The sequence below is a fragment of the Lytechinus pictus genome, chromosome 13, assembly GCF_037042905.1.
Source record: "Lytechinus pictus isolate F3 Inbred chromosome 13, Lp3.0, whole genome shotgun sequence".
Taxonomy (NCBI): domain Eukaryota; kingdom Metazoa; phylum Echinodermata; class Echinoidea; order Temnopleuroida; family Toxopneustidae; genus Lytechinus; species Lytechinus pictus.
The window spans coordinates 13,470,088-13,614,266 of NC_087257.1; the positions used below are offsets into that span (position 1 = coordinate 13,470,088).

The 144,179-nt window shown below is 36.6% G+C and overlaps 2 protein-coding genes and 4 long non-coding RNA genes across 6 annotated transcripts; 4 read left to right on the forward strand and 2 right to left on the reverse strand.

Moving 5' to 3' along the window:
- The first annotated feature begins 4,358 nt into the window (after positions 1–4,358).
- On the forward strand, positions 4,359–11,717 carry LOC135156458 (uncharacterized). The gene is made up of 3 exons (XR_010295575.1): positions 4,359–4,416; positions 10,646–10,762; positions 11,321–11,717. It is a non-coding gene; the product is annotated as an uncharacterized LOC135156458 (long non-coding RNA).
- Positions 11,718–20,153: 8,436 nt separating this feature from the next.
- On the forward strand, positions 20,154–31,948 carry LOC129274538 (extracellular serine proteinase-like). Its single transcript, XM_064109004.1, has 8 exons — positions 20,154–20,518; positions 21,912–22,052; positions 24,115–24,244; positions 24,570–24,685; positions 25,291–25,432; positions 27,164–27,348; positions 28,733–28,904; positions 29,815–31,948. Exons 1-8 carry the CDS (start codon positions 20,237–20,239, stop codon positions 29,949–29,951), a joined length of 1,305 nt encoding a protein of 434 aa, XP_063965074.1. The 5' UTR covers positions 20,154–20,236; the 3' UTR covers positions 29,952–31,948.
- Positions 31,949–35,613: 3,665 nt separating this feature from the next.
- Positions 35,614–47,702, forward strand: LOC129274539 (ficolin-2-like). The gene is made up of 4 exons (XM_054911330.2): positions 35,614–36,663; positions 44,270–44,415; positions 44,962–45,223; positions 46,290–47,702. The coding sequence occupies exons 1-4, from the start codon at positions 36,126–36,128 to the stop codon at positions 46,541–46,543; spliced, it is 1,200 nt and encodes a 399-aa protein (XP_054767305.2). The 5' UTR covers positions 35,614–36,125; the 3' UTR covers positions 46,544–47,702.
- A 13,165-nt stretch (positions 47,703–60,867) lies between these two features.
- LOC135156286 (uncharacterized) lies at positions 60,868–64,383 on the reverse strand. The gene is made up of 4 exons (XR_010295385.1): positions 64,087–64,383; positions 62,188–62,289; positions 61,669–61,788; positions 60,868–61,180 (listed from the first exon to the last, which is right to left on the reverse strand). It is a non-coding gene; the product is annotated as an uncharacterized LOC135156286 (long non-coding RNA).
- A 1,810-nt stretch (positions 64,384–66,193) lies between these two features.
- On the forward strand, positions 66,194–67,830 carry LOC135156451 (uncharacterized). The gene is made up of 3 exons (XR_010295564.1): positions 66,194–66,485; positions 66,887–67,006; positions 67,489–67,830. It is a non-coding gene; the product is annotated as an uncharacterized LOC135156451 (long non-coding RNA).
- Positions 67,831–71,604: 3,774 nt separating this feature from the next.
- Positions 71,605–75,640, reverse strand: LOC135156358 (uncharacterized). The gene is made up of 3 exons (XR_010295483.1): positions 75,559–75,640; positions 73,326–73,416; positions 71,605–72,480 (listed from the first exon to the last, which is right to left on the reverse strand). It is a non-coding gene; the product is annotated as an uncharacterized LOC135156358 (long non-coding RNA).
- Positions 75,641–144,179: the final 68,539 nt, after the last annotated feature.

A 144,179-nucleotide genomic window follows, 5' to 3' on the forward strand; every position in this document is an offset into this window, starting at 1 on the left:
ACAAAGGTGTGCGGCTGAAGGTTCGAAACCCGTACCCATATTTACATGTCATTTTGGCTAAAAAGGTACCCATTATTAGGGATTCATTACAGGGGCGGATCCAGGATTTCCAAAGGGGGGGGGGGGGCACATTTTCGCCTGGAAGACTTGACAAGCAAAAAAAAGAAAAAGGTTATCGCCCAAAATGTAAGGTCATTTTATGTATTTGCACCTAAGACATTGGAGTAGAATATGGACCCATGTTTAAAGTATACACACAAAGAAAATTCACGAAAGTGATGATTATAGACAAATTATATATGAATGGAAAGGTCTTGTCTTTTTATACACAAATATGTCACTAAAAAGTCTTATCGATGTCGTGGAAATGCAAGAAATGAAATTATTAGAGACCATTCTAAGCCCCCCAGACCGACAGTTCACGCAGTGAAAACAGTCGAGAATAATGACGTCACACAATAATCGAGCTCATCATCCCTCTGTGCATAATACACTGAATCACCTTACTGACCTCTTCAATATCTTCCGAATTTACTGTTTTCTTCATGTAATGTGACATCCGAATTCTGTTTTCGACAACTTCAGACTATAAGGGAACCAGAACTGTGTTATTTTGCCCGTTTTTTATTGAATTGTGAACTGGAAAGATCGATTTTGTCCACTCGACAGTCTTCGTTGTGTTGCTCTACTAACTATTGAAAAACTCCAAGCTGCACGGTCCCATTCACTTGCTCCCGATGCATGTTGCAGGCTACGCTGTTTGATCCAGTCAAAAGTCAAGGTAAGCATGTTTGGAAACTGTACTTGTTCTGACGATGCATTCAGGTCAGATGACAGATACAGATCTGATATAAGTTTAGAATCATGCATTTTGGCATAACTACTATTAAAATTAAAAAGTTTTTATTTTAGAAATAATGTTTTTGTACAATTCCACCCAAGGCCAAGGCAAGGCCTTGGCAAGGGTTCATTACATGCCGCCACGCACAGAAAAATCAAGCCATAGAAGTCGTGTGTTGTGGACCCAAGAAGTGAGATCCCAGACGCCTCCAGGCTAAGCACGCGCGAACCACTAGTTAGAAATCCACTGCCAAACGCGGTTCGTGGTGCGGGGTTAGTATACTTAATACGTGTGAGTGGCACAATTCCAGCAGATTTTTTCTTCAGATTTCTAAAACTGGTCAGGACTCAGGCAGGCAATTAAATTATTTAGGAGCACTGAGTGGTATGGACCATGGCTGAAAATCTGCTGTTTCAGAGGAATGTTTAAGTTTTTATTATACACAGAATTATATCACCATGATGCCGATGTCATGAAGCCAGACAAATTTTCAGCAGTGATTACCCTGATTCCTGGCCAAAATCACTCACACGTATTGCGAGGTTAGTATTAGTATACTACTAGTACGTATTGCGAGGTTAGTATTATGGGGTGTTGCAAGAAAGTTACGTTGCAATTGATTGCAAATCGACTGCAACTTTGCAGCCGATTCCGATCGACTGCAACTAGCAATCAATCGCCAATTTGCGTTGCAAGAAAAAGGCTTGCGATTGAACGCAAGTTGCAGCTGATTTGCAGCTGTAAACAGGGTCTGCAGCACAAGACTAGCCAAAAAAGCAAAATAATGGCTTGCAACAATCCTGGATCTGGAAGATAGTAAGTAGAAAATATTCATTTTTCAGACAATTCTTTCTCCATTATGTATGTTTTCAGAGAATTTATATATTTTAGACCTATGCCAGGGAAAAAATTATTTTGAAAAGAGTGAAAATGTATCTTTATCGCCGGTCGAAATTTCACCTTCAACAAATTTTCTACCACACAATTGTAATCCCAGTCCCACACTTGACTTTTTGTGTCGGTAATGCACGGTTGTATCAACAACACGGCAGGTCATAACCCAGGGAGCTCCCGCCCGCGCAGCGGGGGGGGGGGGGGGGGGGGGGGGAGCTGCGCGGGCCGGAGCTCCCTGGGTTAGGCAGGTCATTGCCGGTGCAGTGCTGTTAAAAGTCACCCTGAAGCAAGTAAATGTGTAGGCTCTAATTATGTATGAAACATCGAAAATGACCTTCAAAGATTATTTTTGTTCCTATTTGAAATAATTCTTTAAGTTATATCGGTTTCAGCGGCGAATAGCCATCCAGTAAATAGAAATTAAAGACTTCCATTACTACAGTACATGTACCTTCTACTTCTAGTTGTACTAGTTCCTCTCCATTTGTCTCTCTTTTTTTAAAGGTCTGTCTAACGTTAACCTCCCTTTTTATGACTTTCCTTGGCCTGGGATAAAGTGAAAATTTTGCTGTTTCGACTTTTGTTTTTATTAAAAAAAAGTTTATTATTCATTTTTTTATTCTTTTAATTTTTTTTTGGGGGGGGTTCTCCAGACTCCACATATCTCGCCAGACAAGAAAAAAAAAAAAAAAATGTATAGGGGGTCTACATGTATTGGGCTACTTTTCAGAATCTATTGGCCACATCTGCCACATTCTTGGGGAAGTTTTAACATTGAATAGGGAGTTGCCTGCCCAGGGCTCTTTGTAAAATTTCTTACGGGCAGATTGCACAAGAGGTTCTTTGCAAGGACAGTCTATTTGTGCCGTTGATTTGTAATGATGTGCCGTATGAGTCACATTTTTAATATCCATCACATATAAATATAAAAAGATATACATGTACATGATGTAGGCCTAAATACATTTATTTTTTAGATTCAATATGTAGATCTACTACGCCGGGGGGGGGGGTTAGATTTAGTTTGGACAAAGGTGTGCGGCTGAAGGTTCGAAACCCGTACCCATATTTACATGTCATTTTGGCTAAAAAGGTACCCATTATTAGGGATTCATTACAGGGGCGGATCCAGGATTTCCAAAGGGGGGGGGCACATTTTCGCCTGGAAGACTTGACAAGCAAAAAAAAGAAAAAGGTTATCGCCCAAAATGTAAGGTCATTTTATGTATTTGCACCTAAGACATTGGAGTAGAATATGGACCCATGTTTAAAGTATACACACAAAGAAAATTCACGAAAGTGATGATTATAGACAAATTATATATGAATGGAAAGGTCTTGTCTTTTTATACACAAATATGTCACTAAAAAGTCTTATCGATGTCGTGGAAATGCAAGAAATGAAATTATTAGAGACCATTCTAAGCCCCCCAGACCGACAGTTCACGCAGTGAAAACAGTCGAGAATAATGACGTCACACAATAATCGAGCTCATCATCCCTCTGTGCATAATACACTGAATCACCTTACTGACCTCTTCAATATCTTCCGAATTTACTGTTTTCTTCATGTAATGTGACATCCGAATTCTGTTTTCGACAACTTCAGACTATAAGGGAACCAGAACTGTGTTATTTTGCCCGTTTTTTATTGAATTGTGAACTGGAAAGATCGATTTTGTCCACTCGACAGTCTTCGTTGTGTTGCTCTACTAACTATTGAAAAACTCCAAGCTGCACGGTCCCATTCACTTGCTCCCGATGCATGTTGCAGGCTACGCTGTTTGATCCAGTCAAAAGTCAAGGTAAGCATGTTTGGAAACTGTACTTGTTCTGACGATGCATTCAGGTCAGATGACAGATACAGATCTGATATAAGTTTAGAATCATGCATTTTGGCATAACTACTATTAAAATTAAAAAGTTTTTATTTTAGAAATAATGTTTTTGTACAATTCCACCCAAGGCCAAGGCAAGGCCTTGGCAAGGGTTCATTACATGCCGCCACGCACAGAAAAATCAAGCCATAGAAGTCGTGTGTTGTGGACCCAAGAAGTGAGATCCCAGACGCCTCCAGGCTAAGCACGCGCGAACCACTAGTTAGAAATCCACTGCCAAACGCGGTTCGTGGTGCGGGGTTAGTATACTTAATACGTGTGAGTGGCACAATTCCAGCAGATTTTTTCTTCAGATTTCTAAAACTGGTCAGGACTCAGGCAGGCAATTAAATTATTTAGGAGCACTGAGTGGTATGGACCATGGCTGAAAATCTGCTGTTTCAGAGGAATGTTTAAGTTTTTATTATACACAGAATTATATCACCATGATGCCGATGTCATGAAGCCAGACAAATTTTCAGCAGTGATTACCCTGATTCCTGGCCAAAATCACTCACACGTATTGCGAGGTTAGTATTAGTATACTACTAGTACGTATTGCGAGGTTAGTATTATGGGGTGTTGCAAGAAAGTTACGTTGCAATTGATTGCAAATCGACTGCAACTTTGCAGCCGATTCCGATCGACTGCAACTAGCAATCAATCGCCAATTTGCGTTGCAAGAAAAAGGCTTGCGATTGAACGCAAGTTGCAGCTGATTTGCAGCTGTAAACAGGGTCTGCAGCACAAGACTAGCCAAAAAAGCAAAATAATGGCTTGCAACAATCCTGGATCTGGAAGATAGTAAGTAGAAAATATTCATTTTTCAGACAATTCTTTCTCCATTATGTATGTTTTCAGAGAATTTATATATTTTAGACCTATGCCAGGGAAAAAATTATTTTGAAAAGAGTGAAAATGTATCTTTATCGCCGGTCGAAATTTCACCTTCAACAAATTTTCTACCACACAATTGTAATCCCAGTCCCACACTTGACTTTTTGTGTCGGTAATGCACGGTTGTATCAACAACACGGCAGGTCATAACCCAGGGAGCTCCCGCCCGCGCAGCGGGGGGGGGGGGGGGGGGGGGGGGAGCTGCGCGGGCCGGAGCTCCCTGGGTTAGGCAGGTCATTGCCGGTGCAGTGCTGTTAAAAGTCACCCTGAAGCAAGTAAATGTGTAGGCTCTAATTATGTATGAAACATCGAAAATGACCTTCAAAGATTATTTTTGTTCCTATTTGAAATAATTCTTTAAGTTATATCGGTTTCAGCGGCGAATAGCCATCCAGTAAATAGAAATTAAAGACTTCCATTACTACAGTACATGTACCTTCTACTTCTAGTTGTACTAGTTCCTCTCCATTTGTCTCTCTTTTTTTAAAGGTCTGTCTAACGTTAACCTCCCTTTTTATGACTTTCCTTGGCCTGGGATAAAGTGAAAATTTTGCTGTTTCGACTTTTGTTTTTATTAAAAAAAAGTTTATTATTCATTTTTTTATTCTTTTAATTTTTTTTTGGGGGGGGTTCTCCAGACTCCACATATCTCGCCAGACAAGAAAAAAAAAAAAAAAATGTATAGGGGGTCTACATGTATTGGGCTACTTTTCAGAATCTATTGGCCACATCTGCCACATTCTTGGGGAAGTTTTAACATTGAATAGGGAGTTGCCTGCCCAGGGCTCTTTGTAAAATTTCTTACGGGCAGATTGCACAAGAGGTTCTTTGCAAGGACAGTCTATTTGTGCCGTTGATTTGTAATGATGTGCCGTATGAGTCACATTTTTAATATCCATCACATATAAATATAAAAAGATATACATGTACATGATGTAGGCCTAAATACATTTATTTTTTAGATTCAATATGTAGATCTACTACGCCGGGGGGGGGGGTTAGATTTAGTTTGGACAAAGGTGTGCGGCTGAAGGTTCGAAACCCGTACCCATATTTACATGTCATTTTGGCTAAAAAGGTACCCATTATTAGGGATTCATTACAGGGGCGGATCCAGGATTTCCAAAGGGGGGGGGGGCACATTTTCGCCTGGAAGACTTGACAAGCAAAAAAAAGAAAAAGGTTATCGCCCAAAATGTAAGGTCATTTTATGTATTTGCACCTAAGACATTGGAGTAGAATATGGACCCATGTTTAAAGTATACACACAAAGAAAATTCACGAAAGTGATGATTATAGACAAATTATATATGAATGGAAAGGTCTTGTCTTTTTATACACAAATATGTCACTAAAAAGTCTTATCGATGTCGTGGAAATGCAAGAAATGAAATTATTAGAGACCATTCTAAGCCCCCCAGACCGACAGTTCACGCAGTGAAAACAGTCGAGAATAATGACGTCACACAATAATCGAGCTCATCATCCCTCTGTGCATAATACACTGAATCACCTTACTGACCTCTTCAATATCTTCCGAATTTACTGTTTTCTTCATGTAATGTGACATCCGAATTCTGTTTTCGACAACTTCAGACTATAAGGGAACCAGAACTGTGTTATTTTGCCCGTTTTTTATTGAATTGTGAACTGGAAAGATCGATTTTGTCCACTCGACAGTCTTCGTTGTGTTGCTCTACTAACTATTGAAAAACTCCAAGCTGCACGGTCCCATTCACTTGCTCCCGATGCATGTTGCAGGCTACGCTGTTTGATCCAGTCAAAAGTCAAGGTAAGCATGTTTGGAAACTGTACTTGTTCTGACGATGCATTCAGGTCAGATGACAGATACAGATCTGATATAAGTTTAGAATCATGCATTTTGGCATAACTACTATTAAAATTAAAAAGTTTTTATTTTAGAAATAATGTTTTTGTACAATTCCACCCAAGGCCAAGGCAAGGCCTTGGCAAGGGTTCATTACATGCCGCCACGCACAGAAAAATCAAGCCATAGAAGTCGTGTGTTGTGGACCCAAGAAGTGAGATCCCAGACGCCTCCAGGCTAAGCACGCGCGAACCACTAGTTAGAAATCCACTGCCAAACGCGGTTCGTGGTGCGGGGTTAGTATACTTAATACGTGTGAGTGGCACAATTCCAGCAGATTTTTTCTTCAGATTTCTAAAACTGGTCAGGACTCAGGCAGGCAATTAAATTATTTAGGAGCACTGAGTGGTATGGACCATGGCTGAAAATCTGCTGTTTCAGAGGAATGTTTAAGTTTTTATTATACACAGAATTATATCACCATGATGCCGATGTCATGAAGCCAGACAAATTTTCAGCAGTGATTACCCTGATTCCTGGCCAAAATCACTCACACGTATTGCGAGGTTAGTATTAGTATACTACTAGTACGTATTGCGAGGTTAGTATTAGTATACTAACCACGAACCGCGTTTGGCAGTGGATTTCTAACTAGTGGGTCGCGCGTGCTGGGATCTCACTTCTTGGGTCCACGACTTCTATTGCTTGAATTTTCTGTGCGCGGCGGCATGTAATGAACCCTTGGGTGGGCCAAAATTAGAGTCTGGTGTTTCTTTCTGATTAGAGTGTTGCTGCATATATGTATGCGTAATGCCTTCAACAATGAAGATAAATGCAATCTTTGTAATGACACAGAGACTCAGAGAGCACCGTACCTCAAGTGATGTTCGTGTAGTCTCCACTTCACTACTGGAGTACTGCTACAGCCTACACTACGCTACACACTTACCCGGGTAGGTGTGGCGTACATGTACGGTAGTGTAGCGGTAGTGAAGTGGAGTGGGGCCTACACAAACATCACTTGAGGTAGAGCACCAGTGTTCTGAGTGGAACTTTTCAGGTGTCTAAACCTACTATCATTTGTTGTTGACCGGGAATTACATGCCACCGCACGTCATCAATCATCACGATAATTAAATTCATACTTTGATTTGATTATTTAAACTATTTCTTTTTTTCTCTCTTCTACACACAGATCTGCACAATTGCTAACTCTGGTGACTTCTGGTCTCTGCTTGCTACCTCAATCTGGGAGATTCCATCATGTCCTTTTACTATGATTTGGATATAGCCATTTTTTTCTTCACTCTTTCCAGGACCTACGGTTTGCAAGTTGTGGAATGATAATGATACAAAAGAAAAAATTTCTTTATCAATCTTGGAAACAATTTTGAGCACAGTTTTGGAGAGGACTAAGAAATTTTACTCGGACAGGAATACAGCTTGTCAAAAATAATAACACACAATTTAAAACGAAAGAACAATTTTAATGTTACTAGGGCATTTTGCGAGAAATGTTATACTCAATCACACGTCCCAAATCAAGGGAAAGTCCTTTGATTAAACATGTAGTTGAATTGCGATTGCAACTCGACCTTATTACGCTTAAATTTGAATTTAAGACTTACGCTTGATTTGCAATTGAACATAAGTTTCTTGCAGTGCCCCATAAGTATGTTTTGTTATCAGATATTTAACGTGCTGATTTTTCTCGAAAGGTATAATATATTTGTCCTTTTAAACGGTATTTGAATATGGGTACGCCTTTTATTTGTTTTCCACAATATTTATTGCATGTATGAACAGAAGTGAAATATTTATTGTGAAGCACTGTGAATGTTGTGTGATGGTTCATCATCAGACTGAAAGCCTGGTGGATGTGAGGAAGTGGCCTGGATGAAAGAAAAGTGAACATGTGTCCAATTACTGATTTGCATATTCTAAGACAATTTTGTTTCTGGATAAATTTTGCTATGCATTCCCTACATTAAGAGTAAAGGAGAAGTCCACGCAATCAAAAATTCATTTGAATTTAAAGAAAAATAACAAGATATTGCAGGAAATTTCATAAAAACTTTGATTCAAATTTATATAATTACTATTTTAACAGTTCCGTAAATATAACCTATTGTGATCAGATGAAGAGTTTCCTATCGTCAAATCTGCAAAGAATAAAAAACAAAATGCCACAAAAAATAGAAACGAATGTGATGTGAGTGACAACTCTAATTTGCATATCATTGTTTTGTGTATATGACTGTTTTGAGTAAAAACAACAAGGGAAATCACTCTATTCAAATAATTTTTAGTTGATGTGGACTTGACTTTTAACTCTACCCCTCCCATCCCAAATAAGAGTAGAAATAATCTAATCAAGAACTTGAAAATCAAAAGCAGCAATTAAGAAGCAAGATTTGATAAATACCCAGGTCTGAATAGAATTTCACAAGAAAATAAAAAGAGAAAAAAAAGATGGGTAGGGACGGGGAAGGAATAAAAAAAAAATACCCAGAAAAACAAAATCCGAGTTTCGAACCAGGGTCCTCGCACATGACAAAACAATGGCCAACGCATTTGGCCACAGACCATCGCCCTTACAGGATGGCATTTTTAAGATATATGAAAGAAAGTCCGCTCGCCGCTGTTTCCTAATAATGCTTCGGCAATTCAACTGCAATTTCAGTCATTTCGCGATGGATATTGCCGTGTTTTTTTTGTGATTCCTGACTTTGCTACTTAATGAAATTTCATAATTTTTGTTCAGTCATAAAGAAGAATGTCTATGCTTTATATTGACTATAACATTAATGTGACGCAAGTGTGATTTCTACGTGAAAATATGCTTTGTTTATTCACCTATATTTCTTGAAAAAAAAAAAAAAATTCTAAGCTAAATATCGGTCACCAAAATACGTTAAATGTGCACTTTTTTTCACTGTTCAGTAAATTCAAACTTTTATCTATATAACAAGACCAATCTTAAGAGGAATAAACAATTCTAAGAGCAAAAAACGCTGATTGGAAAGATCGTCTCCAATGGGCTGCTGTCAGCTCAGCTGCTCACTGCTCATTGTGTGACGTCACTCAGCTGGAGCTCGCAAGAGGACCGGTGGAAGGCAGAAATATGGCATGAAAATAAATCATTTTTGAGAGCTGATTTCTGCAATCTCTGATCACTATTTTGAAAAGTGAAGTTATATATCTGATTAGTAATACTTCCCCTTTACAATGATGACCACATAAAGTCATTATAAAATACTTTTGATTCTTTGGATGTATACTTTAAGGACATTATCTAAAAAATGGGCCATGCTTAGGGATTTTCCAGCATAAAACCATACCCCATGTTTAGGGATTTCTTCAAAAAAGGCGACCCATTCCTGCGACATATCCCAATATGCCTTATTTCATGAGTACCCCCCCCCCTCCCCCGGGCTACTATGTAGCTGACTCTTGATTTTTATGCAAGCACATGAGGTGCTATATAGATCACAGATTTTTTTTTCACTTTAAATTGTTTAATGGATGATTACAATGCTTTTCCAGGTGCTTTCAGTTAAAGGGTGTCTCATATGGTGCATCATTATTAATATTGAATGCATAATCATGATTTTTTTTACATCCTTTTACATCAAGCACAATACTGGGGGGGGGGGGCATATGGTCCCCCTTGACATTTTTCAGAATAAATCTGCCTCTCAAAATGTTATTACCGCACCGCTGACTCACGTTTTACTTTCAAGTCTCGCAACTTTTGAGACCAAATTTGCCATTCCCAGGTACAGTGTCAGGAAATTATGCAACATTATGTTTGTTCAAGTTCATGTCAGACAAAAACATGATTACATGTAAAAAGTCAATATTCATAATGGTAAATTTTTTTATTGACAATAGTAATTTAATGTCACTGATGAACTTTGTCTTGAAAATAACAATTAAAAAAAATACATTTAAGAAGTTAAGAAAAATATTAAAAAAAAAACATGAAAGGAATTTATTTTAATACCAGATTTTTAAAAGTAAAGTTGTTAGGAATGCTCTAGAAAGGAATATGTACACCAAAGTTTAGCATTCTATTACAAGCTTTTTTAGTAAATTAAAGCAAAAGGTATGATTTCATAATTTTTTTAATTGCGCCGCCCATGGCTGAGGAACCATAGTGCCCCTCCCCAGGCCAGAAGTGACTTTAATGAAAACACCCTGGGACTACTATAATGATTAACACACTGGCAACTGAGCTTAACTTGTATATTAATTTCATGAACATGTTTTATCTCTTTGCTTTTTGCTTTTAATTGCTTACTACAGTTATGATGACAAAGAAGTCTGGAATAAACAAGAAACCTCAGAACCACGATAACTGTGTCTGCTACAATGTGTGTTCTTGCAACCAGCTGATTGATTCATTTTATCAACTCTTGAATGGTAGGTTACATGTAAACTGTATTATTATTAATAATTCACCATGATCGTAATGCGGATGGGGGTGAAATCTGTACACATTGACCCAAGGATAATGCAAAATGAAAAAGGCAAACACAAATCTCTATCTTGACTGGACTTCTCAGCAATGAAGACATCCCATTGATGGGGGAGGGGAGGGGGTGGTTGTTGTGCTCATCCAAGGTGTACTGTATGAAAGTGTGTATTTTGCTTTAATTGATTTAATTTATTGCACATTTTAATTTCCATGATTCATTTATTTGGGGAAAAACAATCAGTTCACACTTTTTTAGATTACATCATGGCAAATTGCCAATTACTATGGTCTCAGGAGTAAGCCACTATCCCTCTATCATATCATCATGTCGGTGCAAACAACGCCCATACCAGCAGGCATAGGGGCATTTCTGCACCGATGGGGTGCACAAAAATGTTTTGCTAAGGGCATTCTTGCACTGAAAGGACAAAATTTGAACTTACCCAAGCTATGTATAGTTATGGGCTTGCATTATTTCCTATATTATTATTTTTTATGAACAGGTTGATTATCAGAACTGAATTCAGAGCTGCTCCTGTCTGTAGTATCATTATTAGAGTGGACTTCAGAATGAGGGCGTTGCTTGTTTAAAAACTTCACTCCATGAAGCTCTCCAAATTCACCTCAAATTAGACTGCTTCTGGAAACCAGATTTGTTCCTTCAAGCAGAAACGCTTGTGGCTTTCCTGACTGGACTTCTATGGATTCTTCATGCCAACCTTAAGGACTGTGGTCTTCTGCATGATACACGTCAATTTCAAACAAGACATTCTGTGGTGAAACACTTGATGTACTGTTAGATGATATGAAATTTTATTTCATATAACTGAATCTCAGAAGTAACTCCTTGGGAGCAAGAAACATTGAAAAATAAAAAATAAAAGGTCCATCAATAATGAATGTCTTGAGCAGTGTTCTTTTTTGTGCACAGATCAATGGATCTTTTCAAGTCCAAGCAGGGATGTAGTCAATGCTGACCTCGAGGCAACATTTTGCTGGCCTTGGTCCGAGTCACTGTACAGAATCTATGGGAAGTTCTCTCAAGCTGCCTCATGACTCGGAAGAATCAGCCTCGACCTCATCCCTGTATGCAAGTGTGATATATATCTACGATGCAATCTCATGATTAAAGAGAGAGAAACAAGAGAGCTTCAGATTTTGAAGTGTAGCAATCTCCTGAAATGTATGTTTTATTTGAAAATCAAACTAAAATAACTTAATTGGGCATGTTATTCATTATGATATGTATGAATGAAAGCATTTAAGCAATTTAGTACTCTTGCAAAACAAATTCTGAGTTGTATTATTTTACTGCAAACCCTGAGAAATATTGATAAGCATTTGCCAGTGCATGAAGTGTTTTAATAAAGAGTGGCTTTTGTGCCTATGGAGAGTTATTATTTCTTCAATATTTCTTCATACGAATTATTTCAGAAATCACAATTTGAATATTCCATGACCTCTGATAACAAGAGCAGAATATTTTTGGTGATTGACACACTTTAAAATGATATTAGGAGAGAATGTAGTAAAGTGTGAAAATAATGGCATAATTGCTGTAGAGGCCTACGAAGATTGAAAATAACATTATTTTAAGTTTTTCTTGAAAAAACCTATGGAAAATTGAAAATGGCATAATTTACACAAGTTTTCAACAACAACAAAAAAAAAAAAAATTAGGGTGCAGAATTAGTACACAAGCCTATGGACAATCAATTGAACGTAAATCGAGCGCAAATTTTGCGCGTCCTCCAATATCTCACATAAGTTACGTTCGATTTGCAATCAATCGCAAAGCTTGCGCTTGATCTACGTTCAATTGATCAAACGCAACTTCTTCTTGCAACAGGATTGAACGTAACTTGCGTTCAATTGCAGATTTGCGTTTAATCGGAGGACTTACGCTCAATTTTGGGAGTTGCGTTCGATTTGCGTTCAATCGCAAGTTTCTTGCAACACCCCATTAGTGTCCACTAACTAGTAGTATACAAATATACACTGTCTTGAGAGGTTCTGGTTAAAACTATGCGCAAGAGGTGACTCCAATAGTACTATTTGCTGAGAGGCGCAGCCCCGAAGCAAATGGTACTTTTGGAGTCACCGAGACCCATAGTTTTAACCAGTACCTCGAATAGAAGGCATGGTATATTTGTTTTATATCCTGCATCAAAAATTTATTCATTAAAAAAAAAAAAAAAAAAAAACATTTTTGGGACCAAAAAAAAATTTAGAACAAAAAAAATGTCAATTTTTATCTAAAAAGATTTAGAATATTTTGTTTTCATTAAATTTAGATTTGAAGAAAAAAAAATTCAATTAAAAAAATAAAATAAATAAAATTTGTCAACTCCCAAATAGTACTCTTATATAGTACTTTCTGAAAATAGTTCAAATATTTCTGGTCATGTAACGAGCTCTCAACCAATCAAAAGCCAACAAATTTTTGATGCAGGATATAAATAACCATATATCCAGTTTAGCGAAAAGTCTGGATACGTATGTCCGGCCTAGAAAAGAGCTTAGAGAAGACCGCGGCAGCTCTAGGCGGTACGCGGGGGAATGCGCAGGGTTTGTTTTAGATGTGGCGAGGAGGGTCATTTCCGGAAGGAATGTTCCACAGGCACATATTGTCAGAAGATATTCAACTCATCTGGTAATTTAACCAAACACATGATGGATATTACTGTGTATTAAACTGTTACTTGATTTAAAAAGACGTTATCAAGCACTGCCTTTTATGGTCTCCATTGTGTTAGTAGATGCCAGGAAAACATTACTTACGGGCCGGGGGGGGGGGGGTTCAAAATAACCCGCCAAAATCGTCTCGTCATTGGGTCAAACTGTTTAAACTGTTACTTGATTTTAAAAGACGTTATCGTGCACTGCTTAATTGTCTCCATTGTGTTAGTAGATGCCAGGAAAACATCACTTACGAGGGTTCAAAATAGCCCCCCCCCCCCTCCAAAAAAAAAAAAAAAAAAAAAAAAAAAAACGCCACTGAGACCACGTACACTGCCACTTTCAGACAGTTACCTAGAGATGTTAAATTAATATTTGCTGTCATATAGTACATCACAAAATCAAAAGAGTCTGACTGCAGCGTCCCGTACGTCGATCACGCAGCACATTAATTACATTAAAAATTAATTAAAGAATTGGTCAGAACTAAAACTTTCCACACATGAACTAGCCCATAATAGCCACAGACTCATACCAAAAGATAGCCATATAGATAATTTCATCTGTTGTTATTTCTTGTTTAAAGTCTCTGAATGTCCCGTACGTCACAATCCAAATTGCTTGGACCTGCCCTGTTAAGACCTAGTGAGAACAGTGATTTTGGTACATAAAAGGGTATTATTCTGACATATTCTCAATGTATCATGTTTTGATTTATCAAGTTTTTTTCGATATACAAACATTTATTTTAACCAAAGAGCATTATTTGTAATGGACACTGTTCTTGCTTATTATCAGGGGTTTGCATTCGCCAAACTGTCTAATGTGATTCAATGTTTTCAAAATGCTTCATGCATGCATGTTCAAACAGAAATATATAAGTTTGAAAGTTAATGGAAGTGAATTGTGTTTGTAAACTTTGTAGCTTGGATGTTTATGAACTTAATTATGCAGGGTATGCAAGGAGAAACACTTTAAATGTTGTCTATAAGGTATACTATATTACACACAAAAACATAGCTTTTTGAGATATTACTACTTGCATTTTTCTAGAAGTGAAATCATATTAAAAAATATATGCCTCTAAATCAGAGCTAGTAATTTTAGTAATTTGTTTGGGGACTTAATATGGCTGCATAATCATACCATAGTGCTGGTAGCCAAGGTTTTTAAATTGTTGTGGCATAGAATGTTGAACTTAAATATTTACTAGTTGCTATTAGTTGCTGTTGCATTGACTTTTAAATTTTTGTACATTTTTTATACATTTTTAGTACTTTGTTTAATGACCTAAGATTAAAATCATGCACATATAGCAGCCTTTTGGCTGCATAATGATCATGCACTAACGCTGGCAGCCAAAGGCTCCTTGATGTAGAGTAGATTGTTGTACTTTAAACTTTAATAGTTGTGTACACTTTAATGTTTTCTGTTTTGTAATTTTGAGAGTGAAAATAAAGTTAGAGATTCGTACAGGGAAGTAAAGATTTGCCTGATTTTGAAAAGGTTTAGAAAGTTATTGGTAATTAATAGAGATGTAGAATGATTTATGTTATGAAAGCTATGTCAATGCAAATGTACATTCCGTTGGAATAGGCTGTTCATATTGATATGTATGCATGCATATAGTATACAAAGGATCATGTTGTATATACTGTTGTTGTTGTTTTTTTTTTTTTTATACATTTTATCGTTTGATATTAAAGTGTTAAAAGGTGTCCTGAAACCGGTGTGCACGTATTGTTTCTTTCCGCAGCATTTATTTGCATGAATGCATGTAAATCTTCTCAACATGGGCATGAAATACCACATAATTCTGGACAACACATTATTCACCCAATATTGTGTAACACATATAACATGTACCTTTCCAGCCAACTCCTCGGATAAATTTTCTTTTTTTACCCAAATCTGTGTAAAATAAAAAAAATCATACAATAAGGTTGGGTTAAAATTTTACCCAACTTTTGGGTAAAAAATTACACAACAACAAAGTAAACGAGTACCCAGGATGAGTTGGGTAATAATTAGCCAATGTTGTGTCAAAAAGGGAACATAGTTGTCGTCGGGTAAATTTTTACCTTTTACATTGGGTCAAATTAAATATACCGCACATCAGTTGGGTAAAATATTAAACATTTGCTTGGTAAATTTTTACCCAACCACCCCTATGTCAAATTTTACCCAACAAACATGCATGTTCCCTTTTTAACCTCGTAAAGTGAAATTTTTTCTTTGTTTTAGAGTGTACTTTCTGCTTGGGCGAATCCAAGGTGAATAATGAAATATATATTAAAACAATCTAGGGGTAAAACACTGGTCTGTGAACCCTTCCTTTTCAGAACCACAAGAAGGCCTGAGTGACTCCCGTGCGGGAAAAATTCAGAAATGAAAATGGGAAATTCATTCCCCACGCCCACCCCTTCGGAGCAATACCCTAAGCTTTTGGAGTTAGGAATCTCCATTAATTTTTCATTAGATGTATATAGATGTTTGGGTGTTCATAATTTTTGTTCCTCAGAAAAATGAACCTTTTTAAATACGAGTACCCCAGGCCAAAAGGCAGTATGACATTATTTGTTGTCTTGACGATGACAAATTTCTTTTGACTTTTGTTTCTTTCAAGTTTCAGTTTGAAATCAGCTTTTTATTTCTTCATTTTGTCCTTCTCCTCTAGATCTAAATCTACAGTCTATAGATGCTGAGTTTGCAAGACAAAACACAAATCCAACAATTTTCGGTGCGAACAAGTTGTTACTCAATACAAGGGCAATACTATATAGAAGTACTTGGAAACTATTCTTGTAAAAAAGATATTTGCATTTGTTTTCGTTTAAAACGAAATAAATGAGCTGTCCTGCTAATGTACTCTTTTGCAATCGTCCAGATATGCAATCCCCACTAAAACAAAATTTGTACAAAAACGTACAGAAAGTTTCGATAAAAGTTTGAAAAAACTAATTGAACCTAACGAAAGATGGCGCTATTCCATGTCTACCCCCAACCCTCATAACGATCAGAACATGAATTCCGAAGAAAATACAGGCGAAAACAATAGCGGGACACGTATATGTTCTCCTTTTGTAACTGTTCTGCAATTGGACCATTTTTTCACACGAGATGTCCTGCAATTGTACCATGTAGGAATATATATATATATATATATATATATATATATATATATATATGTATATATATATATATATATATTATATGTATATATTTAGATATAATTTTTTGTCTGAATTAAAAAATAAAGAATTTGGTCCTCCTCGCACGTGCAATATTTTAGGTATATTGATTCTGTATCGTTGCTCTTATGTCACATTGTTTAATTGGCTAGTTCTAAATTTACCAAGGCCACAATTTCACCATTTATTTTTGTATGTTTCCGAATTTCTCATACATGTCATATTATTTTGACCTAGATTGATCTCATGTATCTTACAAAAAAAAGTCTCTTGTAAATCTTGTTTTTATATTGTAATGGGCGCTTTTGCATAAAAGTTTCTGTAAAAGTAACTTTGACATCCAGTGGTAGCTACCGTGGTTATGCTACGTGGCCAGTCAGAACCAAGGATTTCATGGAAAGTTACAATATTAGATAGTAAAGTTACCACGAAAGTAACTTTTATGCAATGTGACCAGGACTGTTTTTGGTTGTTAATGTGCAATTACATAGGACCTACATATTCATGCCTTCATGGTTCTATGTTCCATTTTGAAGAATAAAAGTATTGTGCTTATAAGTGTAATTGAATGTTTCTTTTTTCTAATTTCATTTGTATGTGAATGAGGGTGTGTGTGGGTGTAGAGATAGAGAGGGGGGTGGGAAGAGAGATGGACAGCAAACAAATCAAAATCTGAGAATGGATTATTTCTTGAGATAATGATCGAAGTTCAATCTTATCTATTTTCAACACAAACCCATCCTGTTGATCTCAGAAAATTACTAAATATGCCTACATGTATAATAACAAAACAAAATGTAGATAACGGCATTTTCTTTGTGTACAGTATACAGTCATGTTCCTGAATTTGGCGTCACTTTTGTAAGAAAAACATTAGTGTGTGATCTTACACTATACCTAAGTTTTTACGCCGCGAGTACCAAGCCACCCTTCTTTGACCCTAAGAAGACTGGGGGGGGGGGCTGATTCAGCCCCCCTCGAAATTTGTCGTCATAAATCCGCCGCGCAAAAATTTATGATCGCGTCGCTCGCTGACTTTTTCCTTACAAGTCTCGCGCAACTTTTGAGACCAAAATTGTGACCTCCGGGTACGCGGTTCCGAAACTACGCAACTTTTCGTAAGTGCATGCAGTGGCGTAGCTACGGGGGGCCTGGGGGGGCACGTGCCCCCCCCCCCTGAGATTTGGTGTGCCCCCCAGGTGCCCCCCCCCCCTGAAAAAAATTGGCAGAGCAAAAAAAGAAAGAAGGGAGAAAGAAGAAAAGAAAAAAGGAAAAGAAGAAGAAAGAAGAAAAAAAAGAAGAGGAAAATAAAAGGAGGAAGACGAGTGAATGAAATAATGTGAGGGGAAGACTTGCAAAAAAAAATCTTTCATGTTACTATATAAAATGTTTGCTTGCGCTTGGCGACAGAATTGCCCTTTCGATGAGATTAATATCTTGCTCAATAGGCTGATATGGAGCAAGTTTTGAAGTCAATATACAAAACATATTTTAGCTCGGACATCGAGCTTTCATTATTTTTTTCATTTACAAATTCAAGTGCTCTGTAAAATGTCCGTTTTATGGTCTACATATCAGCATTTTAAGCTCACTCTGCGTGGTCACATTGTTTGATTTGCCAAGTTCATATTGTCTACGTGTATTCCATAATGTTCCATTAAACAAATGTATTCAGAATGCCCAGATTTTAGGTCTAAATCTAAAACATGCGCGATAGCCTGCATGTTCTTTATTTAAAATTAAAATAATTAATGATACCCAATTAACTATATCCTATTTTATGATTTACAAAATATGAAGAGAGTGTCCCGCTTTTAGGTCTAAAATCTCAATTTTCTCCTCTCGCGCTTCGCGCTCGCATCAATTGTTTAGTTACATACCTATCCCATTTATTAATACAAAACGTGCTTAGAATGACCATTTTTCAGGTCGGAATGTCAAAATATTTGCTCGCGCTTCGCGCTCGCATTATTGAAATATATACCGTCTTCGTGGGTAACTGTAAGCAGTCCTTAACAGGTCCCTTTACGATAATGCTAGAACAGTTAATACAAAATTCTGCTCGCGCTTGGCGTTCGAAGTAACCATCTAGTTACATACGAATCTTGTTCAGGATCACACATAACATTGCCCAGAATATTAAATTTTTAGGACAAAATACATGAAAGTAAAATAATAAAAAAATCGCGCTTCGCGCTCGCACTTTTTATAAGGCTTATGAGATTATTTCATGTTTATGTTGTTTTATAAGAATAAAACTAAGAAGTGACTGATCGGAAAAAATATAGGTGAAGATAATTTCGGGCCCCGTCCCCTATTGGCGAAAGTCGGATCCGCCCTTGTGACACATACACACACATCGGAAAAAATGGTGCCCCCCTGAAAAAGCAAGGACCCCCCAGTGCCCCCAGGAAAAAAATCCTAGCTACGCCACTGAGTACATGCAGACCCAAAATTGCTCAACTTGAAAACTTGAATTTGTGTACAAATCCAATGCAAATAGCGTTTTTAGCCAAAATTGATAAATGTATCATTATTTTCCCTTTTACTGATTAAAATCAATTAATTCCATCTTGTTTATGGTCAAAATAAACTCCTCGACATTTTTCATTGAAAAAAACCGAATCAAACAAAAAGTTGAAAAATAAAGAAATACATAAGAAATTTCAAAAACAATAAAATACATAAGAAAATAAAGGTGATGTTGAAATTTTTTTAAAGTACATTTTATCAGATCCCTATAAAGAGTCTGTGTACCAAAAATTAGCATGTTAGGAGCATTATTTAGTTAGAGCAAACTTTTGATTTTATGTGAAATTAGCATAATCAATAATGAGCAATGAGATTTTTTGCAGAATTTGATCTTATAGTTTTGGAGACTATGCCATGGGTAACGCATGTGCCGATTTTCGTCGCGATCACGCGATCGACGGCCGAGATCATAAGGGGGGGGGGGGGCTGAATCAGCCCCCTCAGTCTTCTTAGGCATCAAAGTAGCCCAGTCTATTTAGGGTTAAAACTTCAGCCCTTCAGCAGCTCTTTGGGGGTGTACTGCGATTCAATGGCAAACATGCCATTATACTTCGGGGACAGTATAGGGCATTCTCGCAACATTGCGCAGACACATTCTGGAAACTCGAGAATCTATTGTCAAAGGAACTTGATGACAGCAGTTTCGTCCGCGAATCTAGACAAACGTCAGCTTCGAATCTTAGGACGATCTGCCCTCCCGGTTCATCAATTTTCAACAAAATCCTCTCAGCTGTTCAATGTGATTTTACGGATATTTTCAATGCATTTACTACGTTCTAGAATCCGTCCACGTTGCAATTGCGAAAACTTGCTATTGTCAGCGACGACCCTTTGATCCCCACGTATGGCTTCTAATCCCCCCGGCCCAACCCCTGTAATCAATCCCTTTTCGTCTGAGTATTTATCATTTTTTGGCTGACATTACACCAAACCTGGAGGAGCTTAACCTGACATAAACTCAACCGCATTAAGGGGGGCGTTATATTGTGTGATTTTGGATTGTGGCATTGGTTAATAATGCACTTCACCTTGGCGTCTAAAGCTCAGCATTCCACAAACAAGATCATACCCTGGGCGCGCAGGCAGTGGAGTAATCACACATCACGATCTGCATCTTCAACGCTGCGGAACTTGTCTTTGGCTGATGATTTATTGAAGGTGCGTGAACCACAGCAAATTTCGAAAATGGAACTGGTTTTCGCAATTTTGACCGCCCTTTTTTCCACGGGATTCGCCAGAAATGTGACATTTCACAGGGTTGCTGAACCTATCGAAGACCACTACATCGTTGTGATGAAGGTGAGAAAGTTAGGGAATAATCACCTTTTATATAATAATTGTGATAATAACGAATGATGGTTTCTATAAGTTTATTTAGCCAATCAAATTGAATGATTATCAGTAGCCTTAGCCGAAATTGTGATTGTTATGGTTAAAAGTTTTATGAAACGGGCCCGGATTTGGGGGGTGGGATATTGGGGTTCAGAAGAAGATGGAAAATTAAATGACACCTAGCCCCACGAGATCTGTGGAGAGGAATGGGATGCAAAGGCGGAGGCCTAAGACATTCATTGGCTCACTAATCATGCTAATGTTACAATTTTGCACATAAAATTATATGTGTACAATTACTTAAATTCAACAGTCAGCATAATTTTCTTCTTAATCTTTATCCTGGAGAATCTTATAAAAAGGCCATTGATCCTGTGTCGAAACATCTATAATATATGATAATTATTAGAACTCTCGATACAGAGATGTAGATTCAAAGAAAAAAAATCTTATCTTTTAAACGATGGCGATTATCGTCTCCTACAACTCAGCGTGCAAAGATTTAATGAAGATGTACAATATGAAGTTGGAAAATGCTAGATACTATAGAATCCAAATGTTGCGAGAAAACAAATTGAGGGATAAACATTGCGATGTCTAAAAGGATAGCTCCACCCGAACGTAAAGCGGACCTGAGTTAAAAGAAGAAAAATCAAACAGGCTCTGTAATTAAGATTTCATCAAACAGGGATGTAACATGAAAAGTTGTGACAAAAATGTCAGATTTTCACAAAACGGTTATGCACATAGCGATTTGCATGGATAGAGCTGATCACAGTTTGGAATGTTGCACGGGATCTTGAATATCATTATTTTTATAAACGAAATCTGCTTGACGATTTCACTTTATTAGAAAACAAAGTTTTCTTTTTCTGAATTTCAACGACGTAGCGGGAACTTCCTCCGGTATGAAGGGGGCATTACCAAGTTGCCTTATAAAAAGTATTATGTTATCACGGTAAGATAAGTTACCGTCGAAGTCGACTAATCAACAGTTGTGTTTCGACATGGCAAGATACGCTATATTGCCAGGTCGACTTATAAACAGTTGAATAATTTGGATAGACTATACTCGAAACACAGTTATATTCGGGAACTTTTAAGTTTCATCCGCTCAACGAGATCGCAAGATTTGTGTTATGTTATGTCGACTTAACCTTTTTCTTTCCGAGAGAAACGTATCTTGCCAAGTCGACACATACAAAGTCCTGAAGTAAAATTGGCAAGATGATATAGAATTTGATGTTTTAGTATTTATTTTCAATTTCTATTTGAACTTTATTGATGATTAAATCTAAATTTCAATTTCAATCTGAGTTTAATTTGAATTTGTCACTGAATTTAAGATATGTATTTTTAGCCGAAAGAAGACGTGGTCGCTGTCAAGAAGCTAATCCAACTAGATCGGTCTGGAATCTTCAGAGACTCATATATCAAGTACACCTACACAACGGCCATTAATGGCTTCTCCGCTAAACTATCAGAGAGAGCTCTCGCAAAGGTAGAGTACACTTTTGCCCTCCTCCATATATCCCCTCCATCTCACCCTACCCCCCCCCCCCCTCCGTCCCATGGCATTCATTGAATCACACATGCGTTTTCACGAATAAAGTTTCAGCACCTCCAAAACTTAATAGATAAGTTTTTGTATTATATCACGCGACCCCCCTCCCCCTTAACCGGACTGGCGCGGGATTGGGGTTCCATACCATTTGCTCCGGGGACAATTGCTCCGCTGTAAATTACACACACTGATGGAACGACCCTGGATGGAATCTGGAATCATCATTCAATTTACCATTTTTTACTGTGTGAAAGGGCGGTGAAATCACATCACTGTCATGTAATTTTCCACTCATCGATGGGTAGACCACCATAATATTCTTTTACAATAGATTGCAGAGATGAAAAAACGACTGACAATTGTTGGCCAATAATGTTTATAATACTTTAACATATACTTTAGAGCATGACGACCCTCTAATACAGCATTAGTCATTTTGTATCAAACGGGTTTATCTCTTTTTTATGGCTATTGAAACGATAGTTAGTGTAAGTTTGATTTATGATTGGCGACATATGCATGTGTTTCTGCCCCGGGTTTCTGCGTGGACTAGGCATGCAGAGTGCAAGAACCTTTTGCGGAAAGCTGGTGAATTTCGTATGGATGAGATAATCCGCTAATCTCGTATCGGACATTGGTTTATATTGGACGAATCCAACTAACTTAGTTGCTTAGACACAGTTCCGTCCACATAATCGTGTGGTTACTTATAGGCATGGGAATCATTGATTGAAATTAATTATTAATAGCAAATTAAAAAACAAACAAGAGTTATAGAAAGAAAAGAGTTGATGTCAAGAGATTACATACCCGACCTGCTAGGAATAAATTAGAATTTTTGTCAGCTTTTCGTTGCCCCTAAGGTTCATTCTTAGTATGACAAATTGTATTAAGTACCCCCTCCTCCGAATAACTGGTGGTAGACATCATGGCCCTGGGAAGCGGGGGTGCTTAGGGTACTTCGTGTATTGTTCTCCATAGGCAACACTCGATCCCTGGAATTCTGGTAGATGTTAAAGGACAAGTCCACTCCAACAAAAACTTGATTTGAATAAAAAGAGAAAAATTCAACGAGCATAACACTGAAAATTTCATCAAAATCGGATGTAAAATAAGAAAGTTATGACACTTTAAAGTTTCGCTTCATTTCACAAAACAGTTATATGCGCATCCCGGTCGGTATGCAAATGAGGGAACCGATGACATCACTCACTCACTATTTCTTTTGTATTTTATTATATGAAATATGAAATATTTTGATTTTCTCGTCATTGTCATGTGAAATGAAGTTTCATTCCTCCCTGAACACGTAGAATTCCATTATTTTAACATTTTGTGGTTCAGGCACTGAGGTCCTAATCGTCAAATTCGTAAAAATTGAAATATTGTATAATTCAAACAATAAAAAACAAAAGAAATAGTGAGTGAGTGACATCATCGACTCTCTAATTTGGATGTAACTGGCTCGTTCATATAACTATTTTGTTAAAAATAAGCGAAACTTTGAAATGTCATAACTTTCTTATTTTACATCCGATTTTGATGAAATTTTTAGCATTGTGCTTGTCTGATTTTTCTCTATTGATTCAAATCAACATTTTTCTGAGGTGGACTTTACCTTTAACAATGCAGATTTTTTTTTCTTGTCATATTTACATCAGCACCCCCAGTACAGTAAAAAAAAATCGTTCCCAGGGCCCTGGAGATAGCTAGCCATACTCACCTTTTATAACAAGGTTTTAATTTTTGAAACAAATTCGACATTTATTTTGTCGTATTATCTCATCTTTATTCATCTTGCCCTCTCCTTCATTATCTTATCTTACATTTCCTTATCTTATCGTATTTTATCTTGTTTTATTATTGTCTTATCTTCAAATTCAAAAGTAAAATTCAAATCTTATCTTGACTTGACGTAACTTATCTTCTCGTATCTTTTGTTATCGTATCTTTTTACTATTTTATCCGATTTACCTTGACTGGTTCCGGACTGGTTCAGCTCTTGGCTCGGGATGAGATCGACTACATATCGCAAGATAGTAAGGTCACCGCTTCTGCTGTAGCTCAATGGGGCTTAGACCGTATCGGTCAGCGGAACCTTCCTCTTAGTGGCGATTATAGTTTCTTAGGTAAGTATCAATGAACGTAGAGGGCGTCAGCACTTTGCAGTGTTCACAGAGAACTTTCCCATCGTGTAGGCCCACCTAATCAAGGAACGAACTCTTTCTTCCTTCCTTCATACCTTTCTTTCAATTTTTTTTCTTTCATTCTTTCTCCTATCTTCCTTCCTTTATGTTTATTTCTTTTTTTCAATCTCTTTGTTTCTCTCCTTAGTTCGTTCTTTCTTTCTATCTCTCTTTTTTATTTTTCTGTCTTTCTTTCAATCTAGACTAAGGCTTTTTTTTTCTTCACTTTCTTCATTTTGCTTTTTCTTGCCTCCACTCTTCTTTTAAGGAAACGGTTCTGGTGTCAATGTGTACGTCGTGGATACAGGCATCCTCCCAGGTAGCATTTTCTTTGGTGGTCGAGCAAAGGTAGCCTATGACTCGGTCGGAGATGGACAAGCTTATGTAAGTGAAATCAATCAGGCGGGTTGTTGCGACCTTTTTTTTTTTATTGGATTTTGTTTTTCTCTCAGATTATTAATATTATTTTCACTATCATGCGCGGTGAGATCGTGAGACTTTTGTTCCCTCGGCGAAGGAGGTGTGTTAATGATACCATTTACTCCTATTCAAAATTCTAGGAGGGTCTTTTTGGCCGTTATGTCTACTGGAAATGCATTGATCCGCGAAAGTTTAGACAAATATCGTAATTTTCATGAGATCAACACTTAATATCACACATGATTTTCTTCAATGAGGCGGAGGGGATGGGACACTATTGTATTTGTTGAGCGTCTGGGCGGTATATTGTAAAGTCTTTGGGCAAAAAGCATAATCAAATTTTGAAATACCATTTTCATGAATATTAAATCATTTCGCATCCTTTTCATCTGTTATCAATAAGTAAAATATATGTTTCAAGTATTCTATTTATCAACGTCGTCATTGTCCAAAACAATCACCATCAACATCATCGTTATCATTATTGACAGAATGATAATCATCGATCATCACCATCAATATCATCAGTGCTCATCATCACCGTGGTCGTCGTCGATTTGTTTTTCTAGGGCATTGATTGCAATGGTCACGGCACCCACTGCGCCGGGACCATAGGAGCGGAGATATTTGGAGTGGCCCCGGGTGTCAACCTCTTCGGAGTACGTGTCCTCGACTGCCAGGGAAGCGGTACAGCTGCTGGCGTCATCGCAGGTAAAACGATAGGGAGCTTTCACAAACTAGGAGCAAGGGATATTTAACAGAATATAGTTTGAAATAAAAGGCGATTTGTGCACGCCTGAAATAAAATGAGTCTCCTTTTCTGCATCATTCGCAGACGATCGCTACTCAAGCAAGTGTTACATCAAAACCGAATTCTCCCGAATAAATTCTGACCGATTCTGCCCGAATATGGCCTGATTCGCATGGATTCGGTGGTTCCGGAACCTATTCATCACTGATTCGGGGAGCTCCTCGAATAGAGACGAATGGGTCCAGAATAGGTCCCGATTCAGCACAGAATTACCAAGAATTGACCAGAATCAATTTTGGCCATCCCGAATAGAGAGAAGAATCGAGCCAAAGGTGCTCAGGAATCTTGCCGAATGTGGTCCGATTGCTCCGATAACAGCCGAATGACAACCCGATCGGAACGAATATGGCGCCATTTAGATCAGACCGTTACGCCCCGATTGAAACGAATAGATCCGGATCTGCCCAGAATACTCCAAATGCCTCGGCTACATCCCAAGTGTGGCCTGAATGAAATTGTTGTGGCCACATTCGGGCGTATTTTTAGGGTATTCGGCTGATTTTGAACATTACAAATCAGGTGGAATTTCTCCGCGAATGTTTGAAGAGTCCCTCCCGAGTTTTCTCGCATAGCTAGCTTTAAGCTGGGGTTACACAATAACCGAATTTTCCTGAATAAGTTCGGATCGATCCCGCCCGCATATTGCCTGATTCGGATGGATTCGATTGTTTCGGAACCTTTTCTTTCTCTGATTCGGGGAGCTCCCCGAATAGAGATGAATGGGTCAGAAATAGATCCCAATTGAGCGCAGAATCGCCAAGAATTGCCCCGAATCAATTTGGCCATCCCGAATAAAGCCGAATGCCACCCGATATTGGCAAGAAATGTCATCCGAATACATGCCAAATGTGGCCCGAATGAAATTTGTTATGGTCACATTCGGGAGTATTTTTGAGGGTATTCGGCTGGTTTTGATAATTTCGAAACGAGCCGAATTCCCCCACGAATTATTCCGAATTATTCCGAATCCCACCCAAATTTCTCGCTTTCGCGAAGGGAGAACAAAATACTCCCGAAACCACCCGAATACGAGTATTCGTATGGATTCGCAGCTGATTCGGTTCAGACGTAGGCCTAATTGCTTTATTGGCTTCATCTTGTCATAATCCATGCAGAGCCGAATCTCTCCAACATGAATTCCGCAAGCTGTTTTTTTTTATGATCAGTCCGTGCATTTCATCGCAGACAATTTAAAATAATGGAGAATGCGAGAAAATTGCAACGAAAAGACGCAAATGCGCCTTCGTTGCGGGATTCCTGCGAGAAGGCATCGACCTTTACTCGCTCGCCACTCCGTTTAGGGTCGTGAATTTCTGCAAACTAATTGCGCCATTTAAGGGATCAATTTTGACAATCGTTCATTGGGCAATTATGTAAGAATCCAAATTTCGACATCCACTTAAATCGAGCAATATATCAATTGATTGTATATTTTGAATGTTTAAAGTATTTTTAAGTGTTTCATCTCATTTTTGCCATTAAGAATTTCTCGAAATGAGGTTACTATATAAGTATTTTAAATGTATAGGGCCATTAATCGCGGCAAGGGGTGGTCTAAATATTCGATTGTTTTGTTGACGGGAAGATCAGTGCAATAAACTTCAAGTTTTTCTTATATTTTTTTCACCAAGGTTGTGATTTTGTTGCGCGTTCAGCTATGAAACCCGCCATAGCTTCTATGTCACTAGGAGGCTTTGCGCAGCCGGCGTTGGACGATGCTGTGAGAGGAATGTTTCATGCTGGCGTTACCACAATGGTTGCGGCTGGCAACTCCAACAACGACTCCTGTTTATTCTCACCCAGCAGAGTCAGAGAGGTTTGTTGACTTATTTTTGTATAGCTAGCATATTGCATCAAGGTTTGATATCACAGTGTAAAATGATCTGGGGCCTGGGAATGATTTTTTTTTTGTCAGAGGGGGTGCTGACTAGAGCCTGTTCAGACCGGCAGAGATAGCGCGATCTAGCGCGCGCTAGATCGCGCTATCTCTGCGGTGTGGAAGGTACAACGTCGTTTCGGTCCGCCCAACAGCGAGCCACGGCGAGCCAAAACGGCGTGCCACTGGAGCACCTCTTGGGGGTGGTCCACGAGAGATAGCGCGGTCTAGATAGCGCGCGCTAGATCGCGCTATCTCTGCCGGTGTGAACCCGAGCTACGATAGCACGCCGGAAGTCATCTACACGCGGGGAATTTTATACTCATTCTATTTTGGTGCGATCTGAATCTGAATCGGTACAACTCAACACTCCTAATTTTATGGAGTAAAACGCGTCGGAACATCGTGAAAATAGAAATATAGTAAGTAATGCGTCATGGCAACAGGACCTCTCAAAAAAGGGGGTGCTACGATAGACCGCGCTATCTCACTGCGGTGTGAATCCGGCGAATGCCAATGGGCGGACCGTGGATCGCGCTACGATAGCGCGATCCACGGTCCGCCCACGGTCCCCCCTTGCGGTGTGAACAGCCTCTTGCTAGAGACAAAAAAAGACGATCAAAAACAAAAAAATATCTCAAAAGTGATCGTGATATTTCAATATCTCTACATTTGATCATACCAACCTGATTTAGAGGAGCTGCTGCCAATTGTGTAAAACATACGCGGTTTTACCCGGTGACACGACACATGCTCCTGCGACATTTGCTTTGATGATTGATGATAGCAACGCAGAACTCGCGCCCTTTGGCAAGGCATTAATCTACATTTACCACTCTCCACCCAGGTGTAGTAAATGGGTACCCGGTAGGAAATATTCATTGAGTGCTCGAGCGCCCGATTAGAGTAGCCCTGCTAAATCCGGGATAATAGTTTTGCAGCGCGTAGAAACATCGGGTGATTTCAAGTTCAGTGTTGACCTTTGGTGTTGGTGTCAATTTTTACACGAATATAACACCAAACATAAAATGAAGATGGTCCTGAAAAGTCACTCACTCGTTGTTGAGATAACAATAATGCGATCTGGTACAGATTAACAAACTCAGAATAGGTTTTGGAGCAAGGAGAAGCAATCCAAATAATGCTTCCAACACCAACGCTGACACCGGACTTGAAATCACCGCTGTGTAAATGTTGCATACTATTATTATTATAAGCTAGTGGACAACACCTTGGTAGATACCCGAATAATGCCAAATTTCATAAAGTTGGCACAAGCATCATCTTTAACATTGCCAACAATATTCACTTTCTGCTCATACAGGCCATAACGGTTGCTGCTACGGCTATCAACGATCGCCGGGCTTCTTTCTCCAATTATGGGAGTTGTGTTGACCTGTTTGCCCCGGGTGTGAATATCCCCAGTGCGGCAATAAGCGGTGAAGAGTATATCGCAGCATTCAGCGGAACGTCTATGGCTTGTCCTCACGTTGCAGGTAATTAATTAATTAATATTAATCAATTATGACCAGGATATGTTTACCCCCATTCGACCAATATTTCCAACTGGCCTCTGTTTCTAGAATCATTTCCTCCTTTTGTTGATCATTAAGTTATCACCCCCCCCCCCCCCATTCCCCTCCGACGTCGGTCATTTTTTGCCGCGTAATCATATTGAAATTCGGCACGCGGTCTACGGTACCGCGACGAAATTTTCAAGATTTGTTGTCGTAAATTCATCCGAACTTATTTTTCGCTTCTAAATTATACTGATTAAAGAAAGAGAATAAGAATGTGGTTGCTGATCTTTGAAATAAGTTTCAAATACTGCTGTATTTTGGTCCTGGTAGTTTTAGGATTCTTACCGAACATGATGACAAATTAAAATTTATAAAGATTGGCGGTATCATTTTTTTTTCATACATATTCCAGTCCCCGCCCAGCGCCTCCTTCCCAGGATCCCTCTTCTTTCTTTTCTTTATATTTCCTCCTAATTTTCTCGATCTTGATTTTTTTTTCGGGGGGGGGGGGTTCATGACACCAAGCCCCCCCCCCCCCCCCCATCTGTATGCCAGTGTTAATTAGCCTATAGGTCCTTACCTTGAGGTAATTGATCATCTTACGCTGCTGCCCTTGGAACTTGGTCTTCCCTGTAGACAAGGCCTGATATGGCGTGTATTTCAGAAACTGAGCGACTAGTAAGAAAAGACTAAACGCTCAAACCCGGGTGAGCGAGAAAGTAGCTCGATCTCGAATTCATCCGGGTTTCGTCAGCTCTCGTCTCCGACCGTTAGTTTTATTTCAGCCACTACTTGACGAAGATTATAGCCAATTCACGATGCCTTGTCAAAAGGCTAGTAGACAACGGGTTAAAATACTAATACTCATTTCTTGATATACATGTAGGTGCTGCGGCTATTGCTCTTGGCAAATCTGGATCGATGACCCCTGTTGAACTGAAAACCAAGATGCTCGAGGACACAACTCCAGACGTGGTCGCCGACGTATCTGGCTCTCCGAACCTCCTTCTTTACGTGCCATAACACGTAAAGAAAAAAACCTTAACAGACTTGGGGACCAGAGGGCCGTTTCATAAAGCTGTTCGTAACAGACTTGGGCACCAGAGGGCCGTTTCATAAAGCTGTTCGTAAGTTAAGAGCGTCTTTAGGAACGACTGGTGAACCTTCCTTACCCGCTTAACCATCGCCAATGAATATACCATTTACCTCAAGAAAGGATCACCAGTCGTTCTTAAAGTGGCTCTTAACTTACGAACAGCTTTATGAAACACCCACCAGGTTTCCGTTTCATAAAGACTTGTTATAATAACAAATGCACGTTTTATACAACAAGTCTACTAATAATAGTCAATCAAAGTGAATTATTTTAGGAGTTTTTAACTGTTAATGCAGATTTGTTTTTATCACAAGTTTTATGAAACAGGGCCCAGGGTCGCATTGGAGTACGACGTTGGTCCTAAGCATGACCGTGTCAAGGATTTTCATTTTCTTTAGGAGCAAGAATTACCAGCTAAATATGTTTAAGAAGAATATCAATAAATATATAATGGAAATGCGAATTGATCGACCTTATGAGAATGGTGGGGTTTATCTTAAATTTACGATTAAAAATAAAGCAATGAAAATTGTTTTTTTTTTAAAACAATTTTATAGGTCCTGCGCACTTCTCTAATGCGATTGATGCTTTTTCAAAGGTCTTGAGACCTTCCGTCTCTCCAGCAAACAGTGAATATTTTACTCAATAAATGAACATGTACATGAAGTGATTGTTGAATGAAAAGTGGAGAACAAAACGAATGACATTGGATGTGGGTTTTTTATTAAATCAACGTCCATTTGACATGTTTGAGCTTTGGATGTATTCGTTCTTTGTAAAGGTATTTTTTTGCTTACAGGAGAAAACGCCAAGAGGTTATAACGATAGTATAATATTCGCAGTACTTTTTACGGTAGATAGCATAATAATAATAATAATATAGGGTATTTATATTGCGCACATATCCACCTTGCATACATAAATTCAGAGATTCTTCGAAAATTTAATTTTCTTAAATCATGGAACAGTACAATTTTATGTTATTCTCTCTCTTTTTTATCTGTTTATTCTGTCATTGAATTCTTCCTCTTTCTATAATGCCGAACGCTAACGATTTTAGCCATTTATCTTTTTTTTCTTCCTCGGTGACGTGCGATTTATATTGTATGCTTATATTTAACAAAAATCGTATTCATCGCCCATAGCTTCACTATTCCTGAAGAGAAGAGAAGTTTCAAAGTTCATCCGATGATTGTATGAAAATAATACGAGAAAGTATTTTATGAAAGAAATGTTGGGGATGTTTTATATGAATGAGGAGCCAAATGCAGAATATAGACATGTGATTAGAGCGCGGTTTTGGGTATTATATGCATGCATGCGAGTATAAAGATATATGCTATTTTATTGGTATTGGCTATTAATATTTCATGTACTGTGGGGTAAAAAATATTTTTGTACAAATAGAGCAGGTATTCACGTTAATCTTGTAATGTAGTTTATTGAGTTTACAATTGATGTGTGCATCGTCATTGTATTAAACAATATTCAGCTTTCTTCAATGAAAACGAATCATGCATTTGTTTAAATTTGAAATAGTCATTCGCCTTATTATTCTAGTACTTTCTCTAAATTCTGAGAGCAATTCTATTAACAATACACATTGCTATTTCAATTTTCCACAGACATCTGGGTGAAATGTGGTACAATCATTTTCCGCTCAACATGTTACAAAACTGAATAAAGATTATTTACGAAATAAACACTCTATGCACTACAAATAACAAACTGATAGAAGTGTTATTCGAAGGAAATAGGGCAAACCACTTTCTTCATGTTCTATGAAGCTAAGATGTATTATTGTGTCGAAAGGGGAGGACTTTCACCTTTTTGGTATTTAATCTGTATGTTTCAATAACAGTATTTTTTATAATCTCAGTGGGGGTACAGATGTGGGCGCTTGGTCCCCAAATTTCGAATGTGCAAGAATAAAAGAGAAAAGGAAAGAGAAGGGTGAAATATGGTATTATATTTTCAATATTATGTCGAAATCTTATCACAAAATCTGATTTTTGTATTTAAAAAAATCGAACATGTGGAATTAGCATTGTTTAATATTATATGGTTCAGTCAAGTTGGTCCTTAATGTCATATCTGTAAAAAATGAAATATTGTATAATTCAAACAATACAAAAGAAATAGTGAGTGAGGGACATCATCGGCTGTCTCATTTGCATGTCACTGAGTTGTGCATATTACTGTTTCGTGAAAAATAAGCGAAACTTTAAAATGTCATAACTTTCCTATTTTACATCTGATTTTGATGACATTTTCAGCATTATGCTAGTATGATTTTTCTCTATTTATTCAAATCAACATTTTTGCTGGGATGGACTTGACCTTTAAGTAGTGATAGCTACCAGAATCTGAACTTTTTTGCCCGCGCTTCTGTTTGTAATTTAAGTCCCATAATCAGATGATGTTTTCTGTCGCAGGAATGTAATTACTTAATACTCAAGTTATTGTAATTTAAGACACTTATGACAATTCAAAGGATTGGGGCAATAAGCCGGCCGGCCCACCCCTTAAACCATATGCCAGGCGGCGCCTTTTTTAAAGGGCAATCCAGTTCTGGTCATAAATGTTGTTGTTGGAAAGGACAAAAATAAATAAACAGAATGGTGAAAGTTTGAAAGAAATCGGACAAGCAGTAAGACAGTTATGACTGTTTTAAAACTGAGATCCCTAAGACTATGCAGATTATTCAAATTGGCAAGTGGGTAAGTCAATTATGACAAGGGACGAGGACTACTTTCCCCATAGGCCATGTACTCAATTATCAGTGATTTGTAGTTTGCTCCTACGTACCCATTCCCCTTGGGCAGTAATCTAAATATAACCCAGGTAGTATATTGTTTTATGTCCTCATTAAAGAAAAATAATTTGAAGTAAATCTTTTTGAAAAGATGACATTTTAGACATTTTTATGTATTGGAGTGCATGGAAGAATAGTCCTTGCCTTACATCACTATGACATCATAAATTATATGCGGTCAATTGTTTATTGTTTGTCCGGTATTGTTTAAACTTTCACCTATCAACTTGTCTGATTCTAATATTTTTTTTTCTCTAAAAACACATTTTTGTTTGGGTTGGATTCCCCTTTAATGATTGCCAAGCGAGCCCAAAGTCATTGGGAATGACGGTATAATAGGGTTTATAGAATACCGATTGAAGTAAGACGTCATCAATTTTCACTTTTTGCATATGAGCATTTTTGACACCATAATCTGGTAGAGCATGATGAAAAACCGCCACAACCCAAATTTGGTGGGAATCGGTCCATTGGGCCCCAAGATATGACATCAGGAATACACAATTAGTCCCATGTATTGGCCTGGTTCCTAACATTTATAACCAGGCCAATAATACACTGAGTTCAATGGGGTTAGTTATGTATTAATGAGGTCATATCTAAGGCACCCTTGGACCGATTCCCACCAAATTTTGGTAGTGGGGGGTTTTCATCATGCTCTACCGAAATATGGTATAAAAAACTCTGAAATGCTTTTAAAAAAAAGTTTTTGTGACGTCATCACTTCGGTACTCTATTTGGATGCCATGATATATTTCTTATACCTATGCGGGAGGGGTCACGTGACGACCATCTCCCATAGGCTGCAGTACCAAAGTCAAGGGGAAATACCCCGCCCCCTTCGCGGGATCGCCGCCTTAAAAGTTGATAACATTTGCCCTAGCAAAACGCAATTAAATGTTTCCTGATGTATTTTGCTTCGTCAAATGAAGAGCTCACTTGCAAAAGGGTTTAGGTTCATTTTTCATCAAATTTGATTTTTATGTCTTAATGTATAGATTTCTAGTAGCTCTATAAGATGATACCAAAGAAAAGTTGAAATTCCTATTAAAAAGTGAACTAAAATGGCAAAGAAAAATCACTTTTTTTCAAAAGAGATTAGATTCATTTCAGTTTACTTGCAAAAGAGATTAGGTCCACAATGATAATTTTTTTAAATATATAGAAAAAATTTGAAGACAAGAATATTGCAATATGGGAGAATTAAAAAAATGATTTTCTTGGAGTGGACCTAACCCCTTTTGCAACTAAACTCTTCTGAAGAACTCATTTGTCAAAAGGGGTTAGGTCCATTTTTCATAATTTTTTTGTTTTCTGTCTCTAAACCTCTAAATTTTTTGTCACTCTGATGATACCAGAGACAATTTGAAATTCAAATGAAAACGTGAATGAAAGTGGCAAAGAAAAATCACTTTTTTAATCAAAAGAGATTAGATTCATTTCAGTTTACTTGCAAAAGGGATTAGGTCCACAATGATAATTTTTTTAAAATATATAGAACAAAATTGAAGACAGGTAGATTTCTTTTATACCCAATTTTATGTTCACATGATAGGGTAGTACATCATGACAATTTAGTTTCTCATAAGAATATTGCAATAAGTGAGAATAAAAAAACATGGTTTTTCTCGGAATGGTCCAAAGTGCACCTAACCCCTTTTGCAACTAAACTCTTCAAATACTGGTCATGACAAAATGTGATTTGTGTCCACGATGACGTATTTATGATGCTTCTAATCCGCAGAGGCGTCGATCCTGGGGGGGGGGCAGTGGGGCGATCGCCCCACCAATGAAAATATTGGAGGGCAAACATATCGTTTAGCCCCCCCCCCCCAATAATTCCGGATGTGAACAAATAAAATTAGATTGTAATGTTACACAGAAATCGGCAAGCAAGATTGAGATACACAACTCGTTCTTTATTTAAAATCGTGCTCAAAATGTCAATTTTTCAAAGTGGAATATAAAAAATTTCACTTCGCGCTCGCATAATTTCTTTAGCAAAAATAACATACTTTTATGATTAAATAGGTGAATAGAATGTCCCGTTTTCAGGTCTAAACCTCAAAAGAACTCCCGCTTAGATTTGCGATAATCTTTTGTTGGATATATATCTTGTTCTTTATTAAATACTCCATTAAACTGTCATTTTTTTCAGATCGAAATTTCAAAATGTTCAGCTCGCGCGCTTCGCGCTCTAATCTATTTTTCTTTAGATACCCATCTTAATCATTGTTACCAAAAATGCTTAGAATATAATGAATTTTCAGCTCGCTCTCGGCACTCGCATTATCTGTGTTGAGATATGTATCCTCATGAGTTACTACAAACAGTCCTAAATTGGTACCTTTTTCCTGTTTTCAGGTCAGTATACAAAAAAATTGCAGCTCGCTCTTCGCGCTCGCATTATAATTTGTTGGTGAGATATGTGTCTATTTCTCATGATTCATATATATACACACGTACACACACCCTCATAAGGATGTGTGTGTATGTGTGAGGGTTCGTTATGGTGTGTGTGGGTGAGTTGTGTGATCGAGCGCCTTTGAAACGTTGATTCATGATTTTGCCCCCCCCCCCAATCTGAAAAATGGATCGACGCCCCTGCTAATCCGTAAATAATAAACCACCATAACCACTGCATGACAAATTATGATTGAGATATCCTTGTATTTTTATCACAAGAAAAATAGGTGGATATTTACCCATTTCCACTCACAATAATTGAACCATAATTAATTTATCAATCCCTCCTATCTTTTTTTTTTATTTATGATGTGTACAAATGTCATTTGCTAATCAGGATCAAATTATCTTCACCGACGTTTTGAACTCCCATGATGGTTCTGTTTTCACTGACGCGTTTCAAAGCCAGGAACCTACGGAGACCGGGATGTCACTCTCAATTGCTTTGATATCCGGTGTTAGCTCTTCCTGCCATCACAGAGTATGGGCATCGTTGTTTTGTGTTGAGACATGTTTTCTCCGGACGAGCAGCAACCCAGCTCACGTCACCGGGCATTGTACCATTCGAGATAATGGGGCCAAGTATATATTTTTGATGGCTAGCTATCTGTCCTTCGAAACTAGGTTTTAATTGGAAAGTGATTCAGTGATGATTGTTGGCTATTGTACTGGTTCTTACTCCTGACCATGTTCGCTGCGAGTATAATCTTTTGACATATTGCTTGAATATCATAACTCATAAGTCGGACTTGTCTCTGAGGCTCGTTCGGTGATCTTTAACCTGGATAGTTTCAGAGATAGGTCCTAGATCTCCTAATCAATGACAGCAAACATGGGCATGGGGCTTGTAGCCCAGATTGTTCTTCTATGTGCAGTTACTTGCAGTGCGCAGAACAACGAGACGACGGTCGAAGACTCTGAGAATCATATCAATAGAGTATCAGTTGACAATCAATATCAAGATCTTATCAATGTCACCACGAACGAAGAAAACATCCAAGAGTCGGTTGATAGCAATAGTCAGGAAAGGTTCGTCTGTAGGCCACATATCACAATTCAGGCGCCACCTCTGCCGGTGCCGATTTCAACAGAAAGCACTTGCGACTGTAACTGCAGCAGCAGCAGAAGGAACTCTGGTGATGTGAACACAGAGGAGAAGCAGACGGAAAGTCTGGTCCGACAGCTCCGGGAATTGGTACAGGAGTGTAGGGCTGGAGGGGATGGAGCAAGAGGAGTCGGTAGAGGGGACGGTGGCTGGACCCGTGGGTCGCAGGATGGTACCAGGATACTAGCCGAAGCTTTAGTGGACCTTGCTACTGTCCTCAAGCACTTCCAGACACCAGGAGTTCCTGTTCCAGGTAGTTACTTAATAAACGCAAGTACCTTACTCCAACATTTTTAGTATGCAAGTCATGTTACAGTGCTAAATCCATATCTGTTACGCATTCATATGGCTTGATTAAATATGAATCAAATTTTTTCTTATTACCAAACATTTCATGAAATCTTATTGATTTCTTTTGTTAAAAAAACCCCGAAAGATCATTCTTCTTATGCACATGAATTATATAAAGGATTTGTCAATTTTGCTTTTAACACGGTTAATCAGAAAATTCTATTGCAGTTTTCTAGAAAATAAACAAAAACTGAATTATTTGAATTCATTATGTTTAAAAAGATATGAAATATTTTGATCGTTGTGACTGAATTCATGAATGTTGATGACTAGAATTGTGAATATATAGTGATTTTATCATAATCCACAGAGACCTATCTTACGTGATTTTTTTTTTCGACCACATTCAAAAAATATTTTCATGTTTGAAATGTTTGGAATGTTTTAAAATCCATATGTTATCTAACTTGATTGTTCTTTTATTCATTCCTGTGCAGTTTTATGAAAGGGAGACCCGTATTCACACATTTGGTAGGGGTGTGAACAGATAAATTACAAGAAAGATCGAATACAATATTATAATTTAGAAATGAAATTATATGGATAAGGAAAATGTGTATAAAACAGATAGGCCTATATAGCCCTCAGGGACTTTATATTGAGCCTTCTGTCACAATGAAGAGGAGAGTACAAACCATTGTTTTACCCATGTGTTTTTTTTTCATACATATGCAACAGTATATAGGCCAACGTCTATTGATAAAAAAACCAGTATTCAACAACATTTCATCAGTTAAAGGGGAATCCAGCCTTGGCCATAAAATGTTGTGTTGGGAAGGAGAAAATAAATTAAACAGAATGGTGAAAGTTTGAAACAAATCGAACAAGCAATAAGAAAGTTATAGCTGCTTTAAAATTGAGATCACTAATACTATGTAGATTTCAAATTGGCAACTGCGTAAGTAAATTATGACAAGGGGCAAGGACAACTTTCCCATAGGCCATGTACTTTATTATCAGGGATTTGTGGTTTTCTCCTAAGTACCCATTCCCCTGGGGCAGTAATCTAAATATAACCCAGGTAGTATATTGTTTTATGTCCTCATGAAAGAAAAATATAATTAAAAAAAAACTTTGGGGAAAAATGACATTTTAGCCATAATATGTATTGGAGTACATGGAAGAGTAGTCCTTGCCTTACATCACTATGACATCCCATATGCGGCCAATTTGAAGTCTCCATGGGTATAGTGATTACCAATATTTACAACTTTTAAAAATTCATAACTTTCTTGTTGTTTGTCCAATATTGTTCAAACTTTCACCTATCAACTTGTCTGATTTTTCTTTTCCTTATAAAATTAAGTTTTTACTTGGGTTGGATTCCCCTTTAATACATGCTTCTCCTTATCAATATCATCGTCAACATCATTATGTAATACCATCATCATCCTCACACATATTATCACCATAATAATAATAATCATCATCACCATCATTATCGTCATCATCATCATCATTTCCATCACCAAGATGATTGTGATTACCATTGTAATCATCGTCATTTCCACCATCATCATCGTCGTGATCATCATTATCATATATTCGTCATCATCTGATCATCATCATCGTCGTATTGCCTTTCTGAACCAAGCTTCAAAAGAACTCTCATGTCAAGATCATGTCCTGTGCAACAACCTAATTTTATTTCAGATTGATTCGGACCTGCATAGCATGCATTCTCTTCAGTTTTGGCGATCCCGATTTTATGTATTATGAAACAAACTCCAAACTTTTAACCCCAGATAGTCGTGAAAATGATGGTGTTTATTTTGACTCTCATTTCCCCTTTGGAGAGGAAGTTATTACGCTGGTGGTATAGATTGATGGTTCAAATACCTTCCGTTGTACTATATTAGCAATCCAACGAAGACCCGAACTAAATGGTAGAGATTGCATTGAGTCCTCCATGGCAGGTTAAGAAGAATTGATGATTTACACATGAATTAAAGACCATTTGCTGTCAGTTATGTACAAGTCATTTTCCCCTGATATATTGGTTGATTGGTTGCCTATGCGCCCACCCCCCCCCCCCAAAAAAAAAAAAAAAAAAAAAAAACAGAGAAAGCAGAGCAGTTGAGAAATTGATTTACGGTTTTTGAATAGCATCTGTCACTTTGCATTTTCATATCAGAATTACAAAATCAGACAAACCGGTTTTGATACTTGTGTTTTCTGAGTACACCTCCTGTATCACCGGTGGTTGACCTTTGAATAATACAATTCACAGTAATTCACAACAATACAGTTCACACTGAGATGCAAATCAGATCATGTCATTCCAACCAAGCAAAATTTTGATGTTTTATTTTAATACCATGAATTCCGTAACAATCACAAATCGAAAGTGGTTTTGGGATAAGACATTTCTCATCATATAAGCTCCGAATGATAACAGATGCGGATTAAGTGCAGGGCCCTGGGAACGATTTTTTTTTGTGGGGGGTGCTGATGTAAATTTGAAAGGCAAAAAAAAACGCGCCCCCCCCCCCGCAAAAAAAAGGGGGGGTTCACTACAAAATGAAGGGTCATGTTTGTTCCATTTTTACATGGACTTAAAGAATACCTGGGGGTGTTTCCTGTGGAGAATAATACTCGCAGCACCCCCAAGGAAATTTTGGGGGATGCTTAAGCACCCCCGCTTCCCAGGGCCGTCATCTTGCCCAGAAATTACTTAATATTTTCAACAAACACTGCAAAAATACCGATGTTCATTTAACACCAGTCCGGTTTCTATATAGGAAAACACCAGAGAGGTGTTCAAACAGCACCAATTCGGCTTTAGGCTAACACCAGATAGGCATTTAAACAACACTTATCAGTGTTAAACCAATATCGGTTTGATTCTTAACTGGTGTTTTCAACACTTCCCTGATCGTGTTTTCCGATACCGGGCTGGTGTGAAATCAACACTGGTGTTTTTTCAGTGCACTAAATACAAGCAATGATAATATAGAAGAAAAGAAGGTATCACTACAGAGCAAGAACTGTACTACTGGTTGGTGTTCACAGAGGACCACACCGACCACTCCAGTGTCAAACTATAGTGTTAGCACAACAACATTGAATGTTAGAAACAGCACATTTGGTTGGTACTTTAACACTGTTAGGTGTTATATTAAGACTCTGGGATGTCAGATTAACACCTATGGGCGTGGACCTCTAAGTGTAATAGTGTAATCTGCAGACACAGACCCTGAAACTTTAATCAATGATTGGGTCTCCACGCAAAGACTAGCACAATTCAAAACATGTGTTTCAATTCGTGATCAAGAGGACCTTCAATCCACAATTTAAGGCATCATAGACTGCACATTCAGACCTTTTACCTGAGTGAATGGTTTCCACAGCAGATTATAAATGCTGTCATTTTCAGTTCTCACAGTGCACAGCACTGATAAAGAAAATAACCATCAATAAAAAGAAGACGAAAAATAGCAAGGAAATAGTAAATGCTCTTGTATTCTGGTAAGATAATAAAATAAGACGGGGAATTATAGATACACTTTTCACCAATGAACCCGAAGAAATAAGTTAAGCCATGATGGCAATTATGAAGATTTACAATATTATTGTTTCGGGTTAAAACCAGAATCCCCCCCCCCCTCCCATTCCCATACCTTCCGAGCTATTTTGGTTTCCTATTTTTTTACAGGTTACTCTAATGATTCTATAACTGGTAGGGTTATTCAAAGCGTCTATAGTGCTATTAGTAACAATATTTCAGAAGGTCAGAATAATCAGAAACTTCGATTGTCGTGTCATCAGGAATAATATGCCACTGATCTAGAAAAATAGTTAAACCGGAAATAATATCGGACATCCGTTGTCGGGTCAGATGTCATTCTTGTTTTTTGTACGGTTGTTTTTTGGATCTCCCAAAATAATGGTCTGCTTTCATAGGAGTTCAAATCAATGCCAAGGTACAACGATAGGTGTTATTGGGTTCTGAAATATCTTGACTGAATTTGAGGAAACTTTTATTTTTAGTGATATTTTAAAGTGGAACCACACACTAAAACCCAATATAAATATATTTCATTGAAAGGTTGTACGTTCAGAGTAGTATATCGGATATAACTGGATTTTCTACTCTATTAAGTAGGTACTCAGCAAAAACTGTGTTGTCAACCGGTGTACATTGAGGACCACACCAGTTATTTTACACCGGTGTTAAATTTACCTATATGTGTTATTACAACACCTTTGGTTGTTACATTTACACCCTTTGGTGTTATTTTCAATCTACAGTGCGTATAAAAAAAAAGTTTACACTTAGAAAAAATCCTGTAAAATTATACATTTGTAATATCCTGAAGATTTTTCCACATTTTAACATTGGTACAGATCCATTTAAGCAAATGACGATATAACTGTCGAAAAATATTTCCGCTTGAGTGAGCACCACTTACTTTTGAAAGGTTAGTGAAAATTGATTTGCGCAGAACTTTAAAATAGTTATGCAAATAAAAATAGACCTTAACCATGAAGAACACGTGAAATTAAGCCAGTAAATTTGATTTGAAGATATCTTTTACCTTTTTAAACTTGTTTCCTTGCCCAAAACACTTCGAATAGTGCATTGCGCCCCACCACACTCCCCCAAACACCAAGGCCATCGCGACGATATTTGCTTTACATGGAGCTGTGATTTGCATGAAATGGCTTTATAGGCTTGATATTTATTTTGTTAATCATTGTCAAGCTTGGGAAAAGTGCGGCGAAACAAGTATTAAACTGTTAAATGAAAAATGAAATGTCAACCCACTTTGAATGATAAAAATTTAGTGAAAAAATGCTAGAGATGTCTGATATAAACTTTTGTTCAGATTTAGTTATGTCTTCAGATCCAGCTGGCACAAAAAGGGTAAAGGTTGTGCTTACTAAGTGTTGAAATTTCAATTTGGGTGGCAGAATTGTTACAAAATGCTCTAATGTATCCGTTTTATTTCAATTGACTAAAAGTGTAAGGGAAATGTTTGAGAAATGTTACGCAGGGTAAGTTTGATTTCGACCTTTCCCCTTGACACAACGTGAAAACGATAATTTCTGCGCAAACAGATTTCTGCGACCTTTACAAAAATGGACAGTGCTCACTCAAGTGTAACATTTTGTCATAACCTTTAGTTTCATGGGATAGATGAGACCCAAACCCAAGAATATATGTGAAAAAACTACCCACATGTTTTATACTTTTTAATTCCCAGGGCTTTTTCAAAGTGTAAACTTTTTTTTGATACGCACCGTATAGGGTGCCCGATAGGGTAATTTTAACACCTCATGGTGTGGTCCTCTATTAACACCAACTGGTGTCAGTTTTAACACCACAGTTTTTACAGTGTACCGACATTTTTATCATTCCATTTATAGGGCCTGCACAATGAACATTAGGAAGTGTTCACATGTACAACGGGAACGCATTCAAGAACACATCAAATTAATGTATTGAAAATGCTCGTCAAAAGACAATGAACAACTGGGAGTTCTCTGTCGAAATTTGTTGAACCGGAAGAGCATGTTTCGTCCTACGTTTCGGAGCTGACGAAAAATTGCAAATATGTCGTTTGTCCACGGGAGAGTCGATCCAGTCACCAATTTTCGACAAAGGCTTCATTGTCATTAAATGGATGGTCCAGGCTGAAAATATTTATATCTGAATAAATAGAGTAAAATCTAAAGAGCAAAATGCTGAAAATTTCATCAAAATCGGATATTGAATTTTTAAGTTTTTCAATATTTTGTGAAAACAGTTATATGCACATCATCATGAATATTCATTACGTTGGCTGATGATGTCACATCACCGCTTTCCTTTTTCTTATGCTATTACATGAAATCATAAATGTTTCACGATTTCATACATGTGTAAATGATGTGTCTCCATTATGATGAAATAAGTTGTGGCAATAAATAACTAATATGCACTTAATCAGTTGTCAATCCAATTGTTTTAGTTCTTGGTATAAAAATTTTGAATAAACCTTATTTCATATAATAAAATACAAAAGAACAAGTGGGGCTATATGGCATCATCAGCCCACCTAATGAATATTCATTAAGACATGCCTATAACTGTTTCACCGAAATAATGCAAATCTTTCAAATTCAATAACTTCGTTATTTGTTATCTGATTTTGATGAAATTTTCAGCATTTTGCTTTGTGAATTTTATTCTATTAATTTAGATTTAACTATCTCCAGCCTAGTCCATCCCTTTAAGGTTATTTGACAAACGCACTTCCTAAGTTCTTGGATATGTCATATGTCGTGGAAACGCTATTGGTGTTAAGTTCCTACTCGAACTAGGCTTACACTACATAAACGCCGGTGTTAATTTCATACCAGCCTGGTACCGGTCTTCACCAGAGAGGTGTTGAAAAAACACTGGTTTGGCGTTAGGCTAACAGCAATTTGGCATTAAAGAATCACCAATTAGTATTAAACCAATATCGGTTTGATTCTTAAATGGTGTTGTTTCAACACCTCTCTGGTGTACAGTGTATGCTCCTGACCGTGTTTAGTTGGCCAGTTTGTATAGACAATAGTCATTGCAGCCTATCTTCAATTTGGTCAATTTTCCTTATTCCCTTAAAAATATTTATTTACATGTATATACATTTCTATTATCCCAAGTGTGTGGGTAGGTGTGTGTATACACGGGTATGTACACATGGGTGCTAGGGTGTGTCATAATTAGCAGAACCTTACGTCTCATGCGGTTTTTATATTCGGTCGGCATACGAAAACACCCTTATATGCATCATTTAGTTTTGTTACCCCCATAATCATACTGCCCGATACAGCGTTCGGTGTTTAGACCTTTATTCTAATTGTTATGCGAATTGAAAGCCAGAAAGCCTTAACCATTGTCAAGGTCAGGCCGTCCGAGGCAATACTTCGCTGCCAGGGGCCAAGGGCCCAGGACAAAGGACTTGGCAATTGACATTGCTCATGGACAAGACTAAGCTAGGTCCGTCTCAAGTCAAGGTCGACTTAGTGCTTAAAAAAAGACAGAAACTTGCATTCGGGTTATCGCCTTTCAGAAAAGCATGGTCGCTTACTCTCCAAATTAGTCATAAACTTCATTCTGGCAACACTAGCGGGTGTTCATTAGAACATGTAGAATGAAAAAAAAAATGGAGATCAGGAATGCTAATTGTCCTTGAATATTCTCGAGGCGTCGATCATCACTTGAATTTACAAGACCAATTTTCCATGATATAATGTGTCATTCAATACACCGTATACGTGACATTATCATGCTATAATCATCATCTTCATCACCATCATCGTTACAATTACTTATCCACTCGCCATATAGAAAGCGAAGGTGATACGCGTTTAACCAATTATAGCAAGAATCGTGATCACGGTTGTAATTTGTTTTCTTCTTGCAACTAAACTTATCGTTCTCCGTTCATTTCTATATTCATGATATTGATTTATTGAATAATAACTGATTTACATGATTCAGAATGTTTTGTTTTTCCTCATGTATATCTTCACAGGTTCAATTATATCTTTACCCAAGGATTGCTCCGAGGTTCTATCCAGAGGTGCCACAAATAGTGGGGTATACACCATCCAAACCTTGGACTCTGGAAGACCATTCCAGGTTTACTGTGACATGGAGACGGACGGAGGGGGCTGGACGGTAGGTGCTTTGGTGGTCTGCTCTCTCGAATTTATTCATTAACCAGACATTCGTTTAAGTTCGCCCATCGATATTAATTAATTTTGGAAAGATACAGGTTTAGTGTTATAATAATAATAAGGTTTTTTTTTACCCATGGTAGCCACTTCGGTTAGGAAACTGCTCTACCAGCGGGCCCTGCATAACGAAATAATGTTATTATTACCTTTCTCCAATCTAAATGCTGAGCGCTATAGCAAGAAGGCAGAAGGCCATTTTTTAAAGTCTTTGGTATGAGTATGACTCGGCCGAGGATCGAACCCAAGACTCCCTATCCTGTGGAGACGCTCTACCACTGAGCCACCATGCCCGGTTATGTTAGGGTTGTGAAAATGATTATTTGGTTCAGGGTGATGTACATGATTGTAAGGAATATGATAAATGTTGGGTTTGAAGTTAGGGTTTGGTGTGAGGATAGATTTTAGATATTTCTTGACAATTTTTAATATTCTTTCCTGACCATTCCACTGGACAATATAAAATGATTCTTTACCACAACTTTTATAGGTTCTACAAAAGCGACAGGACGGTTCGGTGGATTTCTTCCGGGGCTTTGCGAGCTACCGACGGGGCTTCGGGTCTTTGGATGGGGAATTCTGGCTCGGAAACGACCAAATCCATCGCCTAACTTCCCAAGACGAGTACCATCTGAGGATAGATCTGGAAGATTTCAACGACGTGACAGTTTTCGCAGAGTACCGTGTGTTTAGAGTTGCTGATGTTAACGAGGATTATAGAGTCACTGTAAGCTCTTACCATGGCACCGCCGGTAAGTCACAACGAGTTGAATATTAATTGCTAATGGTGTCTCGCTAAGTGGCGAATGCTTGCGGACGAGACAAAATGGGATTTCTCCCTTTCTCAAGGTTTCGTAAAAAGAATCAAAGTCCTCTCAAAAGAGGTTGTGAAATCGTTCTCAATTACAGTTTCCATTAATTGTCGCAGAGAATTTCTGAACAAGCAAAATATTTTTTTGCGAGTGTATTTCCCGCAAAGTTTGCTAGCATTTGCAAAATAGTCAAAATTATTGTAAGACAGAATCGCTGAAGTTGATGTTGATTCGCCAATGCTAGCGACCACGTGGCCACATGGGTCCTAAATGAAAACAAGACAGTGTGGAAGGAATTGCGTCGAATGTTTGCGAATGAATAATTGTCTATTCGGAACAGTTCTCAAATAGTTTTTGATGTCGGCAACGAATAGTCGACATCGGTTACTACATTCGTCAATATGACATGTAGGCCTATGATGGCGAATACAGCCCCACGATCATTCGTTCCTCGGTGACCTTTGAATCTGGGTCTTCGGAACCTGGGGAAGTGGAATGGGGCATGAAAGTTCTTCCACGTTGGCTCATATTACATGTATTATGCACTCTTTTATGCTGCGTTACTTTCTTCCGAATATTCAACATTTGATGACAATTTCGAATATCTCCTATTCCGTTCTAAATCGGGATCAACCATGTGAATCTATGTCTTTCCCACGACGTGTCCTTTAAATGTTAATTTCCCATAGGCTTCAATGTTTAACAGAAGAATTTATAATGTTAGCTGACTATTGGTTACCTCCCGGGTTACCTCTTCGGACTTTTGTTTTCAGAATCGACTCAAGTTCGAAAAGTTATTAGGAACTAGTTTGTGCTAAAATTAATGGTCAAAAAGTGTTAAATGATCAAAATATATATGATTAACTTTTTTTTCATTCTCATTTCGTTTCTTCTTTTGATCCATTCTGACACCACTGAAACCTTCATGCTCATTCACATTTTTCTTCACCGACATCATCGTCGTCGCCACGTTCACAACCGATGCCATCTTCGTCGAATCCGTCAGGTGACGCGTTCACGACACACAGCGGCCAGCCGTTCTCAACCAAGGACCGTGACAACGATAACTGGTCCAGCAAGAACTGCGCCCGGGAGTACCATGGTGCCTGGTGGTACAACTCTTGCTACTATGCCTCGCTTAATGGGGAATATCTGAGAGGGATATCGGAGAGTTACGGGACTGGGATCGTTTGGTATCAATGGCATGGCTATTACTACTCCCTTAAACGCACGGAAATGAAGATAAGACCGGCCGACTGATGTACCAACTACGAACTACGGAATAGAACTGATGATCTTTAAAGCACAAAATTAATAAACAGCATGTCAACAAGCTCCTCATTTTGTCACATTTTTTGACAAAAAAAAATACTCTGGAAAGAAAATGCACATAATAGAATCCCGAGTCTCCGTCTGAATAGCCATCTGTGTCCGACAACCTCATAAACTGATATATAGGCCTACACCCAACATGGCGTCATCTCCGTATCCAAATTTAGGCCTGCAACCTATCGTGTTCCAAGTGGCGTGACGATGAAAAAAATGCTGGTGATTGCCGGAGAATGATGAAGGAAAAGGCAACCAATTTTCCAGAATTGGCGATGTCTGGAGACCCAGTCACTGGACCACATTTGTTCACCTTTTCTGGACTCGGATGCATACGCAGCAGGCCGTCTGGATATTGAATGGTCTCGTACAAAATCTTCTTTGAAAGAGGGGGGGGGTGTAATTTCAAAAGAGTGCAAAAAAGAAGAAGGGACGATTGATTAAAAGTCCTAAACCGATTCCTGGACAGTTTCACCTAAACCAATCTTTGGAGTACGCAGGTTTTATTACTCTGTCTTACCAGAATAATAGTCCTATTTCTTGTAAGTCCATGCTAGTATGATAGACGGAATCGGTATGATTTTCATGTTTGCCCTCTCGGTATTCAAAAAGATTAGAATTAGAACTTGTAAGAGTTTCGATAGATTTTATCTGCAATTGCGATTGATCTGAAACTCATATCTCTTAACCACACAAATTTAGATCAATCGCCATTTGAGTTCAATATCAATCACTCGCAAATCTTTGTAAGACGGCCCATTGGTTTCAGTGACAGTACAGAGTGTGATAATTACGAAAGTATAATTTGGTTAAAAGAAAACTTTATTCCACCTTTGCAAATTAATAAACTTGCCCTCGTATATTATGTAACGTTATATGTTTCTACACTATCATGACTTCATTACCCAATAAACAAACAGGTATATACCTGATGTTAATTGCATGTGAGCTTTTAGAGCCCTTCGTAAAAAAGTTAACATTATCTCAACTCTTCGAACCCTAACTACTGACATTGCAATTAGTCTTCAAGTAATTTTTTGTAATTGATTATACATTTCTCTTAATTATTAAAACATACTTCAGTTCATAAAAAGTTTTGTGCGCTATGCATTTCTTTGTTTTCCTTTCTGATATTCACCGATAAAAGTCGGGTTACACCGGAACCAAATCAGCTGTGAATCCATCCAAATACACGTATTCGGGTGGTTCCGGGAGTCTTCTGTTCTCCCTCCGCGAATGCGAGAAAATTCAGGAAGGATTCGGGAACATTCGAATCCACCGAAACCATCCGAAATGGGCCGAATTTGACTAGAATTGGTCCGAATTCATCCCGGAGAATTCGGTTTTGGTGTAACCCTGACTTCAAGTGAGAATATATATCCTAGAGACTAGCCAAGGGTTTATTCAACATTGGGTGCGGGGTCAGAAATGTTTTAAATATTGGTCTTTCCATCCCGAACATTATAATGGTCGGTATGGAAAGAATACAATTTTTATTAGAAACTGCATACAGTTTCTGACCTCGATATCTTTAATGAAATACTAAGAACGGTTCATCATGATTGTAGGATCTTTAACATGAATATTTGCATCTATTGTATTGTGTTAATTTATGTTTTCACTTTTGTCTTTCCATGTTTACACGTTTATTTTCTTCTCGATCGCCTTACGTCATCCTAAGGAGATCGTACGATTGACAGGATTGTGTCTACGTTATGATTTACCCTACGAGGGTCTTAGACCAAATGTCAACGGTTTAATTATTTTCAGTTGGTCTAATGCCAACTCGTCTAATTATCACCTCGTCTACTATCATTGGGTCTACCATCAGTTCGTCCACTATCCACATGGTCTAATTGCCATTTCGTCCACTCACCATTTCGTCTAATAACCAGTTGGTCCGATAGCCATTTAATCCATATACCATTCGGTCGTATTGGACTAAGTGTTAATTGGGCGAAATGCATGAAAATGAAATAGATATTAGACCAACAGGATATGAGACGAAATGGTCACAGAGGAACTGGTGATTAGACGAAGTGATGATTGGGCCAAATGGTTATTGAACCATATGGTTGTTAGACGAAATGTTGATGGACAGAATGGTATCAGACTAAAATGAAGGTAGACTATACGATGAGTTGGCGAGTTCGAAATAGACGAATTGGCATTTACTATGTTAATGTGGCATTAATCATTAACAAAGTGCAACCATCGGTAAATGTAAATTAATTAAATCATTAAATAAAATTTGATATCCGAATACTTGTTCCTGGATCAAACTTTCTGTAATCCACCGTTGTGATGGCCATCAGTCTTAAATTGGCAACAATCCAATATAGAGTACCGAAGTGTGACGTCAGTTACCATGGCGTCATGACGGGCTGGTTCTAAACAGAGTCGCAGCTGACGATCGTTTGTACACATATGCATTTGCAAATGAGTACAGACGACTGAAAAATAGGTTGCAAGCGATCAAATTCCAATAGCAGCCATTTTGTCCTATGAGAAACACCCGCTTTCATTCGGCGGGTTCACATGTTTAGAACCAGGCCGCCATGGCACCATGGTAACTGAGGTCATCGCTTCGGTACTCTATTGGAATTCTTCTTCTACTTCCAGATATTCCCAGGACTGTTGAAGCTCGCTGTGAATTAAAAAAAATATATATATTTGAATTTCAACCGAAAAAATATACCTCAAACGGGTCATAAAGGGGCCGCGGAACGGTTTTCAAAGTGGGGGCTGACCATGCAAAAAATCACAATCATATGGTAATTACGTTTTTGTACACGGTTTTGGAAAAAAGTGGGGGGGGGGGCTGAAGCCCCCCCCCCCCCCCCCCCCGCTTCCGGGGCCCCTGAATAATGTGTTCCAAACAATGGCAGATGAACTCATGAATTCACATCTTCTAAATGATACATTTTGAGAACAGACCCCCCAAAATGATAGGGGCTGATTATCTCAAAGTGTTTTATCACTGCAGTTAGTAATATATTTTTGACCTTTACGATAAAAGAATTAACGATACCGGCAAAACGGATGGTTAGAGAGCAGGCAACAAAATGTATACGAAATGGAGTAAGAAGTGAAATCGACCAGTAATAGGCCTAGCACCCACATGACCTTTTCATCTGAAAACAACACTGATGTTAACGCAACCCAAATGTATAGCATTTTATTTTTCACGACTGATTATCCAAATCAAACATTTCCTTGCACCCAAAATGGCATAATCTGTATAATAAGCAACCATTAATGAATGACAATGCGGTAGTTGGGTGGTATTCTGATAATTCAACCTAAACCACACTTTTTATGGAATGCTGGACTTCATTATATTTGTTCTGTATTTGTGGAAATTTTAATATAACAATTAATTCATTAAAATTCACTCTACTTTCGTATTTTCCTATTATTCCCGTGTAACGGCTCAGATACTTTTTAGCCAATGTCTGCAACATGATACAAAATGTTTTAATAGGTGAATTACTTGACAACTGGTACCCCATAATTTAACCCAGGTTTAACCATGTTGTGGTAGGTCCATGGTTTAAAGGGATACTCCAGGTTGATGTTAATATGATTTGAGCAGATGAAGTAAAATAAGACAAACAAAACACAGAAAATTTGATAAAAATCGGACAAGGACTAAAAAAAGTTATGGCATTTTAAAGATTTGCATTATTTCGTTGAAACTGTTCTAGGCATGTCGACCTTATGAATATTTAATGAGCAAACAGATGATGTCATATCTCCACTTGTTCTTTAGTATTTAATTATATGAAATTAGGTTTATTCAAATTTTTCCTTCAAGAAACAAAAATATTGTAATAACAACTGATTAAGTGGATTACATATTTATTGCTGCAATTTATTTCATTACAAGGGAGACATATCATTCACTCATCTATGGGAAAAATGAAACAATTATGATTTCATGTAATAACATAATAAAATTGGACAGTGGGGATGTGACAATATCAGCCCATCTAATGAATATTCATGACGACGTGCATATTAAACACAATATATTGCCTAAATTTAAAATTAAATAACTTCGCTATTTGTTATCAGATTTTGATGAAATTTTCAGCATTTTGCTATGTGAATTTTACTCTATTTATTTAGATATAGATATTTTCAGCCCGGAGCATCCCTTTAACTGAACCATGGCTACCCGAATACCACCCAATATGTTTTGGTATCCTTACTACACATCGATCCTGTAAAGAATGGAAGGCAGACACATCTGAAACCGTCTAATGTCTCCAGGCAAGTGCCGTCGTTTTTACAAGGATTCGAAATACAATCTCCAGAGGCAGGCAGGAGTTCCACAGGATGTGGAAAAAGAGATAACATTTATTAAAGTCAGTGTCAATTATTACCACAAACTAATATCTCAATACGGATTAAAATCATCACAGTTTAGACACATTTCTATGGGTATTAATAAGTAAACGTAATTGTATCGTAGCATCATTTACATTGGTTACCGTTCCAGTTTTGAATCCAATTTAAGATTCTGTTACTGGTATAGGCCTATATGGACTTGATCCTTCATATATATATGGCAGTGTATCCTATTGCCGGACACCTTTATTTCAGTGCTTTAAAAATGACAACTAGAGGAAATACAATCAAGAAAAATTCGCACTTGCTATTCCAAATATTATGAAAATTATTAATATGATAAAATTATTTTATATTTACTAACCATTTTCTTTGCATCGCACTTGCCGCATACCCCTCCACGAAAAACAATTATTTTCGTGCGCGACAAATTACATCATGATTCCGGACGCGCGCCGGACGGGTAAAGATATCCTTGATTATAACGATGTAAGAATAAATTTCTGTGATTTTTTTCTTCTTATATCATATCATGAATAAATTCTAACTTTTTGTTTGCTTTTTTTATATCGAATTTGAGCAGATGTTGGTAATAAATTCGTGTTTGATAACTTAATTTATTTTTTATTTTTTGGTTAGCTGCATGTTTCATGGCACTTTCCAGTGCTCGTTCGTATCGTGACGCTCATCAAGTTCTATCGATGCGCAGCCGATCGTCGACGGCTCTACTCACGGTAAACCTCGCGCACGGTACCTTGAGAACTAGCCGTCGACGATCACCCACAATACACCTCACCTCATCATTCGATCGAAGGAGCCGACGAGATTGAAATTCGGCAAATCAGGCCCATATTTCCGTTAGAAAATATATCAATTCATTCAATTGTTAATGCAAAACTATGTTATATGATATTTTAAGCATTTTCTGTCATTTTAGAGATAAATAAGGAAGAAATTTGATTTTTTTCGCCTTGTTTTTGCAATCTTGTTCTATGTATTGATCTGTGAAAATGAATTGCGGAAGTCTTACGGTACGAAATTGTTTTCGAACGCATTTATATGCGCGTCCGGAATCACAATAGTGTCCGGTAATACAATACTTGACTATACTTAAATGATGTCGTTACTGTTTATAAGCCAGCAGCATTTTCGCTTTAAGAAAGTTTCGGAGCTGAAGAAAAATGTGAAATTATATCGTTCGTCCAGAGTCAAGAACGAAACTGCTGTTTAGATTCATCAGTTTTCGACACAAGCCCGAATTCACAAAGGTGGTTTTGAAAACCCACGGTTGAATCCATGGTTTATGCAGATTTCCTTTATGAATTACGCTTATTTTACCGCGTATCGGGCGCGAGTATAAAAAATGTCCAATGCTGATGCGCGCTTTTGTCACAGTGCGCCAAACTGACGCCTGTTACCATGGTTAGATACGCTATTTTATTCATGAGTCAACTGTTTGAAGAGTGGACTCATGAATAAAAACAGTGGACTCATGAATAAAATAGCGTGGATAACCACGGCAACAGGCCTCAATTTGGCGCACTGTGACAAAATTTTTGAATATACGCGGTAACATAAGCGTAATTTATACAGGAAATCTGCATAAACCATGGACTCAACCGTGGGCTTTCAAAACCGCCTTTGTGAATTCGGGCCATTCGAATGCATAATTTGGCAATACATTTTGAATGTTCTTGAGTCCGTCATTCGACGCGGAGCGAAATTCTGAGATGAAGATGTAGCGATAAAATGAGAAATAATTGGATCATCAATGTGCCTACCTGGCATACCACACCTAAGGTTGTTGATAACGTCTGGATTACATGTCATACTTGGTGATGCAGCCTTAGTTACTAGAGAAATAGTCTCTCCGTTTTCTGGCATTCTGGTAATACCACAGATGACTGAAGTGTCTGGACAGGAGTGTTTATTGCATCCTCCGGGTAATATATCTCCTGAAATTGTGGGAAGAAAGTAATTTTATCAATAAAAAATAGGGAATAAATCATAACAATAGAATTAGAAAAGTGATGATTTTCCGCAGAGATTTAGATCTAGGCCTATGCCTATGGTGTTGTCATGGTTAACCTTCAATATCCGACTTGGGTGACGCATTGCATAACGCAATAGTGCCTCGCAATTATGGGCTCAACCGCAGTTTAAATTGTGGTTATTGCTCTAGTCAGGCCTATAATAAATGATACGAAATCTTAAGCCCCAGTCACATAAGCACGGATCTTCAAGGATCCACACGGCAATGATCCGGGGAGGTCAGTGATCATGGTGATAGTTTTGCCCCGGAATGAACGTCGGCGAGCGTTGGTGACTGTACACACGGTATTTACACATGAATCCACATGGACCATACTGGCAGAGCACGGAGACTACACGGACCAACACGGTAGCTACACCGCGGTAGCTACATGGACCATATTGCTTGGCCAACATGGCAGTCCACTGCTGACGCCGGATGTTGTCGATCTCCCCAAAACTGTTCCATTGGCCTCCGGGGCGAGCTAACCTCAACAGATCGCCAGCCAAGGATGCCCAGGGAATAGGATATCTCCCCCGGATCAATACGGATCTGATCCGAGATGATCAGGGCCCCGTCTTACAAGAGTTGCGATTGATCCGATCAACCACAACTATGGACAGCCAGTAGTGTCAACATCTAAAATGCAAATTTGTTCAAAGTATTTTCTAGATATGACATATACTCATGTATACATTCATCGCTCTCTTCAAGATTCAGTGTGATTCTTTTTGTTTACTAGGGACATTGTGCAAATTTCTTGAAGAAAAAATTATGACAATCATGGATTTCCATATACTTGAGGTTGATCGGATCAATCGTAACTCTTTGTAAGACGGGGCCCTGGTGTCTAAAGCCCCGTTTACACCTTCACGGATCCAACATAGATCATCCTGGATTGTCATATCTGGGGTCATCCGTGGACAGTCCGGGATAACCGTGTACACACCGGCTACTCATCTGGCGCCATCTTTGATGTAGCGGCATATCCGGGAGAAAAATTGAAGATGTTCCAGTTTTTATCCCGGAGTACGCGGACGGATAATCATCCGTGTAGACCGTGTTCATCCTTGTAGCCACCTTGTACATCCGTGTAGCTACCGAATGTATCCGGGAGGCTCCTTCAAGAACCGGGAGGTCCTAATACCGGCTATATCCGGGTAGATTTTGTTCCATTGTTTGTGTACATGAACAATAATTCGTGTTCTTGGCCATGTCTATGTATGCTTCAGATGTTGCAAAAATGAAAGAAACTTCAATCTTGGCCAATGCTCGAGAAATATCCCAGTAGAGACCGTAAGCCACCGTGAAGGTCTGTGTAATTAAGGACCCAGTAACGTCCGTGTATTCCATGTGGACTACTCGTAGCTTATCAAGCTGATCCCTTACGCTACCGCGTCTATTTAGCTTCCTTGTAGAAACCGCACATTTCCTACTTTTCCGTGTACATACCCAGCTAAATCCGGCAATAATATTGTAGAAAAATATCAATTTGGCACCCAGTATCACCATGGACTGAGATCCGTGATGAGCCATGTTGCATCCTTGAAGGTCACAGTAAAAGGGGCTTAACTGTGGCTTTTCTTTTGCCATAACGACGATTACTTTGAAGCTTTAAACGAATAATTATGCCCTTTTACTTGACAGAACATTGTTTCACCATCACCCTTTAACACCTATTGTATATTGATGAAGGGCGACCGGGAACGATATTTTTAATAGGGGGCGCTGGATTTAATTTGACAGCCCCCCCCCCCCCCCCGAAAAAAAGAAGATTCAGTACACAGATAAAAATTAAAAAGAAGGAGAAGGGAATTTAAGTCCAGAAAATAATTTACAAGCAAAAAAAAAAAAAAAAAAAAAAAAGAGGTTTTCACTATACAAATTGAAGGTGATTTTGGTTTAATTTATGACATTTTCGGCTACTTGGCTACTCAGACCAACAGGCGCTAAAATATGGGAGTTGCTGCCACACTGTTTGGCGTTCAACAATTCAAAGGATAGAGCCTTGTCGATATGGCGCTGCTCAGTGGCTCCCGGACCCACGATCAATTTTGGGCAAAAGTAATATTCGGAGTATTTCTACATAAGATTTCATTTCGATCAATAAAACGTGGATTTTCATTTCTTTGTTAACATCTTCCCTCTTTTTCAACTTCAAAACTTACATTTGCAATATACTTACCAGAACATACGCAGAAAATAGTGATAAATGCTTTAATCAACCTCATAAACGTCATTTTGCTGAAGTTATATCGAGTTAGGCTTTACGTGTATTAATCCTTATTCGATAATAAGCGATTTTACTACTCTGGTGCTTCTTTTATATTGATGATTTTATTGCTTTTGTGTGACAATGAACACGGCTGTAAAGCGTCAAGAAGAAAATAATAAAGCAGGCGCGGATCCAAGGGGGGGGGGGGATGGGCGAGCCTGCCCCGCCCCCTATTTTTTGGCAACCAAAAAAAAATGCCCTTTTAACTTGAGAGAAAAGCTGAAAAAAGAAAGGAAAGTACGGAGGAGGTATTATACCCATGTTTAATTTACGGCCTTGTAACGGCCGACCCGATCCCCACAGGCCTACTCGCAGTGGCACCGCATTTTGTTGGTTCACGTGGAAGCAAACCACGCTACCGCAACTGCGCGCGCATTAAGACATTCTACTGCACATGGGTCTCCTGCACTCCATCAACGGCCGATTGGCTCTGCATAGGATTACCAATCATAATGCGCACAAGTAGGCCGTAAAACAATATTTAAAAATGCTTAAAACGACCGGTTTTCAGGCCTTAATATCAACAGGTTTCAAGCTCTCATTAATAATAGATTGATAAATAAGGTAACAGTTTCATGAATTCCTAATAATAATGAAATTGTCCCTTTTTCAGAATTGAAAGTTTCATCTCCCGCTTTAAGGATGAGGAATAGGAAATAGTCATTTTCATATGATGACAAAATGTCCTTGCAATTTTCTAAATGATAATTTTTATAAAAAATCGTCTCGCGCTTCGCGCTCGCATCATTTGTGAAGTACGATCCATATCCACTTCACAATTTTCCAGATCGCCATCACTTTTTTTTTTTCAGCTCGCGCATTATTGATTTTCATAATAAATGTATTTAGGATTCCCAGATTCTAGGTCTAAATCTCAAAAACACGCGCACACAATAGTTTGTTCTTTATTCAAAACGTGCTTGAATTATCCAGTTTTGTATCAGAATATCAAAATAAATTCTTCTCGCGCTCCGCGCTTGCATTATTAATGTAGGAAGATATCAAATTAGTCATCCTTTTCGTGATTTACGAAACATGAATAGTGTGTCCCATTTTTACGTCTAAATCTCATTTTTTTCGCTCGCGCTTCGTGCTCGCATGAAATGTTTAGTTTAGTTATATACCTATCCTATGCTTATAAAAAAGTGCTTAGAATGTCAAATTTTTAGGCCAAAATGTAAACAAAATCAGCTCGCACTTCGCGCTGGCATTATTTGATTGTTGAATTATGTACCGTTTCCATGGGTAACTGCAACAGTCCTTAGGGTCTGTTTTCCATCAGGCCAGAACGTATATTAAAAAATTTCTGCTCGCAATTCGCACTCTAGTGATTATTACATACTTATCTTGTTCACGATCACAATCATTGATCAGAATGTTCAATTTTCAGGAAAAAAATACATGAAATGTCCTAAAGAAAGAGTAGCTCGCGCTTCGCGTTCGTACTTTTCAATTAGGGCTTATATATGAGACTATTATTTATGTTGTTTTATAAGAATAAACTAACAAGTGAATGTCAGGACTACCCCTTCAAAGAAACAAACAAAAATCAACTTTGAGCGGCCGATCGGGGAAAATATGGGTAAAAAAAAAATTCGCACCCCCCCTATTGGCGAAAGCTGGATTCGCCCCTGTAAAGGGGGAAGGGATGGCGGTGAGGGGTGGTGTGTTACACTGCTTCCCCTTGCTTGTGTAGGCTGCCTGAAGCTGCGGCTACGATCTCCTCAAACGGATCTGCAATTAAAGTTGAAACAGTACACCATTGCAATTTTACTGCTATCTTTTTTTACTTCAAAGATGAAATATATTGCCCTGTATAACCCGAATGTATTTCAAAGAAAGGAAATACCTTATGATTAATGTCTTTAAAGCGTGTTTATTGTATAATTATCTTCATACGGCCTTCCTTTTCCATTGTGTTTTTTTTTTCGAAAGTAATATTAGAACTATAAAAAGTAAATAATGATTTTAGTGCAGATAATGAGATAGCCTTTATGTAAAAGAAAATATTTGACTTATCAGTTTATATAACTATTTCCTTTATATTCTGTGCTGCCAATTATGCTTGTTTTAGTATATTCTGTCTAGTTCATTTTTTTTATTTAGTTTATTTGATTTATTTTATTTAGTTTGATAATAACGAAGTTATTGCATTTCAAAATTTAACAATATTCTGTGTAAATATTTATGCATGCCGTCATGAATATTCATTAGGTGGGCTGATATCATCCCCTTCCATGTTCTTATGTTAGAACATGAAATCATAATCATTTCCATATTTTCATGCATGAATGAATGATTTTTCTTTTTAAACAATGATCATCTATGTCAGTTGTGGGTCATTTTTTTTTCATTCTAGGTTGATATATTTTGAATAAAATATTTAAAGTACAAAAGAATAAGCAGGGCTTGCTCGTTGAAAATGTCGTAACTTTGTTATTCCTTGTTCGCTTTGGGGGAAATTTTCAATGTTTTGTTTGCCTTATTTACTTATTTGTATAGACATATATTATATTCATCCTATAGAGTACCCCTTTAATACTCCTTGGTTTACCCCAAAATAATTGAGGCAGCTTGCACATGCTCTCATACAGAAAGAAGTGCTGATATTGAAAATATATTACATATATTATCATGATTATTTGCACCTTTTCAAATGCCAATTGTAGAAAACAACGCAGTAAACATCGTCATTTGCTAGTAATTAATAAATGAAAACGTCTCGGCTTTCTTGTAATCATCATGTCTGAAAGAAATAAAAATAAACATGATAAAGTGGCAAAAGTACAGTGCTTTTTACAAATAAAAAATTTTAAAAGTGATGTCAGCCTAAACATAAAACACTGGTATTAATTAAATATGAATTATTTGGAATGTAATAAATGGGAACACAATAAGAAGAATTTTTTATTACGTATCCGTGTTCATGCACGGTCACGTGCTCTGGAATGATAAAAACGATGAAATAAGAAATGGCATAAAGCAATGAGTATTGCACGTCACGTGCCAGTTGAATTCATTTGTTTTATTAAGGTTATATCACCTCTCTGGTTTATCTTTATTTCTCTTAATTTTAATGTTTTCGGCGTAAATGGCGCCATATCGCACCGGCCCTGCCCACACTCACACACACACACACATGAAACAAAAAAGTAAGACACTTCCTCTAAGCAGTGGAGGTCATTCGTGTCCATGAGGTTTCAAAAAAGCACCGTAAATAATAATTTGCAATGATTTGAAGACGCGCCGTATAATATAAGTAATTTTACAATTTTATTTTAGTCGCGCTATGCATTTCACTTGCAAAGGGTATATAGGGGATGTACCCAAGCCCCCGAAGCTACCGCCATTTTGTTTAATCCATTAGAAGCTAAAATAAGCCCTCATTAATATTAATTTCGTACGATGCTCCCTCGTCAACTGTGGTTTTGTACGTGTATTAGACAATACGCACATCAGCGCAATGACAAAGGTCAACTTGGCAAATTCATTAATGTATTCATTTTGTTACGCGCTCGTGACGCGAAGGATTCAGCGAATCAAGCAAGCGCAAATCTGAGACGATACGTTGCACTCTATAAAGTATCGATATCACAAGCGATATCACTTAAAAACAAAGCATTGTTTGTATTGCGTCTTATAGGCCTATGCTAATTTTAAAAGGGAAGATGAAAAGAGTAGATCAAGTCGTGATTAGGTAAAGAGGTCTCCAGTGCTTTTGCCATCCCCAAATTGTCACATGTTAAGATGTACAGCAATCTTTTAACAAATGTAAAGAATCAATATTAATTAATCAATATTAGGGGGGCCTACATTACACAAGCTCTGCTTTTCAGTTGGCACTCCCTCTCTTTCAATTATTTATATTTCGATTTGATAATTGTCTATTGTAATTTTATAATGTTGTCAATTTTTGTATGTACTTCAAATGTGATTATATGTTACTTTGTCAATTGTATCATAATTGTAAAAATGAAATTGAAAGTGGAAAATAAAATAATTGAATTGAATCTAGACTCTAAATAGCCGGCAGAGGCCGCCGAACGGATCAAAGGGGGCTGTTGCACTGACCCAAAAGTCTTGTTTTCTTTTTTTTCTAGGGGGGGGGGGGGCGGGTGGGGGCAGAACAAGGTTATTACAATTTTCACTGGTTGTGGTTACTGAAAAAAATAACTGTCACCACTAATAGAGTACATTTCTTGTTACAAATTTCGAGAAGCAAAAAAAAAATCTTTTGTTCAAGGTATAATACGTAAGGGGCCGGCCCCCTCATGGATCCCCGTGCCTGTTTTCTTCATATGGCGTCCGTTTCATAATGAATTACAGCTATTTAAACATCGCTGTTATTGTGATTACCGTGGTAACCTAGATTATGATTGGTTATAGCAGTTACCATCGTAGTTACCTACGATGGTAACGGCTATAACCAATCATAATTACCATACTTGTAACTCATGATGAAACGGGCCCCAGTTTATCATTTTTAATACGTTTCCTTTCCCCTTTATTCTCCAGCATTTCTTGCTCTGTTTTTCCATTTAATAATTTTCCCACTCACGTTATTTTGGTGCCGCCTTTCTCCTACATATATTTCCTTCTTCTTTTCCCACTTGTTATCTGTCTCCTGGTTTCCATAAATCTCGTCTTATTTCTCTTCCACCCCTTTGTTCCTACTTCCCACCATTCGTGCTCTCTTACCCCCCCCCCCTCTAAATTATCTCTTCATATGTGCCCCTCCATTTCTTTCTCATCTCTTTTCAACCCCCTTCTCATCACTCTTTCTCTTTCTCTCTCGATCTCCATCTCATTTTGAATTTTGCCAATTCCAAATCCCTTTCATTTTAGCTCTGTACAAATACTATATGAATACAAATGAAAGACATGAAGAAATGTTTTGGTTAGTTGTGAATTTTATTAATAGCCAGAAAAAAATATCACATTATCAGAGGATTTAGCCTTACTTTTTTTCTTAAGCGTATGTTAATACTTTGAATCGAACGAAAATGTTTTTTGTATGCAGGGGCAGCGATCCTGGGGGGCACAGTTCCCCCTACTTTTTGAAGCACTGAAAAGTGCCTTTAATTTTATGTAAGAAAAATGCCCCCTCACGAACGTGTACTGTGTCCCTTTCACCTGACGAGAACCTGTTTTGGTGTTACCAAGTGCTCTTCCTTGTATGCAAATTTTTACCAAAAAATGCCCCCCCCCCCGAACGTGTTCTGTGCCCTTTCATCTGAGGGCCCGTTTTATGTGTTAAAAAGTGCCCCTCACCTTCTTGTAAGTGCCCTTTCTCGAATAACTGCCCCCTTTTACCCAAGAAAAGTGCTCCTAAAGAACTTGTTCTGTGCCCCTTTCACCTGAGAAGGACCCGTTTTATGGTCACCATGACGAGTGCCCTTTGAAACAAGAAAACAATAAGGAAATTCTTTGTGCATTTAATAATTCATGTGATTGGGGGTAGATAAGCAGTTCCGTACACTACAGATGGAGGGGGGGGGGCTTGAAGGACTCTTCCCCCCCAAAAAAAAAAAAAAAGGGTGAAATATATCATTCTGAATATTCTGTCGAAATCTATCACAAAAGTGGATTTTCTTTTTAAAAATGTCAAAATTTTGCTCTCGCAACTTCTTAAAAATTTCACATAATACAGCATTTTCCCTGTGCCCCCCCCCCCCCACTTTCAACTTCACTTCGCCGCTCCTATTTGTATGTTTATAGCTTCTCCTTTTGCAACCAGTTTTAATGAAAATCAACAGGAAATTTCAATACTTTGAATTTGGGGTTGTATTTAAAATAAAAAAAAAGGGACTTGAAAAAAAAAAAACTTTTCCATCTTTATCAAGTGCTTCCTAAGCTAAGTCACTCGTCAATTTGTTGGATTTCTTGAATGAAAACATCTGTTACACCAGTCCTGCAGATTGAAAAAATAGAGAAAGAAAATCAATGAATTTAAATAAAAATTGTCATGATTTGTAAAACATAAATGTTTTAAGAAAAGTAAGACTATACATACCGGTATATAAATTTCTTCATCACATAACATAGGAAATCTTACTTCTACTAATTATAAACTTGTACTTCTACAAAGCATATCACTTAAACCTGTTCTATGCAGTTAACATACCACTCTCCATTATAACTACATGTACTCTATAAAAAAAACTGTCAGAGATTTCCCATAAATATGAATATATGAATTAACATATATAAATTATATATAATAGTCAGAATTAAAGTTGATGTTTTGTTGCACAGAATATTTTGATCTGCGAATAAGAACAACACCTAACTATAATCTAAAAACAGAATTGAAATGGTTTTTTCAAAGGCAGGTCTATTTGTTGCCTAAAAAAATTGTGAAAACCCCCCATTATTAAAAATAATCACTAATTAACTCACTCATATAACTGCTGTAGGTTGTATTTCTCTTTGTGGTCCTATCACTGTTCTATTAGGCCTACTTCACCAATTGTTTATCATCATCAATCAACTCCATGGAAATTGTAGAGCTGCATCATCCTATTGGACAAAATGTAAAATAATAAGATTTTAAAAAAATTGTAAATCTACAAATATGAAATATGAATATCACACTAAAGAATGAATAAAATGAATTTTATGAAATATAAAACATGAAAAATAAATATTGCTTTGTTTATAAACAAAAAGGAAATAAAGGCCTTTTAAATAATAGTAGATCAAGGACATGACCTTATTTTATAAATTTGCCCAAGGTTCATAACTTTTGGCATTGGTTCTATTTTAGACTCGAGAGCCTGGATATATAAGAAGTGTATATTCAGTATAGATCCTACCTAGCTCTTAGCAGTGGCTCAGGTTATTTTTATTTAATGTAAACATGGTTAACATTCATTTCAATGCATGTAATGTATCTGTAATTTAGTTTAACTTTTATACCTGGATGAGAATCTGCAAAATGATGCATGCACTTATGATCATCATGTTTAACCATAGGTACCGGGTAGACCTCTACTGTTTTTCTTGTTCTTCAAACTCAACCTGTTTGTGAAAGAAAAGAGAGAACAATAAGTGTCAAGTGATCTCTTTCATGGCCGTATGTACACTGTTTAAAAAAACCTGATTTTACAGAAAAAACAAGATTTTACAGAAAGCAATAACAGAATCATTCTGTAAATTCGTAAAACAGGAATTTTTCTACAGAACAGGTCTGTTTAATAAGGGGAAAATGGTGTTTTATTTAAGGAAATTTGTAAGGTTCCATACACTAAATACCAATTTCCTGTACTTTTACATGATATAATGTAAGATTATGCAATCTGGTAAAATTACAGGTGTTCTCGAGACTCTGCTGCAGGAACTTCTTTTATTTTAAGGATAAATTTTCTAACAGTGTAGGGGGAGGGGTTTGGGTGGGAGCTGAAATGTGAAAACCTTCATAAAAAAAAGAATTGCATGAAATCCTTCAATATTACTTTAGAAAATGCAAAAAAACAGCCCTAGGCAATATTGGTTGCTTCGGGCCCTGGCTTTCTGAATTTCAGGTTTCTCTAAATTTTTTCACATGTCTGCCCCCCCCCCCCAAAAAAAAAAAAAAAAAAATCTGCATCTTTTTATTCCGAATCTTAATTCATTTAATTTTAACAACATAATTTCATAATCTCATGCACTAGGTCTAGATCTATTTGTAAGAAAGTATAGATCTAGTCCAACCAGAATCAGTGCTGCGTGACAGCATTCATGTATCTAAATAAGGTCTAGTCTAGATTAGACTATCAATAGACTCTCGATCTATCTAGACCTAGAATGTAAAGCTAACCCTTCGGTGACTTTACCTAGATGTATATCGATTAAGAAATTTTTGATGTCTGACTTTTATTCCTGGCTAAACCTTCATTGCCATTATTGACCGAAAGTAGATCTTGGTCCACTGACAGTCATATTCGTACATGTAAATGTAGTCGTTTAGGCCCAGACCTACATCTAGGCCTAAAATTATAGACCTAGATCCTAAGCCCTGGGGTACGTGGCGAGGGTTGGGAAAGTTAGATGACTAGATTTGAATTATGTAGGCCTAGATCTACGTACAAGCATCGATGGATAAACTTTTTTTAGTAAAGTAACATACCAAAACTGATAAAGTAAAATTAAGAAGCAAGACTAGGCTCTGTTAACCATGTTAGAAATTAGATCTTGATCTATTGATAATAAGAGTAAGACAAACATGCAGAGCAGCATGTTATTTCTAATACCGAGTCTAACTATATAAATAACAATAAGAATTAAAATGGGTGGGGGCTAAAATCCTAAATGCAGAAGAAGCCTGAAGTTATGCAAAATAAATTTGATATCTGAAACTGACGAGAATCTAGTGAGGATTGACACAATGATGACAGGCATATCTTCTTCCACACTCCGCTTCACAGTTTATTCCTGACTGAGTCTCAATCTACTGAAGATAGATGCAGATCTCCCTCCAGATCTAACGTTATACAGATTACAGTGTACAAAAAGAAGCTTCATTCTTCTTGTTTTAATCAATCGTGGGCTCCCGGCCCGATTTTCTCTCGATGCCCAGCCGGCTAGGAGCCCGTACAAAATACATGTGGTTGACACAGCGGCATAACCACTGAAAAGCAACATACAGGCTGCACTGGGCCGGGCGACGATGACAATCTAACTTCACTTTCAAAGACCAAATTCTGCTTTTCTTTAACAGAAGAATGATAGCAAGTTGTCTAATTAATTAAAGAAATAACCTAAGATCACAAAATACAGTGCGAAATGTGTAAATAGTCCACTGAATTAATGTGGTTATATCAATTTATACGTACTCACCGGAGTGTTCGTAGGTCCATTTTTGTGTGGAAAGAAAAGTTTCAGAATGAATAAATTAGATGACGTAATGAGGTCAAATGAATAATTAATTCTGTAACACGATACCACTAGTATCGATGACAAAGAATCGGGGAAATTGCGTATTAATGACGCTCTTAGCCAATGAAAAGGCCGGATTATGAATATCTTCATGCTCATGAATGTCAATGAGGGCTTATTTTTGTCTTCAAATGATCGCGGTAGGCGGAGCCTAATCTCATTTGTTTTGTGCTGAACGCGCACGCAGCTTTCGGTCTAGTAATATATTATAAGGTCTTTGGATGTACCACTAGGGTATCTCGAAATGTAATCTTGATGCCAAAATACCCGTTTAACCCTAAAAACACTGGGCTATTTCGACGCCTAAGAAGACTGGGGGCCGTAGGGAAGGGGTTGAAACACCCCCCCCCCCCCTATGAGCTAGGCCGTCGATCGCGCGATTGCAACGAAAATCGGCACGCGCGTTTGCCATGGCGTAGTCAGGCCAAAGACCTTATAATATATTACTAGACCGAAAGCTGCGTGCGCGTTCAGCACAAAACAAATGAGATTAGGCTCCGCCTACCGCGATCATTTGAAGACAAAAATAAGCCCTCATTGATATTCATGAGCATGAAGATATTCATAATCCGGCCTTTTCATTGGCTAAGAGCGTCATTAATACGCGATTTCCCCGATTCTTTGTCATCGATACTAGTGGTATCGTGTTACAGAATTAATTATTCATTTGACCTCATTACGTCATCTAATTTATTCATTCTGAAACTTTTCTTTCCACACACAAAATGGACCTACGAACACTCCGGTGAGTACGTATACATTGATATAACCACATGAATTCAGGGGACTATTTACACATTTCACACTGTATTTTGTGATCTTAGGTTATTTCTTTAACAAATTAGAGAGTTTGTTATCATTCTTCTGTTAAAGGAAAGCAGAATTTGGTCTTTGAAATTGAAGTTAGATTGTCATCGTCGCCCAGTGCAGCCTGTATGTTGCTTGCAGTGTTGTGGTTATGCCGTTATGCCGCTGTGTTAACCACATTTTGTACGGGCTCCTAGCCGGCTGGGAATCGAGAGATAATCGGGCTGGTTTGGTTCACCTTAGCTCCAACAAGGACCAAAATGATGCTTCTTTTTGTACACTGTAACGTTAGATCTAGAGGGAGATCTGCATCTATCTTCAGTAGATCGAGAATCAGTCAGGAATAAACTGTGAAGCGGAGTGTGGATGAAGATACGCCTGTCATTGTGTCAATCCTCAGTCCTCACTTTGTTTCAGATATCAAATTTATTTTGCATAACTTCAGGCTTCTGCATTTAGCCCCCACCCATTTTAACTCTTATTGTTATTTATAAATATAGTTAGACTCGGTCTTAGAAATAACATGCTGCTCTGCATGTTTGCCTTATTATCAATAGATCTAGGACCTTGATCTTCTTAATCCTAGGCCCTACTTACTTTATACTTAGATCTAGGCTACTTTACTTTTATTTATCAATCGATGCTATCAAGAGCTAGGCCTACGTACCATTCAAATCTAGTCTAACTTATACTTTCCCAACCCTCGACACTTACCCCCAGGGCTTATGATCTAGGTCTGTAATTTAGGCCTAGATCTAAGTCTGGGCCTAAACGACTCCATTTGCATGTACAAGTATGACTCTCGGTGGACCAAGGACTAGATCTAGATCTACTCTCGGTCAATAATGGCAATGAAGTTAGCCAGGAATAAAAGTCAGAGTCAGACATAAAAAATTTCTAAACCGATATAGGGTCTAGATCTCGGTTTAGAACCGAAGCTTTACTTTCTAGGTCTAGATAGATCGAGAGTCCATCGTTAGTCTAGATCTAGACCAAATTTAGATACATGAATGCTGTCGCACAGCACTGAGTCTCGTTGGACTAGATCTATACTTTCTTACAAATAGATCTAGACCTAGTGGAGTAGTGCATGAGATTATGAAATTATGTTAAAATCAAATGAAATAAGATTCGGATATATAATATTTGGGGGGGGGGGGCAGACATGTGAAAAAATTTAGAGAAACCTAAAATTTAGAAAGCGAGGGCCAGAAGCGACCAATATTACCTAGGGCCGTTTTGTGCATTTTCTAAAGTAAAATTGAAGGATGTCATGCAATTCTCTTTTTGATGAAGGTTTTCACATTTCAGCTCTTACCCAAACCCCTCCCCCTATACATACGGCCATGAAAAAGATCACTTCTTATTATTGTTCTCTCTTTTCTTTCACAAACAGGTTGAGTTTGAAGAACAAGAAAAACAGTAGAGGTCTACCTATATGGTTCAAGATGATGATCATAAGGGCATGCATCATTTTGCAGATTCTCATCCAGGTATAAAACTTAAACTAACCCATACAAAATTACAGATACATTACATGCATTGAATGTTAACCATGTTTACATGAAATAAAAATAATCCGAGCCACAAAGAGGTAGGATCTGTAATTAATATACACTTCTTAGATATACAGGCTCTTGAGTCTAAAATAGAAACAATGCCAAAAGTTATGTACAGTACCTTGGGCAAATTTCTAAAATAAGGTCATGTCCTTGCATGATCTACTAGTAATTAAATGGCCTTTTTATTTCCTATTTGTTTATAAACAAAGCAATATTTATTTTTCATATTTTACAAAATTCATTTTATTCATTCTTTAGTGTGATATTTATATTTCATATTTGTAGATTTACGATTTTTTAAAAATCTTGTTATTTTACATTTTGTCCAATAGGATGATGCAGTTTTACAATTTCCATGGAGGTGATTGATGATGATAAATAATTGGTGAAGTAGGCCTAATAGAACAGCGACTAGACCACAAAGAGAAATACAACCTACAGCAGTTATATGAGTGAGTTAATTAATTAATATTTTTAATAATGGAGGTTGTTCACAATTTTTTTGCAAAAAATAGACCTGCCTTTAAAAAACCCATTTCAATTTTGTTTTTAGATTATAGTTAGTGTCGTTTTTAATCACAGATCAAAATATTCTGTGCAACAAAACATCAACTTTAATTATGACTATTTATATAATTTACATATGTTGATTCATATATTCATATTTATGAGAAATCTCTGACATTTTTTCATAGAGTACATGTAGTTATAATGGAGAGTGGTATGTAAACTGCATAGAACACTCACAGGTTTAAGTGATATGCTTTATAGAAGTACAAGTTTATAATTAGTAGAAGTAAGATTTCCTGTTATGTGTTGAAGAAACATATATATGTATAGTCTCACTTTTCTTAAAACATTTATGTTTTATGAATCACGACAATTTTAATTTAAATTCATTGATTTTCTTTCTCTATTTTTTTTCAATCTGCAGGACTGGTGTAACAGATGTTTTCATTCATGAAATCCAACAATTCAATATTGAAGAGTCTGACTTAGGAACCACTTGATGAAGATGGAAAAGGTTTTTTTTTTCCAAGTTAAATTTTTCAACAACAAAAAAAAAATTATTATCACAACCCCAAATTCATGACGTATGAAATTTCTTGTTGATTTTCATTAAAACTGGTTGAAAAAGGAGAAGCTATAAACATACAAATAGGAGCGGCTGAGTGAAGTTGAAAGTGGGGGGCATAGGGAAAATGCTGTATTACGTGAAATTTTTAAGAAGTTGCGAGCGAGCAAAATTTTGACATTTTTAAAAAGAAAATCTAAAATATTCAGAATGATATATATTCACCCTTTTCTCTTTTTTTTTCTTGGTCGTGATTTCTTTTTTTTTTTTTTTTTTTTTGGGGGGGGGGCAAGAGTCCTTCAAGCCCCCCCCCCCCCTCCATCTGTACGAAACTGCTTATATACCCCCACTCATGAATTATTAAACTCAATACACAAAGGATTTCCTTCACAAGTATATTATCGAAATGAGAATATTGTTTTCTTGTTTCAAAGGGCAATCGTCATGGTAACCATAAAACTGGTCCTTCTCAGGTGAAAGGGGCACAGAACAAGTTCTTTAGGAGCATTTTCCTTGGGTAAAAGGGGGCAGTGATTCGAGAAAGGGCACTTACAAGAAGACGAGGGGGCACTCTTTAACACATGAAACGGGCCCTCAGATGAAAGGGCACAGAACACGTTCCGGGGGGGGGGGCATTTTTGGGTTAAAAAAAGGCACTTTTCAGTGCTTCAAGAAGTAGAGGGAACTGTGCCCCCCCCCCCCTCTCCCCAGGATCGCTGCCCCAGCATACAAAAAAAATTATTTTGGTTCAAAGTATTAACATACGCTTAAGAAAAAGGTCAAGCTTAATCCTCTAATAATGTGATATTTTTTATGGCTAATTAATAAAATTCACCACTAACCAGAAAATTCCTTTATGTCTTTCATTTGTGTTCATATAGTATTTGTACAGAGCTAAAATGAAAGGGATTTGGAATTGGCAAAATTCAAAATGAGATGAAGATCGAGAGAGGGAAAGAGTGATGAGAAGTGGGTTGAAGAGATGAGAAAGAAATGGAGGGGCACATATGAAGAGATAATTTAGAGGGGGGTGGTAAGAGAGCTAGAATGTGGGAAGTAGGAACAAAAGGGGTGGAAGAGAAATAAGACGAGATTTATGGAAACCAGGAGACAGATAACAAGTGGGAAAAGAAAAAGGAAATATATGAAGAGTTTAGTTGCAAAAGGGGTTAGGGCCACTTTGGACCATTCCAAGAAAATAATTTTTATTTTATTCTCCCATATTGCAATATTCTAATGCGAAACTGAATTTTCATGATAACCTACCATGAGAACATAAAATTGGGTATAAAAGATATCTACTTGTCTTCATATTTTTTAAGATATTATTTTCCAAAAAAAGTTTGTGTGGACCTAACCCCTTTTGCAACTAAACTGAAATGGACCTAACCCCTTTTGAAAAAAGGTGATTTTTCTTTGCCATATTAGTTCACTTTTTAATAGGAATTTCAACTTTTCTATGGTATCATCTTATATAGCTACTAAAAATCTATACATTAAGACATGAAAATCAAGTTTGATGAAAAATGGACCTAACCCCTTTTGAAAATGAGCTCTACATATGTAGGAGTCAGAAATGCTGGAGAATAAAGGGGACAGGAAACGTATTAAACATGATAAATTGGGGCCCGTTTCATCATGAGTTACAAGTATGGTAACTACGATTTAGGGATGGCAAAAGCACTAGAGACCTCTTTACCTAATCACGACTTGATCTACTCTTTTCATCTTCCCTTTTGGAATTATCAAAGGCCTATAAGACGCAATACAAACAATGCTTTGTTTTTAAGTGATATCGCTTGTGATATCGATACTTTATAGAGCGCAACGTATCGTCTCAGATTTGCGCTTGCTTGATTCGCTGAATCCTTCGCGTCACGAGCGCGTAACAAAATGAATACATTAATGAATTTGCCAAGTTGACCTTTGTCATTGCGCTGATGTGCGTATTGTCTAATACACGTACAAAACCACAGTTGACGAGGGAGCATCGTACGAAATTAATATTAATGAGGGCTTATTTTAGCTTCTAATGGATTAAACAAAATGGCGGTAGCTTCGGGGGCTTGAGTCAGGCCCCCGAAGCTCCGCCATTTTGTCGGAGACATTTGGGCAAATCCTAAGCCCCCATTTGCATAAACATGAATAATTCATCAGTTCGCTGCTCCACACATCCCAATAGACTCTTTATATGACGAAGCAGAAAGTGGAGATCAGCGTCACGCATGCGCATTGAGCGAGGTCAACTTTGCGTTAATTATACATGAAATGTAATATATTCATCACGTGATTAATCTACTTCTTACTACTATTGACCAATCAGCGTTCTTCACTACAATGAGTCATGATGCATCCATCGTTTTTCAATCCGTGCATAGAATGCAGTTTACATGCAACGTACACTAGCACCGCAGCCTGATACTTTTCTTAATCTTGTTTAACCTGGAGATGGGGGGGGGGGGGGGTGAATCGGCCTATTTTTATCTTCTCTTTAACATCGGTACGGTAAATGAAAGGGGAAGATATTTACGAACTAGTTTATTTCACAATAACAATACGCCAATATAAATAATAATAATGTATTTCAGTTTGAACGTTTCACTTACTGGTTTTGTAATTTGGTTCTTTCATAAAAAAAAAAACGACCTTTCTCTGCTGTTCTCCAGATCAGAATCACTAGAGGCATGTTTCACAACGCAGTGTAATCGTTAGTAATGATAAAGTAAAAACAAATTCTGAATCCAAAATTTCTTTAGAAAATAGGATTGGATTTAATTAGAACCTATTAATTTTCTGTAATTAATAGTGTGCTTTTTACGCTAAGCCTTTCCAACTATTGATAATGGTCATTTAATTTTTTTTTGCAGGGGGGGGGGGTAATCTAATTTCTTTGTGTTCACTCTTTTTAAGAGCACAGATAAGTGACATGTCATTACCAAACCTCATCAATTTCAGGCAGGGCGGATCTAGGATTTTTCCAAAGGGGGGGGGGGGCACATTTTCCCAAGGAAAAATTTGACAAGCAAAAAAAAAGGGGGTCTTCACTTTCAAGAGGGGGACACACTTCTGTTTTAACAGCATTTTACATTACAATTTTTAATTGAGCCTGTCAAATTGGGGGGGGGGGCGCACTGATCGGCTTTGCCCCCCCCCCCCCCCACACACACACACACACACTCTGATTGGCCTAATCTTTGTCTTTAAAAGTCATCTCTATTCATCTTATTCCTCTTCCCCACTCTTTATAAATTGTTTCTCCCTCATTTATCCCCGCCTCCTCTCAAAATAAATAAAGAATAAAATGGCCCTGTATGGTTTCTCCCTGTGGGTGAATTGTCAATTGGCTCTGTCCACTCTCTTGTGCACCCTATGCCCCTTCACATTATTATTATAATACATTATCTATTCTTTTAATCTCTCTTCAGCTCTCTCTTTGCCATATCGCGCTCTCATTATTAAACCACACACACAACTCTTTCTCTTATATTTTCCACCTCTCATCTCTTCTCGCAATTCATTAAAAAAAGAAAATACACTGGGTGATTCCAACTTTGGCGTTGGTGTTCGTAGCACAATTTAGTTCTTCCTTCCTCCGAAACCTAATGTGAGTTTACAAAAATAATCAAAATCACATTAATAGCTCAACATCAAGTGAGATGAATCTATGAATCAATTTGATTGTAATTTTGGTGCTGTGATGATGATGTAAAACTTGTAAGACGCCACACCAAAAGTTCAACAGCAAACTTGAAATCACCCATGTATCTTTCTCATTTAAAAATATATATATATTTTTAGAAATTCTCTATCACATCTACATAACAGCCATGGATCAACAATTCTTTAAGGGGGGGGGGGGGAGGTCTTTTGCCCTCCCCCGGTGGTTCTCAAAAGGATTGTTTTCTATCTTATTTCAAATTTATTCATTTTTTTTAAATATCTTTATATATTATTTGTTATGTTTTATGTTTTTTTAATGGGGGTGATTTTTACAGAGAAAACCTGCAACTACCACCCCCTCCAACCTTGATCCATGGCTGCAAAATGTAGGTCTCATTGCTCTTAACTTTATGCTGCTTGTTCACTATTGCTCGTCCATTAATTCTACTAGTACTTCCAGTCTCTCCTCAAATGACTTGATTCACCTAAACTCTCGGCTAAAAAGAATCATAGAAGACTTGTTAATTCAGTGACAATGACAAAATTATTATTTCAATTCATTTTATTCCAAATACATAAACCAGGTAACAATTATTTTCCTCTTGAGTTTAAAGATCAAATTTTGATCAGAGCTCGTTCCCGTCTGCTTAAGATGAAATGGTGTGAAAGAGACTACTGTCCTCACAAACACAGATGCAATGTCACATGCCCCCCCCCCCCCGAATTCATTGATCATTATTTTTGTTTAAAATTCTTCATTGCCAAAACTGTTACACAATTTCATGTACAAATTATATTGCTGAATTTTTATTTATCATTCCTGTTATGTCATTGTAATAAATTTATTATTCTAAGTATTATTATTATAAACATTATTATCTACATCCATAATTGTAAAAACTACTGCTACAATCAGCAAGTATAATTACCCCTAAAATAACCCTATCCCTCTTAAATTGTTTATGGGTTTTGTTTGGTCAGTAGTGTGGGGGGGGGGAAGTGGTTACAACACTCTATTGTAAATACATGCAGTAATTCAGTTTGATATAGGATGTTTGGCATATTGTCAATGCATTATTCCCTAATTCTTCCTCCAGAAAATTATGGGAATTAAAAAGCAAACCCTTAATTTGGTCTTGTATTTCTTGAGTCTCTAAAACAGAGGATGTGAAGCAGAGTCATGTTCCATGTCTGTTGAAAAGAAAAACACACAAAAACGACAGAAATGTTAGCAATTCAATCAAGCCATCATAAAAAATAAAAATTAAAAAAATATATATTAAAGTTAAATGAAACCACAAGCCGAATGAGTCACCTTTACAAAATCTGGTGTGGATTGAAGAATTCATGAGTGGGTAGGAAGCAAATAAATTGATTACATATGATTTTCCACTTGCTAAGCCTAGTATATTCTGATTTTCTTATTTAATTTTGACAAGCTAGATCTACCGGTAGGTGATATTAATTGTCCCCTGAAAACATGACAGGTGAAAATTAAAATGGAGCCTGTCAATACGACTCCAGCCTAGTCTCTGAGCTGATTTTATTTTCATTGAGTCAATACAACTTAGATCTTGGTCTACCATGTGAGCCCCCCCCCCAAAAAAAAAAAGACACCTCACAAAACCCCAATTTAAGGTAAAAATGTCATGAACACATAATAATTACATACCACTAGAAAGAGTATATTCTCCCAAATAATTTGATACCATATTCATGTTTAGATAGTCAGTATGTATTCTTTACAGAGTTGTAGATTTTGATTTGCACCAAAATAAGGCATGGCTAAAATTAATGACTCCAGATGCCAATGATGCCAAATCTATGAGTTAGCAAATTTTCTAAGAAATTAATTTTTGTATTGACACTAAAAAGAGTTTACTAAACAATTATCTTGTAAATTATTTAACATGGGTATTGAAATTTGAAATGGATTTTAATATAACCCTTTTAGGATAATGAAATCAATGACATCTGGACTCATTACATGAAGTCATTCAGTTTGATAGATAGGATGATTATTGGTTTTTTTTTACCTTTTTGAATCAGGAGGGTCCTGCAGCTTAATTCGGTCTTGTAATCCTTGAGTCTCTAAAAGAGGATGTGAAGCAGCATCATGTTCTATGTCTGTTGAATAGAACAATACACACAGACAGAAATGTCAGCAATACAAGCTATTGTAAAAAAAAAAAACACTTAACACTTGGACTATAGCGTATATATCTAGATCTAATCATAGACTCTGACGTACATAGATCTGGAACTAAATGTAAGTAGATCTAGATCTACATCAAAAGTAGATTTAAATTTCATTTTTGTTAAACCTACCATTCTGTGAAATTCCAATGTTATTGAATCATACAAGTGTTACTAGATCTAAGCTAAAGTAAAGCTGTCTTGACCCAGGGTTTTTCAAATGGTTTCATGAATTTGCTCTGACGACAAATGCCCCGATGGAAAATCTACACGTTAGGCCAAACAAAAGCTAACCTCCAATAAATAAATCCTTAACTTAGACCCTGACTCAGTGACTGAAATAATACTAGGCCTATAGGGCTAGGCCTATATAGATTATGCAGGAGGTCGCTTTGTTGTAGGCCTAAGTCTAGTCTAGGTCTATAGACCTAAGCTAGAGAATAGATAGGATAAGAGGTAGAAAAGTTTTCTTTTAGCTTTAGCCAAGACCTGTAGTTTAGAAAAATAAAAGAAAACATGAAAACTAGAAATAAGTTTGGACTTTGCCTTTAGTTTGGGAAATGAAACATCTTTATAAATATAAAAACTCATCAACTTCGGACTAGGCTCCGGTCCTATTAGTATTGATAAATGATATGTGAATTCAAAGAAGGGAACGGGTTAATGGAGTGAATGTCTTTCTATAAAGTCAATATGGATGCGCGATAGATCCCAGACAACGTCTAGCCCAGGCGCGGATCCAGGAGGGGGCCGAGCCGGCCCCGGCCCCCCCTATTTTTTGGCAACCTGCAGAAAAAAAGTGTACTCTTTAACTTGATAGAAACGATGAAAAACAGAAAGAAAAGTAAGAAAGAGGTATTATACCAATGATGTGTAATTTACAGCCTCGTAACGGCCGGCCCGACTCGAAAGGAAACAGGAAAAAGGTGGGGGAAGAATTGGAAAATAGAATTTATATAAAAATTTTCGCTCGCGCTTCGCGCTCGCATTGCCTGTGTAATGAATCTCATTCAAGAGGATTAAATGGCACTTAATATGTCCAGTTCTGGAATCAATTTGCACACAATATTTTAGCTCGAGCATCAAGCTTTCATTATTTTGTTTGATTTATACAAATTGTTAATATAATATATAAAAATTTTCAGCTCGCGCTGCGCGCTCACATTGTTTGATTGTGAGATACCTATCCTCTTTGGAAATTCTTACCAAAATTTCTCAAAATGCCCCTTATCATGTCAGGAAAAATTTAAGCTCGTGCTTCGCGCTCGCATTTATATGTTTGAGACACATCTTGTTCTTTATTTAAATAAAAACGTGCTTAGACTGTCAAGTTTTCAGGTCGGAATATCAAAAATTTTGAGCTCGCGCTTCGCACACTCATTATTTAATTGGTGATACTGTATCCATTAATCACTAAGAACAGTCCTAATTAAGTCCCTTTTCACGTTACTATATTAAAATTTCTGCTCACGCTTCGCGCTCGCATTTTATATTAAGACCCATGAGATACCTTATCTTGTTTATAGCAATAAAAACTAAAACTTCAGTCTTTACTTAGGATTACCCCCTGAAAAACCAACCAAAAAATCAGATTATAGCGGCCAATCGAGAAATATGTTGATGAAAATATTTTTCGGCCCCCCCTATTGGCGAAAGCTGGATCCGCCCCTGTAGCCTAAACGTTATATATCTAGTTCTTTCCTAACCCAGGGCCAGGGGCTCCGGCCCGCGGGCCGGAGCCCCGTGGGTTAGTTCTTTCCATGCCTGCCGAGATCTCGGTAGGCGTCGAAATTTCAGAGAAACTCTCGCCCGAAAGTCTGGCGTGATAATTAATACGAGGTCTCAAATGGTAGCAGATTGAGATTTTCATGTAATCTAGCCTACATTTTCAGCTCACGACGATGGAAAAAGTTTTGAGTTTTCGCAAGTCGTTTGCTTCCTAATTGTTCACTTTTTATAAACATAAATTAATTCATGTTGTACCCAGACTTCTCAAGATTCCATATAACATGAGATCTTTTGATTTATTTTTGTAAATGAATTAAAATTCAGCGTTAATCTGACAGTACTCACCGAAAATCTCTCAAGGATATAGTCTTCTTCTGTGCGGGTGACGTCATCTTTCAGCCCTTAATTAAGCGGAAGTGACGATGGGGTCAAATTATGACGTACGAATTTCAATAGAAAAATACATTATTCATAAGGTAAGGTCCAATCAAATCACAGTATCTTGCGAGTACGCAAAGAAAAAATAAATGATTCATTAGCAATATGCAAATGGGGGCTTAGGATTCGGTTCAAATGTCTCCCAGGGGGTGTGGCCGAAAGTGGTAAAAATGCGCTTATCACCATGGAGCTTCTATGGAGTATCTGTACGTTATATGCAAATGTTATTTAAATGAGGCTTTTCCGCGGGTGCTACCTTTCCGTCTATACGTATTTATTTGTCTATGGGCGTAGTTTACAAAACTGTATGATCAAATTCTTCGAAATCTAATTATGCTAATTTAATTTTTTTTATTTTTTAAATTGCTCTAATTAACTAAATAAGGCCCCTGAAATGCTTTATTTTTTTTAGTTTACAGACTCTTTAAAGGATTCTGATCAAATGTATTTAAAAAAAATAATATCCCATTTATTTTCTTACGTATTTTATTGTTATGTAAATTTCTCATGTATTTCTCTGTTTTTCGACTTTTTGTTTTTTATTGTTTTTTTTTCAATGGAAATGGTCGGGGATTTTATTTTGGCCATAAACAAGATGAAATTAATTTAGTTTAATCAGTAATAGGAAAAATAATGATACATTTTTAATTGGATCTAAGTTTTGATATACAGTGCGTATCCAAAAAAAATTTCACTTTGAAAAAGCCCTGGGAATTAAAAAATATACAACATGTGGGTAATTTTTTCACATATAATCTTAGGTTTGGGTCTCATCTATCCAATGCAAGTAACAGTTTTGACAGAATATTACACTTGAGTGAGCACTGTCCATTTTTGTAAAGCTCGCAGAAATCTGTTTGCGCAGAAATGCTTATTTTCACGCAGTGTCAAGGAGAAAGGGCGAAATCAAATTTACCCTGCGAAACATTTCTCATACATTTCCCTTGCACTTTTAGTCAATAGAAATTAGACGGATACATTCAAGCATTTTGTAGCAATTTTGCCACCCAAATTGAAATTTCAACACTTAGTAAGCACAACCTTTATCCTTTTTGTGCCAGCTGGATCTGAGGACATAACTAAATCTGAACAAAAGTTTATATCAGACATCTCTAGCATTTTTTAACTAAGTTTTTATCATTTATAGTGGGTTTACATTTCATTTTTATTTAATACTTGTTTCTTCACACCTTTTCCAAGCTTTACAATGATTAACAAAATGAAAATCAAGCCTAAGCCATTTCATGTAAATCACAGCTCAGTGTAAAGCAAATATCGTCACGATTGCCTCAGTGTGTGGGGGAGTGGGATGGGGCGCAATGCACTCTTCGAAGTGTTTTGGGCAAGGAAAAAAATTTTAAAAGGTAAAAGATATCTTCAAATCAATTTTAATAGATAAATTCAACTTGTTCTTCATGATTAAGGTCTACTTTTATTCGCATAACTATTTCAAAGTTCTGCCCAAATCATTTTTCACTAACTTTTCAAAAGTAAGTGGTGTTCACTCAAGCGGAAATATTTTTCGACAGTTATATCGTCATTTGCTTAAATGGATCTGTACCAATGTTGCAATGTGGAAAAATCTTTAGGATATTACAAATGTATAATTTTACAGGATTTTTTCTAAGTGTAAACTTTTTTTTGATACGCACTGTAGAATACTGTAATACGTTTTTATTCATTTGCTTTGTTATATATCTGTATATTGTACTTCATGAATTTTTGTAAATTGGCCCTTTCAGCTTGTGCTGCTGGTCAATTTTTATGTGCATATATACCAATAAATAAAATAAGTAACATTTATGAATTTTTGATAAAACACTTATTTGCATTGGATTTGAACATGAATTAATGTGTTTTTTTTGTTGTTGCAATTTTGGGTCTGCAGGCACTTACGAAATGTTGCGTGATTTCAGACCGCGTACCCGGGGGTCACAAATATCATGTCAAAAGTTGCGCAAGACTTGAAAGTTAAAAAAAAAAATAATCAGGGAGCAGGCGGTCCAAAAAAATGCGCTGCGGATTCACAGCGAAAAATGTCGGAAGGGGGGCTGATTCAGCCCTCCTCCCCGGTCTTTTAGGGTTAAAATGTATTTTATTTTTATAACCTCGCAGGTCAGACCCTAATCACTTTAAAAAATGTACAGGACTACCTTTTTCAGTATTTTTAGTGTTTTGACAGCCTAGATACATATAACGTGCCGTATCTTGTAACTATACCCCTTTTACGCCTTATCTTACTCGCACGATATCTACTTGCCAAGGGAAGTGGCCCTTCTGGGAAGGTCCCCCCCCCAAAAAAAAAAAAAAAAAAAAATTCACCGGGAGGAATTTAAAAAATCACATAACATATACGTCTTGGTAATTCAATTAACCACTCTGAATAAATATTAAAGAAAATTATAGTGATAATGAAGGCAAATTCGTCATTTTTTTTAAGTCTCAAGCCTTTGACTAATTCGATTTATTTCATCCGAAAGAATTTCAGATTTTCAACACGAGGCATGATCAGAGGGCTTTTCAAATGTGCTTTTTACCAAGCGAAACAACTTTCACATCAAATTTCAAGGTTGAATGAGCAAATTTTTGAGAGGGCAAGATAGGGCGGATTGAGCAAGAGTTCTAAAACGATGCGATCCAGCGAAGCGAGCTAGCAAAAATTGTGACCTTTTTAATACAATCAAATTTTTAGATATTCAGAGTTTGACATGATAATTTTCAGAACATTATGTAATACTTCTTTCTTTCTCCTTCATCTTCTTATACCTTTTCTCCTTTTCTTAGTCGTGAAACATTGAGGGAGATGAGGGATTGGGATTTAATGAAATTTTCAGCATTATGCTTGTTTGATTTTTACTATTGATTCAAATCAACATTTTTCTAGGATGAACTTCAGCTTTCATGGGGAGTAGATTATTATTTGCTGATCCAAGACTTTGTGAAAAACATAAGTAATACCTGTAACACTATCATAGAGATATATATATATATTTCTTTATGAACACCATCAAATATTTATCATTTTTAGAGCGTTTCTCTTAGTGAGATCTTCTGAAGCCATGTGCAAAGTGTCATGAAAAAAATACGGCAGAATTATAATAAATCGTCCGTGAATCCGCCCCCTAAAATTGAATGCCTTGAACGATATAATTTGACAGTAATGTCTATTACACTTTGGATAAAATTCTGAACAAAAATGACTGTTTTATTTATTCACGGATGAATGAGCATGCATTCATATAGAAAAATTAACATGTTGAAAGACACCGGACTTATTTTGAAGGGTACTATCGAAATTCCGTTCTCATCCATCATTTCATCCCCTCACACATACGTAACGGATACGTTTCATTTCTTCTTCTTCTTCTTCTATCGCTTCATTTTCTTCTTCTTCTTGGAAATCTGTTTTAATGTTGACCCCTGTCTGTCAGTGAAGATAACAAGTTAAAGGTCAAGTCCACCTCAGAAAAATGTTGATTTGTATCAATAGAGAAAAATCAGACAAGCACAATGCTGAAAATTTCATCAAAATCGGATGTAAAATAAGAAAGTTATGACATTTCAAAGTTTCGCTTATTTTTAACAAAATAGTTATATGAACGAGCCAGTTACATCCAAATGAGAGAGTCGATGATGTCACTCACTCACTATTTCTTTTGTTTTTTATTGTTTTAATTATACAATATTTCAATTTTTACGAATTTGATGATTAGGACCTCCTTGCCTGAAGCACAAAATGTTAAAATAATGGAATTCCACGTGTTCAGGGAGGAATGAAACTTAATTTCACATGACAATGACGAGAAAATAAAAATATTTCATATTTCATATAATAAAATACAAAAGAAATAGTGAGTGAGTGATGTCATCAGTTCCCTCATTTGCATACCGACCGAGATGTGCATATAACTGTTTTGTGAAATGAAGCGAAACTTTATTAAATGTCATAACTTTCTTATTTTACATCCGATTTTGATGAAATTTTCAGTGTTATGTTTGTTGAATTTTTCTCTTTTTATTCAAATCAAGTTTTTGTTGGGGTGGACTTGTCCTTTAATGGATGGGAAATAAATGGCACCGTTTCTCTTAGTGCGAGAGCGCCATCACCCGTCATGTTTCATTTTCATATAAGAACAATTGCTGCCGGCGATGATGTTGATTGATTATCAATAGATTGATTTTTGATGTATTATTTATTTCAATTTCCTTTTACCATGCAGGGTAGCCATTGACAGTGGCGGATCCAGTTAGGGGCACAGCCAACCCGTGCCCCCCTTTCAGAGGCATACAAAATATATTTTTAGGGGAATATGTCGTGCAAGTGAGGACTTTTTACGGGACTTTTTATTCTTGTTTGTCATTTTTTTCCAAGAACAAAATGCACTCCATTTTGTAATGATAACCCTTTCTTCCTTTTTTTTTGCCTGTCAAATAAAGTGAAGAACTTTTTTTTTTTTTTTTTTTTTTTTTGGGGGGGGGTCATTTTTTCTGCATGTACAAAATACCCCCTCCTTGGAAAATCCTGGATCCGCCCCTGCCTCTTCAGTTACGTAAACTGATTTACAAGAGTTCCCTGGGAAAGATAAAAGACATACAAAAATATAAAATAGTCAAACACAAATCAAATCCGGGGGGGGGGGGCACTTACACTGACTGTTTTTTCTGTTTTGTTTTTTTTACGAAGTAAGAATGCCCTTCTGTAAAATTGTACTTGATTTGTATTACTTTATATTACTTTGTATTATGTTTTTTGAATGGAAATGAAATAAAATAATTGAATTGAATTGAGTGGATACCATGCGCGACCAAAAAATACGTAAAAAGGATGTCTTTTTCAAGATAGGGCACGTTACGTACACGTTACGTACGTAACGTAATAAGCAGTGGCGTAGCTAGGATTTTTTTCCTGGGGGGGCACTGGGGGGTCCTTGCTTTTTCAGGGGGGCACCATTTTTTCCGTTGTGTGTGTATGTGTCACAAGGGCGGATCCGACTTTCGCCAATAGGGGACGGGGCCCGAAATTATCTTTACCTATATTTCCCCCGATCAGTCACTTCTTAGTTTTATTCTTATCGAACAACATAAACATGAAATAATCTTATAAAACGTGCGAGCGCGAAGCGCGAGCGATTTTTTTTGTGTTACTTTCATGTATTTTGTCCTGAAAATGTAATATTCTGTGCAATGTTATGTGTGATCCTGAACAAGATTCGTATGTAACTAGATGGTTACTGCGAAGGCCAAGCGCGAGCAGAAATTTGTATTAACTGTTCTAGCATTATCGAAAAGGGACCTGTTAAGGACTGCTTACAGTTACCCACGAAGACGGTATATATTTCAATAATGCGAGCGCGAAGCGCGAGCAATTTTTTTTTTACATTCCGACCTAAAAAATGGTCATTCTAAGCACTTTTTGTATTAATAAATGGGATAGGTATGTAACTAAACAATTGATGCCAGCGCGAGCGCGAGAGGAAGAAAATTGAGATTTTAGACCTAAAAGCGGGACACTCTATTCATATTTTGTAAATCATAAATAGGATATAGTTAATTGGGTATCATTAATAATGCGATCGTGAAGCGTGAGCAGACAATTATTGATATTCTGATGTGAAACTGGATAATTTAAGTACATTTGATATAAAGAACATGCAGGCTATCGCGCATGTTTTAGATTTAGACCTAGAATCTGGGCAGTCTGAATACATTTGTTTAATGGAACATTATGAAATACACGTAGACAATAGGAACTTGGCAAATCAAACAATTTGACCACGCAGCGTGAGCTTAAAAATGCTGATATGTAGACTATAGATATGAATTTCATCGAACAGGCAATTACGGCGCGAAGCGCAAGCAAAAGTTTTATATAGTAACATGAAAGATTTGTTTTTTTTTTGCAAGTCTTCCCTTCACTTTATTTCATTCACTCGTCTTCCTCCTCTTCTTTTTTTCTTCTGTCTTTCTTCTTCTTTTCCTTTTTTTTCTTCGTTCTCCTTTTTTTTTGCTCTGCCAATTTTTTTCAGGGGGGCACCTGGGGGGCACACCAAATCTCAGGGGGGGGGGGGGGGCACGTGCCCCCCCCCCAGGCCCCCCCCCCCCCGTAGCTACGCCACTGGTAATAAGGGTGTCAAAAACACTAAAATAATGAAAAAAGTGTATCTATTTCGTTGGGAAAGATATACGTTGTTTAGGGTCAAATTTGCGGGGGTATAAAAATTAAGACTAAAAGATTTATAAAGGATGTACTTTTTGCCCCATTACTACGTGTTTAGAGTACGATTTGCGCGAGGTGGTGCCGTAATAAACCCAATGTATAGGTCGGCCAGTGATCACCTTCGCCTCACATATTCATTAACTCGTACATTAGCTGGTGACAGAACTTTTACGGCGTCGGCTTCAAAATCCTGGAACGACCTGCCACTAATGATTAGACAGTCTCCAACATAAGCAATTTTCAAAAAGTCATTAAAAACTCATCTCTTTCGTACTTTGTAGTTTTTAAAATATTACATGTAATTAATTCATTGTAAGCGCTTTGGGCCTATTGGGAAAAGCGCAGTACAAATAATAAGTAATAATAATAATAATAATAGGTAAAGGTAAAACCGACGACCGACGTCCGTGATATAACAATTAAAATATCACTGTACTAGTTTAGGGGTTCAGGGAATATTTGCCAAGGATACTGTTTTGTTTCCAATACTTGTTAAGGGTAGGGTTTCACACGCCAATACTTGTTAAGGGGTGCATTTTCAGAACATGGAAAATACTTGTTTAGGGTGCTTTTGAGACCCCATGGTCACGCATGGTATCCACTCGTCAATGGAAGTGCCCCCCCCCCCTGAATCAAATTAAGGATAAAATATGACAATTCAAAATATACTGCTTGTATACTGATAGTTGAGTCAATGAGTCCCCTCACCCCGTATCACCTGATTGAATCCGGGTGCTTTCATTGAAAAAAATCACCAACTATGACTTGAAAGAGGATACGTTCGTTTAAAAACATGAAGATGATGATGGTGATGATGATAATGAAGATGATGATGATAAGGGTGATGATGATGAGGATGAGGAGGAAGAGGGTGAAAAATGATCGATGAAAATGAAGAATCAAACAAAATGACAAAAAACATAAACACGTACACAAACACGAAAGTTGGGGGGGGGGGGGGTATCCAACACAAATAATCCTCGAAAATCAAATCTATAATGGAAACACGATTATCGTCATACTGGGCCCGGTCGCGTTATTTGCATATTTTCCATATAGGTAGCATTCTGGAATTCTGGTAAGTGCACGTAGGCCCTAGTGTAGTTTTGTAGTGAACCCCTTGCGAATCAGCACACCCTCCCCCAAATCGTTCCCAGGGCCCTGCGGATAATTGCCCCAAAGTGCCTCCTTTTTGCCATGGGTTGCGATTTGAAACTATTTGAAGCGGTTTGAAGTAAATCATGAATTTATATTAAGATCAATTTAACTTTTGTAAACTTCACATTATAAAACAACACATGATTAAACTCGGTTAGTCCAGGGGCGGCAGAGCGAAGTTGAAAGTGGGGGGGGGGGGGCATAGTGAAAAAAGGCACCTTTTCTTTAAAAAAGGACACTCTTAAAACAGATAAAAAATGACTTTATCTACAGTGGTGTAATGAGCCAAAAAAATTGAGAGGGCTAGATATGTCGTATCAAGTAAAATTTATAAGAAGCTGTGAGTGAGCGAAGCGAGCAAGCAAAAATTTCAACAATTTTATAACGAAAATCCAATTTTGTTATAGATTTTGACATGATATTCAGAAAATAATATATTTCACTTTTCTCTTTTTTTTTTCATGCTTGTGTTTTTTTTTCTTGGGGGGGGGGGGGGGGAGCAAGAGCCCCCCATCTGTACGCAACTGCTTATCTACCCCTCTCACATGACTCATGAAACTTAAGGCGCGTAGGATTATTCTTCTATCTAAGTTTTTTCCTTCTTAAAGGACAAGTCCACCCCAACAAAAACTTGATTCGAATAAAAAGAGAAAAATTCAACAAGCATAACACTGAAAATTTCATCAAAATCGGATGTAAAATAAGAAAGTTATGACATTTTAAAGTTTCGCTTCATTTCACAAAAGAGTTATTTGCACATCCCGGTCGGTATGCAAATGAGGGAACTGATGACATCACTCACTCACTATTTCTTTTGTATTTTATTATATGAATTATGAAATATTTTGATTTTCTCGTCATTGTCATGTGAAATGAAGTTTCATTCCTCCCTGAATACGTGGAATTCCATTATTTTAACATTTTGTGGTTCAGGCAAGGAGGTCCTAATCGTCAAATTCGTAAAAATTGAAATATTGTGTAATTCAAACAATAAAAAACAAGTGAAATAGTGAGTGAGTGACATCATCGACTCTCTAATTTGGATGTAACTGGCTCGTTCATATAACTATTTTGTTAAAAATAAGCGAAACTTTGAAATGTCATAACTTTCTTATTTTACATCCGATTTTGATGAAATTTTCAGCATTGTGCTTGTCTGATTTTTCTCTATTGATTCAATTCAACATTTTGTTGGGGTGGACTTGACCTTTAAGTATATATAGCAACATATACAAATTAGAATGTTGTGTACTTCTTTCAAAGGGACACTCCTTCGCACATAACACGGGTCCTTCTCAGGTAAAAGGGGCACAGAACATGTTTGTGAGGGGCACTTTTCTTGGGTAAAAGGGGCACTGTTACGAGAAAGGGCATCTATAATAAGGTAAAGGGGCACTTACTTACGGCATAAAACGGGCCCTTCTTAGTCATAAAAACAGGTTACAGAACACGTTTGTGGGGGCACTTTTTTGGGTAAAAAGGGACACTGATGCGAGAAAGAGCACTTACAAGAAGGCAAGGGGCACTTGCTCACACATAAAACAGGTCTTTCTCATTTGAAAGGGGGCACGGAACACGTTCGAGAGGGGACATTTTTTGGCGAAAATTGGCACTTATATATGAGAAAGCGCACTTGGTAACCACCCAAAACGGGTCTTCCTCGGGTGAAAGGGGCACAGTACACGTTGATCGTGAGGGGCATTTTTCTTGCATCAAAAAGGGCACTTTTACAGTGCTTCAAAAAGTGGGGCACTGTCCCCCCCAAGGATCGCCGCCCCTGGGTCAGTCCTCATACTCGACTCGAGGTCCATGGTCAGTCAGTACTGCGGATCTGCGTCGTGCTTGGCTTGCCATACCGTAGAAGCGCAAAAGTTGAAGAGATCTCCGATCGCAATTGGATGCGCAGAGATGTTAAACTTCACTTGTGCTCATCACTGTGCCTGTGGCTGTGCTACCGAAATTGTTTACAAACTTCGTAAACTACGTTTTACGGGCTTGGAAATTCATCTTTATTCGTGGATTGATTCTGATACCGATTCTATGATCTTGGATTAATATTTCTGTGTGAAAGAGATTACTGTCAACCCGACGTAAATAAGTGAGTTTGATGTTTTATTTTGTCGCACTTTTGATCCATTTCGCTGCTTACCATCACCCCCGGAGAATGCCGGGAGATTGATGTGAGATATCCGATGGTTGCCAATAGTGCATTCGCATTCTTAGCTGTTGTTGATAAACAGTGCTGCAATTATTTACACGTCGGCCGAGATCTATTTTTCTAAGTCAGAATTCCACATCCATTTTTATAAATAATGTAATGATGGTAATAGACCAGATGTCAGTCTTCCTATATAATTGTTCCTGAAACATGTTTATTCTCAGTTCATGTTTTGTTTAGGCCCTATTTGTTTATTTTTTTTATTTTACTTTTTCATATTATTTTTAGAGCCTTTATAGAGGTCTAATGTCTCACAACTGAGTTAGACTAGAGTCTATTTTTGTTTTTCTTAAAACAACGTAGATATTGTTCTCTCTAATTTTCTTACATTTCACTTGTTAGTTTTTATAACTTTATCATTTTCCATTCACTTTACCATTTTGCCTCCGACGAAGATTCTGCTAGGATCGAAAGCTTAGGCCCCTTTTTGACTTTATACTTTATCATTTAAGAATTCATTTGGAAATAGATAGAACGCAATAATATGAATTTTATGATTGCGGCCCTTCCAACGGTGCCGTTGATCTCTCTGATCTTAGCGGAGGAAGAATGCAGGAGAGAGAGAGAGAGAGAGAGGTAGTAGTGGAAATAAAACTGGTCTGGTGTTAGTTTGGCCTGCATAATATTTTCATTGAAATTAATTGGCTGGGATGGAGTTTAGACCAAAATAGTCAAACTTTACACGTACGGTACTCCACTCTATTTTTCATTTAGGGCCTACATGTATATGCACCGTTTCAGTAAACCTTTGTCTCTTCTTTTCTAGGAGTAGGAATCGACTGGATTTTATTCGGAGTTGATAATCTAGGATTCAGGGGCTTTTAGTGTAAAAGACTCAACCATGGGGAACGGCGAGAGTTCCCCCCAGCTGAAGCGAAGGAATAGCTACCCTATGATGGCATCAAAGCAGGCCATGCCAGAGAAAATGGAGCTCGATGATCGTTTCATGAGGATTTTGGTAAGTGGATTATGACAGAAATTGCTATATTGATGAGTAAATGTTCAACCTTAATATCAGGGTAAACTTTTTACCACATGTTTTTATCCCACAAATGTTTTTATCCCCATTTCTCCCTCTTCTTTTCTGCAGGTTCCAAGTGTATATTGCAGCTTTAATCAAATTAATTGCCTTTTCACATCCTTTTGTTACATGTTAATTCTTTGCCCTAGATTGGAGATTGACTGACATTGGAGTTTTGCCAGAAAGTCGCTAGATGACACAGCTATAACTAATACTTCTATTATCACTTTTTTCTTCCTTGCTTTCTAATGATTTTAAATATTTTGATTCTTCTATGATATTTATTTTTCATGCTACAGTGTATTTCAAAATGCTTGTTTTCTTCAAAATAATATTCCAAACCCCTTTTGTTATGAATGAGGCATGTCTGATTTTACAGGGGAGATTTGTCTTTCATCGCTGGACATTCTTATTCAAAAAATAAAGAAAAAAAATTATGTACAGTAGAGGTAAGGCTAACTATTTCAAATTCACCCTTGGTCTATATTCTGGTATTCTCGTTGTTATCTCATGCATATTTTACTTTGAAATAAAAGCATTCACTGAATAACATTTGAGTTTTAATATGTAGAGCTGACTCTCTCTTCAAGTGTGAGATACGAGGGATCCTATTGTAATATAAACATGAAGAACATGGAGTAAATTAAAAAAAGAAGAAATATTGTCGGGTCACTGTACCCACAATTATCTACTAGACCTATACTTCGTCTTGACTTTATTTTGTGCAAAATCCAATTGATACATTGAATTTTGAGAGATAAAAGATCCCATTGTAATATTAAAATGGAGCACAGAGCAAGCAAATATTTGTGTCAAGTACTGTAACTACAACATTTACATAGATCAATGATGACAAACCCCACAACTTCTAGAAAATTTAAGATACCGCTCTTATCAATAATTTAGCTTTAAAAAATTGCTTCTATTAATGATAGAATTGTTCTAGAGAAATCTTGGTGAAACAAAAGGTATTCAGGAACTTAAAAGGACACTTTATCAGTAAGGTTAAGTTCAGGAAATGATGACATAATAGCTGTGACCACACTGTGAATGACCGATACTACTTAAAATGCACCTTATATTTCAGTTAATACAGAAAAAAAAGACGTAATCCACACATCCTGAAAAGTATTGAGTGTGATTTAATATTAAATGTGGTAATGCTTTGTGGATGTAAGTTTGAGTAGTTATGCAGTTCTTGCATTTTTATAGCACCAATGCCAATAATAGCTACATGTACATTACTACACCACTCCACAATAACCTCTAAACCACACATTTCCTTGTTTTTGCCAAATTTTCAAGAATAACATCTTTGGGTTTTTTTTGTTATAAAACCAATACCCCCCTTCTAGGTCTACAGTTTGGCATATTAGGTAATATTCTATTCAAGACATTGAGCCAAATTTCATGATCTTGTCTAAGACAACAAGGAATTAAAATGAAACAAATACATCTCAGAATTTTTTGGTTGGTCATAGGCCATTTGGTTGTGAAGAATTGTCAGGTTTTGTTAGTAAAATATCAAAAGCTCAATGATATAAAGAGGAGGAAACTCCAATTGTACATTGGTATTTATGGGTACAAATGCTATATTCATCAAGTCAATGTTTCAAAGAAGAAACATTGTTGATTTGGAGGGGGTGGGGGCCAAGGGGGGGGGGTGGGACCAATGTTCAAAGGGGGTGTGGCATTACACTCTTCCAAAATAGAGCTGTATTCTATTTGACCTTTACTGACAGTTACCCTGTTCTATCCTTGGCGTTTTACAGTGGATTGTTGATTGCCTTGTTGGGTTTGAAGTAGATTTTCGTTCAGTTTGTGTTTGATAGGAAGCCATGCAGACAGGTTTGAGGCAGAGAAGGAGGCTAGGAAATCCATGTGAAGGGCCAGGCCCATAAGCTGCTTTACAGGCATTGCGTGGATCTTTCTACTCATCATCTGATCATGGACCTACTAGACTCTGCTACCTACATTTAGGCCTATATGTAAAACACACTTTCAGTCATTGCCCCCGAACTTCGTATTGAACTTCTGTAATTAAGTTACGAGTGTACAATATCATACTTTACGCACAGTACGTTGAAGCTTTGACAGGGAAAAAAGTAAAGAAAAAGTGAAAAAAGAAATACCTCACAAAATATGTTTCATCTCAATACTACTGGTACAGTTTTTAGTTCTTTTCAAATGATTTATTGAAAGAGAATCATATACCATCAAACTCCATAGAAAAATGCAGCGAATACTTGTACACTACTGTGGTGGTCATTATCAATATCACCACTATTTAGTATCTTTACCACAAAAATGGATTTGTTATCATAATTTGCATTTCACAGTCATCTGAATGGTTCATTTACTGTAGAAGTGTGTTTTAATGTACAGTAATTACACTGTACAGTCACTTATCATTAATTTTTGTCCATGGAAATGGAATCCCTTTTACAATGACAGTGTATTCATACAAATTTTGTAATGCTAGTGGTAATATATAAATAGGCGGAAATGCTGACATCAGAATGTAATTTTATATAGTGTATCAGAAACATACGATGTATCAGGCTGTCAAAACCGCATTTCACTTTCGTATCAAGTACTTGTACATACTCCATGTACATCTAGATGAGATTTCATACATTTTAGAGCGAGAACCAATGCAGAATCATCTGCTTCCAGCATTGATTTTATGACTGAATTGAGGAAGTATACCATTACAGCAAAACATGGTACACCAATACATGTACATGTACATGTAGGTCTAGATGTCAAAATAGCAATTAGCAAAGAAGGATTTTATAGAGTATGGGTTCTGGTACAGGAACTAGTACTTTAGCCATGGTAAGATTGGTGGTAGTTTAATAATTATTAGTGCCAGGAATGCTTTCATTTTAGTGGCACAACTTCTTTCTACAGGAACTTTCAGAGGGAAGTGTGGGGGGGGGGGGGGGGGTCCTGGGAGGTGGGGGAGTACAAGGCTTCAAGCGAGAAAGTATGTATAAAGCCTGGAATGAAACCACTGACATTGAAATGGTGTATTATAGGCCTATATATAACTTTTCTACCAGCTATAATACTGCAATAAACAATGGTATGGCTAAAAATATCACAATTCCAATTAATTTCAATTTAAAGAGACCGACTGTAACTGTACTCAGTTATTATGCCTTCATTGCCTTGTAATTAGTGCATTGATACCAATTTATAAATCCAAAGAGAAGTCATTTATATAGGCTGAAATCCTGGATCTATCTATGTGTAGCTCTAATAATTAATCATCAATTTCAGTAGCCTTTTATCAAGTGACTCATATCAAAATGTGGTGTGAAAAATGGGAAATTTGTTGCAAAAGTATAGATAGAATACTGACAACTTTTTCAGGCCTCAAAATACCTGATAATAATTTAACGCATTCACACCGAACCAAACCACACCCTTTGGGGGTAAGTTCTCGAAGCATGGGCACTGTGTTCTCGTAATTTGTTTCACAGAGCCAAGTCCCCATGACCTTGAAAAACCCCTGCAAAATTTCTTGTAATTTTGGTAAGTACCTGCTATTTCAGCAGGTATATTCTTTTGGGGATATTTCGCGTAACTTGCTTTCACATCGTCCCAAAAATCTGGTATTTTCTGAGTTGGGTACGTTCTTGATCAGAAAATACATGTAGGCCTATCTGGAAATTATGAACTTCGAGGTGGTCTGAATACGCCTCCTGTTTGCATACTTTGTTTTGCTGAACATACTGTAATTGTGGGAATCGGTTTGAACTTTGAAAGATGAATAGCGTTCACAACAGGTTAAAACCAGTGATGGGCACAACTTCATGGTCATCAAGGGCCATGATAATCTGTGATTCTGTGTGCACCCAAAGATGGCTAGAAATATAGTGTGTAGTATGGAAAGTTTAAATTTGTAACAAAATTTAAAGAATGCACAGAGTAGATCTCATAGCGTGTCTCACAATACTGATTTACATAATCTAGGCATACATGTATTTATAGTCTCTAGACTCTGCAGTTCGTGGACTTTGACATTCTGAGTTTGACTTCAACTTCTGTTGTTTTCCCAGCATTAAATCAATACTTGTCTACATAACTCACAATGTTTGTAATAGATTGGTAATTTGGTATGCATTCATATGTGAAATGTCTCATTCACGCAATCAATAGAATTGGCATGTACATGTAATTGGGCAAACATACATTCTTTTTACATCTAATCCATGGAAGATAATATCTTTCAATATCGTTTCATGAAACGATAAATAATCATCATCACTTTGATCAGACAATGTGGGTGAATTTTTTCATTATCTGTGTGGTATTTGTGGTAGTGTCTTTTTTTTAACTTGCATACTTGCTCTTGCGACATGTACATTATGGTTGTGGTATTATAGTGGTTCGTTATTAAAAACTTTTTTTATAGTACATACATGTATGTGCAAATGCTGGAATTTAATTACATTTTGTAGGCCCTATATGTTGCTGTGTACTATTTTATTACGAACATATTTTGCTCATAGTTTATTGCAGGGGGTCTTGCAGTAAATAAGCCTAACCCTTCTCAAAATATTTTCCTCTTACCTTGCACTTTGGAAGCCAAAATGTGATGACTGGTCTTTGTGGAATGTTTGGGAAAGTGGAATTATCTCTGAGTGCATGCAGGACCTTGGTACATTCATGGGACAATGTATATTTTCATTCATTTGGGAATAACATCGCACGTTGTGACAATGAACTTTGGTCCTTCAGTATAAAAACAGTCTTTTCTGTGTGCAGTTTTTCGATCTTTGAATACATTTTGAAAGACGATGATAGGAGTAGCCTGTACAGGCTATATAGAGATCGCTAAAATCTACCAGCATTTCCATTGCATGATAATGATAAAATATCACTAGTGTGGAAATGAAACCATGAAAAGTTGAATATCATCACACAGCCGTTGGCCTGTAGTGCAGTTTTAGAAAGGCCTCTGTGAGACTGTGATGATTTCCTTTTTTGTCATCAAGTTCATGTCTTCTTGTATTCCCCTTTAAATGGTCGTTGGACTTTGTATTATTAAACCATGATAGCGGTTTTAGTGTTTAAACCAGGAATTTGATTTATCCAGTTTGACTGTTTGTCTTATCAATACCATGTGAACAATTCATACTCTGTAGGCTACACTGTACTTCCACATCTGAGTTTCATATCCTGGTTACAAAACGCAAATGAAGTGCGCAAATGAAGTGCGAGAGCTTTATAGAGACAGGATTGTAGTAGACTATAGTGAATGACATGTAGATCCCGCTTGAACTATATAAAGTATACAGTGTAGTATGATAGCATACTCTGCTTGTAAAAAGATTATTTGTACCTTTAATGGTCAAGTCCACCCCAGAAAAATGTAAAATAAGAAAGTTATCACATTTTAAAGTTTTGCTTATTTTTCACAAAACAGTGATATGCACAACTCAAATGAGACAGTCGATGATGTCCCTCACTCCCTATTTCTTTTGTTTTCTATTGTTTGAATTATAAAATATTTCATTTTTTATAGATTTGACAATTAAGAACCAACTTGACTGAATCATATAGTATTAATTAATGCTCATTCCACATGTTCAGCAAGGAATTGTTGTTTCACTTGACAATGAGGAGAAAAATAGGATATTCCCTATAGTATATCATATAATAAAATACAGAAGAAATAGTGAGTGGATGACATCATCAGTCTCCTCATTTTAATATATACCAACCAGGATGTGCATCCAACTGTTTTGTGAAATTAAGCAAAACTTTAAAATGTCATAACATTCTTATTTTACATCCAATTTTGATGACATTTTCAATGTTATGCTCGTTAGATTTTTCTCTTTTTATATTATAAACTTTTTGTTGGGGGTGGACTTTAAATGTGAAAAGGTACAGGAAGAGTATTATAGGCATGTTTGTACATGTATTTCAAATAGTCAGTATTGGACATTGAGTTCACTGGCAAATGATTCAAGTGTTTGAATATATGATATGTCAAATATTGCAAAAAAATGTTTGTACCTACTTCCCTTTTTATATGTACATGTACACTGTACACATGTTTGTACAGTGTTTTTCAATCATATGCTGTAATGTTTAAAAGTTGTGTTACAATCTATACTGTAGGCCTACATGTACACTGCTATTAGCAAGTTTTGCGAGCATCCAAACAGAGCCCTTGATTTGCATGTCACTGGAATGCCCCTCCCCCCAAAAAACCCCAAACAAATACATACAAAGGAAAACAAAAAGGAAGAAAGACACCTTTGGCTGAGCAGTGATGCAGAGAGGTGACCTTAGAAAAAAGCTTACAAGGACAAGGGCAGTCTGAGAATGCTATGGACTTTGAACTATTTATTGTAGATTTCTGTTCCCTTCTACCCTCCCATTCTCAAGGGATAAAGCTTTGAGCGATTACTAGGTTAAAGATCATTGAAAAGGAATGGAATATATTTTGCAGGATGAGTCATTGTGTGTGGGTGTTTTCCATATGATAAATAGTCCTATTGAAAAATACAAACTTGTAATCATATCAACCTGCCATTCAGTCTCGTCTAGACCCACTTTAAATCCTTATTAAAAAGATGTAAGAACTTTTGCTCCTGTAAAATGTCATGAAAGTTCCTTCCTTGTCCAAATTCCTTATCATGCCCAGTTGCTTTTAAAAGAGGTAAATTGTGATTGTCTTCTGCCAACTCTTCCACTCATCAGTCAAATGCCATTCCATCCATCAACATTTTGTCTAACAACCATTTGGTCCAATAATAATCAGTTCGTCTATGATCATTTCGTCTCATAACCAGTTGGTCTTATACCCAATTTCTTTTCATTCATTTCACCCTAATAGTCCAATTAGACCAAATTAAATGACTGTGGACCAATTGGTTATTAGAAGAAATTGCGAGTGAACCAAATGGCAATTAGACCCTGTGGAAAAATAACAGTAAAACGAGTTGGTAATTGGACGAATTGGCATTAGACCAATTGAAAATTAACCTTAAAAATCACCAGACCATAGCGCAAGACATTATAAAGTTAATCATCAAGTTTCTCATGTTTTATTGTTGTCTCGCCTGCATAGCAGAGCGAGACTATAGGCGCCGCTTTTCCAACGGCGGCGGCGTCAACATCAAATCTTAACCTAAGGTTAAGTTTTTGAAATTACATCATAACTTAGAAAGTATATGGACCTAGTTCATGAAACTTGGACATAAGCTTAATCAAGTATTACTGAATATCCTGCCTGAGTTTCAGGTCACATGACCAAGGTCAAAGGTCATTTAGGGTCAGTGAACTTAGACCATGTTGGGAGAATTATTTTCAAAATCTTAACCGAAGGTTAAGTTTTTGAAATGACATCATAACTTAGAAAGTATATGGACCTAGTTCATGAAACTTGGGCATAAGGTTAATCAAGTATTAGTGAACATCCTGCCTGAGTTTCAGGTCACGTGACCAAGGTCAAAGGTCATTTAGGGTCAATGAACTTTGGCCAAGTTGGGGGTATTTGTTGAATTACCATCATAACTTTGAAAATTTATGGATCTAGTTCATGAAACTTGGACATTAGGTTAATGAAGTACCACTGAATATCCTGTGCGAGTTTCAGGTCACATGACCATGGTCAATGGTCATTTAAGGTCAATGAACTTTGGCCGTGTTGGGGATATTTGTTAAATTACCATCCTAACTCTGAAAGTTTATGGATCTAGTTCATTAAACTTGGACATAAGAGTAATCAAGTATCACTGAGCATCCTGTACGAGTTTCAGGTTAATACATGACCATGGTCAAAGGTCATTAAAGGTCAATGAACTTTGGCCGTGTTAGGGGTATTTGTTGAATTACCATCCTAACTCTGAAAGTTTACGGATCTAGTTCATACAACTTGGGATATAAGAGTAATCAAGTATCACTGAACATCCCCTGTGAGTTTCAGGTCACAAAACCGAGGTCAAAGGTCAGTTAAGGTCAATAAACTTAGGCCATGTTGGGGTAATTGTTGAATTGCCATCATAACTTTGAAAGTTTATGGATAGAGTGAATGAAATGTGGACATGGGTGTAGTTGACAAGTCTTAAGTCACCGTTCAAATGTCATTTATGGTCAATGAACGTGGTATTATGTCATTATATGAATGGTGTTTTTGTGAATGATTATTTAATAGTAGTTTTCAAAGTTAGCACTGCTGCTATATTAAATCGCGTAATGCAGGCGAGACTGCCAGAGGCGTTCCACTTGTTGAAATTGACTATTGCCTCGTCTGATCAATGTAACAAACCAAAATAATCAATAATAAAAATATTGTTTTATATTCATCAAGAGTAGGATTCAAACTCACTCGACCATGATCAATTGATTGCAGAGTTGAGAATTCTCATACTAGTTTACTACCTCCATTTTATATTTCTTTATAGCCTACATGTAGTTAAGATTCTTGCCACTTTGGAGAAGCTTTGTATAGGCCTATTGCAAATAAACATTTTATACCAAAAGTTTGGGTCCTTGTTCCATTTCTATTGGCCTGGGTCATGAACAAAACGTGTACAGAATATGTACAGATCAAAGTATTGATTGTAGGAAGTTTGAGGCCAGTTTAACTTTTACAGAGAGAGTTCGAGCTGAGTTCAGGTCTTTTTTAATGTGAAAGGACAAGAATGGTAACTAATTCAACCTTCTTTTCAGCCTTTCTGTCCACATGCACAAACTTGTGTATTATTGTCTATTCTTTATTAAACTCAATTTGGCAATACAAATGAGTCCAGTAATGTCAGAATGAGTCCATTGATGTCAGAATGAGACCAGTGATGTCAAAATTATTTTCAGGGCTCAATTTCACCCCTGAAATGAAAATGAGGAATTGAAAAAATAGCTCAGCCCTGAAAAATCCAAACGGCAATTGATCACTGTTGCATATTACATACCGGTACATAGTAATTCTAGATTGTAAAGAGTAGCACCCGAAAAGGAAAAAGAAATAGGCCCTCATGTTTTTGTCTGATTTTCAATTTCAATTTATTCAACCATCCATGTATACAAATCATACAGGGTACATAATTATGCAATAATTATGCAATAAATAATGATGTGTTGGTGATGTACGTTAGAGTGTACATGGACTTGAGATCAATTAGAATGATTGATTGATTCATCTTCTATGATAAAAACAATGACCTTGATGATACTAATGACTGACCATTAGCCTTGGATGGTCAATTCACACACCTATAATGTAGGCCTACATAGACAGTCATTAGAGATGACTCATGACTAATTTGTTTCTGTCATCTTTAATGTGCCTACAGTGTAATGATGTACTGTAGGCCCAATGTTTACAGTGTATTACTGTGGGCCCTACATGAACATGTTACGTAGGTACATGTAGGCCTGAAACCGGTATGTTTGTGCCTACATGTATATTGGGTCATGAAAATACCTTTTTTAAAATTTTGTGAGCACTTGTTCAGTCCTCATACATACATGTACTTGATCCACAGGGGCCACATACATTACTGTAACAAATTTAAGGGGGGGGGGGGTAGAGTGGGGCGGGCATTCATAAAGGCCACCACACTCCTTATCTATGGTCTGCCACCGCATGGTCTGCCACCCGATTTCGCAATAAAATGTAGGAGAATTTTATGCTAATTATTGAGGAATGAAATATCTTACTGTGTAATGTTCTTAATCATCATACAAATACCTACATTAGACCTCTATGTTCAAATCTGTGAGTATATGCCATGCCATCATCCTCTATTAAATATCACAATAAAAGTAAAATTTTTATCTAGTCGTAATGACGTCATAGCAATCATACGATTGGCTACGATTTGAAACTAATTTGGCCTTTACTCAAAACAAAAGCTTGCACTCATCCACACTTGTTTTTCTTTCAGTTAATTTTAACCTCAAATAAAAAGATACTTTTCATTCACATTCTCAGAAAATGAGCAAAAATAAAATGTGATTTGTTCCAAACTCGGATCGTGGACCAGTTCTAAGGTGTGCGGGGGCCTTTATAAGAATCACAATTTGATGGTCATTTTAAAATTGGTCTAATTTCATTGGTAATGGTAATTCATGTAGTTTTCGAACAAACAGTGCACTACAGTGTATGGTTCCTTTATATTAACACTGGATTTGGTGGGGGGGGGGGGCCTCTCAGTTGTGACTCATCAATACATACAACATACCGAACCACGGTTATTTACACTGTTAATAGAAATCACACCCTGAACATTTAATAATGATAATCTTGTTATGAAAAGCCATCATTGTCCCATATGCTCATGAGTGATTTTGTGTTGATCTCATCAACAATATGCCCAGGCATTCAACGACGTTCATTGGAGCCGAGTGCGGATTAATTAGAAACTACAGCGAGACGAAATCAAGGTCAAAGAGCTTTTGGCCGCTTACATTACATTCTCTGAGTGCGAAATTGCTTTTTAAAGCGATTAGGGATTCTTTCATATAATGGCAGACTTGATTTTTGTATATGGTAGAAAAATTAAACTGAAATTGATAAATTGTAAATGAGGTAACATTGTAGATGAAAGAAACCAAAATGTTGGTGTATTAACATCTACACTGTACCTCCATGTTTTTTTCTTCAAAAAGAGACCAATTAGCTAAATTTTATTGGAAGTCAGTAGTGTACATATGTACATGTATAATGATTAAAACAAATTTAGGGGCTTAGGGCAAATTTCCTTAAAGTTGCAAGCACAAATTGAAATTTCATTTTTATTGATAGACTTGAAATTGAAAAAAATATAATTCACAATGTTTTATTTTTTCCATTTCTTATCATGGAAACATTTGAACTTTCTCTTATAATAATAGGTATTTTTGTGATGGGGCTGCTGTGAGAGCAAGTCAAGTTTCCTTGTTATGTTTTTGATACTTCACACCGCAGTTATCAATTTCATCAAGGTCTTTTCCCTGAGGTATATGTTTACTTTGGAATAGCTTTATAATCTATCTACTAGTTTGTTCAACTGGTCTGCTTTAGTGCATGTTTACTGCTATCAAATGATGGAAAAAATAATCTGCCGATGCCGCCACGTGGAGAAGTGATAGGTTAGGGTATTAAAGGAGATAAACTGGAATAGGCAAAGTGTATTCGCTAGGTATGTGGTATATATTTTGCACAAAATCGGTACAAATCGGAGAGTTTTACAATTTTATTAATAGAGCCATTTTGCTTATAAATCTGATCAGATTAGCAAACACTTGTTTTCTAATTTTGAACAAAGTTAGAATTTGATATTTGCTGACATCCCAAACAAAGGTCATTTTTATGCGATATTCATAATTATAAAGCTAAGATTATGTTCTGTAATCACAATATTCAGGCCCAGGTTTTGTTCAAACTACAAACAGCTAGGATGTAAGGGCAACGATATGCAGTCTTTATCGCTGCTGGCTCTTAGCTTTTCTATTGATTTTCTTGTATCAAATCAGTCGTAAAGCAGGTTATAGTACAGTACCGTACATGTAGCTGTGGCCCATACAATTCTCTCCAGGGGAGAATTTCACGAAATGACTAGTCAGCGATTTTTACTGACTATATGTTAAAAGCTATTGAAATCCTTGCAACTGATTGGCTCAGAGCACCAAGGTGCATCATGAAACATGCCCCGATCACCAGACAATGCAGAGCTTCAATGCTCACTGGAGAAGAAAATTCAAGAAAATAAGCCATTTCATCTTCAGAAGGTGGTTGCCATGGTGACCAATTTACGAGTAAACCATAACCAGGGACCCTTGCGTGAATTACCTTGGAAACCAAGATTATTACACCATCAGTTGGTTTTAATGTCTGGCGAAATATGTTGGTGTTTAAAGCCTACCCGAGGGCAGACACAATGATGGAGAATAAAGAGATACAGGGAGAGTGAAAGAGAGAGAGAAATAATGTATAATTATTATAATTGTGATCTTCTGATGCTAGATAGACACATATAATATTATAAGTACAGGTGTTACTGTTCAATCTAACACCAGTTGGTGTCCCTAGAATACCATACCCTGAGGTGTTAAAAGTACACCCTAGTGATTAAACATAACACCAAAGAGAGTAAAAGTATCAACCAACACCCCCAAGCAAAGGTGTTGTAATAACACCCACACATGTATGTATTGAACTAAACACCAGGAATGTAACACTGGGGTAAAATTACTCAACACAGTTTTGTATGCAGATGTACAGATTTAGGGCCATACTGATAGATATTGTACATCAGTGTAGTTTGTCAAAACTCAAAAGCAAATAATAAAATGTACATGTAGACAAAGACTACATTATTAATTGCCCTATTAAACTCATCAGAATAGTGATCTCATGAAACGCCATGAGTGTCATGTCTGACAGATGTGTGCGCTTGAAAAGAATCCACCATTATTAATTGTTATTATTATGAATTATGATGCTTTGAGAGAAAATTGTGCAGTGAAAAACCCCATGTAGATTGGTGTAGTGAAGGACAAGCATAATAGGGGGAGAAAGATGAGCATGTTATAGATGGAAGATAGATAGATGGATGGATAATAGATCCAGACACTAATGTTAAATATCAATAGAATAAAAAACATGCAGAGAGCAAGAGACAGAGAGAGCGAAAGAGAATAATCACCCCTCGTAAAGTACTGTGTTGTACATGCATTGTGGCTCTGCTAGAGAAACGTTATTGTATAAATTTGCAGTGTGATACCTGATAGCATACAAAATGATTAAAAACTTGAAACAATATTCATTTTAATTTCCTATCCATTATTTTCATTTCCCTGATTAGCCTGATCCCAATATTGACCCTCTTGGCAAATCTGTCAATCCCGACAGCTTCTCCGCTCATATTGATCAGATGTAACCAATATCCCAGAAGCACAAACCAAACCAATCTCAGCTTGCCTTTCGCAGTCTGTGGTTGGACTCAAGGGGTTATTCACACGAGAGAGATTGGAGGGGAATAAAATAATGTGTAATTTCACAAAAATTTGTTATTTCTTTAAAAACCTGTAGATCTGTTTTTAATTCATCCAATTCATCTTTGAAAGTACAGTACCAGGCTTATACAAACAGGACAATTATTTCACGTACATTAGTTTACAATCTTTTCTAAAACTAACTTTTGATTTGATTTTATAATTTCATAAAAATGTTTTTTTTTTTACTATAAATTTACTAATTTGTTTCAAGGATTTTTGGAATATAAATTATCCTTTGAACTCTAAACTACGCTCTGCCTATAAACAGTATAAATTTCCTTGTATCGTCTAGGCCTGTGAATATGAGTTGATGGGTTGGTGGCTGCTCATCAAAATCAATATCCTGAATTGGCTACATGTGCATAACCTCTCCAGACAAGGATGTTAAAACAAAAAGGGAACATTGTGGTATTCATGAAATTATAATTTTACATCAGAGGCCTAAAATTAACACCAAAGAAACAAAATCGGACTTCCATACAGAACGTGTAATGCAGTATTGTATAATGTAAATGTATTAAAATGTTTTGACCAGTCTGAATAGGGGCTGGTGCATCCTGTCTGGGTTAATGTCAAAATATTCAACACATTAGCAGGTGAAAGGCGCAGAATGATGTCTGTATAGGAGTTCATTGGAAGATCAAGGTATGATTTTATGTTTCAGAGAAAAAAAAATTAAACGTTCACCTGCAGATCTATACAGTGTATTAAAAAAACTGTCCTATAAACCCATAAATATGAACTCTTGTGAATAATAGCCTGCATATTAATATCTGAAATCTATTTAATGATAATGTAATAAAATGCAGTCTCTCTGCTGCGTACAATTTGACTTTATACTATGAACACTCTACAAATAATCAAAATACATGTACTGTAGATATGATTATCTGAGCCTAAGTTGCTCTTTATATAATAGAATTTATATGAAGATAAATACTTTCTCATCAAGAGGGGAAAAAAGTACCGGTATTGCATTTTAATAAAAATACATGTAGAATCATGTATTCAATTTGACACTGAGCTAGTAATTTTTTGTATAGATAAAAATTGGCAAGTGCCCCTTTGAGTAGTTGACTGACTTTATACATATTCATGCCTAAATATCCTTTGCTTGTAAGCTGGTGTTTATAGTTAGTCTGTAGGGGATTATTAGATTAGTGGACTCATCCAGACCACTGAACTACTCACTTTGCGTGTGGATTTTAACCATACAGCTCTATCCTCCAGAAATACATTTTTTATACAGAAAGCAGGAAGATTTTGGTTGAAATCGGACTTCATACTTATACTGAAAATATTTACCTGTACTATTCTTTTGTTATTGAACATTGATTTTTGTTTTGGTAGTGATGAGAAAGTCAACAATTCACAGGCTGGATCTTCGGGGGGGGGGGGGGGGGGGCTTTGGGTGGGGGCTGGTTGCCCCCCCCTTAGACCCATTTAAAAATAGAAAATAATGGGAAATGCTCTCAGTGAGTGGTGATAACAGGTCATTTTTGCCACCTTTGTCAAGAATTTTGTTTGTTTGGGGGAGGGGGGGGGGGTGGTGGGGGTTGGTCCCTGTAAGTGGGGATAACCCTTTTTTTTTTGCTTGTCATTAACCCCCCCCCACAAAGTGCCCTTTCAGCTGAATAGTCAACCCATTACATGCATTTCTGAAATGATTATGGTAGTAAATTATTGCATCAGTGATTTTAATAACAATAATTAGTTTATCTTCATCCATTACTCCTCCCTAAATTTGTCCCCCATGCCTATGGAGTTATGAAATCTAATAGTCTCGTGTTTTATATCATGTTTTTGAAAACTCCTCTGATTCCCTGGGGTCTTTGAAAACAAATAACATCCTTGTGGTATTTTCATGAGCCCTACAATCATGCTAATATGTCAATTATCAATCGACTTCAATCAACCACTTCCCACAATTACAATTTGACAGGACAAGGGTGAAAACCCTTAAAAACAAATAACAAGAATTTATTAGAATTTAGTTGGAAGGAATAATTATCATTATCATTTGACAAGGCTCAGGGGTGGGGGGGGGGGGGGGGTTGGGGGGCACAGGAAAGTAGGCCTACATATGGGACGAGATTAATATTTAAAAAATTGAAGCTTAATAGGAACATCAGTTAACAATAAACAAACAAAAAATATTTTCCCTTGATATAAATTTCCCTCTTCCTCAGGAATGATACTAGGTTTTCATGAAGTTGAAAATTTCATAATAAGTTTTCTAAAAACTAAAGAAAAACTAAAAAAAAAAAAAAATCGCTTTCTTTTTTTGGGTTTTCTTTTGCCCCCTTTTCATTCTCAAACTTCAATGCCATATCACTCTTTCTCATGTGTTGCCTTTATCTACATATTGTTTTTTCATTTCTCTTTCTCTTCCTCTCTTTTTTCCTTAACTCCCTTTTCATTCACAAACTTCACACTTTCTCTATGTCCTTGCTTCCCCACTGTCTTCCCTTTACATTAAAAAAATCATATTGTTTAAGCCTGTCACTCTAACAACAAGATGTTTAAACTTTTATGTAATTGTTTAAACTTTTTAAACTACTTGTTTACAATTTTTAAAAAGTTGTTAAAAAGTTAAAATAGTTGTTTAAAAAGTTTAAACAATAGTTGTTAGAGTGACAGGCTTAAACAACATGCTTAAAATTTTAAACAGCTTTTTTACAGTGTTTATTTTTTCCCACTGCCTGTTTTCTCTTCAAGTTCCTTTAACAGTTCAAAGCTTTCACCTTTCTCTTAAATGTTATTTTGTACTTTCTTTGTCCTTTGAAATCAATCACTTTTCTATCTTGAAGAAGCTCTACTGCCAGGAGCATCAGACTGAAAATACTCCCTGTATCCCGGTCTTCTTCCGGTCTCATTCAAGATTTATTTCAGGGTACTATGAAAAGAGTTTCAACGCTTCATAAACCGGAGGGTCATTTCCCTTCATGAGTCAGAACTATTTCTGTGATCAACTGTTTTGTATGATCATGCTATCAGGTATCGAAGCTTATTTCGACTAGCTTGCAAATCTCATGTCAGCAGTTTTTCTATCTTGCAATGCATTTTGTATAGCACCCATTTTGGAAAAGTAATTGATTTTTTATAGATGTATGAGAAAAAAAGCCAAAACAAAACAAACAAACTGGATCCTCTGCAAACTCCTTGTTGTAATCTGCATAGGGCCGTCTGCACCATCCCGAGTTTTCAAATTAGCGTGCTATTTCTGATCCAGCAAATTATCCCGATCTGAAAAATCACGAGATTATTTGCAATGGAGACGCAATTATCGCGCTAGTTCGAAGGATTAATCTCGAGATTGCAATCCCAGGATTATTTGCAAAAAAGCGCGCTATTTTACGAATTATCGCGCTTATTCGTAGGTGCAGACACACTCGGGATTATTGATTCACGGCGTCAGACCATAATGCATTGATGCCTTGCTCGAGCAGGAATCGCTCTTCTTGCGATGGTGGAGACGGGGTTTCTTGAATCTCGAGATTAATCGCGAAGAGGGCCAATCGGGCTAAAATCTTGAGATTGAGCAAACTCGGGATGGTGCAGCACCGCCTAATGTGTAGATAAACTTTTTTGTCAGCAAAATTAAACGCCTACTTTAGATATTTTGATATAAAAGTTCATGAAGAACGGAGAGTATTTTTTTTTACTTTCCATAACAATGATAGTAAACATACTTTAATGTGACTGTTAATCAAACTTGACATTAATTCAAGAATTTGTAATGGACCTCAGGTACCAAGTTTGGTAGATTTGGTTGTTAAAAATTAAAATGATTTCATTAAACTTGAATTGGCAGGTAGTATGTAGGCCTTCGTTATTAGAAGTGATACCAATTTGCATACTGTTGGCCCTATAATGGTTTTTTGACCCCATTTGGACGAATTTGCTACAAAATTGATTTCAGACATGATCTGCGCAAATTCTGGTCACCAGTTTGAAAGATTAATGCAAAATGCATGACTTCTGCTGCCAATTTGTTGTGATTTTTATTGTCAAAAGCACCTGTAGTAGCCCTAAAGTATAAAGTCCATGCACATTTTTTTTTATTTGCCAGTTTATTACATAGTCCTCATCCCAAAACTTTTGCAATTGTCAACTTTGTCTGTAAATGTAGAAAGGTTGTAGGAGTAGGCCTCTGATTTTACATGTACAACTTGTCATTGACTGTACATGCATGGAGCTATAGTGATGATGATAATGATGGTAGTGATCATAACGATGAATAGCTCAATTGAAGACTTACCTCATGAGGGAAGCATTTCATTAACTGTTGTGTGATAAGGCCTACTTGTTATTTTGACTACCAACTTTAACGGATTGTGTATTTTTTCTTGTCAGTTTGTTCAATTTTTGCGTATTTATTAATATTATTTCTGTTTTATATAAGTATAATTGTGCACCTTGAGTGTCATCGACAGATATGTGCGCTATACAAATCTTTAATTATTATTATTATTATTATCCATGGTACATGTATGTACATTTCAGGCCTATAGTACTACCGGACCTGAAACAGTATGTACATGTATATGACCTTGTTTTTAATACCAGTGAACCTGTAGAATGCTCATTTAATAGCAACCTGCACCTGTACTGTAACTGTTTTTATTGTATTATTAACTTTATGGCTTTATACGTTTAAATATTGTAAACAGATACATTAACTGTTTTCTTTGAAGTTGTAACAATTTCAAATACCAGGGGTTGTGGATAACTGTTACGGTTTATGAAGGGCTATGAAATTTCTGTTGTGGCAGACAGCTTTGTAATAAAAAAAAAGTTGTTTGTATTTGAAGTGATACAAAAAGTAGAAAATAGTGTACCCTGTACTGTACCTAAACCAGTATTTCAAAGGCGGATTTAAAGTTTAATTTTTAATAGATGCCCTATGAATATGTTCTAAAGCAGAATCTGAATAAGCTTTTTTTGCATTTCTTTCATACATGAGATCACATATTTAATTATTAAGGTCCACTTGCAAACTATTATAGACATCCATTAAAACTGATTTTAAAGTAGTATTGGTAGGATACTGACTGATTAAGATTTTTTTCTCATTTTATTTTATTTGTTTTTATTATATCCCCTTTTTTTTTTTTTTTTTTTTTTTTTTTGGGGGGGGGGGGTGTGTCTTCGGGTGTCAATAGTCTACACTTATAGATTCAACAGGTTTGTGATACAGTATGTTCTAGTGGTGAGATGGAACTCAACCAAATTTTGACATGTTGATGGATGGCCTATGTGCATGATTCTGGTGCAGAACATTTTGCTGGCAATGTTTCCTTTGTTATTGGAATGTGGCTCCATGTTAAGAGATGTATTTATTTCTAAATTTTATGACAAGAAATATGTTATTTTTTTGTCTTCCACCAATTCATTTCATCCTTCTATTTGTTTTGTTCTGTGTTATGCTCAATGGTATGCACAAATGTAAAGCAGATGTGTATTACTGTACATGTACATTAGATACTCTTCTCTCTTCCCTTTTTTAGACCAGATTTTGCAAAAAAATTGTTATACATGTACATGTGTAGGCCACGGCCTATACTTTGTACCTTTTAATTATTCTTCTATGAAAGTCATTAATAAGTCAGAGATGTTGCTGTGACCTTACAGAAAGAGCTTTGACTTTTACTTTAAATATCATCTACATGTTCGTGTACATGTAGGCATACTTTATTTTCAGGCTACCATTGACATAAGTGGAGCAATATATTTTTATGGAGTTTATACAATATTTGTACACAAGCATAATTTTAGAACCATCACATGTCCTGATATCCAAGGTACTTTCAGTTTTGTTCACTTCTGTTGCTCTTCTGTAGTACATAGATGTAGCACCAATTTAGTATTGTCTGCTATGCAAACCCTTCACACGAGTTGAAGGGTCTGATTGTGCAGCCTACTCATGCCTTAATATAGACTGGAGGCCCTTTCGCTCAGTGCTAGTCTTTGCATGGAGACACACTCGTTGATCAAACTTTCAATCAGGGTCTGTGCCTGCAGACTAAATTCAGTATGCCTACAGCCTCTAATTTAATACAAATTGAAACAAATATTTTCTGAATCCAGGAAGTGAGGACAACCCACTACTCTTCCTTTATTCTGTGGTCCCACTTTCTGTACGTATAGGAAAAAAGTGGGATGGGTCATTGTGAAGTTCTGGTCAGGATTATTCTTTAACCCATTGATTTTGATTCATATTCAGTGAAAAATACATAATTCTTCATATAACAGAGCCAATCATCTCCTTGTTGGACAGCATACTGGAGTGGAAAGATCACTGTTTCACACAGTGTGTGTGTGTGTGTTCTTACACTCTCACAGTGTATTCGCATAGTGGACTTCATGTCCATGAAGATACTGTTCACACTTTTAAAATGCTCCAAATTTATAAGAGTGTGAAGATGATTTCATTGTGCTGATGTGGGTTCTGTATTTTTATATTCAAAAGAAAGAAACTAGTAATAACAGTTTATCATTTTCTGATTTTTTTTTTGAGCAATGCATGTTAATAAAAGAATTGTCTTACAGCTTAGTAAACACCCCATACTAACTACTATGTAATTAACATCAGTTATACATGTAGATCCAGGATACCCTCCCAAACAAGAGAAGACAAAAAAAAGACAAACAGGGGGAGCCTCTACAATTGGCAGCAAATTGCCCCCCTGTACAGATCAGGGTTTGCCTCTATCTGTGAATTGTGTTTCAGTACCCGAAAGCACCAGGGAGCTTATTTTTCTCTGAAGAAAATTTCAGGGGCTGCGTCCTTTGATTGCATTCTTCCTTCCTAGCTAACATTCCAGTTTCCTATGCCTGTCACGAGTGATTGTTGCAGCTAAGCGCCCTCGATCCTGTGCGGTACGCTCGTTGTCGTCCCCTCACCCGGAGAACTCTCCGCAACCTTTCCAAACTTTGTTTTGCTTGTTATTATGAGTAATAAACGTGATAACGGTGTGTGGGGTATGAATTTGAGCATCTGTTTATACTGCAAACATGTAATTTTGTTTTGAATGCACTGCACATGCTATACACATGCTCATCTGCAGGATGCTGTAAATATTACATTTAAAGGACCAGATATTGGGTGTAAAAAGTACTGATCTGTCTTCTTCAAAAACATAACTTTTTAAAAATCCATTTATAAAGATAAAACAAAATAATAATGACATAGTCACAGTCAGAGAGTGAGAGAATAATTTGGGGAGCTGTTGAGTCAGTGCACAAAAATTATGAACATAGTCTTTGTTTTTATAATCTCCATGGTCAGTGTGTATAGGTGGCTCGTTTAATGGTTGCAATTCAGGGTAAAAAATTACAAGGGGGCCGGGGGGGGGGGGATTTAGCCCCTTACATGCTCAAAACAGCCCTGGAAAATCCCAATTTGTTGCAATGTTAAAAGCTTATCCAGTGTTGCAGATTCAGGTACATGTAGTATTAGTTGTGGAAAGTATTTTTCATATTTTTGTTTGCATTGTACAATTTCAATTATCAATATAGTATTGATATGAATATACATCAATGCATGCTAAATACAAGTTCATGTACATGTACATGTAGGCCTAATTTTGGGAGATTCTGTAGTAGGTGACAAAACGGGAGTTTGATGCTGGTGTGAAAGGGGGTCGTCTCTGACTCCACAATGACAAGGGTCCATTGTGTCAAGGAATGAGTCGGGCAATGAAAGCTACATTCAGCTCCGCATTCCAATCATACCATGTATCGCATGCCTCACATAGCAGGCGCAAGGCTGATAAGTTCATTACTGATACCATGGCAGCGGCCTGGAGAAGATATCTGGGAGTGATATATCAGACCCGCCGCCAAGCCCACGCTGCATGTTCCTTGCATTTTAATTGCAGTTGGTAGCAGGGAGATGTCTCTTTGATTGCTTGTAAAAATAACATAACTCCGTTCTTGGTAGTCAATGAACGGTTTTTGGAATCTAGAGTAGATGTAAAAATGCTTTTTGATTTATTGCCCACATAAATGGGTGTTAACCCACTCAATTGTAGCCAAGCGTTCATTCATGCTGTTCTAGAAAGATGGAAACAGTGGAATAAACACAGGATACTTTGCAAATGAGCGGTTTAATGCTTCCCTTCTGTTATCATATTCTTTCATAGCACTTGGTGAGAGAGTTAGATTTTTTCAAGACTTTCCTGACAGTCGATCCTAGCAAACCTTGGAGACAGTTATCCTGTACTTTGATCATTCATTTTGCCAGTTTCACATTTTATCACAAGAATGATTTTTTTTGGGAAATGCGTACTGGAGCAAGAAATGAACTTTGGGGAAAACAATTCCCTATGTTGAATTGTTTCCCTGACAAAGGTGCTATGTTGGGCAAATCTCATATAAACTGTCTGCACACCCATGCTGACAAGAATTGAAATCTCTATTAAACCACAACATAAGTATATGTATTCACTTGATCTACAAGTAATAGGTCTACTTCTCAATTAGCCTAATACCCCATGCGCTGATACCCATTTGGTCTACTATCAATTGGTTTATTTCCAATTGGTCTAATGCCAATTCGTCTAATTACCAACTCGTCAGCTATCATTTGGTCTATCATCAATTCGTCCACTATCCACATGGTCTAATTGCCATTTCGTCCAATCACCATTTTGTCTGATAACCAGTTGGTCCAATAGCCATGCGAGACGACAGAAATACACCGTAGACGAAGCAGGTGTGAAGAGCGGTGACACGACATTTGCTCCTGCGACAATAGACCAGTTCGCAGTTACTTCATGGACTATTTTGGTCAAATGACCTTTCATTTCTTTCATTATGATAGGCAGATTTCAAAGCAAGATATTACATAAGCTTGCCTTACATAGCAGGATGAAGAAATTGAATAGACCAGGTGACTAGAATAGCACACCAATGAACAGAACACTCTGAAGGTATTTGTTGCATTCCTACTTTGAATGCATATCATAGCATGTTGCACAATGTACTTGGCAAACTGTAAAATACCAGTCGATCGTGGACGCATTGTTGCTTTTTGTGGATGTAAATGAAAACCACTATTCAAAAGAATATATGAATAATCAAGACATCAAAGTCGGTGCTTATCTCATTAGATTTTAAACCACCATGTCACTTTAGTACAAATGACCTTCCTCTGATCATGCGTAGAATCTTTTGATCATGCGCAGAAAGGAAACGAACTGGCTTATTGCTCCTGGCTTTATTTTGTCTAAAGATATCGGGTTAGGGTAAGGGTTGCAATAGGGTTTTACTTTAGGTTGAGGGTTAGGTTTAGGATAGGGTATAGTGTTAAATCTAGGGTTGACGTTGGCGAGTTTATTAGTGTGTGGAATTCACAGCGGAGCGATTGCCGCCGGAGCAAATGTCATGGAACCGTGCAGGCCGATCCTGCAATTTACCATAAAGTAAACAGGATGAATTGAATGGCTTGCCTATCATTGTTTAAAACTGTTTCAGTTTTGAATCGTGGTTAAGTTTTATATCCAAGGTAATGTGGCTTGATAAAATAAATTATATACCAGTTATCCACTTCATACAAGAAGTGTGTGTGAGTATGCCGGATTGGAAAGACCATGGACCCTATTCTGTGTAAATGTTTGTATGTACATGTACATGTACATGTAGTTGTATTAGGTTTTATCGCGTACCAGCAATTCTGCCATTGCAATCATAAAAAAATTGAATAAAAATGCAAAATACATAATAACGAAAAGCGGGATCCTTGTGTCTCAATCCTACTGATGCAATTGAAAGAGAGGAATCAATTTTTTCAAGGATTTTTTTAAAATGAATTATTGTGTGTACTTTTCCCTTGTGTACTGACACGTGCACACTTAAACTTCCTTTTACATGTTCTTTGAAAAAAGTTGTGGTATATCTTGCATAAAGACAATGTTAGTGAAAGAAAGCTTGAAGTTCTTTATTAGTCTGGAAAAATATTTAGATTGAAATCATCGTCAGGTGATTAAATCACAATGATGAGGATAAAACTCTCCATTCCACTCAATTCAGTTAAAATCAATCAATTATATGTTTGATTTCATATTAAAAAGCACAACAGTTATCAAAATGTTTTCATGTACTTTTAAGGCTTTTTTTCTCAAAATGAAAACACAAGTTACGTCCCTGTTGCACTTGACAAGATTTATTCAGAATGATAAAATATATAACAAAAACTATTATAGCGAGTCTTGAAAGATTAATGGTCAAAAATTAAATGACAATATGTAGTTAAAAATAATGACAGGGAAAACAAAACATTAAGAGCGTTCTTGGCCATATTGGAGCCTCAAGCTGGATACAACTGGTACATTGCAAGTTATGTACTGTACATGTACAATGTACTTGTATACAGTATGTACATTACAAGTCATGTACATGTATCATGGAATACATGGATGTTGTGAGCAGTTGGTCATTGATAGTTAATTGGAATTGCCAATCATTATGTAATGGCACATGTTACAAGAATATGAACATCCTGTTATAAGACATATCAGACAGATGCTTCTGCTGTACAAATTACTCAGTGTTACTGTTAGGCATTAAACCTCAATCCATGCTCGATCTGATTGTACAGTCAATATATCTTGGCTCTTTTTATTTTGGGAAGTACATGTGTCTATATCTGACTGTGTTTAGTTTTATCTGTTATGATTTTTTTTAAGGTTCTGTATTAAGATTCAATATCAATTTAGCTTTTTATTCTGAATTAAACATTTTGTTCTATATTTTATTTTATATTTAGATTCTCCATGAATTTGTATAGCATTTTATTTTCGAGAGAAGGAAAAATGCAGGAATAAAAGTGATAAAGGATACATGTATTCGTGAGCCAAAGGCAGGCCTGTGTATCTCAGCAAAAGTTTTCATTTTATCCAACTAGTTCTGATTCTGCAAGCTACAGAGCAATTGATATGCTATTAATTTTCTTAGTTTGTCTTTACTGTTACATAAAGTATGTATGATTTAAATTCTGATGTATGATATTTGATATTTTGTGGTACTTTACCCACTGTCACGATTTGCGCCATGATTCAAACGGCATACTGTGCTTAAAGGTATTGTTTAACTTAGTGAGCAGCCGATTTAAAAAATTCTCAAACCAAGATGAAACATGTGTACAAGTGCATGTATTAGAACTAATAAACCCTGAAAACAACCATTATTGAGAATGAAAAGCTAAAACAACAAGGCAAACCCCGATTTTGTAAATAGGCGTCTTATAGACGCCTAAATAGTACACATAAGTGTATGGGATGAAATTAAGATGGTGTTTTCGGTCACTTTATATTTCAATTTTTGAAGCACTAAATAATTATTTTCGAACGCAATTTGTTCTGGGCTTCATTTTTGTAACATATCACAGACACAGGTCACAAGTGTGACCCTTTAGCTCAGATTTTTTTAAAGTCAAACCAATGTTAACCAATCACTTTAATTGTGGAGTAATCATAGTGATCAGATCATATCAGACCAGTCGTGGCAATCATATTGATCGCAGAAAAATTTAGATTGATTAAAAAATTTCAGTGATCAGTTACAAAAGGCCTATTGTGGCATTCGTTATAAAGTATTACCCGACAGTGGAAACGGGGTATTAACTCCTTAAGGCCTACTTTGGAAAAGTGAAATCTTTGAAAATTGATAAAACCAAATGGGAAATTTTTTATAGGTGCAGGAAATATCAAAATTTCACTTGTTTTTCCTTGTCTCCCCATCTCGTACATGTATGCAAAAGTTTATCTTGGCCCCATGCCTTTTGGCACTCTCAGACGAAGATGCTATTTTGGATTGATTTATTTGTCTAGCCCTTCTTTTTATAAACTAGAAATATCTTCTTCCAACACTTTTGATTCCCTGTCACTGTCATCTCTACAAATCTTGAACAAGAGATAATTTTTTTTTCAGAATGTTAATCTCTCCCCGAGCATTTTCTTATATCTCTTTTAATACTGCATGTAAAAACACAAACTTTGCCTAAAAAACTGGAGCACTGCAGCCCCACCCCTCCACGCCCCATCCTGCACTCACATCTGTGTTAAGCTTGGACGGTTGCTTAGCAACCACTAAAATCTAAGCCTAGGGAATGCCTCAGTGCAGGTCATAAAATAGGTCAAGTTTTAGACATCAACAACCTGGATCCATGGCTGAAGATCTGATTATAGTATATTACGCTATAAATGCTGTAGTTCAACATTGAACGTTGGTTTGTTGAGCATGCTTTGGTTTTAGTAGAGATATTAGGAAGTGCGTGAGAATTCAAAGAGTTTGAAGTGGTTGTGTCTGACAAAGCATTTAGACACAGATTTTGCCAATTTCTATTCTTGGTTGTATTGATGTTAATAGTATTGGCAGGAAGTATCATATGGGTCTTAACTACATTTTCATTGCCTGAAGTACTCCACCCGAACAGAAACAAATGTTTGTTCTTTCTACAAGCTGATTTCTGCTTGAGACTTGAGATGGTAGATTGCCGTTTGTTCTACAGCCACTTTGCCTACTTTCTCTTTGGTCAGGAAGAATATTTAAGTTCTGCTTTAATGATATTCCTTTCGATCTCATTAGAATCACCATTTTTTTTTTATTCTTCAGTCATACGAAAGCAAATACTCCATAATTCATTTACATGTAGCAAAACAAAGTGATTTTTATAGGCCTAGGCCTGACACCTACATGTACAAACATTTTGCACGTGTCCTGTTTATGAATGGAATAGTTTTTAATAATTCATGATAAAGCACTTAAATGCTCTCTTTTCCATGTCTCTGTCAAAGGGATACATGTGATGACAAATTTCTGGTCAATATGCAAAGTGTAAAATGCCCGTTTTTATCACTGCAGAGATAATAAGACCCATTAGGTATGATGAAGAGTATGCAAATTTTTAACATCTCAGAAGTGGTTGATAGTCCAGAATAATGCATGACTAGAATGCATGAGTCACGATTGATAGTATGTCATATAAACCACCGTTTCCTGATTGTAGTGTCAATATTTAGGCCAATGCTATTAGGACCAACTGTGATTAAGGTTTAATTGTGCAGTAGATTGATCTCAATATTACGATGAAAGGCACGTTTCAAGGGAAATATATATGGTTTCAGAGGAAAATGATAATGACTGAAATAATATGAGTGTTTACACAATCTATTATTAAGGGAAATCTATTAAACTCTGTGGTAGACAGACAATTCATCTGATTAAAAAAATACAATTTTAATATCATTGATAGGTGTGTGTTTACTTGTAAACAGAATTTTAAAAATGAATTGAATTTAGTATTATAATTTTTTTCAATTTAATTTAATTTTCATTTTTATCATTTTGCATATAAATTTAGTTTTTTTTTTTTTTTTTAGGGGGGCGGTTAAAAAGGGGATTATTTTAGATCATGCGTACTATTTGACAGTCCCTTGAAGAGTTAGTCATGCTTTTGTTAAATAGAAATAGTACTGTACCTAATGCATTCCTCATTATGCATACATTCACAATAGGCAATTACTGTATGGGGTATTTATTATTTAGTGAATGAAATATCAACACCAACATGTGATGGCTTGTATGGATCATCATGTACCAATTATAGACAGCCATTATCGTTAATAACACTCAAGCTCATCAAATTGTCTCTGTTTCATAGAAAATACCAATTTGATGTCATGAATCAGTCACGCTTCCCACTCAGCTTTAAAATATATAACACAATTACTAGTGCATTTACGTGCAGTTGTACTAGATGTAGTAGCTTCTAAATAATGAAAGTCCTGCTAACAAATTTCATGTGTGTGTATTCAGGGAAGGAGTTGTAATGAGCCAAAAAAAGGGGCAGTCATTTGTGGTGCCATTTTACCTCTACATTTTGAAATTCCCTTTCTCTCTTTCATTTGTTTTCACTAGCCCCACCCCCTACATTTGTATGTAGCCTACATAAGCCTGTGTGTAATCTCATAGAGCTCTGCACAGCACCAATAATTCCACGGTAAAACAAATATCACAGTACAAGAAGAGAATGTGAACATGTGTGTCATAAACTCTACCCATCTACAACCCCCCCCCCAAGAAAGAGTTTAAAAAAGCATTATTTTGAATTAAATTTTATTATCAAGCATTAATTACTTGAATTTGTTTTACAATCTTTATCAAAATAAATGTAATGATAAATAGTTCTTTTCTGGTGCATATCACAGTCCATCTCTATGTGCTTTCAAAGGACTTGGATATTATTACCCAGAAAGATGTGCATTTTCTATATTTTGCCTATTTTGCTAATACATTGAGGCCCATTTTTAGTATTGGTTTCTCAACTGGTCTTCAAGCCATCACTTTAATTTTTTTGAATGGATGAAAATTACAAACATTTAATCTTATACATGTATTACATTTTCTAACATTTTATCTTTATCAAACTGATATAATAAGCCATTGAAAAAAAAGTCTGTAGTAGAAAAAAGAGATGTACATGTACATGTAGGCCTATAATTATTTAATTCTCTGACTTCTAGTCATTGAAAAAAAAATATTTTAAAGTCTGAATGTGTCGTTTCTGTGATGACAAATCATCACTTTACACAATTATGATAGTGGTGAAACATGTGACTAGCCCTTATGCTGTTTGTATCCTGTTGTTTTCGTGTATTTCTTGATAAATGGCCCATCAATATTGAGTCTTTCTCTCAGACCTGCTTTTAGAGAAATTGAAACACATGTATACATTGTACTAATATTCAGGGTGGACTATAGTAGACTGGGATAGCAATATTTCAACAGTCTTGCAAAAATAATATAGTTGTGAGTTCTATGCTGTGCTTCTTTGTCAGAATTTATCATTCTGTCATAAGCTGTCAGGTAAGAGTATCAAAGGGATATATTTGGGGTCAAGGATAAATTTGTAGGAATGTTTGGAGTGTTTATGACAGGAATGATTCTAAATCGCCAAATTGAGTTAATTTCACAGTCTATATTTCATTTATGGCCCTATAAAAACATGACCCCAATCTGTTTTTTTATTGGTAGATTTTTTTTACATGGATGATTTGTTCCATATATATTTTTCCCAAATAGGGTAGAAACTTGAAAATGCTTTTAATGAACATTATCTTTTGCGAGGAGCATTAATTTGTGAATGGATACTTACATAAATGTATGTAGGCCTACCATTTTGTCTAGTTTTATTAGACTTTAATAATGAATGTTTTCATGATTTGGGTGAAGCCTAAATTATTTATAGGCCCTATCATCTTTCAACAGATGACCAGATGAAATAGCAGTTATCAAACCTCTTTTTGATATGGGTATATAGGCCTAACTATTATTTGTAAACATGAGTAAATCAGGTCACTTTGATAACAAAGTACATTAGGAAATGTATGTATATTCAAGATTAAGTATTTGTAATTCATATCCATTGGACAAAATTAAAGTGATAGCTTGAAGACGAAATGAGAAACCAATATTAAAAAATGCCCACAATACATGTACTACCAAAATAGGCAAAATGTAAAAAATACACATCTTTTAGGGTAATGATATCCAAATTCTTTGAAAGCACACAGAGATGGACAGTGATATGCACCAGAAAATAACTATTTATCATTATTTTGATAAAGATTGTAAAACAAATTCAAATAAAAAATGCTTGATAATAAAATTTAATACATTTTGATACCTTTCCAGAGGCCCCGCTGTTTAGGGTATAATTTCATATGCTGGTATGATGATCATGCAGGAGTGTATATTCAGGTTTTGAAAATGAATGACCGTTAAGCTATTAGATATAGTCTAGTGATTATGAAATGACATTTGCTTGAAAGGAGACTTACAATGCTTATTCTTTGAGGCGCAGAAAAGGTTCTTGCTTCTCAAAATGAGATAGGCTTGATCTAGATCTTGCTCGTTCAAGATACTGCCCACATTCAATACTGATCGTTAATTACATTTATATTTCAATTCATTTGTTGATTGTGTAGGCCGAATTGCTTAATAGTCTATTCTTGGAATTTATATTTGAAGCTATTGCACTTTAATATGGATCAGCGAAGTGTGAAATTAGGTGAACACTTTATAATAATTGAATATCTAATTTCTGGAAGTAGCATTTTTCGTTGGTATCAAAAGTAGAGAGGCAGGAAGAGGAAGGGTATTCACCTCTTGCCCCCGTAGCTACCCCCCCCCCTGTAGCTGCCCCCATAGTCTAGTATAATGATATAATTTCTATAGCCCTTTATCTAAAGAGATAAAAAAAATATTAGAGTGAAAAGATAAAGTGATGCATGAAAACCTTGAAACATAGAACTGAAAATGAAAATGAAAAACTAATAAAAGACCGGTGAAAGAACGATGTTAGCAAACAGGCATTGACGGACAAGATGTCTATTTTTTATTTAAAGTTTTCTTTATATATGTCAATTCTGAAGCTGCATACTTCTTATATGAAACCAAAGCACAACCATTCTGGCTGTCATGTGGTGTTAAAATAAGATATAACCCAGGAAATTAAAAAGATTTCATAATTAAAGTGTTTACTTGCAGTTCCTATAAATTATTTGGTAATATGATTATTTTTTAATGTAGTAGGCGTACATGATTTTTACAATCGGGATATTCCATTATGATTTCCAGTTGTAAATCATATTGTCAATAATTGACGATTGACCTTTCGTGTATTAAACTTTGATCTTGAATTTCTATCACTACAGGCAAACTGGGGAGCTTTTCATTGAACAAGCAGTCAGTGACTTTCCCTCGCTATTTGTTTAAAAAGCTATTGAATCCTTGCATCTGATTGGCTCAGAGCAAATCTATCGTATCAATGAATTTCACAGACAAGATGATTGCTTTGTGAAACACACTCTCCCCAGCGTTTGTGCATGAAAGGTGACCGAAGTCTCACTTTTCCACACCGATTTAAAACTCTCCACATATTTGAAGTGATGTTTCTAATGAGCAGAGTACTCTTGATATAAAGCAGGCTATAGAGAGGGCAGGTATGATAATGCCACAGTCACAGTGGCGAGACAGACTCCAGATCGACCGAATCTATTACATTATTTTCAATGACATACCATCGATTGGTTTGAAGTCGGCACCGTCGATATGACTGTCTGTTTGGCAAGTTCGGAAGTCCTGCTGGTACTTACACCCAATTTATGAGGGATGGATATTGGGTTGCACTTCAGAAATGAGGGGTATTTTTATGTGGGTTTTTTTTTCTTCAAGGGAATGATCTATTACATTATTTTCAATGACATACCAAAAAGTGATAATTATGAGAGTATTCATGAGCATTCAATATACATGAAGGTCTGCTTCAGACTATCCCAAGTGCTTCCCTCACTCATTTTGTTATTATTCACTTGATATGTATTTGTTTATTTGCTTGGTTGTTTGTTCATTAGTCCTTCTGTTGGTTTTCTTATTTATTCTGTTTAGGCCTATACCTGTAGGCCTACATTCTTTTAGGCCTTTATATTGGATTTCTGTAATAGAGACCACTGGGGCTTGTCTTACAAAGAGTTACAATTGATCTCATCAATCGCAACTAAGGAAAGCCAACAAAGTCAACATATGAAATGCATGTTTTTTTCAAAAGATTTTCGAGATATGAATGTATATCCTTGAATTTATTAATTTCTTGACAATTTGGTGTGTTCTCCTTTGTTTACAAAGGACATTTTGCAAATTTCCTGTAGAAGAAATTATGACACTGATCGATTTCCATAGAGTAACGATTGATTGGATCAAACGTAACTCTTTGTAAGACGGGGCCAGGTTGTGAATGTAGTATACATACCGGTATTCTTCCCCTTCGTACATGAAGTGATACCTAATTTTCATGAATTATTCTCGTTAGCATCCACTCCTGAGATAAGTGTCCTACTGACCCGACAGTTGACTTGCTACCTGCGATGCCCCCCTGGTGTACCCCTGTTGAGAGCATCATATAGAGTCAAGGTATATAATGACTGGATAGCTGTATTATTGGGTCAGTTGTGTTTGTTGTGTAGTCTGATCCTATATTGTCATAGCCTCAAAATATTGGGTTGTCAGATTTTTAGAGCCAGTTTCAGAGTGTACTTTCTAAACAGAATTTAGAATGAAAGCCAAGGTTGGATGGTTTATGAAACGTTCACCCCTGTTGCGCTGTGTGAATATGGACTGACCTGAACAATTTCTGTCACCTGGGCCTGGTAACCTACATACAAAAAGATTAAAGATTGATCATGTGCTGATTTTATTGATTACAATGATTATTTATGATTGATTGTAAAAGTTAGCCCCACGATCAATCACTAAGCTTTAAATAGGGCTTTTATTCTGTACTTTCAGGCTGTATTCAGTCAACATTTTATATACCATAGAAAACACAGTGTTAATAGCACTTGCAAACCACAGTTAACTTCAGGCGATCATACAGGATTAAGTGAAAATTAATATCCTTCAAAATACAAGTCGGAAATGTTATTTTAAATGTTAATGTTTATTTTTAAACGTTTGAATTTAACCCTGCTGAACCACTGACTTTGAAATTCAGTCGAACACTTCTAGCGGTCTCAATCATGATTCTATGACAGGCCTGTCTGGTTCTCATTTGCATACAATCCAAGTTGACCCAAAATATAAATTAACTTATTTTTTGTCAGCATTATTCAGAGGAATGAGACAAAGTTTGTAAATATGAATTATTGTCCCATGTTATGATGCAATACCAGTTTTTGTACAATGTAGGCATACAACTTGGCAACATACTTGCGCTCAAGTGATCCCATATGCATTGGTGATGGGGCAGCGTTGACTGTAAGGTGTTCTTGATGGAAAAAATTAGTTACTTGATCATTGATGCAAGGAGGTAAGCAGCTCATAACTATTGCATGGTATGGTATCCTGTAAATTAACTTCACACCTGGGGATAATTGAAATCAGCACCTATGACATGCCCTGCTAAATGAGCTGTCAATTTTTGAGGAACGAGAGTGGTGATATAAAATGAAAAAGAAGAAGGGGCACTTTCAAAAGAATTTATCAATGATATAAAACAATGAAAAATTATAAAGACAACAATAGGGGCCCTTTGAAAGAATTTATCTAGTATATACATATTAATGATAATGAAGGAAGAATGGTTGAGGTATAGCAAATATATTGCCTGTATTTAAACAAAGATGCTGAAATAAACAATTTTATCAGAAAAAGGTAAGCAAAAAAAAAACTCTGCTCTATAATCTTTTAATACTCCAATGTTGATTATCCATTCCAGTGTTTATCATCTATTCTTATTTAATAATGATTTAACAAAATCTATGTGTAACTATGATAAACACATGAACAGCTTGCTCCCCATCCACTTTCAGAGAGGGGGGGGGGAGTGAAAAGGTGAATATGATGAAAAGTAACTTGCATTATTGTAGTATGATAATTTGATAGTGTATTACTCACTATTTAGGGATAATCATGTCAGGGTTTTAATTATTTACAATGCAGATGCTACTGCATCTCATTTTAGATTATACTGTCAGTAACAAGAGAGGGCGCTATACCATTTTACTTTGTTCCTTGCTTTGGATCCCAGTGAATTGAGTACTGGATCAAAGGTGTTAGATCTTGTTTTAGAATGATATTGTATAGCGCCATCTCTTGGTAGATAATTAGCTAAATAAGCCAATTTGTGAGTCTTTTTTTTACTCTGACATTGTAGCATAAATTCAAACTTTTAGACCAGTTTTTTTTTTTTTTTTTTTTGGGGGGGGGGTGGGGGAACAGGAAGGTGATCATTCAGAGTACATTGAAGTGACTGTTATTTATTACTGCTGTTATTGGAAACTATTGGGCCTATACATTTCCATGAGAAAGCAATTAAAACAGGTTTATACAGCAGGCCCCCTACTATATTAATGTTGTCAGTGATCGCCCACTTTTAACATAATTTTGTAAATTTGAAAGGGAGGGGGGGTGTTAGATTGGATCTTCTCTCCCAGACCCCACCCCTTGACGAGGACACTATCAAATGTTGCTTGACATTTGCTATAAAACAATCTATACTTGGGGGTGTATTGGCTGATATGTCCCAAGTACTTCTTTATGTCCACCCTGTTTTATATTATACACCCTGTCTTATTTCTAGATTTCAAATCATTTTTTATTTTGTTGTCTACAATATCTAATACTCAATGCCGAGATTAATAATAGAACTCATTTCATAATGAGAGTCTGCTGAAAATTGTGCTTGCTTTTCCAAAAAAGAAAAACATAATTTATGACCCCATTGTATTCCATCGTTAGGTCATCAATCCACTCTATTTTCATCAGGAAATAATATCTTTCCTCAAAGGAGGAAGAGAAAGGCTGTAGGTAGGACTAACAGTCGAAATCCTAAACAAAATAGCATAGTGTTACAAACTTACAATGGTGATACAATAGCCCTACTTTAAAAAATCAACGACCTTATCGCCATCAACATTATTGTTGTTTTGCTCAGCTTCCGGACGATAGATCAGTGATGCAGTAGAGATTTGAAATACAATGTTTACTTTCTAAGCAGTTATAATTAACCCTTTTTTGGTGTATAAGGAAGCATTGGCCATTCCTGGGGCCCGTTGCAGAAAGAGTTGCAATCAAACGCAATTCTAAAAATCACGCGCAACTTGATTTTCAACCAATGAACAGCGCGCATTTTGGACTTGCGATTGATTTTTTTACTTGCGTTTAAACGCAACTCTTTCTGCAACGGGCCCCTGGACAGCTTTCTGTAAGAAATGAATAATTTGATGCTTAAAATGAAAGTGATTTTACTCATATTACTAATAAAGCTCTACATTGACACTTTCACTTTTACTTGCAACTTATCTTGTGAATTGATTCATTAAATTTATGAACTTGTTGGACCATCTTCTTGCAGAATTGGTAAATTTGGTTTGTATTGAATCACTATCCATTTAAAGGGCAAAGGCAGGATTGCGTAATCCATATTATTCTGAAGTAGATTGTTTGGTTAAAGTGGTAGACATGAATCTTCACCTCCCCTTCTCAAATAGACTGATAATTATGCTGTGATAGCACAAACTTATGTAGTGAGAATTGGTTCTTGGATTATCCAATGGCAAGTAATCATGCGCATGATTATTCCCTGTCATAACACCCTTCTTTCGGACAAGCTGAGAGTATGCAAATCACTCTTTGATAATAGTTTGTGTATCTATGCTGTTATAACGCAATACTTTCTAGTGAGAAAGAGGCCTCTGTAGAAGACCCTCTTCCAGGGGTGGAGACCTCTGCATGAAAAAAATATATAAAGAGAAAGGGGTCACCAGGTTGATGGCTTTATCATTCACGTGCAGGTTGCAATTACCAGGGGGTGTTTCACAAAATAGTTAAAGGGGTAGGCCATGCACCCTGGCAACAATTTGGTTTTATAGTAGCAGAAAATGAGATGAAAATATTGTTCAACAAGGTTGAATGATCATTCCATGAAAGAAGAAGAGTCTTGAATTTTCAAAGTTTTGACTTTGTTAAATGAATTTTATAAATTCTTCATTTTTTTATGGTTCATCATGACTGAAAATATTGAAAAACACTTGAAAAATCATAAACTGAGTTAATCATGACTCATTTTTAACAAATCTTCACTGATTCCTTTTGTTCCTTTTGTTTTCCTCCATTCATTAAAAGAAACTTTATGCCATTATGAACTCCCCCTTTAAATCAAGCTCTTGTCTGTCATTTGCCTATTTTTTTAACATGGAGGAGGACTGGGAGTGACCAGGAGACAATAGAGGGGTTGTTCCTTGGTCCACTGTCTCAAAGAAAATACTTGTCTGTTTCTCTGACCTTAAGGTCACCCAGGACACACATGCCCTTAATCCATTTCTTGTATTCAGACCAGCTCAAGTTGGAGAATACCAGGGTATTCTCTATTGGAAAATTAACCCTGATCTTCCCTTATCAGAAGTACTGTACCAGGGGCCGATCTTACAAAGAGTTGCGATTGATCCGATCAATCGCAACTATGGAAAGCCAGCGAAGTCAACATATAAAATGCATATTTGTTCAGAAAAAATTCTAGATATGAATGTACATCCATAAATTCACGGATTTCTTGACAATTTGATGTGTTCTCCTTTGTTTACAATGGACATTTTGCAAATTTGCTGTATAAAAATTACGACACTGATGGATTTCCATAGAGTTACGATGATTGGATCAATCGTAGCTCTTTATAAGATGGGGCCAAGGTATTTTTGCCAGTTTGAAAGCAAATTACTTGTAATGTTCCCCCGGGGGGGGGGGGGGGCCACTTCCATTGACGAGTGGATACCATGCGCGACCACGGGGTCTTGAAAAGCACCCTAAACACGTATTTATCATATTCTGAAAATGCACCCCTTATTAACAAGTATTGGCGTGTGAAACCCTAGGGGAATCCAGCCTTGGCCATAAACTGTTGTGTTGGGAAGGAGAAAAATAGATTAAACAGAATGGTGAAAATTTGAAAGAAATCGGACAAGCAATAAAAAAGTTATAGCTGCTTTAAAATTTGGATCACTAATAGTATGTAGATTTCAAATTGGCAACTGGGTAAGTAAATTATGACAAGGGGCAAGGACAACTTTCCCATAGGCCATGTACTTTATTATCAGGGTTTTGTGGTTTTCTCCTAAGTATCCATTCCCCTGGGGCAGTAATCTAAATATAACCCAGGTAGTATATTGTTTAATGTCCTCATGAAAGAAAACTGTAATTTGAAATAAAACTTTTCGGAAAAATGACATTTTAGCCATAATATGTAGTGGAGTACATGGAAGAGTAGTCCTTGCCTTACATCACTATGACATCCCATATGTGGCCAATTTGAAGTCTCCATGAGTATAGTGATTATCAATATTTACAACTTTTAAAAATTCATAACTTTCTTGTTGTTTGTCCAATATTGTTCAAACTTTCACATATCAACTTGTCTAATTTATCTTTTTCTTATAAAAACAAGTTTTTAATTGGGTTGGATTCCCCTTTAACAAGTATTGGAAACAAATACTATTGGCAAGTATTCCCAGAACTGAGCCCCTATCAAGTATAGCGATGTATTATCCATATTCTGAAAATGCACCCCTTAACAAGTATTGGAAACAAAACGATACTCTTAGCAAGTATTCCCTGAAATGAACCCCTAAACAAGTACAGATATATTTTATTGTTATGTCACGCGTCCGTCGGTCGTCGGTTTTACCTTTAAACACCATTATTTTGGTTTAGTACGGCCCCATCTTCCACACCTCGCGCAAATCGGACTCTAAACACGTAGTGTTGGGGCATAAAGGACATCCTTTATACAACATTTTGATTTTGTTTTATCATCCCCGCACATTTGACCCTAAACACGTATATTTTTCCGAGCGAAATAGATACCCTTTTTTCAATATTTTTGTGTTTTTGACACCCTTATCACGTTACGTACGTAACGTGCCCTATCTTGAAAAAGACATCCTTTTTACGTGTTTTTTTGGTCGCGCATGGTATCCACTCGTCAATGTAAGTGGCCCCCCCGGGAATGTTCCTGAAAGAAATTTTCCGGCAAGTAATGCTGTAGGTACTTGACAAAGTCACGACAACTTGCGGAAAATCATTATTTTGTACAGTATGGCCCGTATGCTGAAGTCGGGTTTGATTTAGACCACAGTCTAACTCTGTGCTAAAATTATGGGGAGCCAAAAGTTCAAAAACTCTGTTTATATTGTATATTTCTTATGTTTTCTAGTTTGTTTCCTTTTGCTTGAAATCATACTGAAGAAAAATACTTCAGTTATCATTCCCAGACAATTATGAACAATTTGGTTGTCATATGAGTTCATATATTGAACGTGTACTGTAAGGGATTTGTGCTCCGATTGGCTCTCCATAGTTAAACCACAACTTTGAACCAGGGTTTAATTTAAACCAGAGTTCAGAATACGGGCCTATGTATAATACGGCTTGAACAAGTTCTTATAAATTTATGGGTATTGTGGCGATCGAGTCTGTCTGAGTATAGTGTAATTAATGAGACAAAAAATTTGAGGGAGCCAGACCTAGCGTAATCTAATTTTGTGACAGAGTCTTATCATATTTTACCTATTTTCATTTTCTCCCTGTTTCTTTTTTTGTGAAATTTCTGGGGTCCATTGCCTCCCAAGCCCCCCCCCCCCCCCCATTTGTACGCCAGTGCTTCTAGTATCAGCATCAGCCTTCGATTTTCTTCTTTTTTATTTTTTTGAGGGCGGGGTTGAATAAGAAATATTTTAACTATAACAGAAACAAAGTAAACAAGATCCCTTGGGGCAACTCAAAATTATTGCTGTACACATGCCCAAGTGCTAATATTATAGGGTTTCCAAATCATAAAAAGTTTTGAAAAAAAGTATTTTTTGTTTTTGCTTTGTTATGCTTTAATATGTTTGGCAAACATTTGTTGTGCTTCAGAGGTGATCAAATAGTAGGGAACTGGTGTAAACAATGTTTTGCTCTGGTACACTCAATTGGAATGCTTGTTTATTTATCCCCCATGTTTGCAAATAAAGGCAATTTGATAGGCAATTTGATAGACCTTTTTGTTTGTTTTCAATTGATTCCATTCCAGTTCCATGGTAACCTTGTTTCTAATATGAATGTAAATGAATAGCAAAATGAAAACACTGCAGCCTGCATTTCATAGAACCATTCAGTTGTCAACTCTGATAGTTGACCATAATTATGATTTCATCAATGTTAAAATTTTTTTATCAAGGTTCCACTATAATCTCTGAGAATTTGTATTCAAAAGCTCGAATGTATTGTACAGCTGATTTGACAATATGATAAACGATATTGTATTTAATTAGCAATTTTCATTAGTGACCACCTACAAAATGTACAAAGCTCATGGTCAAAGTGAAATTAGTTTTTACAAAATTTACGTTTGGGCCATTGTAGCTGATGTCTTGACAGTATGAAAAAGCTGCAACAAATTTGTTTTTGCTGGACCAGGTATGGCCTAAGCCTCCGTCTAACATGTATATGGTAAAGGAGTATAAAAGTTTGTACGCAAAGGGTGGTATGGGTGGAAAAGGGTCGAGGAGATGAGGAGTTGCAGCATTTACCACCCCTTTTAAATTACCGATACTCCTTTGGCTTCCCTACTTCAAGTGGTAATTCCCTCACAGTTTAAAACAATAGCATGTTGTTTATTAAAAAAAGCCTGTCTCACTCTACCAAGTTGTTTAAACTTTTTAAACAACTCGTTTAAAATGTCTAAACAGCTGTTTTAAAAGGTTAAACAGTTGTTTAAAAGGGTTAAACAGTTGTTTAAAAGGTTAAACAGTTGTTTAAAAAGGTTAAACAATTTGTATTCAAAAGCTCGAATGTATTGTACAGCTGATTTGACAATATGATAAACGATATTGTATTTAATTAGCAATTATCATTAGTGACCACCTACAAAATGTACATAGCTCATGGTCAAAGTGAAATTAGTTTTTACAAAATTTACGTTTGGGCCATTGTAGCTGATGTCTTGACAGTATGAAAAAGCTGCAACAAATTTGTTTTTGCTGGACCAGGTATGGCCTAAGCCTCCGTCTAACATGTATATGGTAAAGGAGTATAAAAGTTTGTACGCAAAGGGTGGTATGGGTGGAAAAGGGTCGAGGAGATGAGGAGTTGCAGCATTTACCACCCCTTTTAAATTACCGGTACTCCTTTGGCTTCCCTCTTTCAAGTGGTAATTCTCCCATACACAGTTTTAAAAAAATAGCATGTTGTTTTTTAAAAAGCCTGTCACTCTACCAAGTTGTTTAAACTTTTTAAACAACTTGTTTAAAATGTCTAAACAGCTGTTTTAAAAGGTTAAACAGTTGTTTAAACAGTTGTTTAAAAAGTTTAAACAATAGTTGTTAGAGTGACGGGCTTAAACAACGTCTTAAACAGCATTTTTTACAGTGTACGCTCTTTCATTTTGAAGTAGGTCTATAAGAAGACAAATAGGCCAGGGGTAATATTATAGTTTGGACTAAGTAATTTTCCAATGGTTCCAGTCCAAGGTGTTGAAACTGATATTATTTGCCCTGCATTATTGCCGATTCTGAATCTAAGTGCCATGTGCGTGATATACAACCGTTACAGTAGTATTTGGGATCTATTGCTGATCAAATATGAACTGTGGAAAATATGTAGGACAAGTATAAGGGGGGAAGCTCTTGACCTGTTTCTTGTGACTGGATGATGATGATATGAATGGGACAGGGAAGGGTGAATAATATGAATTTTTAAAGAAAGACTCAGGCAGATGTAGATTTGATTTCTGCCATATAAAGAGTAAAATGGTAGTAATATCGTTGCATTTGTGAGCATTGCTACATAACTGTCAATCGATGTAAATGTAGGCCTACCTGTACATAATCTCTTTTTTCTAGACCTACACAGTAAAATGCTGTTTACAATTTTAGACAAAGCTGTTAACTATACTAAACCTTACATTAGTTTATTAATAGTTTAAACAATCATACTTCATTTGTTGATAATTAAGTAGGCCTATTAAAAACAAACATTGTTTAAGATTTTATACAATTAACTATTTAAACACCTAAGGCAAACAGCATTGTCCAAACATTTTACAAATATTTTTCAGAGAAATAGGAAAGAGGAAGGGAAACCAATTTTTTTGAAACCTAATCAATTTTAATGACCCCTGTGGAATTCTTGCTTTCCCAACAATTTTGAGGATGAAAGCCTTACCAGTAAACCCATCCTTTCCAGTAAAGATAATCCTCCAGATAATCCCTTGTTCTGTTTTCTTTTCCCATAGAATGGTGATTACCCACTTTCCTTTATAAATCCCTTTTAATCCTATATAGTACTATTGTTCTCAAGAGTAGCTACCTAAAGCACACTTCTGATAACAGATGGTAATCTGATTTAATCCCCCTAAGTAAAGTTTTGTCTGGACCATTGACTCTGTATTGTTGGGGGTGGGTCTTTACACATAAATAGTTCAGAAAAAGTAGAAAAACAAGGAAAGGAATCTTTAGTTACCAATTTTTTACCATTTTACTTAAGAGGCCAAAACCTACATGTCATGTTCACGATTTTGTGCTGTAGCAGTTTCGGCATGTCTAAAACTCTCAGTGAATTATATCATTTTGTTACAGCAATAATCATTAATTTTATGTTTCACATGGATACAAATATGAACAGCTTGAAAAAAGGCATAGGCATATCTTGGAACATGTTGAAAGGGGAAAATAAAAATGGATTAGGGATTTTCCAGTCTGAAAAGGAATAAATGGTATTATATCCCTTACTTAAGATTGTTGTATTGAGAGTGTACACAAGGAGAAAAAGAATAGTTTTACTACGAAAAACGTTTGCCATGAAATAGTTCATTTTCCTTGCTGACGTCACGCATAGTCCATTTTTTCCCTAGGGAAAAAGTAAACTATACGTTTTTTTACCCCCCCTGCCTCGCGATTCGCGAGATGTGCAAGGCGATGCGAGAAGAGCGCTGCTCAGCCAAACGGTACTCTCCACTGCATGCCACGGGAAACTTTCGGCGAGCTGCCCTAACCAGGTGCACTCGCTGAGTAGACGATCCATATACGGCAAGACTTTATTATTTTCTCAACTTCTCAACGATTGTTCTATATCGACTTATTAAAAATCGTTTCGCTGTAAAATGGTATGAGTGGAAGGGATATAAAACAAATATACAATGACCCATTCTCTGAACAGGCTAAAACTATTCGCACTCAGGAACATCACATAGTACTATTCTCCCTCGGGCCGATGGCCCTCAGGAGAATAGTACTAAGTGATGTTCTTTCGATGCGAATAGTTTTAGCCAGATCCTCGAGTGTCATTGTATATTTGTATAATATCTCCTACATGGGCAGAAGTAACTGTTATGACCAAGGAGGTAGAAAGATCTCCACGTTATGACCAATGAATGTGTCTATGGGCAGAAGTAATAGAAACTGTTATGAATAATGACTGTGTATATTATTATAAACACTTGCTGCTATTCACTGGCGAAAATGACTGCCATAGGCTTCACATAAGGAGCTGCATTCATTCATCCATTGCATGCGTGGAATTCACAACAAATACATGGATTTAGGTGAACATATGGAATCGTTTGATGAGGTAGGACCTCACACATTGACATCTAAACATTGATGTCCACTGTGTGGATGTGATTGACCAGATTCAGACAGGAAGTGACCACTCAATGCTAGGCCAAATAAACAAGCTCTGGATTATCTCGCTGACCAGGGACCCCTGTTTCACAAAGACAAAGCTTACATGTAGATTGATTGTGGGGCCGATTTTTATATTTGATTGTACACAATAAGCAATGCAATCGATTGTAATCAGTCTTATGATCAATTGCTAAGCTTTTTGTTTCATGGTCCAGGATGGGGGGGGGGGGGGGAGGGTAGTGTTACACTTTCTCTATTAAAAATCACTTGATATCCACTCCATAATTCTGCATTATTTCTTTCCTATCAGCTGTAAAAATCACAACTTTCAACTTTCCCCTTTAATAAATTGGTTATAAACATTTTTTTTTGTGAAGGGTCTTTTGAAATAAAGCCATCATTAACAATTATAACTTGGCGAGAAGCAACTCCGATATTTTTTGCCTGCCATGAATCATTGTATTAGGTCCATGCATGAATTGAGTCTTTCTTGAAAGCCCATTCCCATGTAGAAACATATTGTGATGTCATTGAAGTCAGAGCAAAATGAATTAGGCATTGTCTTATATTTATACTAAAAGGCCAAGTCCATCCAGTAAAAATTTTATTTTAATGAAAAAAAAGGAACATCAAACTGGCATATTAAATGCTGACAATTTCATGAAACTCTGATGTAAAATAAGGAAGTTATGATGTTTTCAAGTTTCACTTCATTCCTCGAAAGAGTTTTAATATTCCCATCCTTGTCGGTATGTAAATAGGGAACCAATAACGTCACCCACTCTTTATTTCTTTTGCTTTTTATTCTTTTAAAAATGACATAACTTTTATTATTTCCTCATTGCTTTGTGAAGCAAGATTTAATTAGTCATTGAAAGTGTGAGATTGCTGTTGTTGCAACATATTATGATTCATAAAGATGCTTTCTTATTTTCTGTAAAAATGGAAATAGTTAGTATTTCATATTATAAAGAAATATCATTGTCTTGTTTTGTGCAAAATAAGGGAAACTTTGAAATGTTGAAGCTTTCTTTTACAATTTTTTTTACATCCGATTTTGATGAAATTTTCCGAATTATACTTTGTTCATTTTGTCGTTTTGTTCAAACTTCATTTTGATTTAAGGGGTGTACTTGCCTGGTTGCACCAGCACTCCCTTACCCACAATTGATATGTATTTTTTTTGGGGTACGGGGGGGGGGGGGGAGGGCTGCACTCACAGGGGCTCACAGATTTCTCCTGGTTTTGAACTTTGTTTTGACCTGTCCTCAATCTAGGTATATGAGGAAATGACATACCTCCAGTGAAAGGGCTTAGTAGAACCCCCCTCCAATCCATCTTCATACGTGGCTTCGTCATCGTTATGCCCCTACGAAGAGCTGGGACACGTTCCCCCTACCCTGCGATCACGCATTAGCTGCATCCGCTTCAAGAACTTGGAGTATTCTCAATGTTTGTATTCGGCCTACCCACCAGAAATTCTGTTCGCATTCATCATTCATGTGGGCCCATGTAGGCCTGCAGAGAAAATTTGTTTTTGAGACATAAGCTATAAGGAAAAGCCTATAGGCCTACTATAGGAATTTCTGCAAAAACTTCAGAGCAGCTTCTCCAAAATATATTGCATTTAATATCTAAAAAGGATATATAAAAAAAACACTTGAAAGACTTTATACTCTTACTTATTTTGATGCCGCTGTCTTTTCATTTTACTCCTGATAATTCCTGGATGGCCAAATGCACATTTTTTCAACTTCTTTTTCAATTGTTGATATAGACCTACAGACTGATGAAAATAAATATATTACATATATTATGTATCAAATATGATTATGTAGAGTTGCCTGAGACCCGTCATGTTCTATTCAAGTTGCCTCAGTTTTAAAAAACATGCACAAGTTTTCTCACTCAAAAAAACAGGCACTCATTTGATTCTTTATGTACAACTATAAGATCATGTATTTGTAGATACAGCGGATAGTAGATAATTACAAGTAGAGCTAATTTCCTAAAATGCAATCGTCATCACGATCATGATCAATTGAAAGATGAAATTTACGTCATACTCTTAACAGCCTTTAAGGTTTCATCAGGTCACATAACAGTACTTGCATGGATAAAACTAATCTTCATATCTGATATAATAAGCAATGAAAGATGTACAGATATGTGTCATAATCTAAATTGGGGAAGGCTGACACCATGATGATCTGTCTTAACTGAAATTGTTTTTTGTCATTTTAAAGATTTTGCTGAAGGGCCTGTCTAACGTACTCCTCCGGGAATACACTGCTTTAACCTGTTCTTAATTTGATCCTAATTTATTTTGTCTCTTTCAAAATCAATGTTTAATGTTTACCATTATTGCATTGAATAAGCAATTTAAACATAATGTTTTTAATGTTTGTTTTAAAAATATTTGTAATGCTCATTTTCAGCATACTAGTATACTACATGTATTTTTCATGATTCAGGTGTTACATGTATTTTCATGTGCAAGGCCCGTTGCAGAAAAGTTCCTATTATTATGGTAACTTTGCCTTCTTATGGTAATTTCCATGGTAACATGACCTAACAGCCAATCAAAATCGAGTATTCCATTAAAGATACCATTGGATGGCAAAGTTACCATAATGGGATAACAGGGCCCTGTAATAGAGATACACTATATACAGGTCCACAGAAGTTGATATTATGAAAATGATAATTTTTTTAAAAAGAACGAATTACTGCAGAATTTTAGCTCATTCAGAATTTGTATTATCATCCTTCATAATCCAAATCTTTTTTTTAGAACTTAGAAGCTGATTTATTGCTTGATTATGATAAAGTGTAGACCTGCTTATGCAGTTCATCTGGAGTATTACATCCAGGCCAGGCTCCACATACACATAAGCATGGGGCTAACAGCTCATGTCATGTGGCAGATGAAACTTCCTCATGTTTCGCAAAATGAATTTTGATAAAAAGACAAGGAATATGCAGAGGAAAAGACAAAAATCTTAATTGCAGGTAGCGATTGACAGTTCCGGAAAAGCTCGTCATTATGTGCATGTGAGCCAAGGCCCTCCTAAAACAAGCTTAGCCTTTTCTCTTCTTCCTCATCCCCACTGTATCCCCAAATGTATGTCTATATTTAACAACACCTGAACTCTCTGTTTTGAAGCTTTTGAACATTGGTTTTTATTCTGCCGTGAAAACCCAACGTCCTGACTACGCAAAACAGGAAACGAAACATGGAATCCCTTGGGCCGCTCTGTGGCTCACTCTAGCAAGTTCACTTCAATTTTTTCAGCCATTTTGGTTGAATGTCTGATATGAATATCTAACAAGAATGTGCAATATGTACATGTCTAGCATAGTTGAGAGCAGTCCCGATAAAATATATGTAGGCCTAGGCTATATGAAATTTGTAAGTTCGCTTTAGGCCTATATGGAGCGTTGTGGCCCAGTGGATTAGTCTACGGACTGTGAAACAGAGGGTCGTGGGTTTGAATCCCAGCCATGGCGTAATTTCCTTCGGCAAGAAATTTATCCACATTGTGCTGCACTCGACCCAGGTGAGGTGAATGGGTACCCGGTAGGATTTATTCCTTGAACGCTTTAGCGCCTATTAATATGGCGCTCAGCTACAGCTGGGGTAGTAATTTGATATCAAGTATCAAAGCGCAGTTGAGTATATGCACATATTATTATTATTATTATGTTTAAACATAATCTTTAATACTACTGTACATTCCACTGCAGATTTTAAATTCTGGAGAGAGCTAGAGTTTGAGAAAAATGATCATTTATTTAAATTCCTAATGTGTCCCAGAATCATAACTACTGATCTCCTTGGCAAAAATCAATCATTAAATTCAACATTAATTGTAGAACGATATATTAATGCCTTGGGACCTATAAAGCGTAAATATTCTTTTTTGAATGAACACCGTTAATCAGAAACAACAACAAGCTTTCATGCAGTGCATGTGTGAGTGAAGGGTTTGCGCAGTATGCCAACCATCATCCCTGCCACCTTGTACCTCTTTGTTTTTCTCGCAATCTTATTTCTTCGTTTTCCTTGCCAGTGTTCTAGTTTCCCTTTTTTTCCTTGTCTGGCCTGGTTTTAAGATTATGGCTCAAGTCTACCATGTAATGCCTATTCCAGGGGCCCTGCCTCGTCAGTACCGGTGACTTTGTAATTTGCCATGAAAATTGGTATTGCTCATGATTCACCCCTGTGTATTAGCAGTGGATAGAAAAACTAAAGCACTGCATTCGTAATCGTTACAATGATGATAATTTATTTTTCGACTAGGGTTCAACTGCTGTAACGCTAAAAATAAAACACAAATCTAAATAACACATAATTATTTGAATATCATTGTATCCTTTATTAGGAGAGAGGGATCCTCATTAAAGAAATAAGGCCTGTAAATTTTTTTGCCAGGCTGGCGTAGGGTCTTTGGGATTTACACAAATGACGATTCCCACGCACTAGATTGCAGGGATTTAAAATACATGTAAATCCAGGTGGACTGTAGTTGGACAGTTGCCTGGATTCATTTTTAAATCTCAGAGTTTAAATGCAACTCCCGTAAGATTTAACAATTGATTTTTACAATCCAAACTAAATCCAAAATTTGATTGGTCCTTAGCTACAGTTCTGTATTAATTTTAAATCCCTGCAAATTAAGAGTGCATTCAATGAAATGGAAATGAAATCAAAGCTAGTAAAAGACAGGCTAAATGTAACCTCTTGGCTTGCAATGCAATATTGACAAGATGATTAAGCATATTTTGTTTACTACTGAACTCTGCCAAGTGGGCTGTACACATCTCATTTCAACTGTCACAATGTATCTTGTAAAAAATTTAGGATGACTTCCGGTGGTTCGATTGGAGAATCCCAGTCATTCTCTTGCACTTGCTTGTGAGCCAATTACCAAGTATTCAGTTCCATTTACCAATCTTTGCTTGGACGGGCGTTTCCTTTGATAGAGATAGGGAAAGATATATGTACAAGTATATTAACAAGACACAAGCATGGAGAACCAACTCTTTGTGTTTTGCTGTGGTGAAACTCGTTGCTTGCGAAACTGCTTGTTCATAGGACCTCTGCAAGCAAATCCTGGCTCAGAACGTGTTGTGGCTCCATGCTAAGCAATGAGGATGGGTAGAGCTTGGGCAAGTTGGTGGGTTTGAAACAAAACTTCCTTGGTTTGACTCTACAAATATTGATCTTAAAGCTTGGAGTCGGTTTCCAAGAAATTTGGGGTTCTTTGTTGATCAACGATTGTTGAAAGTGTTACTACATGTACAATACTATGAGCGCTTTGAATAAACTACAGTGACTTTTTTTTTCATTTTCATGCAAAAAAGAAGCTACATTATGTAAATCTGAATAGGAAGGGATTCATATCTGTTTTATCAAGGAGATATCACCTCAAACTGGTTTTATCTTTGCAGTGAGCCGGGTGAAGGTTTATTGAGAGGGAATGAAAGAATGATTTAGAGAGATAGACTGAGAGAGAGAGGGGGGGGGGGGAGTGGGGGCTTTTGAGATTTTACTAAGGGGGGGGGGGGAGGAGGAAAGAAAAAAATTATTAAGAAGAAGCCTTTAACAACTTATACTCTAGATATTTTGTCTCTTTTATAACACAAACTATGGCAAATCAGCAGTTAAACAGGATTTGTAAGCCAACTGATGCAAAAAAAGGAAAAGGCAGAAAAAAACCAACACTGAGATGTGAGCAATGTAATCATGAGAATTAAAGGTCAAGTCCACCTCAGAAAAATGTTGATTTGAATCAATAGAGAAAAATCAGACAAGCACAATGCTGAAAATTTCATCAAAATCGGATGTAAAATAAGAAAGTTATGACATTTCAAAGTTTCGCTTATTTTTAACAAAATAGTTATATGAACGAGCCAGTTACATCCAAATGAGAGAGTCGATGATGTCACTCACTCACTATTTCTTTTGTTTTTTATTGTTTGAATTATACAATATTTCAATTTTTAGGAATTTGACGATTAGGACCTCCTTGCCTGAACCACAAATTGTTAAAATAATGGAATTCCACGTGTTCAGGGAGGAATGAAACTTCATTTCACATGACAATGACGAGAAAATCAAAATATTTCATATTTCATATAATAAAATACAAAAGAAATAGTGAGTGAGTGATGTCATCAGTTCCCTCATTTGCATACTGACAGAGATGTGTATATGACTGTTTTGTGAAATGAAGCGAAACTTTAAAATGTCATAACTTTCTTATTTTACATCCGATTTTGATGATTTTTTCAGTGTTATGCTTGTTGAATTTTTCTCTTTTTATTCAAATAAAGTTTTTGTTGGGGTGGACTTGTCCTTTAACAATTTTCTGAGCAAGAATGATTTTGCAACATTTCGGCTTCCTGTGAGCAAATGTGAAAAATATGATCCTTCTTACTCTTGGGGTACTCTGTGATTAACAAACGTCACTTTCAATCATCCTACATCCAGAGAGAGTTTCACAATCACCGTTGTCTGTAATTTCCAATGATGAAATCCCTCTCGGCCAATCAGGTGTGAGGTTTTTTGTAGCTTGCAACAGTTGCCAGTGTGGCATCTTGTTTTGTGAAATACCCCGATGGTTGATAATCATTTACAGTTTGGATATTTGAATGAATGCGGTGACGAGCAATTATCTATTACCATTTTTACCTAAACTGACTTCCTAATGTTCTGTAGGGGAAAATGAAAGGTGGTGCCCAGTGTTGGTAATATTCAAAAGTGTGTACAGGAAAGAGGGCCCCAAGGAGATATTTTTTTATGCTGGTAGCTGGTAGCAGTTCATAGGAAAACATGAATTATAAAAAAAACAAAAACGAAAAACACAAACTTTATGATTACTTTTACAATGTATTGCATTCTTTGTATGCATGATAATGTTATTTGCTTGGGAATGTTATTATGTTTGGAATTAGGAAAAAAAAGGATAATTGTAGGTTCTCAGATTTTTATTTTCTTTATAATACTGTTTTTGGGGATGTTATTTTTTTATGCTATGTGATTATTGAATATTTTAAAATAGATTTCAGTAGCAACTATTCACATGGAGTGTGTGAGAAAAGGTACTCATGATGATACAGTGTTTATCATGAATTATAGAAAGAGTTGCAGCGGCACTCAAAAGCTCGTGAACTTGTAAGCTAGTGAACACTTTTTGCGAGAGTGTTCACGAATTTCCTAGAAAGCTAGTGAACGCTTTTTGCTAGAGTGATCACGAATTTCCTTGTTGACCATAGTAGATTGCGAGACAAATGAATACCCTCTAGCGATTATTTCATTCCGCAATAATGAACCTATTTAGTATGAATTATATTAATTATCAGTAGTGTAAATCATTTTGTGTGCTAAATCTAAATGTCATTAATATCTAATGGAATCAATATGATCATGGAAAGAAAGTGATTTTCTCATGTTGCCCTTGAATTATATTTGCAACCGCAACATGAGATTTATAATTTCATTATGTTATTTCATCGGAATCCACGCTTTCCTCTCCTGCTCATCTCATTGACCGCAACAGGATATTTATACAAATATGTGACATCATTTATTTATTTCCCCCCATTTCTCTTGATTTTAAAGGGTATGTTTCATCAGCAATAAGAACAAATTGATAAATGTTTGAAGTGTTTAGTTTCTGACTTTACAATCATTATATACATGTATATACAATGTATGACTTTTAACACAGTAAAGCCATAAATTGGATTTACAATATAATGAAACTTCCCCAAGCAAGCCTTTAACATTCCATATACATTATTCATCCTCACAATTAGGAATTGGTCCTCCATGTATAACCTACATTGTATTTTTAAACTTGAACCTCCATTTATCATAGTTTATGACTATGTTATGATGAATTTACAGATATTTTTGTTTTCATTGTTTTCATAGCTCCATAATGCACTGTAAAAAAGCTGTTTAAAATTCTAACCACAACGTTTTATACCTGTCACTCTAACATCTATTGTTTAAAATAAACAAGTTGTTTAAAATTTTCAAACGGTTTCCATTGGCTTTATATACAACATGCTAACTTTTTTTTACTGTGCGGATTATGAATGTATTTTATTGTTGAATGCATACATTTTAATTACTTTTTGTGAAAAATTTGCAATTTTAGAGATTCATTCTATTATTAGGACACCTATCTATTTTTTGAATAAAAATAGCAGTTTTAAGAATCCATTCTTTTCATATTACACTTATATATTTTGACAAACCAACTTGGCATTAAAGGTCAAGTCCACCCCAGGAAAATGCTGACTTGAATAAATAGAGAAAAATAAAACTAGCATAGTGCTGAAAATTTCATCAAAATTGGATGTAAAATAAGAAAGTTATGACATTTTAAAGTTTTGCTTATTTTTCACAAAACAGTGATATGCACAACTAGGTGAGTCAGTCGATGATATCCATCACTCACTATTTCTTTTGTTTTCTATTGTTTGAATTATACAATATTTCATTTTTTATAAATTTTACAATAAGGACCAACTTGACTGAACCATATAGTATTAAACAATGCTAATTCCACATGTTCAGGGAGGAATTAATCGTATCACTTGACAATGAGGAGAAAATTCGAATATTTCATATTTCCTATAATAAAATACAAAAGAAATAGTGAGTTGATGACGTCATCAGTCTCCTCATTTGCATACAGACCAGGATGTGCATATAACTGTTTTGTGAAATTAAGCGAAACTTTAAAATGTCATAACTTTCTTATTTTACATCCGATTTGGATGAAATTTTCAGTGTTATGCTTGTTGGATTTTTCTCCTTTTATTCAAAGCAACTTTTTGTTGGGGTGGACTTGTCCTTTAAGTTCGACTTCCCCTTTAACATCTCGATCCTGCACAAAAACAGAGAATGCGCGACTCATCACGTTTTATGTTTAAATTATAACTTCCTCCCTGGATGTTCAGTAGAAAACTGTTTATATCCATAAACATTATCTCGCTTTAACAGTGATAGAAGACTTAAAAGGTTGTATATCATCCCCGGCCTTGACTCACTCCTCCTATAACCCTGTTGTTACACAACATGTGTGTACTATAAACAACTATTTGGATATTTGTGTCACCGAAACAGTATAGTATAGGGCCTTTTAAGGTTAACATTTCTCTTTCTTTCACCCCCCCTTTTTTTGGGGGGGGGGGGGGGAACCATTACTTTCAAGTTATATGTGTAAATGTAAACACTAATAATATAGCCATCCTTTTATGATTCCTGGCCCAGAAAGATTCAGCATATTTGTCACATGGGTATTTTACTATCGGTTGAATAAAATTAGCGTTGCGTTTAATATTTTTGGTCCAAATTCTAAATAATGAATAGAAGAACTACACAATTCTCTGATCAAGCATTTTAAAACAGTTTGGAAATGATGAATTAAGAAAATGGGAATTTTTTTTTTTTTTTTGGGGGGGGGGGGAGAGGGGACTAGGTAACGAGTAGGAATAATCCTTCCACCGAAAATCATGACCTTTCCCATACAACGTCCTGTTTTGGCCGATTCATGTCTAGGCTTTTGCTTTCAGAATGAACCCCTCTTTGATGATAATTGGCATTGACTGTAAAAGGATCCAGATCGTTTAATAGTTGGACTTGTTTACCTTTTGACTTTTTGACTTTCAGCCCAGCATGCACTCTACAGTGTACAAATCTGAGAATAAAACGTTCTTTGCCAAGTTTTTAAGATTTATTTTTAACAATACTGGCATGCACCTGTAGTTTTGCACAGCCAAATTGCATGTCAATGTGAATGACCAAGTTTTAAAATGTAGAGTCAGTTAAAATTTTGAATATCTGCTAAACTTGGAAATTCCCCAAGGGACCACTTCAGCAAACTATATGAAAATCTACATGGCTCTTTGTTGCAACACCTTAGAGCGAAAAATAATGGAAACATAAAGCACATTTGATAGGGTTCTATTTCGGGAGGTTTGTGTACTTTCTTTGATTCTGTGGTTCAACACTTTGATTTTAACTTATGTCGAATAGACCTGCTTGTTTTTGCTGTATAGGTTTTGGCAGGAGCACTTGAAACATTTGCTCCAACTTCTGCCACATACAACAGTAATTATGGACTTCCACATCGAGAAATCCTGGAAAAGGCATGATATTTTAGGCAACGGAGGGACTCTAAAAATATCTCGGGAATTAAAAAATGAAATGAAGACGATCCTTTGGAAGCGCACGCCTTGTGTGTCAAGGTTTGAAAGTTGCTGTCAAACTTGTTTTGAAGGACTCGCTTCATCTAAGTCGATCTCTTATTTGTTTGTGGTCTGAGGATATTTGGTGAAGCAAACAGATTTTTGTCTGATTTCCCCTTACTGTATTTCCCCTTCGCTGAAGTAAATTAAAGTCCCCAGTTTTCTGCAGTAGAGGAAATAGAACAGGTTTACAACATTTGGGAAGAAACAGAATGACATTGAAAACATATATTTTCTGGTCAATATTTGGATTGTGAAAAATGCAGTAAAAACCATGGATGTTTTTTATAAAAAAAGCCAATGACCGAAAAACCATTCTTCACAAGAAAGTCTGCCGCTCAAACCTGTTGTAGTGTGTTTGGCATGTGTTCGCCAAGGTTTGGCATAATTTTGGCAACATGATTTTTACTATTCATCTAACATACAAGTGAAAACAATTCCCTGATTGATTCATAAGTTCTGTGTCAGTGTAAGCCTCCATGTACATGTAACTGAAAACACAGAATTTTAGAAACCAGAAAAATGGGACTGTAAAGTAAAGGCCGATCAACACTTTAGGAACTGCTTGAGAGATAGGGTCGGCCTACTGTATTGCTCTTGGCAAGAGTCAACACCTGGGGAGTGTGAATTTCATTGACTGTTGTTACAAGCTACTGGAATCCTTGCATTTGATTGGTGCAGAGCAAATTATTTTAGTGAACATCACTGAAAAATACTCCATGAAACACTCCAGATGGAAAGCCAGCAATTTACAGAGAGGTATGGGGGTATTTTCACAAAAGCAAATGGTAGTTTTTACTGACCATTATTACTACATGTATGTTGCATATTAATGGAATGATTGGCTTAGAGCAAATTTGTCAGTGAACACCACTGAAAAATACCTCTTGAAACCAAGGAGCTCCCTGTTGAAACACTCCCCAGATCTAAAGCCAGTAATTCACAGAGAGGCATGGGGAGTTTTTCACAAAAGGGTAGAGTCAAGGATATTATCAAACACGAAAGTCCTTGCATATGAATGGAATGATCGGCTCAGAGCAGATTTGTCAGTAAAAAGGAAAAAAAAGCAGGAAGAAAAATCAAGATACTTCATGAAGCCCCCCCCCCCCCCCATAGCTGCAGAATGATACACAGGCCAGATTCAGGTCTCCATTTGGATGCAGTGTCCAATCCATGAATGCACAATCCCTGAGCTGACTGGTGTAAGCCTGCGTGCGTGTGTGTTTCCACGGATTGTTAGGGGAGTTGTAACCTCATTAGAACATGAACATTGGATTGGGAAGGAAGTGATCTTTCGATTCTTCACTGTCAAGAAGTGGGATGTGCAGTTGCCCAATCAAGTTCGGCTATACTGTATGGATGGCATCAGCTTTAGTCTTTACAACTCTGGACTATTTGAAAGTGAAGTGTGCACATAAAGTTATTTGTGAGATCAGCTGTGATATTTTTAATACACCTTAGCTCTTAGTCACATGGACTGTGTCAGTGTGTGGCAAACTGGCGTACACTATCTCTGGATTTCTATAAACTCTTGGATATATCCGTCAAGATGGAGCAGCCAATGTGGTAAATCACTAGCCTGGAATTGCAATTGTGTAGATATTCAAGAATTCAGATCTTTTGATCTGAGTTTAATGTGATATTGTAAAGGTGTTTTAAATACTTTTTTCAATGAATATTATTTGAAAAGTGGTAGAGTTCACTCTATAAATTGTAAGTTTATAGAGGATTTTAGTGTTTATTGTTAATAGGGATGGGGTAGTGTTAATTATTGTTATAATTAGACAGTTTGAGAATTAAATTGTTATCATTCTTGGATATGTTTTCACCTTTTCAAGGGGAGGGGGGGGGGTGGTTTGCAATTGTGATATTTAATTTGGATCTGTGTAAAAAGCTGATCCAGTAGAGCTACAATTGTGCCTAAGAATGCAAAAGAAGTTTGGGTTTTCAAATTGCCAGTATGGGAAAATCCTCCAGCAATAAATTCCTCAAAGAATTAAGAGTTCCACCTCCATTCCTCCCCTTTGTACTTGACATTTTTGCTCTCTTTCTAAATCAGATTGAGATCATAACTTGTAGCATTCTTCTGAGATTTGGTCACCGATACTGTTACAAGAGTCCACAACTGCTTCTGGTCTGTCAAGGGCTCGGGTTTCAACCCCTATTTGCTTGGTTTTTGGCTCTGTTTGCTCGGAGTGGCCCAAACCGTTCCCGGAGGTTTTTCCTTTCAGGCGCTGGCCAACAGACGCTGGCATCTGTGCCAGTTTCGGCTGCTTTGCTTCTGATGAATTCGGGCTGATGACATGACCGGTCGCCAGCAGTCAGCCGGCGGCGAGTTGAACATCTTTTTTTTTTCTTCCCCCACAAAATTCTCTGCAGAATTTTCATGCAGTGCAAAAGTCAAGGAAGTGTATCTAAAGTTAGTAGAAATATCTGTAAAAGGTTTCATGATCTTGTATCTCAATGATCGGCTCTTTCTTTTGAAACTGTAACACCATGAAGCTATTAAATCTCTTAATAGCTTCATGGTAACACTGACTGATGATGTTTTCTAATGTGTTGGTACATGTAGAACTTTGATGGCATGTACGTACATGTAACCTATGATCTAGGGTTACGGTATATTGGATGAAAATAGAGAGAAGAGTGAAAGAGACAGAGAGCTTGCAATTATATGTTTACCATATGTCTTTCTGTAATTACATATTCGGTTGAGAATCCTGGTCTCTGGATTAAAAAAAAAATAATCTGATCAATGTATTTTATAGACCCTTCGGCTTCTAGCAATTTTTTTCCAGAGCACTTGAAGCATAGATTAAAAAAAGGAGGTATTATAATAAACTACTTAAATGGAAGTCTTTACATTATTTTGATGAAAGTAAAATCCTTTCAAAAAGGTTATCAATCATGCTTCTCTCAAATTTTTACTGACCTCCACATTCCACCCATTTGTGTGCTAACTGCTATTATTAAAACAATTTGTCTTTTCAGGCCTGGGTGTTCTGGCTTGACTGTTCCCTTTGAAGGTTTAATTTTTAAAGAGTGATAGAAGTATGACAAGTCTGACTTTCTTTGGGGTCCAGCTCTACTTTGATTAGAAACAGCAGGCCAATCTTGCACTGGGCTGTTTATGAGTCACTTTGGATGAAAGAATACAAGCCATTGTCAAGCTAAAATTTCCAACTGAAAAGCTTCTGTTGTTACACTATAAGATTTATAGGTCTTGTGTTTGGGATCACATACTTGCGGTTGGGTAAAATCCAGGTTATGTTCCGACATCTCTTCCAGTCCTTTTAGTTTTTGGATCGCAGGAAGCAAATTGATCGTGGCCCGGTAAATTTACAGACTGCTACAAGTTTGGACGTTCCGTCAAACGGCCTTTGAAGTGGTGTCTCATTGTAAGTGCGGTTTCCTTTCACATTGGCAGTGTTTTGTGTTGGAGTGCCAACCCTTCCAATCATAAATGATTTCTTGTTTGCCCCTGAATCGATGGGTTTTGAAATTTAGGACAGAGAAATGATTATACCTCATAGCTGTATACAAGTAGACTTGAATTCTCTGATTGAATGTCAACAACAAAGGAGAAATTGACTAAATTGTGCTTTATTTTCAATTGATAGTGAATTTTTAGTAGCATAGTTTTAAATTCCTACTGGTTTGACATTTTTGTTTTAGGTTCCAGGACGATTCTTCCTTATTGAAAATATATTGGTTTGGCAGTTTGGCTGCTCAGTATAGACAGAATCAGATGCAAAGATAGACTTCTGGAGATATTGAACTTTTTACCTCCTAGATTTGAAGGAGTGATATATTTTGCATAGCAGATAAAGTGTGGTATATGATTCATACATTCATGATCCTAACCAGCCTGAACCTCTGCCTCGATCAATCTTTAAAAAATTCTTCATGAAAATAATCTAAAACAAGAAAATGGGTCATAAATCTAGATGTAACAGCAGTTTGTCAGTCATCAGGATCAGTGTCTTTTGCACAATAGACCCACCCAGCCTAATACATGTTGTGCTTGAGAAATGACAATAGACCCACTCATCTGTGTGAGGGTTTGTCAGTGATGCTCTGTTCTTGAAGCATATCATTGAGTCCTGGGGACAGGTGCGAAGAGATGCAACAATCCACCTTAAAATCACCTATTCAACTTTCCCCTGTTGCTTGTCAAAGATAGGCCTATTATTCTTATAATAATACCAGCACGCGACAGCTGCTGTTTGCAAATTACTGTCCCATTTTATTGTTCCTATAACAATTCTCAAATATTGATCCATCTTTAGGCCTTGGATGACAATAGGATTGGTTGTGCTCAGGAGGAGTTTCAGCGTGTGGTGGTCGCGTTGTTTTGCTCTTGATCTAAAGTGACAAACCAGAACTCTGTGAAAACAATCAATGAAAGAACCGTAATTTTGTGGCAAGGAGTTGTGTTTGTTATGGAATTGCCTTGTGATTGTGTCTGTGTAATGTAGTGCCTCTTTGGTATGACTTCCTGCCCAATTTGATGGTAGTTTCCTTTGCTTCTGTAGTGACAAACATGCTGCTTCTCAAGAAACAATCAATGTTGATCATTAAAACCCCACTTGCAGGAAAACAAATTTGGCTTTACAACCCTACATAAGTACATTGTAGGCCTACACTTTTGAAATGATTGAAGTAGCAAAGTTGGCATTATGATGATTTATAGACCTCTTTTATGTGTGTATGACAATTTTGAAAGGAAAGCCATTTTTTCTCAAATAGGCCTTGATACAAAGGACTGGGAGTTATGAACTTTCAGACAGAAACAAGTTCAGTAGTTAGGTTCCTACTTACATTTGTCATACACCTGTGGGGTTCCTTCTGCCTATAAATTTATAATAATGATAATTATATATAGGTCCTACTGATGATATAATAGCAAAAATAATACCGACCATACGTGTATTTGTTGCATTCGTAGGGGGAAAATCAGCCTTATAATCATTGATTTCAAATGATTTTTTTTGGTTCTTTATGAATGAATGTTCATTTCCCCCAGGTGCCCTCTATTTATTTTCCACCAAGTACAATATCCCTGTTACAGGAAGGCCTCTCATTTATTTTTTTCATTCAAGGGACCCGTTTCATTCTCAAGATTCGATTATTTCAGGCATTGTAATCTGTTTGTCTTCTCCAAGAATGATCCACCTTTGATAGCCAAACAAAACAATAGAAAACATGGGGAAATAGTACCTGCATGTACTCTGTAATCTACATCATACAACAGAGATATCAATAATGATGTAATGATTGGATGTATTGTAGTCGTGAGTCCCCACAACATTAACCAAGAGAATAGGAATAATGACCAGAAACTAATTCCTTGATAAGCGGATTAGCTGCTCTATGGTGTATGAAGGAAATAGGATATGCCCAGGAGATAGAATACTAATCACTCCCATCAAATCAAGCATGGCTTGACAATAGCTCAATCTGATTGCTGGAATTAAAAAGGCAAGTGCAGGGAAATTGTTCAATGAGAAAGGGGATGTGCTTCGATGGACCATGGCAAAGCCAGAAATTGAGAAGGGGCACCAGGCCATACTGAAACATATATGTCCAGAACTACCCGAAGTCATGTAGGCCGAGGCTATATATGTGGGAGTACAAATTGTAGTAACAGTCATGTTAATACTTTATTTAATTGTCAGTAAGGTTGAAGATTATTGATTATTTTTTTATTTATTTTTTATTTGTTTATTTATTATCTATTTATGTGTTTGTTTATTCATTTATTTGTTATTATTATTATTATTATTTTTTTTTTTTTTTTTGGGGGGGGGGGCTTCACACGACTCAAGGCCTAATATGTGGGTCGCAGAGTTCTATACGTAAAGTTCACAAAGATGTCATTTGTCCACACTCCAAAATGAGGTCTTTTAACTGAGGAATGAATAAGAAAATTGAAAACACTAGAAAATCAGAGTTCTATACGTAAAGTTCACAAAGATGTCATTTGTCCACACTCCAAAATGAGGTCTTTTAACTGAGGAATGAATAAGAAAATTGAAAACACTAGAAAATTAGCAATTTATGCATGTAACTTGATTTGCATAGGTTTTGATTACATTGTGTGAAATACCCTTTTTACACACGCTAAAATTTCCTTAACCCCGTACTATAGGTGGGGCTAAATTCCCATTTAGCCCCACCTATAGTACGGGGTTAAGCTTAGCCCACTTTCTTTTTACACAGCATTTTTGCAAAGTGGGCTAACCCCACCTTTAGTACGGGATTATTTGGCCCTGCAAAAAAGCAGGGTTATCCCAGCAATTGCGGTGCTAAGAGCGATAGTACGGGGTTAAGATCGCTAGTGTAAAACGAAAGTGGGCTAAGCTTAACCCCGTACTATAGGTGGGGCTAAATAGCAATTTAGCCCACCTATAGTACGGG

Bases quoted from the DNA above. Each gene is read 5' to 3' on its own strand.
- LOC129274538 (XM_064109004.1), top strand. From the start codon at position 20,237: ATGCACTTCACCTTGGCGTCTAAAGCTCAGCATTCCACAAACAAGATC. The intron at 24,245-24,569 runs GTAAGTATCAAT...TCTTCTTTTAAG, and splicing joins TGGCGATTATAGTTTCTTAG to GAAACGGTTCTGGTGTCAAT. The intron at 27,349-28,732 runs GTTTGTTGACTT...CTGCTCATACAG, and splicing joins CACCCAGCAGAGTCAGAGAG to GCCATAACGGTTGCTGCTAC.
- LOC129274539 (XM_054911330.2), top strand. From the start codon at position 36,126: ATGACAGCAAACATGGGCATGGGGCTTGTAGCCCAGATTGTTCTTCTA. The intron at 36,664-44,269 runs GTAGTTACTTAA...ATATCTTCACAG, and splicing joins ACCAGGAGTTCCTGTTCCAG to GTTCAATTATATCTTTACCC. The intron at 45,224-46,289 runs GTAAGTCACAAC...CGAATCCGTCAG, and splicing joins CTCTTACCATGGCACCGCCG to GTGACGCGTTCACGACACAC.